At 43.8% G+C, this 120,346-nt stretch overlaps 1 protein-coding gene across 1 annotated transcript; it reads right to left on the bottom strand.

Moving 5' to 3' along the window:
• Positions 1-15,935: 15,935 nt before the first annotated feature.
• P2RX3 (purinergic receptor P2X 3) lies at positions 15,936-111,816 on the bottom strand. The gene is made up of 12 exons (XM_083145378.1): positions 110,826-111,816; positions 94,726-94,861; positions 66,206-66,277; positions 65,254-65,317; positions 63,176-63,254; positions 56,248-56,325; positions 54,053-54,176; positions 51,210-51,346; positions 50,909-51,002; positions 49,465-49,530; positions 30,330-30,407; positions 15,936-16,187 (listed from the first exon to the last, which is right to left on the bottom strand). The coding sequence occupies exons 1-12, from the start codon at positions 110,942-110,944 to the stop codon at positions 16,071-16,073; spliced, it is 1,164 nt and encodes a 387-aa protein (XP_083001504.1). The 5' UTR covers positions 110,945-111,816; the 3' UTR covers positions 15,936-16,070.
• Positions 111,817-120,346: the final 8,530 nt, after the last annotated feature.

The following is a 120,346-nucleotide window of genomic DNA, read 5'->3' on the forward strand; positions in this document are numbered from 1 at the left end:
TTATTTAAATGTGCATTCACTGAAGTGTCCCAAACTATTTTTAGCTAATATCGATTGTATTTTATATCGTTCATAAAATGGTTCAGTGTGTATGCCAATGGGGGAAATTTACTAAGCTCCAGGAATATGGCCGATCCAGGGTAAGAATAAATATGACCGACATCATATATGACCGACATTTAAGCTGTTATATGTATTGAACTGTGGCACTCTTTATTTGTACTCTATTTTTGTTATTTATTCAATGTTATGCCAAGTTGTGTCTCCCTGTACTGTTCCTTTGTACGGCGCTGCAAAACACTTGTGGCGCCTTATAAATAAAATAATAATAATCAGCCATATTCCTTGGCTATAACCAGCCCCAGGCTTAAAGGCCAGTCCTGATTCCCAAAACATGGGGGACAAATGAATAGGAGTCGCCCGTATTTTGACAACCAGCACCAGGCCAATACAGCCAGCAGGCCGGTAATACACCAGCCAGGAGAAACTTCCTCATCCTTCTCTCTGCTGCTGCTGTCTGTGTTTGTTTGTGTGTGTTTGTTAAGCCTGCAGGCTCAAGCAGCAAGGCAGTTATAAATATTAAGTGAGCCCCTAAAACAAAAACAAAAAAAACATTGTTTACAGTGTTTCACCCTCACAATTTTTTTTTCCTGGTACTTATATGTTAGTTGGGTGCCCACTATAGTTAGTACACTCATACCCCCACTATCCATGTCCGCGTGGAGTTGATTTTATATAGTGTGGCGAGCGCAGCGAGCTACCGAGCCTAAAGCGTGGTGAGCGTATCGAGCCCCACGAGGGGACGCGTAAAACTAAACAAATAGCTTAGTGGGCGCCCAACTAACATATAAGTACCTTTTTTTCAGGTAGTCATTTAGGGGGAAATTTACTAAAGGAAATTTGTAAAAAAAATAGGTGTATTTGTATCCAGAAATACACTTATTTTTGACATTTACTATCCCGAAAATACGGCAATTCGTATTGATGTGCTATCAATACCAATACGAATTGCCGTATTTTCGGGATAGTAAATGTCAAAAACAAGTGTATTTCTGGATACAAATACACCTATTTTTTACAAATTTCCTTTAGTAAATTTCCCCTTTAATATTTGTTAAAGCCTTGATCCTAACTATAATATTTGTTGTAACAATAGGGGTGGGGGGCTGCCTATTTTGGCAGTCCAATTTATGATGGCAGCCCTGGCCTTGGGGGTGCCCGGAGAACTTAAGACAGGTGGTCCGCAGTTAAGGTGGTGGTGGTGGTGGTTGGTTACATTACATATGATTATGCATATCTCCCAATATGACCCATTCCAGCTCCAGCTCATGAAACCTGCACTTCTGCTTGAATTCTGACTACCTGGTCCTGCTGCTGCATAAGAGGAACAGCTAGGGATGTCAGTGCACTACAGCTGGGGGGGCTTCTAGCAAAGGGAGGCCCAGAGCACAGTATGTGCTGCATTCCCTCCTTAATCTGGCTATGCTTTGAGATACAAAATTGTGGTTACTTTTATCCCTCCACTGACTAGAGAGGTGGACGAAAAATTTATTCAGAATCTCAATGGATCTGCAGATTGATATTTTTATTGAATATTTTTATGAAGCCCCATTGGTGCCACAATATTAATTTGTAATGCTTTCTTTAATAGATACAAACACAGAGCTGTATATATTTGTGAATACATCATCCTCTGGTTTTTTATTTAAGCTAGTAAAACCAGATATAAATGAATGGCATAAAGCAGTTTATTAAAGGAGCAATAACACTAAAGAGTGAAGTGTAATCCACCACAAAACATTACTATGCTACAAAGTTGCATGTGATTTGCTATTTACATGTTTACAGTCAGAGGCGGAACTCTGGGAGGCAATGGAGTCATCTGCCGCCGGGCTCCTGCTCCCAAGGGGGCACCTCTCCTCCCCTGCAAGTTTGAATCGGTTAATTGAAAGCCGTTGATATCACTTCTGTGGCTGATTCCCCTCCTAGCAGGACCATAGCTGTCACAGTATCTTTATTTTAAACATAATATACATAACATACATACATATATTTATATAAGGTGCTATGGGTGTGTGAATGGGGGGGAACCAATATTTATCTCGCCTCCGGGAAACTGGGACAAGCTTATGCCACTGTTTACAGTATTGCCATGGGCATGATGAAAGGGATTAACTTTGATGATATCACACAGTGGACAGCATCAGAAGTTGGGTTTAGACAGCTGGGCATAGAAACATAGAATTTGACAGCAGATAAGAACCCCATGGCCCATCTAGTCTGCCCCTTTTTTAAACCTATTATCTTAAACCAGTTTATCCTTATTTCTTTGTAAGAATATCAATATGCCTATCACAAGCATGTTTACATTGCTCTACTGTATTTGCCTCTGCCACCTTTGATGGGAGGCTATTCCTCTTATCCACTACCCTTTCTGTGAAGTAATTTTTCCTCAAATTTCCCCTGAATCTTCCTCCCCTAGTTTCAGTGCATGTCCTCGTGTTCTATTGCTCCTCTTCCTGTGAAGAATGTCTCCCACGTGTACCTTGTTAAAACCCTTGATATATTTGAAAGTTTCTAACATGTCCCCCCTTTCCCTTCTCTGCTCTAAACTATATATACTATATATATTAAGATCTTTTAGTCTTTCCTGGTACGTTTTGTGATGTAGGCCATGCACCATTTTTGTTGCCCTTCTTTGTACAGTCTCTAATGTATTTATATCCTTCTAGAGATATGGCCTCCAGAACTGAACACATGACTTCAGATGAGGTCGTACCAATGGCCTATACAGTGGCATTATTACTTCTTTATTTCTACTGCTGATTTCTCTCCCTATGCAACCAAGCATCTGACTTGCCTTCTTCATTGCCTTCTTACATTGCCTACCTGCCTTTAAATCCCATGAAATAGGGACATCTAGATCCCTCTCTTCTTCAGTGGTTTCCATTATATTGCCATTTATACTATATTTAGTCTTTGGATTTTTGAGACTCCCAGAGCATGATTTTGCATTTTCTGCCATTAAACTGTAGTTGCAATGCTCTTGACCATTCCTCTAATCTACCTAGATCATCAATCATTTGTTTACCTCACCTAGTGTGTCTACCCTGTTGGATACCTTTGTGTAATCTGCAAAAATGCAAATGTTACCCTCAGTACCATTTGCAATATCACCAATAAAGATATTAAAAAACACTGGTCCAAGTACAGATCCCTGTGGTACTCCACTTGTAACATTTCCCTCCTTTGACTGTACTCTGTTTACTACAACTCTCTGTTTTCTGTCGTGCAACCAAGATCTTATCCATTCAAATATCTTAGAATCCGATCCCAAGCTTTCAAGTTTATTTAACAATCTGCGATGTTGGACAGTTTCAAAAGCCTTACTAAAGTCTAGATAAGCTAGACCCACAGCCCCACCTTGATCTATTACTTTAGTCACCCAGTCAAAAAAAGTAAATACGATTTGTTTGACATGATCTTCCCCCAGTAAACCCATGCTGTTTAAGATCCCATAAGTTGCTGGTTTATTGGAGATATTCTACAACTCTTTATTTTAAGAGTGTGTCCATCAGTTTCCCTACTACTGATGTAAGGCTCACTGGTTGCTAGTTGCTTACCTTTTCCTTGCTTCCACTTTTGTTCAGTGGAACTACATTCCCTGTTTTCCAGTCCTCTGGGATTACTCCAGTAGCTAATGACTGGTTGAAGAGTTCTGTTAATGGTTTTACCAGCTCCCCTTTAAGCTCTTTTAGTATCCTTGGATGTATCCTATCTGGCCCCATTGATTTATCCAGTATCAGGTTTGAGAGTTCTGTTAGGACTTTTTTCTCTGTACTGTAAATGCAGTTGTTTCACACTCATTTTTCTGACTATACTTGCGATTTAACTGTGGCCCCTTACCCTTTCTTTCAGCAGTGAATATTGAGCAGAAATAATTATTAATATGATCTGCTATTACACTGTCTCCCTCAAGAAGATTTCCAATCTCTGTCTTTACTTTGGTGACAGAAAATTAACTTATATTGTAACCTTGACAAAAGGAACACTAAACCCCCAGAGTTTAGCAGTTTTAGTATTTTATTGTTATAAGATATTGCAGATGTTACATCAGCCTCACCTGCATTGCATATGGTTTTGTCCATTAGAGAGTGATTAGAGTGATTGTCCCTTCCGAAGTGAATAACCCCAGTGTGTATACAGCTTGCGACGCTAAGGTGCACCCCGCGGGATCGGCATTGCATGAAAGAATAGACTGTGCAGTGTCTACGCCTTATGCACCTCCTCTCACTCGCTCGTGGTGTCTAAATGAATCCCTTCTTCTCAAAAAAATCTAACATTCCTGATATCAATGACGCAGTGACAAATGTTTACACTGACAATGCTACTTCAGACTTTGCCCCTTCCTTGCTATGGGAGGCACATAAGGCCACCATTTGTGGCTTCCTCATTAGCCTTTCCTCAATACGAAAAAAAAATGAGGCACAGCGTATCAAAGATCTATAGACATAACTTGAAACACTGACTCGCCTACATCAACACTGACCCAAAAATAAACTTTATTCCATAATTCTAACAATAGCTCAGAAATGACAAGCGAAACGCACTCACAACCATACAGTCTTATTGCGATGTGCAAACTGCTCCACTTCATTTAATTCAGCATTCATGGCCTCTCAATTTCGGAATTATTATACATCTTTATATAATCTTCCATCTGTTGGCAATACTGATCCCCAACACTTGGATTGTGGACTATGAGTGCCCAATTGCCCCACATGTCCCAGCTCAAGGTGAACCCAGTGGCATCCCCCCTTCCCCAGAGGAGAAACGAAGGAGAAGGTATGGTGCCTGCATGGGGAAGGGCGGTGGACATTAGACCAGAAAAGGCCCCAGGCCTCACTGACTCACTCAGTCCCCCTGGCACCACTGACTCTCCCACCCCCTTCACAGGCTGTCTTTCCCTCCAGCCAGGGCCCCTTACAAACTGCCCCCTCAGCCCCATGGTAGGGCAGCTTCAGGATCCATCCACGCTGGCTAAATCCTGTGGGTGCTGAAGGGGAGATGACCTGTTGAGCCCTTTCACCACTGCCCTGTGAGTAACAATGATCAAGATGGCGCCACATCCTTCCAGGAGTGCTGAGTGCCTCCTGTCCCCACTGTCATGTCCTTATGTGTACTGTTTACTTGTTTTTAACTATCTGGCTGCTGTAGTGACCAAGTAGTACCACTGATGGCTGCCTAGGTGCTGCGCAGTTCAGCAAATATATGTTCCCCATGTTGTATACTTTATCTGTACGCCACTGACAGCCACTGCCCGGATGACCTCCACACGCTGCCCGGGACCTGCCTCCGCCCGGATCTCAGCCCCCTGGAAAGCCAATTTTGAACACTAGACTGCAGTGGCGGTTTTTAATTATGGGCTGCAGGGATGCAGCCCCCCAGGTAAAATCCACCACTGTGTGAAGCCAGATGCAGTCTGTGAGACTGCCCTTGCTTCTTTGTGACTGGCAGTGACTTCCTATTGGAAGTCCAACATGCCAGTCACCCAAGGCAGTGGAGGTGTTCCCTCCCTCCTGGATGCCTCTCTATGGGCTGCTGCGGGGCAGCCCATAAAAACGAGTTCTGCACATGTGCAGTACCAAGGATAATACTGCACATGTATCGGACCCGGGACAATGAATACGCTTTGATAAAATGGATTTTGATTATATTAATTGTGCATCAGTTGTAAAAAACATTTCTTCTAAAAACCAGCAAGGACATTTTCTATTCCTGTCAGAAGTCATATGACGATCCAAAGATATCCCAGTATACATTGCATTGCGACAGTGGAAACCTATTACCTCAGCGGACTGGAAGAGAAAACCTACAGGAGACTTGTCAATCATCTATATACGTCTATGTATTTTTAAATAGTTAGTTAGGGTGATTACTTATATGTAACAGTCAGCAGGTTTTCAGGTATAAAACTGTAACAAACCCTAAGCCATCACCACCATTGTGACAGCTTCTCTTTGGCTGGGTGGTCAGATGCCATATCTTGAAGGGCAAGGGGGCTGGGCTGAAGACCTGCAGCTGAGACGATGCAACCAGTCTTCCCAGAGTAATCCATGATGAGGAGCGATCCCCATCACCCATGCCTCCATAACCTTATGTATTATTTCTGTCTTTGATGAATAAATGATCTCGTATGATCCGTAGAATTGAGATAATGGAGTCAGATATTATTCATTAAAATCCCAACCTTTCAGCTTCTATGGTCTGCTCCCGAAGCAGCCCATAGAGGCTGGGGACCAGTGCATGTGCAGTACCGAAGAATCTATTGCACATGCGCTGGGCCCATGACAGCAAACGGGACCAGCAGGTGGCGGCGGCAACCAGCAGCAGCAAGGAAGGGGTGGCATGGCGACAGCCCCTATCCTCCGCAGAGGTAAGAGCCGCCACTGCTAGACTGTATACAATATAGTCAAAATCTCAAATAAATATAGTCAAGATTGTATGGTTTTGACCTCCGGGGAGTTCAAGGGAAATCGCATAGTCAATATCGTAGACAGCAAAAATCTCACTGTCTTATTCACATAGACCTTTAATGCAGGTCTATGTGAATTATGTAGCTTTCACATCACACTTTTAAAACGGTATATTGCCGTTTTTTTGCCTTTTAAAACGTTTAAGGCTGCAGTGTGAAAGTGTCATAGTTGAAATACCATTTAAAGTTAACTGGTATTTCAACACGTTTAAAAAGCAGAGTCCTACCCGTTTTAAAGCCAATTCAGAGCCGTTTTTTGTGCTGTCTGAATGGCACTGAAATGGTATTTAGTAAAAAATAAAGGTTAGAGCACTGTGATAGGCTGTCCCTTGTCTTGTGTCCCTTCCCTGAACCAGGAAATAAGCTGTGGGTAGAAACGTGTTCAGAGGTTAAACGGCTTGACTGGTGATGTGAATGGAACTTAAACGGTATTTTTAAATGGTAATCTGCTGCAATATGAACTCTAGACCCGTTTAAAATACCATTTAAAATTACAGTTTTTCAAAACGTTTCAAAATGTTTTATGTGATGTGAAAGCTACATAAGGGTTTTATTATGACCTTCTTACAAATTACCTCCTAAATCAGAGATTCTAAATAAGGCCACATATTTTCCTCAGATTGCCCCAAGGTCCACATATATTACCTGCACATATTATACGCCTTGCTTTTTTATACCAAATGTGATTGGTAAGTATAATATTTTAGAAAAAAAGACATTTCTGTGTCTTTGCTTGTTATTTCAGCTCTAGCCTAGCTCTTTCTCTATGAATTTCCTAAAGGCACCTGAGTGAAGAAGAATACTGAAGGCACCTGAGTGATTGGATTTGGTATAATTGATATTTATAGTTGGGTTGTAAATGTTCAATCCATATTTTAACTGTAGCTTGTGTTGTGATCAGGTCACATGAAATCATATTATGTTCTATATCCTCTATCAGCCACCCGCTTTCTAGAGGTTACACCATGAAGTTGTGAATTGAGAAGAGGAACAGCACTGCAAAATGAATTACTGTTTTTAACAGTGTACTGTGTTTGCTCAATTAGGCAAAACATAAGTTGCTTTCATTGTAAAGACATGAATAGATATATGTAAAACTAGTTAAAAGCCTGTCAGAATCACTCACTCTCTCCATATCCAGCAAGTTTGAAACAGGTCATTTTGCTTTCACTTTCTGTTAATGTAATGTTTCTGTAATTTGGTCCATTGAGTGGCCTCTAGTGGTCACTGGCGGTACTTCACCTCAAAGATGAGTAGTTAGCCTTTTAAATCTATATAAGCAAGCCCGCTCGAAGCAAATGCTTTGAAAGCTAGTAAGGTAGCTAATGTTATGCTTTAGGAAACATACTTCATTACATCCCGCATATCGGAGGCGAACTCAGACTTGTTCGTTATGAACCAAATTCGGCTCTGTTCCTGATGATGCGCAAACCCCGGGAACTTATGGCTTTGGTGAGTTTCACACTCGCCAATTGTTCGTTCCCTCCAGAAAGGGAGGGCTGCAGGTAGGCAGGGGTCAGCAGCAAGGTATCTCCCAGCGTTTAATGGGCATCCCCATAAAAACGCTGGGCATTCCCTTGAGAATGATGCCTGCCCCCAATTCGGCGGGTAGCAGACATCTGAAAAGTAAGTATGGACTTACTTTTCTGAGTGAAGGCTGCAGAAATTATTCAAAGGTCAGCGACCATCAAATGATTTCGCCTCTGTTCATGCAAGCCTAGCAAACAGGTTTGAGTCAGGCCCATTGTGTGAAGAACATCTTTGGTGGCTGTGCGGAATGCTGACATATATTTTGTAAAGAGGGGTTCTGGCCACGCCTCCCCAAGTTGGCCACACCCCTCCCAGTACTGAGGACCAGCAGAGCTGATGGTGCTCCTGGGAAAGAATAAATGGTAAAATTAAAAATTGGTCAGGATGTCTTATGACCAATAAAAAGTTTCTGATCAGCAAAAGATTTTTCTACAAAAAAGTGATCTAAATTGTGGACTGCTAACAGTGGCAAAACTATAATGAAGCAGACCCTGCGGTGGCTTGGGGGAGCCAGCGCCGTGGGATCTGCGGGGACCACTGAGGAAAAAAAGCGGCTGCATGTAAATCAAGGATACTGGAAAACGCCTGAATCCCTGACTCATTTCCTGTGCTGCACCCTCTCTCCCTGATGCCTGTCCCTGACTCCCAGCTCTGTGCTCCCTCAGACTCTCTTAGCTGCACACCTCTCTGACCACGAGAACTGCACTCACACGCTTCAACACTGCCACCACAAGACGTATTTAACTTACTACAGGCTGAGGTAAGAGGGGTTATTGACAGGCCATGGCTGGCTATACCGCACTGTGACAGCAGCGGGGATGGGGTGATTTAATAGTCAGCTGACTGCAAATCAGCCCAACTATAGCCCTAATACCACAGCCTAACCATCACCTCCCCTGCTGCAGCCTAGCTATCACCTCAACTGCTGCAGCCTAGCCGCACCCTCCCCTGCAACCTAGCCATCACCTTCCCCGCTGCAGCCTAGCCATCACCTTCCCCGCCGCAGCCTAGCCATCACCTTCCCCGCCTCAGCCAAGCCATCCCCTTCCCAGCCACAGCCTAGCCACCACCTTCCCCACAACAGCCTAGCCGTCACCTTCTCGCTGCAGCCTAGCCATCACCTACCCCACTGCAGCCTAGCCACCACCTTCCCTGCCCCAGACTAGCCATCATCTTCCCCACCGCAGAATGGCTGTCACTTTCCCTGCTGCAGCCTAACGCTAACTTCTCTTGCCACACAAATTTTTGGCTCCTACTGTGTGGCTTAATGTGATGTTTAGCTCCTACTGTGCAGCGCAATGTGATATTTGGCTTTTACTGTGTGGTGTAATTTGAATTTTTGCTCATTCCATGTGGCATAATGTGTAAGGGGCACTAGTGCTAGATAGGATAAGGGGTCCTACTATTGTGGTGTATAATGCACATAAGGGGTATATAGTGTAGCACACTACACTTATTTATTAACAGTTTCTTATATAGCGCAGCAGATTCCGTTGTGCTTTACAATAGTAGACAGTGTAACACAAACTGGGTAACAACAGACAGACTTGGAGGTAGTAGGACACTTAGCAGGGGTTAAAGTGAGGGGGAACGGGGTGGAACTGAGTTCCACCACCTCTAATGGTGAGGTAGAACATTTTAACCTCCACATTGGCCCTGCATAGTAATTCTTACAGGAAAGCATTGTAGTTTGCAGGGGGATGCCAAAAACCCTACCACTGGCCCTGTCTCTGCCTAATGGGGGGAGGGGATGGGGTGTAATTCGGTGGCATAAATAAATGAGTCCCCCCCCACCTCTGCATGACCACTTTATGCCCTGCACTTAAGTATATGCCCCCTTTGAGTGGCCACACCCACTTTTTCTGGAGTATGGGCATAATTACAGCCTTCACTTTTCCATAGTCCCACCTCAAAATTACACTTCGAGCACTGCTGTTAGTGAAAAGCCACTCTGCTGGCTCCACCCATTGTTGATTTTGTGCCACCCACATGAGGCCACTTCCAGAAATTTTCCAGGGCCACTTTTAGTTCCTAATCCTCCCCTGCATGTGGCATCACTTATAAGTGCCTCTCTCCCTGCTTTATTTTGCCTGGCCACCAGTGCTAGAAGGATTTACTAATGTAGCTGCGCCACAGACTGTCTGTGCGGTAACAAAGCATGTGCAGCATCAGCACTGCTCACCCAGGGACTGGCTATTTAATGCAGTGGCACACAGTCACTCAGCCAGTGCTGCTTTAGGGTGGCATGGAGGATGTGAGATGCTGTCCCTTCCTCTCGTGCTGCTCAACTCCGTGCGGAAGTTGCTGCTGGTACAGGTTTATTTACCTGTGGTGTGACATATAGTGTAAGAGACATTACAATATGTGACATACTGTATAGTGTAATTGGCATAATGGTGTGTGGCGTAATGTGCAAGATGCATTATAAGGGGGGCCTGAAACTAATTTGGCTTGGGGAGCACAGTTTATAGTTACGCCACTGACTGCTAAGATGTAATGTATGTGCTATGTCTCTCAAATATAAAAGATCTCGTGTTATATAGGGGGAAATCAGTTCACTGAAGTACTGAAAGCATACTGCCATGTTGATCCATTGCTAAGATTTCCTTGCATCTTCATAGAGGTGATCAATAAAAAAAGAAGCATAGATTTCCTACCGTAATAAGCTATAACTGTGATGATCCTCATGTTGTCTGCCCCAGGAACATCAGAGGGTAGTCATCCCTAAGCCATGCAGGCTCAAACCCAAGAAATGGGGGGCTACACATCAGGGGCTGGCTTACTTCTAGCCCGGGGGGAAAGTCTAGAGCACTGGCCCATAAGTAACAGCACATTGTTAAACATAGGTTTTTTGTTTAATAAAAAAAAAAGAGATTAAGCCTGGATTTGATTATACCAACTGGATTATATATATATGCTGGAGTATAATAATAATACCACAGGCAGCTCCCCCTGTATAATAAATAACAGTACATCACAGGCTGCTCCCCTTTTATAATAATTGTAATAATAATAACAGGACACCACAAGCAGCTCCCCCTGTATAGTAACAGGACACCACAGGCTGCTCCGCCTGTACAGATGCTATTACCTGATCTTGTTGCCGGACACTGAGGCTGCAGCACTAGCAAGGCCGCAGCACTTATCAATAAAGCGGCCCAGGGGCACATGGCACCCTGTCCCCCCGGGCTCAGCCCGCCACTGCTACACATGCATTCTTAAATGTAGCCCAGTGACTACCAGACACTTTCTTACCTTAGTTTTCAGCCCAGTTCACCGACGTCCTGGAACACAGGCTGACTCCAGACCCCCGAACAGCAGGAAGCCAAGCTGCTTACGGGATATTTACATCTTAGAATTCAAGATTATTTACATCCAAGTTCCAGCCATTCCCTGCACAGAACTGAGGAATAAAAAGGGAATGAAAAGGGGCTCTGGTTGTCTGGAATTGTGTTCATTCCAGTCCAACCTTGCTGGGCCAGGTACCATGGAGAGAGCTGCTGCCCCACTAGCCCTAGCAGCAGACTACACCCAACAGCAAGACACAGCCAGGGCTAGTCGTTCCATAGGAAGGCGCCCAAGGTGCACAGTTATACCCCTTTTACACCGCCGAAAAATCCAGGTCAGCGGCGGGTCAGACCCGGATCTTCGGCGGTGTAAATCCCTTACGCCGTGTCCCTTTACACGGGACTTCTACCCAGGTCCTGACCTGGGTAGAACACGGCTAGGACCTGGGTAGAGGGCGGTGTAAATGGGAACGCCGGGTCAGATGACCCGGCTCCCATTTACATGAATGGGGAACCTCCAACCTGCGGACTGCAGCGTCCGCAGGTTGGACTGATTGTCAGTCTGAAACTGACAGCCGGCGCTGCTGTCTGCTATACTCTGCAGACAGCAGCAACGGCGGGGGAGGGAGGTGAACGGATGCCTGTGTGCAGCATCCATTCACCTCCTGTCCAATGGCGGGGGGTGCGCGCGGGGACTGGGGGCAGCCTAGCAGCTTACCTTAGTGCTGGGCTGCCCCCAGCAGCGTTCCGGGTACGGCGGCGTCGATCGGCGCTTGAAGATGACATCGCGCTGTCATCTTCAAGCGCCGGGAAGGGGCGGGAGGGGGGTGCGGGCGTTTAAGCCCGTCCGGTGTAAATGCCCCTAAACGCCGGGTCGCACCCGGCTTCAACCAGGGTCCAAAAAGCCGGGTGCGACCCGGCGTTTTGGTCTAAAAGAATATTAGTGTGCCGGCCGACTGTATGGACTGACTAGTGTTTTTTTTTTTTTTTTATTAGTGTAGTCCTAACTGTGTGCAATGTTAATGCTACCTGTATATAATGTACATAATGTGGTTATGGTTTGCATTTATAATTACTGTGTATGTAATAAATGTGCCATTGTACCTTGCTATTGTGTGCTTATTGTGTGATCCCAGAATCTGTACGACTACGGGACGTTGTGCGGAGCTATAAACACTGCCCCTATTAAGGCTGAGTTGAGCGATAGGCAAATATAAATGCACATGCTGTTTGAACTCAGGGTCCTCACAGTAATGTGTACAGCCAGACACCATTACTGTGAATAGCACAGAAATAAATTGTCCCCAAAGTGACCGTTAGAGATGTCCCAAATGTCTTGCGTATGGGTTGTTTTTTTATCATGATTATTATTATTATTACACTTTCCATACAATATTTTCAAAAGCAAATATATACACAACAAATATAATTCATTGCATATATTTTATTATTTAGATGAACATTAGCTGATGCTATGTAAATAATAGGCAATATTATTAGATGTATTTATCTTATACAAATATAAACAGAAAATAAGTCATTATTTCTAATTTCACGTGTTGCTGGCTGATTCAAGCCAGTTAGATGTCGGATGTAGTCCCGGCAATTCCCAGTTCTGCCAATACTTGGTTTGGGATACGGTCACGAGGTCTACAAGCATTAGATTGACAAACATTAGGTCGACACCGACATGCATTAAGGTCGATATGACTGAAAGTTGACATGGGTTAGGTCAACAGGTCATTAGGTCAACACAAGCATTATTTTGACATGACGAAGGTCAACAGTCAAAAGGTCGACAAGGGGTTTTTCAGCTGTGCTACATTTCAGTGTCCTTGTCAACTGTGTCGAAATTCGGTAAAAAAAAAAGTGGAAAACCCCACGTTGATCTTTCGACTGTTGACCTTCGCCATGTCGACTTAATGCTTTTGTTGACGGTTGACCTAACCCATGTTGACAGTTAGTCATGTTGACCTTCCTACATGTTGACCTTCAGTCATGTCGACCATAATGCATGTTGACCTAGTGGTGTCGATCTAATGCTTGTCAACCTAGTTGCTGTCTATCCAATGATCCATACCCCTTGGTTTCCGGTGATCGGCAAAATCCAGCATTTTGCTCTCTATCCATTTGACAATTCCGACCTAAAAATCATAAGGATTGTCAATTTGGGGATTATTTACATGATCGATTTTCCAGATCTCCTGAGAAATCATAAATTATTGAACTCTCTATTGGATTGGCATCAGGGAATCGCTCCTTTGATGTATATAGCGTGACATGTAGAACTTAAAAGTTCTGAAAGAAAAATGTTTTAATACGATTACATCAACATTAAGTACTATCATCCAGTCTGCATGTGAGGTGGGGTGTGGTATGGGGCTCAGACAGTGGGGATCCCGACAGTCAGTATCCCAACTGCCGGTGCTCCGACAGGGGGGCGAGCACAAAGAAGCCCCTTGTGAGCTCACTGTGCTCGCCACATTGCGGGACTGGTGGCTCGCTACGCTCGCCACAGGTTCTATTCTTCCACTATGGGGGTTGTAGACCCCCACAAGGGAGAATAGCCCCTGTGAGTCGGGATCCCCCCCTGTCAGAGCACCGGCAGTTGGGATCCCAACGTCGGTATAGTGACTGTCAGGATCCCCACTGTCGGAGCCCCATCCGGCACCCGTGAGGTGGCTCTCAACAGCAAAAAGAAAATAACTTACAGACTGCATTAGCATACTGAAGCAGCAAAGCTCTTTTTAAAACATCAAAATACAGCAGTCCTACATTCTATTGTCTTTGTTGTGAGAAGTCAATACAGGTTTGTAAAAAGTAGTAGTAGTAGTAGCCACTTGTAAAATCACTGCAAAGGCTAAATACAAATCAGCGAAAAGAAAAAAGCTACTTTTTGCATCAACAAATATTAATATGCTGGAAATGTTGGAGGTAGAATTGTGACTATTGGGGGAAGACTTATTCTATGCACTGCAGACTTCCTGTCAGTAGGCACACTGAACCATTGTGTGTGTATATATATATATATATATATATATATATATATATATATATAGCAATGGAGGACCCGTCACTCGGGGCTTACCGCACATCCAGCACCTTATGCACTTTATTTGTTTTCTCGTCCTGATGACAAAGCCGCACCGGCTTCGAAACGTCGACCTGACCATATGTATGTTTCACTAAATTAATGTGACATAAAAATGGATCTCCATCCAGCCTATTGAGTGCCGTCTGTTTCTTTGGGGATCCCAAGCTCCAGGAACCGTCTGTTTATATTTATCATGAGGATAGATATATATATATATATATATACAAGCTGGGTGCGGTCCGGCACTCTCCCCTCTCCAAACACTGGACCTCGGTGCCCTCCAAACAATCAAGGCAGGTAGAACAATAATAGGCGGCACTCCAAGGATTTTCAAACAGGCTTTTAGTGATGGAAATAGACACCAACGTTTCGGGGCTCTGGCGCCCCTTTGTCAAGGTGAGTAAAAATACAGTGAGTGCCGCCTATTATTGTTCTACACTCTCTGCCTGAGTGCCGGATCTCCTGCTTGCATATATATATATATATATATATATATATATATATATATATATATATATATATATATATATATATATAGTTTTGTATATATATATATGAAAATGCCACTGATGACAATCAGAAGCCCTCTGACGAAGTCTCCATGACAAACGTGTAGGACGTGGCCTAGCATGGTTGTGATCGTGGAGTTCTGGCGAGTATAACTGCTCCAATGCTGGTAAAGGTGCTGTGCACTGTCTTTTATGCTGTACAACTGCGGTAACTGTATGCCGCCCTCTTTGGTACATGACCCCAACCCTTCTGTGGATTGTCTTTGCAATAAAAAAATGATTTTTAATCGCTGGTAACTGTACTATGGAGCGCCCGTTTCTTTTGTTTTAGATTTTTTTTCTGCCTGCGGGGTTGATTACAGAGCAGCCAGTTTTAATTAAACCTTAGTGCAACATAGAATGACAGGCGATAACTGTGTTCTTAGATATTGAGGAAACCACACTTGCTGGGACGATTGGTTCCTTATGAGTCTTGCTGAATATTAACTCTTTGGGAACTTTTTTCTAGTTCCTTAATTGACATTCATTAATATTAACCCCTTGCGCACTGTTTTCTTTCTTTGTGTGTGTGTGTGTGTGTGTGTGTGTGTGTGATTATTTAGCTTTTTTCTACATTTAGGTTCAGCCATATTCTAAACAGAATTTCTTTGTACTGCACATATCCCAAAATACCAGTGCACATAAATCTACTGTGCGATGGGAAAATGACTAACATTCAAATAAGTGCTTAAAGTACAGTATAGCATGGTTTAGGCTCACATGCCTTAGGCAAACAAGATTCAAGTTGCCATGTTCATCTTCTCAGCAGCCACTACGTGTTCCAAGGACACCATTTTAAATATTTCATAAAATTTCACAAAATGGATGTTTTTGAGACTGATCAGCCATAAATATGCATAAAAAGAACATTTTCCCCATATAAGTTGAACAATTGTCAACATGACATAGAGGTGGTAGGTGTGCCAGACAATAATAATGACCGGGTTTTGGGTGAGGAATTTTGCAAGTTTAGCATGGAAGATATACAATAGAAAAATGAATAGGAAACAAGAGCCAGGTCTATATATAGAATGGCTATAAGGATCTTTGGAAAACAGTTGTTGGTCAGTTCAGGCCTATAAACCTATTGAGAAAGCACCAGAGTCTGTTGACCTTTTCTCATCTCCGCGACCAGCTAGGGTCTGGTCACTTTTAAACAGGTGCCTGCCGAAAGATGGGCTAGCATCGGAAATCTAGGAGACAAATATAAGTGAATACAAAATAAGTTAAAAGTAATTACGTTATTATGCAAAACTCATGCAAACGCATGCATGGCCCAGTGTTTCCTGCCATATTATGTTGTTTTTATTGCATTTAATACTTAATGTACCTTTCCACCTATGTGTAATTTAAAGAAAAAATAAATACAACAGAAAGTGCAATACAACAGTATTTTTTTTCTCTTTAAAACAAAACTGCTGGAAAAATGCATACAAAATGCAATACAGAATACATCAAACACATATACAAATACATAAAGAACAAGTCACAGAAGTATACTACAGGTCGGATCTCCCATATAATCCAAAAACCGAAATATTCCAAAAAAAACTTGGTTTTTCAGAATATTCAGAATAATATATTACGAAATCCGAAAAAATCCCTTATCCCAAATTGCTCGTGGTCCCGAGTATTTCGGAAAAAAGGGATACTCAACCTGCACAATAATTTGTTTGAAATTAATTATTTTCGATAACAACCGTAAAAACTGCCTTAATGTATGAACACAAGAAAATAACACATTAACATAAAACAATGTCCTCTGCTTACATTACGTTTAATTAGCTTGTTATGTACACAGGGGTGGATTTACTAAAGCTTCTAAAACAAACAAGTGGAGGTGTTGCCCATGACAACGAATCAGATTTCATTTTCTAAGATGCAATAGAGAAATGATAGCTAGAATCGTATTGGCTGCTAAAGGCATCACAACCACATTTTTTTTTTTTTAGTTTTTAGTAAATCTACCACATGGACCCCATTCTGTATTCCATGAATATTGTAGCAAGTTGTTACAATGGGTTGGGATCATTTGGTCTACAGCATGATGTCGACAGTCATTTGGTCGACACCATTAGGTTGACGTGGGTAAAGGACGACATGGAAAAGGTCAAAAGGTTATTAGATCGACAGGTCATTAGTTCGCCAACGTCTAGGTCGACAGGCAAAAGGTCAACATGGGGTTTTCACAGGTTTTTTTACCTGAATGTCAACACAGTCGACATGTACACATACCTGCCCTGACCACAAGGGGCATATGTGAAATTGCCTGTATGTACTCAAATATTCTATTTTGAGGTGACAATGTGTGCTCATCAAGATAAAAAGTATACAAGCACTATAAAATTGTTTATTATTCTAATTGTATATGACTATAAAAAAAAATAGTGCTTATTAAGCTGCGCTTGATAAGAAACTTACAGAATCTAAATAGTGTTATCTTTATAATTATGTTACAGGAATTGCAGAGCTGGGAACCCCCTGTATGACATTGTGGGGGGGTTTCTAAGGACAGAAATAGCATTACGGAGAGGTCTAGCAGTAGGGATCAGTCATTTACTTCAGTTGACATCACAGATAATGGTATTTAATTTGTGATCTTAAGAAAAGGTCAACACAAGCAAAAGATCAAACTGGAAAAAGTCGACACAGGAAAAGGTATCCGTGTTTTTTATGAATGTTGATGTCTATGTCGGCATATGTCAACATGGACCCCCAATTTGTGTAATGCGTCTGCTCGCCATGCTTCAGGCTCGGTGCCTTGCTATACCCGGCATACTATTGTATACACTCTATGCTGACATGGATAAGGAAGGAAGAACAATTTGTTTTAAAAAGAAATCATGAAAAACTCATTTCGACCTTTTCCTGTGGCAAACATTAGCAGGTTGACTTTTGCATGTGTCAATATTTTGTCAATGTCGACCTTGTTAATGTGTCAATCTATAGCCTGTCGACCAATAGTGGTCAACCTATTAATTGACGCCCTAGACACTGTTGACTTGTGGACCAGACACCATCCCCAAAAGGTCAAAATGCTCAAGGTCGACAAATGAAAAAGTCAGTGGGGTATATATTTTTACCTTATTGGGCATGGAGCCCCAATTAGTGTAGTCTTAATTTGCTCCCAATACTTATTCATACTTCACCATCCGCACAGACTATGATTGGGATACTGAAGTATTTCAAAGTTCAAAATATGAAAGAAATTCAGATTATTTTGACCATGTCAATCACAATGTTAACCAATAGTGGTTTGACATATTGAATATATACCGCAGAATTAGATGTGCCAACACCAATCCAGTCGGTATGCATTCATTTTGTAAACATTCAAAACAAAAACATGTTCTGAATATCGCCATAGGTTTCAATTGAACATTACTTATGGTAACAAGCAGGGCCGGATTATAATGGGGGCACAGGGGATTATAATGGGGGCACAGGTGGTGAGTACCCCGGGCCCCCCTCTATCTAGGGGCCCACTGTGGTTGGCATGTATTTAAAAAAAATATATCTATCTGCCAATGTGACAATGATTAATGGTGCTGAGCATCAGAAGTCAAGGCACACTGACTGCACAAGTGTGCAATGCATTACTGGGAGTTGACTAAGTCCCATAAGACTTTGCACAAGAGGTCAGAGGTTGAGAAGCTTGTGCTGAGCTCTGCTTGGTGGAGCTCATCATATGATTCTCAGGCCCATGAAGGATAGCAGCAGCAGCTGCCTTGTCATGGGAGGGTTCTTAATCAGAGGCAGCGCTGAGCCTGTCACGGCTCCTACAGAGTAAGGTACAGAGGGACAAACACAGGCTTTTCATGTGGTGTATATATATGTTTATATTAGCACCCCCCCCACCCCTGCAGTTGACCATTGACCAAGTTTATACTGCTTTTACTCTGTGTTTTGACAGTGTAATTTTCTCCCGTGCAGTTTGCGGCCAGTAATGACAAGTAGGAGGATGGTAGGGCATGAAATATTGCCTGTCGGCACATGTCGGCTCAAAAAATTTGTAAATAGCCCCATGTCGACCTTTTGACTGTCGACTTAACCCATGTCGACCTAATGACCCTGTCAACTCAATGACTCTGTCGACCTGACCCATGTCGACTTTCCTAATGACTGTCGACCTAGACTCATGTCGACCTAATGACTGTCAACCAACATGTTGGTGACCCAGTGACCGTATCCCGCTAGCATAGCCCCTCATAGAAGGCACAGCCCCACATAGTCAGCACAGCCCCTCCATGGTTAGACAGCAGAGCCCCCCATATTCAGCACAGCCAGTGGCGTAACGATAGAGGGTGCCCAGCCACCCTGTCATTTGGGGGGGGGGGCGTGGGCACAGCAAGGAACCCCCTGCACCAAGCAGAGCCGTGCCTTAACAGTACTAGAGATAGGCAGGGCACTTCCCTGTCTGCTGCTGCTGCTCCCGGCTCCCATCCCCGTATCCCCCTCGGCGGGGTCGGCAGCATTAGCGACAGGAACTTATGCACATCCCCGGCGCTGGCTGCTTAGCCGCTCCTCCTGCCTGCAATGAGTTAACAGGAGTGCGCGGCCCTACCAAAAGCAGCACCGAGCATCCTTATCAGCACCGAGCTCCCCTAGCATCGCCGAGCAGTGGGACCAGTAAGTGCGCCTGGAGGTGGTGGCGGGGGAGGGGTACTGTCAGCCATGGAGCCTCTTAGGGGAGGAGAGGGAGTGTGGTTACTGCCCATGATGGAGCCTCTTGGTGGGCCTCATATGTTAGGGAGGCAGTGTATGTATGTATGACAGTGTATGTCAGTGGCGTAACTATGGGGCCGCAGCCCCCGTGGTGGCGGGGAGGCGCCGGGGTCTGCGGGCGCTATTGTTTCTCCGCCAGCTCCCCACTGCTTGTGGGTGCAGCAGGGAGCTGGCAGGGGGGTCCGTGCCGCGCGGGGGTACCTGTGGTCAGGGAGAGCCTGGAGGTCCCTGCGTCGCTGAGTATGACGATGCCCGGGTCCCTGCAGTGAAGTGGAAACAACGCGCTACCACCGTGCGGTGGTGCGGGAAGCGCTTCTGACTTTGAAAACACTGGGCGCATGCTGATTGGCTGAGATTCAGCCAATCAGTGTGCGGCCAGTGTTTTCAAAGTTAGAAGTGCTTCCCGCGCCGCCGGGCGGCGGTAGAAAAAGTTTTTGTTACGCCACTGGTGTATGTATAAGGGAGACAGTGCATGTATGTATGTATGTATGTATGTATGAGGGATACAGTGTATGTATGTATGTATGTATGTATGAGGAAGGCAGTGGATGTATGTTTGTACAGTATGTATGAGGGAGGCAGTGTATGTATGCATGAGGGAGTGTATGTATGTATGTATGTATGTATGACAGTATGTATGAGGGAGACAGTGTATGTATGTATGTATGTATGTATGATGGAGACAGTGTATGGATGCATGTATGTATGTATGAAGGAGACAGTACGTATGTATTTATGAGGGAGGCAGTGAATGTATGTTTGTACAGTATTTATGAGGGAGGCAGTGTATGTATGTATGTATGTATGTATGTATGTATGTATGTGTGTGTGTGTAAGGCAGTATATGTAATGTGAGACCCCATTCCCACCCATCTGTCCATCTGTTTGCATGTCTGTCCATCTATGTCTCCATATCGTGCTCTGTTGGGCCGTCTATGCCTGCCCCCTGACTGATTCTCTCCCTCCCCGATGCTGTCTCTCTCTTTCTGCCCATCTCTCTCTCCCTCCTCAATACTGTCTTAATCCCACCTTGACTCTGTCTCTCTTTCGCACTGTCTCTGGCCCGGACATCCTCTCTTTCTCCTTCTCTCTGCCTGATACTCTCTCTTGCTCCCCTCTCTTTCTCTCTCTCTCCATTGTGCACTCTCTCTCACTCCTCACATCCCTCCCTCTCTCTTTGATACCCTCTCTCTCACCTTGATGTCCTCTCTCTCTCTCATCCCTTTCTCACACCACCCCATCTCTCTCTTATTCTCCCTCTTTTTCCATGAAATCCTCTCTCTCTTTCTGACACCCCCATGGGCATTGTAATGGGGTGGAGGGGGGCCCCTTAAAAATTTTGCTATGGGGCCCTGAATGTTCTAGTTACGCCTCTGAGCACAGCCTTCGCATAGTCAGCACACAGGCACTGTAGATACTGTAGACAGCACAGATCCCCATAATCAACATACCCCCTAATAGACAGAAAAAACCCTGATCTGATCTCCCCCCTTCCAGCACATCCCCCCTCCCCCATAGGCAGACAAGCCAGACATATTCAGAATCAGAATAGGTCTGATATGTCTGCCTATGAGGGGGGGGGGACCTGAATATGTGACACGTCTGCCATACGAGCTGTGCTGGAGGGGGATCTGAGACCCCCCCCCCCAATAGGCAGACATCACATTCAGAGATCCCCTCCAGCCTTCCCAACACACAGTTGTCAGAGTCTGGCATAACACAGACATCGCAGATTTGCAGTCACAAGCAGCCAGCCCGCCCGCTGACCGGCGACTATGTTTTTGGGAGGTTGGCAATACCTTTTTTTTTTTAGCTGCTGCAGATTTATACCTTTATAGCTGAGGGGTGGAGGGGGGCCAACCAGGTGCAGTGTCACATTTTACCATTCAAGGTAAATTTACTATAGCTGCTAAAAATGGACAGAGGTGATGTTGCCAATAGCAACCAATAAGATTATGTCTATTATTTCTCTATTGCATTCTAGAAAATGATAGACAGAATCTACATGAATGCTATGGGCAACATTGAACATGTATACATTCACAATGTCGACACAACATAATCTCAACATTGTGAACATTGACAGAAGTTTTTTTGTGTGTGTTAAATTAGGGTTAGATTTTTTTTGTGTGTTAACCATAGGGTTAGAGTTATTCTTAAAATAATATTGATTGTAAAATCCCATTGCGAATGTCAACAGTTATGTCAGTGTTGACATTATGTATATGTCGACGTTCTGGACTTGACATTAAGTCAGGGCTTTTTGAGATTTTGCTGCTAACATTTTTAATGCTGACAATATATGTCACACCCATCCAAGCAGGAAAGAATTCTAACCTCGTTTCCATGTCATTAGAAAATGCCTCCGCTCAAAAACTCTTTTGCATAATTAAAATCTTTTAGCTGTGTACAGCCACTTACTAGAGAATCTCGTGATACTTGAAATACGACTCCAACCTGAAATCATCTGCTGTTCGCTAGGCTGGATGTGCCCAGTGTTTTTGTGGGGACGCCTCCTGCCTGCCCCCATTCCACCCCTCCTGGAGCACACTCCGTGGCGAGTGTGAAACTCCACCATGGAACACAGGTAGTTCGCTCCCTAATGCACAGTAGAGGTTATTCATTAAGGATGCCATTTCTTTATGACATGATAAACATGTATGATAAACAGTATACAGTATTTCTGGGTGTTAAGCAATGCATTTTAGGTAGAGGTTAGATCTCTCAAGTACTTGGTTTTATGCTTGTTTTAGTATCCAGCATAGTGATTTCAATTTAATATGCTAAATTTTTTTTTTTTTAGATTTAGCCGTTTATTTACTTGGTATAATTGGGGGATTCTTACTAGGTAAAACATTATGTCCATCTACTTTTGAAGGTCATACAATCTAAAATACAGTAGACTATATAAGGAACATATACTATAACGCAATCATTCTAGAAGAAGATAGTTAATAATAGGTACAGTACAGCGTCTATTCCCGCAGCCAGGGGGGCTGGGGGCATGGCTAGAGGCTTGCAGAGCCTCTGGGCCATGCCCAGACAGCGGCAAAATGGGGTGAGGCCTTGAGGGAAGATGCTCGTATAGACCACGCCCCCTTTCCAGATAGACACACCCCGTAATTTTCGGGTGCACGCCGATGTCCCTCTTCAAAGGAATTAAAAGGTGGGAGGTATGAAAAGGTATTGGTCCCGACCCTCAGTGTAACACTGGTGCTACATTATCGTAAGGGGTGTGGTATAATTACCCGACAGTCGGGATTCCGACAGTCATTACTCAGACGTCGGAATCCCGACTGCACAGGGTGGGGAGCGCAATGAAGCCCCTTGCGGGCTCGCTGCGCTCGCCACGCTGCGGGCACGGTGGCGAGCTGTGCTCGCCACCTATTTTATTCTCCCTCTATGGGGGTCGTGGACCCCCAAGAGGGAGCAGTCGGGAATCCGACGTCGGAGTATTGACTATCGGAATCCCGACTGTCGGGGAGCCGTCCGGCACCCCTCGTAAGTGGTTGCTGAGTTAGAGAGTCCAGACACTTCACAATATTAGGTCACAAGACATATACAGATGTCCTTTAGTAAGTTTATAATAACATACATAGGAAAAAAATAGTTTTTATTCAAAAAAAATGTAAATTCACAAAAGTGTCATAAGGTAAATTTATACCAGACAAAAGGGGCCTACACATAGGGAGATGTTGCGGAGCGATCAGAGCAATCTCTGATGTGTGCAGAGCGATCTGTCAGGGCCAGTGTTCGGTGAAAACACTGGCTCTGACCGGCGATTAACAAGATTTATGCTGGAACTTAGTCTCCAGACCAAAGCGATGCACGGGGTCACGCATCTCTATCGCTGTGGCCCCTGGACAGGAACGATGTAGAAGCATTTTCTAAATGATCTAGTGAGATTGCTTAGAAAATACCCTGAAATCTTCCCGTGTCCATGACTTGCTTATACACAATGGACAGACAAAAAATGTATTTGTCTACCATCTATGCCAATATAATTAATATTGTACAAAGCAAAACTGAAATAGAACTTTAGTTATGTAACCTTTGTAGGGTGAAGGCAAGCATTGCTGATCATCAATTACAATGCATTTATTATACGATAGTGCAGACTACTTATGCTGCTGTTGCAATTCTAACAAAATGCAGTAGATGGCAGTAGGTGACGGATTGCTTCCAACTGAAAATCAGCACCAATGTCAAAGCAAAAAAAAAAAACAATGGGTCGACCTATATTTGGTCAACATTCATTGGGTCGACAGGCCACACCTATAAAAGGTGGACATGGCTTAGGTTGACATGTGAAACAATGCAGTTCTATATGATTTTACCAGGGTGTAAAGTTACTTGTTTTTTTGATTTAGCCCATTATGCCTATGGCATTCTTTCCGCATCTTTACTGAGATGGATCTGATATGGATCCCTCCCAACATCCCCTGCAGCTGTCTGTCACTCTGCACAAGGACTCCCAGGAAGTCCAATAACCGGCGGTCATTGCATGGGCCAGCTTTCCTTTGCATTACAAAACACATAGAGTATGTGAATACATATGTGAATAATAACAATGCAGTTAGTGGGGGATGTACCGCAATTGGTTGCTGCATCTCACCAATTATCCATTCCCCATTGTATCCAATTGCAGAAAGTGGGAGGTCAGTGTACACCTGCTGAGGAACGCCACCCAATTCAGTACCGATCAGACGCAAATTAGTAGTTAATGCTCCTGAAAGCTCTGGGTTTAGCCGCGCAAAGCAGTTAGACCTATTTAGATGCCCAATAAAGAACTTTGGATGCCCAAAGTGCCCAAACCAGGACTTTAAACTATGGACCCTTCACACACATATTGCTCACAGCTCCAAAGGCTGCAAGAAAACACTGTGTCTGCAAGTACTAATGGACCTCTGATAGGAACAACATTTGAATTGCTCCGATAGATGCACATTTTGAATCACCACCATAAACCATAATGCTTGGTCTGGCTACATACAGACCTTATCAAACTTACATGTACTTAAATGAGGTGGCTGGAGGTATTATTATTATTGTTTATTTATATGGCGCCACAAGGGTTCCTGACAATACATAGATGAGCAAAAGAACAAAACAAGAAAAATAGAGATTTACAGTACAAATGCAAATTAGGACAAGTACATTGTAAATAAAAAAGACACTTGCAGCAACAAATACTGACGCAATTATAAAAGTGGCAGAGATATATTCTTAGAAAATCAAATGAGGAGAGAGGCCCTGCTCGTTACAGCTTACACTCTAAAGCAGGCATTCCCAACCACGGTCCTCAAGGCACACCGATAGTGCAGGTTTTGTAGATATCCAGGCTTGAGCACAGGTGACTTAATTAGTATCTGAGGGATTCTGATAAAACCATCTGTGCTGAAGCCTGGATATCACTAAAACCTGCACTGTTGGTGTGCCTTGAGGACCGTGGTTGGGAACGCCTGCTCTAAAGGTAAGGGGCAGACAAACTGGGGTGACACAGCAGGGATAGAAGCGAGCATAAACATAGGGTTAGGATGAGAAATTGTTAGATTTAATGAAGAAGTGGGTCTTGAGTGAGTGTGAGTGTAAGAAGCTTGAATTGTACTAGCAATAGGTTACAGGTACTAGCAATAGGAGGTACTAGAATAAAACAGATGCTGAAACTATAGAAAAATGTAGTGTAGGTTAAAGAAGAGAAATGGAGAGGAAAGAAATGATAGTGGAACAATTTGAGTGAGAGGTATGAAGTACATGGCGGCACAAAAGTTGGTGCACAAAATACAGAGAAAACTGACAAAAATGTCATGGTTTTCTGCATTTATACTTTCATTAAAATCTATGAAATATGCCATATGCTTGAGACATGTAAACAGTGTAAACAGAGAGAGGAGAGATGATTTGAGTACTCCCAAAATATATGGGCAAGCCAGCTATACTTCTCCATTTTCTCCATTAAAACTGGGTAAAGGGGACATCCGGTGTGGTTTAAACTGGTCAAGTTCTAACTATATGTAATTGTGGGTGTTTATATGATTAGAGCAAGTATTATCCAATCTTTGGAAAGCTGAGAGCATAGCATTAATTCAAGGAATTTTAAGGAGATTGTGATCACCATCTTGTATCTTTTCCCTCAATATTATCCAAGGGATGAACAAGTTACACCTCCACTGGAAGTGTTGGGGGAGTAAGCAAAAGTAATACAGTATAAGATATTCCATACCAACTGCACAGTAGTAATTGATGATTAATAATACAGGTCAGGTGGTATTGTACAATGCGGATGCGGTCATTTGGTCTACTGCATTATGGTAGAAAGTCATTAGGTCGAATCCATTAGGTCGACATGCTAAAAGGTCGACATGACTCTAGGTCGACATGGGAAAAGGTCGACATGATTCTAGTTCGAAAGGTCATTAGTTCGACAGGTCATTAGTTCGACAAGGTCATTAGTTCGACATTGTCTATGTCGACATTCACAAGGTCGACATGGAGTTTTTCACTGTTTTTTGAGCCAACATGTGCCGACAGGCGGTATTTCATGCCCTACCATCCACTAGGGCATGGTGGGAGAATAAAATAGTGTGCCGAGCGTAGCGAGACACCGTGCCCGACGCATTGCGAGCGCAGCGAGCGATGCGAGGGGATGCAGTGCACTTTAAACTGTGTCCATGTCGACTGTGTTGACATTCAGGTAAAAAAACAGTGAAAAAACCCATGTCGACCTTGTGAATGTCGACATAGACAATGTCGAACTAATGACCTGTCGAACTAATGACCTTTCGACCTAGAATCATGTCGACCTTTTCCCATGTCGACCTAGAATCATGTCGACCTTTTAGCATGTCGACCTAATGGATTCGACCTAATGACTTTCTACCATAATGCGATAGACCAAATGATCCCAACCCTACAATGTCAGGACCTCTAACTCTCGATGATATATGGATATCTGAAGGATTGGGTATGATGTTCTGGGTCTATATCCCCTCCACTGGAAAGGATCCCCTTCCACTGAAAGGCAAATTTGGGCAACCAAATGTTTGTGCTGGGGACATGTCAAGTGGCAGGTCAATGAGCCATTCTGAATGGAGGTAATGAGATTCAGAGGATGATGAAATAATCCAATCTGACCGGAGTTACGTGCATAAAGATGAACTAATGCATATGGCTTGGAGTAATGTGAACTGCAATGCAAAGGTGCCAGCATTCAGTGCTGACAAAACAGCTTTGTGTTCAATGCTTATAAGAAAAATAATGGTATCTCTGTAAAATATGTGCCTTCAACTGAAATATTAAAACATATTGTGACAAGGAAGCACATACACTGGATCAGAAAGTCTGTCTTTATTTTTGTAGCCAGTACACAGCAAACCAGTTAATCAGCATAGAAAGCAGCATACAGGTCTCACAGCATACAGGTGTCACAGCATAGTTCAAACACTTCAGAAAGCTCCAGTGGTCCCTACAGTAGCCCACACCCCAGCCTATCACTTGGGCAGCTTATCCACCATCAAGAGCAATGACCCTCTGCCCTGGAAACATATATAATTAGGATCGCACAGGTGCTGCTAAATCAGCCCAACCCAGATCACACCAATTATGAAACCTGGACTGGATCTAATTTCCCTGCTGCTGCTGTTGATCTAAAACCTGGTCTGGATTGTTACACTCCTCCGCCTATTAGCTTCAACCACCCTGTGAAGTTACAAAATCTCTCTGCCTCACCCACTTCTGCTTGTGTCATATGCCTGGGTACGCAGCTCTCGGCCACTTTCCAGAAGTCCCCCACCTCACCTTTTTCCTCCTCCCCTAGCTTCACCATAGGGTTGCTTGTAGGATCGGCCCTACAAACCCCCTGGAAAGGGCATCAGCATTTAGGTGCCGTTTCCCCTGACAATGTTGTACCTCAAATTTAAATGGCTGTAAGGCCAAAAGCCAACAGTTCACATGAGCATTCACCTCCTTGGTTCATATGCATCCATTGTAAAGGCGCATGGTCTGTAACCAACAAAAATTCGGATCCCAACAAATAATTCTTTAAAGATTTGACTGCTCGCTTAATTGCTAAGCATTTGTGCTCTACAGTTGACTACTTGCGCTCTCTGGGCAGTAATTTACGGCTAAGGTAGAGGATGGGCTTCTCCTCTCCATCTACCTCTTGGGAAAGGACTACCCCTAATCCTGTACCAGTGGCATCCATCTGTAACACAAATTGTTTTTTAAAATCAGGAGCTTGTAAGACAGGCTCTGTACACAAAGATTGTCTTAAATCCTGACAAACAGTTTCCACTGGTCTAGACCAAGTTATCTTGTCTGGTGAAGCCGCTCTAGTTGCAAAATTTCTAATGAACCTGCACTAATATCCCAAAACACTAAATTGTGTCTTATATTTGGCTTTAAGCATATAGGGGACTGCTTCTACCTTACAAGGCTGAAGTTTAACTTGTCCTCTGCCCACAATGTACCCCAAATACTTGTCTTCCACCATACCAATGGCAGATCTCAGGGTTGACAGGAAAACCTGTGCGCCTCTAGAGACTTTAATACGGCCTATACCATTGGTAGGTTGGATTTCCAGTTACTGTAGATCTAAAAATAACAATGTAGCCTAAATATGCATCTGCATATTCCCTGTGTGGCTGCAGCAACTTATTTATAGCTCTCCGGAAGGTTGCTGTGGCACCATGTAAACCAAATGGCAGCACTTTGAACTGAAATAAGCCCTATGGGGTAGAGAAGGCTGTTTTTGCCTTAGCAGCTTCTGTCAAAGGAATCTGCCAATATCCTTTTATCAGATCAAGAGAGATAAGATACTGACTCTTGGCTGAATTTTATACCAACTCATCAACCCAGGGCATATGGTAAGAATCAAAGCGAGAAACTTGATTCAATTTACGGAAGTCATTGCAGAATCTTAAAGCACCCGAAGGCTTAGGTACTAAGACAATTGGATTATTCCACTTGCTGGTTGACTCCTCTATGACCCCTAGGCGTAGAATCTCTTCCACCTCTTGCTTTGTCGCTGCCCGATTTGCCTCGGGTATGCAATACGGTCTTTGTTTAATGACCACACTGTGTGGAGTCTCAACATCATGATGGATGATCTGCATCTTTCCCGGAATGGCAGAAAACACACCTTCGTACTGGCACCACCAAATTCACGACCTCCTTTTTCTGTCCAGGACTGTATTACTTCAATGGGTTCAATCTGGAACCTTTGCTACCAAAGAGGGTTTAAATGGTAGTTTTGTACCTCCCTTCTTCTACCCTCATGTTGAACTTTGCATTTGACTGGTTCCTCCGCCTCTATAATCTAATAAGGGCCTCACTATTGAGCAAACATTTTACTTTCTGTAGTGGGCGCTAAATACTACCACCTTGTCTCCCTGTTTAAAAGTCTGGTTGATTGCGGTGACGTCATAACTTTGTTCCCGACGTTGTTGAGCGCTTTCCATCTGTTCGTTCCGGAGTGGCACAAACTGCCTTAAACGGCCATACATTTGAGACACAAACTGAATGATGTTAGGATCCTGACAAGGTTGTTCTTCCCACCCTTCTTTTTAATAGATCCAGCATTCCTCTGGGCTCTCTCCCATAGAGGCGCTCAAAGGGAAAAAACCCTGTAGAGGATAGGCGTACCTCTCTGACCGCAAACATTAAATAAGGTAGGAGCAAATCCCAGTCTTGTTTTTCTCCAGAATCTGCCCTCTATCATTTGTTTAAGGTTTTGATGAAACCTTTCTACCAGGCCATCTGTTTCCAGGTGGTTCACTGAACTGGCAATCCTGTCTACATTTAACAAATGGCACAAGTCCTTCATAAGCTTTAAAACAAAAAGGGGACCTTGGGTTAGTAGCTCTCTAGCAATAATGCCAGATTTCATATTACGGAGGGGTATAGCCTCTGGATATCTGGTGGCATATCCACTGCACCTAGTATGTATTGGTGAACCCTAGCAGATTTTTCCACTGGCCCTATCGAATCCATACCAATTCACTTAAAAGGCACAGAAATGATAGGGAGGGGTACCAGAGTCGCCCTAAAGCTTCTGGCACACTGGGTAGTCATGACAATAACTCTGGACTGAGACATACATTCTGGGCCAAAATAACCTTAACTGTATGTGTTGGAGTATTTTCTCCTACCCTAAAAATGCGTATACACAGCTTCTAATACCAACCACTTAATTTTTCAGGGAACTAACAACTGATCTATTATTTTCCCCTGTAAAGTAGCAACACAATGTAGCAAATAATTTCTCAATACAAAATATGGTACAACCTCTGATGGTAAAGCAGCAGAAATAATGGAGCTGGAATAATTGTCTGATGGAAGTCACAAGTCACCTCTTCCTGTGGGACATGCTTCCACCTAAGCAGAATAATACTTTCAAAAGGTTGGCTTGCCTCTAGAGTGTTGTCGTCATAAGAGCTTCCTCTTGAGCTCAAACAATGCAGTTGGCACTGCTGCCCCCCCCCCCCCCCCCCCCGATGTACCATTTCAATGGATTAACTAAATGAAATTAAAACCAATGGCATAGCACTGTGACCAGTCCCAGGACTCTCTATATATTGTTACGCAGCTCAGACTTTTCAGCAGTTTCATACCTCCTCAAACTTCTTTGCTTTATACTGATCTGCTCCTTTCAGGAAGTTGAGTAAAATGATATCACAGAGAACAGTGCCCTGTAACAAGAAAGAATCACACAGATGGGTACATAATAATACATAGGGCTAGAAAAGGACATACCATATATACTAGAGTGTAAGCCTACTTTTACAGAACATTTTTTATGCTGAAAAAGCCCGCCTCGGCTTATACTCGAGTGAGGGTCCCACTTGAGTCAATAAGTTGTTGTTGTAAAATTAGGTGCCTCAGCTTTTATTCGGGTCGACTTATACTCGAGTATATACGGTATATCAATTAAGGGACTAGAGATTAAGGGGCAGATGTATTCCGCCTTAACAAGAAATAAATGCAAGGGTGATAAAGAGTTAAATGTCCAGCCAATCAGCTCCTTACTGACTTTTTTCAAACACAGCCTGTAACATGGCAGTTAGGGTGTGATTGGCTGGATGTTGATCTCTCTTTATCACCCTTGCATTTATCACTTGTTAAGTCTTAATACATCTGCCCCTCTGGGTTTGAAGGAGATAAAATAGCAGACTGTTAAAGAAACACCAGGAAGAACATTGATGCAATATGCACTTTCGTAACAAATGAAACCCCTTAATTTCCAAATTACTTTTATACATGTGAATAGCAAAATAAAAAATAATACCAGATACATTTATTTACATAATTTCAAAATTGTATTCCACCTTAAATTTTACATGTGTGAAATACATTGAAACATGCAAATACTTGGGGAGATGTTTCAAAGCTCAGGAAGAGATGAAGTGCAGAGAGATGGAGCTTCTGTCATTTTACAGGTTGTGTTTGATTTGACAGGAGCCGATTGCTTTATCTCTCGCCACCATCTACCCCTTAATTTGTATATAATCAATTCCATCTGATTTGTTATAATGTAGCAGTCATTTCAGTGTCATTACTATTTATAATACAGATCTCCCTTGCAGACTTATCTTGTTAGTGTATTTATGAAAGAGCAGAAAGTCTGTTCTGATACTGATCGGTGCTCCCCCTCTGTGTTCTAGACTCACTCAGCAGGTAGCACCTGACTGACTGAGGAAACAAGATGGGACAGCAGGCTGGGGAACACCGTGCAGCACAGAGAGGACACTGGCTGTCACTGGGCTGTGGTGTGGAGGAGGGAGGACGGAGAGAAGAAGCAGTGGGCACTGGCAGCCCAAAACAATGGTATTGGAAAATAGGGGAAGGGGGACCGGGCTAACATTGTGGGAAAGGGGGACAGGGCTGACATTGAGGAGAAGGGGGAAACTACTCCTGTGGGCATTGTGTGCACAAGCGGTTCTAGTCCTGTGGGAACTATTGGTGTAAGGGGTGCCGGTCCTGTGGGCAGTATTGGTACTATTATGTGACCACACCCCTTCCCTGTGAAGCCACGTCCCTACATTTTTGGCATTCATTGTTCCTTTTTTTAAGTATTGGGGGGTGCCAATTCACATTCTGGTATAGGAGACCAAAATATCTAGTTAAGGCTCTGCCAGTGCACATTACATGTGCGGACGTTAACTGTGGTCGCATTGGAAAAAATGCGACCACAGTTCATGGAGCATGGGGGCTTGGGCCACAAGTCCAAGAGGCAATGGAGGCTCCGGGCTTCAAGCCCTGATGGGGGACTGCATGTTAAACAGCACCTGTGTGGTTAACAGGGGGATCCCAGTGTGACCACTACTCTTCCAATGGAGCACTGCGGTGCACCTGTAGTTACTTGACTCTATACCAGAAGCCCTGCTAACATTTGCAATAGGGGACAGGATGGCTCCTGCCTGGTACCGTTCAGTCTGTGTTGGTGGATGTTAACACACACCATGTTTGGTGTGGGGGGACACCGAACTCCAACTTGCCTCCGGGCAACTTAGATACACTTACTGGCAGCTCCGTAGCATGGTCTGGACACACCTGCATTGTTAGTGGGGGGTGCATGGCAACTTCGTGACATCACACTCAGCCAATGTGACCAAAATGAAGGTAGACCGTGTCTGGACCGGCCAGCATTGTGTGAGCACTTTGCTGTATAATATATAATTGTACTGCCAGGAATATTTGTGGAGAAATACAACTAACCTAGTTAGTCATTTCTGTTTGTTGAATCCATTAATATCTGGTTCCATGTAAAAATTTTATTATGGGTGTTGGTGGTGATGACTTTTTTAGGGGCACTCTTACTGAACTATGGGTATATTAAATAAAATGTAAGATTTTTAAATAAATGTTTTCTATCCAGGGTAATACTAGAAAGAAAACGTTTATAGATAAATCTTAAGCTTTATTTGATATATTATAAAAGAAACAGGCCAGTTACAGGCAAAACTATATAGGCAGTGGTAATGTATGTCTCATTTATATAGATTTTATTAATGAAAAGTCAATGAGTACATATAAAGTAAGCATTACAATTTTCTTGTAAATTTAAATACAAAAGAAATATTAAGCGCATACTGTTAGGTACAGCATCAAAAGCTTCTAAAGTTGTTGTTTTTTTAGAAATTAACAGCTTGTATTTCTTGTTATTATTTAAAAAAATATTATATTCATATTATCTTCATTCATAGCAGATAGACAATTCATTAAATTTTTTATTTAAAATTATATTAAGACGAAAAGAATAGTAAAGGAATGTAATGGAAAGGAGGGGGAACCAACTCGGCTTATGCTTGAGAAAAGAGGAAAATAAAGGAGACGAAGAAAGAATAAACTATATATATTTGTATATATATAATTTTAACGAAATGCCTGAGGAATATTGAAATATGAATTCCATGGGTTCCAGACTTTAATAAATTTAGCTGAAGAACCATTTAAAATGCTAGTTATATACTCCATTGAATAAACGGTACTTATGTAGTATCTGGGCTGCCGATTTTGAAATCGGGTCCATCGCATACGACCATATCGCATGCGATGCGATGGACCCGATTTTGCCATAGGATTCAATGTTAAAATGGACTGAGTCCATTTTAACATGGAATTCAATGGGAAAAGGAGTCATCGCATCGCATCGCACTGATTGTATGCCTTAAGTTAAGGCATACAATCAAAAAATCGGCAGCCCAGATACTACATAAGTACCGAATAAACATGCCATATTTTATTAATTATTTCATTCAAAGTTGGCAGTTCTGACGATTTCCAATGACTAGCAATACAAGTTCTAGTCGCAAGAACTATATGCATAAACAATTTATTTTGAGCCTGATTAGCCTCTGGGATGTTCATGGAAAGGAGAAAATATCCAGCTTTCAAAGGGACCAGAATTCCTAATATTGAGCTAATTAACACATTAATTTCTTTCCAAAGTGGAATTAAAACTGGACAATTCCACCATATATGAAGAAATGTGCCTTCCATACATTTACATCTCCAACAAATAGAGGAAAATTCAGAATTCATTTTGTTAAGTTTAACTGGGACATAGTACCATCTGTATAATAATTTGTACGCATTTTCTTTTAGTTTTACACATATTGAGCTTGAAGAAACATTTTTGTGAATTTCTGACCAGTCTTCATCGTCTAAAGGCTCTCCCAGGTCTTTTTCCCATGCCAATTCATGTAAATCTCTTATATTTGAACCTTGTTTTAATAATAAAGGATATAATGTTGATATAAGGCCCTTAGTGTTTGTTCTGCAATAAACTAAATTTTCAATTGGAGTCATGTTTCTAGCAGTGATTTGTTGTTTTGTCGATAAATGAAAGTACCTTATCTGGAGATATTGAAAAAATTTGTTATGAGGAATTGAATGTAGAGCTTGAATATCCGCAAAACTCGGAAAAATCGTATTTTTAGAAATATCATTTAGAAAGCGAATTCCACTCTTCCACCAATACTCATAAGAATTTGTCTTTGTTCCCGGTTGAAAGCTGGGATTGTCAAACAATGGAATTAATGGACTAGGCAGTGGAGCAATGTTGTATTGTCTATTACATGTATCCCATATATCTAAATTAAAAGAAATTATTGGGTGATTTTTAAGAGTTTTTGGTTGTGTTCTTTTGGGCAACCATAGTAATGAAGAAATAGAGTGCAGGTTAAGGACGTTAGATTCAATTTCCACCCAAACTCTTTCTATTTTCGGTCTGTTCCAAAGAATGCATTGAGACAATTTTGTAGCCAAATAATACGATCTAACGTTAGGGACCCCTAGGCCACCCTCCGATGGACGCTTTTGAAGTATTGAGTAATTTACTCTCGTTTTTTTTATAGACCAGATAAAATTCGTAATATTGCGTTGCAAAAATTTAAAAACACACGTCGGAACCCTGACTGGTAAAGTTTGAAAATAATAAAGTAAGCGAGGGAGAACATTCATTTTAATTGCATTGACCCGACCGATCCATGAGATATAATATCCTCCCCAGATTTTGAGATCATTTTGTATCTGTGCAATTAGTTTGGGGTAATTAGCATCATAAAGTTTCCAATAATTTCTAGTAATGGATATACCTAAATGAGAAATACGTTGTTTTTGCCATTTAAAATTGAAAGTAAGCCCCAATATGTCTTTATCTTTTTGTGAAATATAAAAATCCAGAATTTCTGTTTTCTGTTTATTTTATATCCGGAAATCACTCCAAACTCTTCAATTTCTTTGAACAAATGTGGAAGGGACTGCATTGGGTCTGAAATTGTTAGCAAAACATCATCCGCATACAAAGAAATTTTGTATTCTGAGTTCCCAATCTTAATTCCTCTAATATTTGGATTTGCTCTTATACGCGCTGCTAATGGCTCTATTGATAAGGCAAAAATTAATAGTGAAAGGGGACATCCCTGGCGAGTACCATTAGAGATTAAAAATTGTGGAGACCTAACTCCATTGGCCAATACATTCGCTTTTGGTTTATCATAAAGGGACACAATTCCTTTCAGAAATCGACCAGTTAAACCCACCGATTGCAGGGTCTCAAACATGAAAGGCCATTGTACCCGATCAAAGGCTTTTTCAGCATCAAGACTTTGTACCAATGTTGGTGTCTTTTGTTTATGGATTTCATGAATTAGATCAATCACTCGTCGTGTTTTATCAAACGCTTGTCGTCCCGTTATAAAACCTACCTGATCTGGGTGGATCAGATTTGGAAGCAAAGGACCCAATCTATTTGCCAAGACCTTCACAAATATCTTAATATCCACATTAAGTAAAGATATTGGTCTATATTTGGTTACTAAGAGTGGATCCTTTTCTGGTTTTGGAATCACTACTATATTGGCCAAGGTTGTCAGGGTGTCATTACTAAGAGTGGATCCTTTTCTGGTTTTGGAATCACTACTATATTGGCCAAGGTTGTCAGGGTGTCATTTAATAAATCATTAAAAAAAACTATTAGGAAAGGAATAAGAACAGATGCACATTTTTTATAATATTGAGCTGTAAACCCATCAGGTCCCGGTGCCGAGGAGGATTTAAGGCCTTTAATGGCTGCTTGAATTTCTCCCTCTGTAATATCTGCATTTAATCCTAAAAATGTTTCCTTATTTAAAGAAGGAAGTAACCCTTTGTTGAAAAAATCTGTGAGAGATGGATTACCAGTTACTGAGTTTTTTGGCATATTGGGATTACCATTCTGATTGTATAGTTTTTCATAATAAGTGTGGAACTCTTATTATTTTTTCAGGGTCATAAATAATTTCATTTGAGTCAAGTTTTTTGATTCTAGTGATCAAAACTAGACATTTTTTTTTTCGTCAATAGTTTTTAATTGAAAATATTTTGTTTCGTTAACCATGGAAAGGGAGAGGGTACAGAAAATGGGGGGGGGGGGGAGTCCGAATATACTACATCAATTTAACAGTATACATTTTAGTTGACATTATAGACAGCAAAACCAGTGGTATAATCAGTGTGACAATAAAACAGATAGGGAAATAAGCTGCTCAGAATTGTTAGCGGGGTTAGTCTGTACCAAGCATATTGTCTAGACCTTCTTTAGAAATCGAGTATTTGTGCCAGCCCATCCATTTAGTTGCTGAAGAAATGGATTTAGAGGGGTGTGGTGGGCCTGAGGTTTCCATTAGATATGCATAGTGGACTTTACAGATAATCTTTGCTAAGGGTGGGGGATGAGGTCTTTTCCAGTTTTGAGCTATCGCTGCTCTAGTGGCTATTAGTATATGTCCAAGGACGTATCTAGATGTGGTGGAAATAGTCTCTGGGTAGATGTGGAGTAGAGCTAATGAGGGTGACATCGGGATAGGTGTTTCCAGGATTCTAGAAGCTAAAGCAAATACATCTCTCCACAGCTGGTGGATTTTGGGGCATGACCAGAATACATGGAAACTATCTCCTATCTCTGCACATTCTCGCCAGCAGTACTTGGAGACTGATGGCCAAATCTTGTGAAGCTTGGCCGGTGTGAAGTAGAGACCGTGTATTAGTTTGAAGTGCATCTCTACGTGGTTACTGCACTTGGACATTGAGTGAGATGATTCGTAGATCGTTTCCCACTGTTTTTGTGTGAGCGAAAGGTTCAAGTCTGACTCCCATTTCACCTGTGAAGGCGACTTGGTGTCCAACTCGTCGCTATTTGCAAGTGTGTACCAAAACTTAATAGAGCTCCTAGTGTTACCTGATGCAACCTTAGTCATGAAGTCTGGGGGTGGGAGAAGCAACGGTCCCGAAGTGCGAAGTGAGCTTGTTATCCAGTGGATAATGCGGTTGTAGGAAAATAGCTCTGTAGGGGGTAGGTCGTGTTGAGTTTGCAAAGTGGTAAACGGGGTCATTTGAGTACCGTCTACTATCTGTGAGATATTGTCAACACCTCGAGAGGTCCATCCAGTCAATGTCAAGTCAGGGATTATGGCAGAGAGGGCTCGCAGGGATAGGACTCTAGTTGGTAGGGAAATCTTCCCTGAGAGGATCAAGACTTCATCCCATGCCCTCAAGGAATTCTTGATTGCACATGGAAGGTCATAAGCTAGCGGTCTCTGTTGAGCAGGGATCCACAACAAATCAAGTAAGGGAAGCCAGGGGTACATTTGTCTCTCTAGGTCCACCCAAGGTTTTGTATCTGATGGTAAAGACCAATCACAAGCCTGAGCCACTAAGCTCGCCAACTGATATTTCCTCAGATCCGGCACTGCCAAACCTCCAAGTCTCCTACATCTAGTTAGTCGCGAGTATGCTATCCTAGGGGGTTTTCTCTTCCAGATGTATTTAAGAACCATGGAATGTATTTGACTGATAACTTTTTGGGGAAGTATATATATGGTATGGAACGGAAGAGATACATTAACTTCGGTAAGATAGACATTTTAAATGCAGCTATCCAACCCATCCACGAGACCTCCAGACTCATCCATCGCTGTAATAGTTGATCTATTTGGGATATGAGCGGTTTATAATTAATATCTACAGTCGATGAGAGGTCATTGGGGATGCGAATACCAAGATATATAATAGTTTGTCTTCCAGTTATATCTATAAAGCTGTTTATACTGGGAAAGTTTATGGGTATCTACATTAAATGGGAGCGCTTCTGTTTTAGAGGTATTAAGTTTGTAAAATGATGCCGCGCTATAGTTCTGTATAGTCTCGTGAATGACAGGCAGAGACGTTGCTGGTTTTGTAATAAACAATAAAACATCATCTGCAAACAGGCTCAATTTGTGTATAGAGGACCCCACTTTTATCCCTGGAAAGTCCTGCAATTGGTGTATTGCTATAGCTAGGGGCTCTATAGCCAACACATACATAAGTGGGGACAGTGGACACCCCTGTCTAGTGCCATTTGAAATCTTAAAAGGGGATGAAGAAAAGCCATTACTAAAGACAGATGCTGTTGGGGAGCTATAAAGAGCTAAAATGGAAGACAGTATGCCACCTCTTAATCCGATTTTCGATAGTATTTCCCTAAGAAACCCCCAGTGGAGCCTGTCAAAGGCTTTTTCGGCATCAAGGGCAAGGAAGATAGCCTCCTCACCGCTTTTCGCAACGTATTCTGCCAGGTCAAATACTAGTCTCGTGTTGTCCGTGGATTGTCTACCTCGGACAAAGCCAGCTTGGTCTGGGTGAACAATTTGGGGGATTAGGGGGGCTAATCTATTAGCTATTAATTTAGAGTAGATTTTAAGGTCGGTATTGAGTAGTGCTATCGGCCTATAGTTTGAGCAAAGGGACGGATCCTTGCCCTGCTTATGGATAGTGATTATACGGGCATGTAGCATTTCTTCGGGGAGTGAGCTACTATCTGTTGCATGCCTATATAGCTGCGTAAGCAAGGGTAGTAACACTGGGCTGAACTTTTTAAAGAAGGCATTAGTATACCCATCTGGGCCAGGGGCCTTCCCATGGGGCAGAGACTTGATAACCAACTTTATCTCTTCCTCAGTCCATTGTGAGTTGAGGGAGTCTAGTATCGTGGAGGGTAAGCTCGAGAGGGGGAGGTTCTGTAAGAAGGAATTTATTAAGGAGGGGGAGGGTTGTAGTGTGTCTTTGTCAGTATTAAGATTATATAGCTTTTTATAAAAGTCGGCAAATGCTTCTGCTACAGTAGCATTTGGTTACGAATTGAAACCAATTCACGTTTCAGCATGCGAGAAGGTTGTGATCTATTTAGGGACTCAACCTGGAGTAAGCGACTCTCCAGGTCTTCCTGCTTTTGGAGATATTGTCTTTTAAGTCTGGCTCCTGTTTGGATAATTATCCCCCATAACACTGCTTTCAGGGCACACCAGTGTGTGGGTATGGATGTGTCTAGGGGTTACTTGGTAGCTAAGTAGGATGTCAGGGCCTCGTTGATGGTTGTGAGAGCTTCTGGGGACTTTAGTATATAGTCTGGAAGCCTCCAAGGTCGGGGTGGCATCCTGGAATGATGTAACTTCCAAGACCAGGACACAGCTGAATGATCCGACCACACAACTGGGGTAATAGATGTCTTGGAGGTATGCTGAAGGGTCCACTTATCTAGTAAGATAAGGTCTATGCGGGAGTAGGAGTTGTGTACATGGGAGAAAAAGGTGTAGTCTTTGACTGAGGGGGATTTGACCAGCCAAACGTCATAAAGGTCGAATTCAGTCAGCAAGCGATTCAGAGGGGTTTGGGGTCTTTGCTTAAGAAACATGCTATGCATTGGTGTAGATTTATCTAGCTTCTCGTCCGGGACTAAATTGAAGTCTCCCATAATAACTAGGTGGCCTTTTTTGACTTTCTGGACAATTTCTAACAGTTTGCGAAGAAAGGGGATTTGACCAGTGTTTGGGGCATACAAAGAGACAATTGTGATTAATTTGTCTTCTAATTTACCCACTAAAATCAGATATCGGCCGTCTTTGTCTGAGATTTGAGATATTAAATCAAATTGTACAGTGTTGTGGAACAAGATAGCTACTCCCTGTCTCTTAAACGGGTACAGTGTTGTGGAACAAGATAGCTACTCCCTGTCTCTTAAACGGGTACAGTGTTGTGGAACAAGATAGCTACTCCCTGTCTCTTAAACGGGCCATTGGAAAAATAGCCTGTGGGGTATCGTGAGTTGCGGAAAGCCGGAGGGGCTTGTGCTATAAAGTGAGTCTCCTGTAGACCCACTACCCTGGCCTTTTCTCTATGGAATGTTTCCAGTGCTTGACGTCTTTTGTTTGGGGTGTTGAGCCTATGAACATTCAAAGAATAAAATTTAATCATTGCTAAATCTCAGGTCAAGGAGGTACAGTTTATAGACGGACTTCAAAGGGATGGTGGGGGTGACAGGAACACTGAGGCAAGGGGGGAACATAAGACAAAAACATGGGAAGAAAACAGAAAGACATATAGGAGGATTAACTGAAATGGCCCTAAAACTAGGACCAGAGTGTTTGTCGCCTTCAAAAACTGGCGACAAAACAAAAAACATTGGGGGTGTGGTCCCTGATGGGTCCTAACAGGATGTTCATATAACAAATAGGTTTACAACATCGCTATAGATTACTCATAACAACATACGAATTGAGGTTAACTAGAAACAATGTGCTAAGACATAGTGCATGAACTGAATTGTATGATACCTGGCTATCCATAGTACTCAGCGGCCTACATGGAGTCTGGGTATAATCCACCGGATACCATAACGATAGCGGTGATCCTATGGAGCACTAATAGCTAAAGAGACTTCGGTAAAATTACAATCAAACTTAGAATATGTTAAGCACCAAACAGCCCAAGTCGGTAGTGAGAGAAAGACACGTTACTTTGTTGCGGCAGTGGAGACAACCTGTATATCCACATGGGTGTGGCGAGACATCAGTCATCTGGCCGGTGGGTTGTGGCAGTAGGTTTAAGAGCTGGAATCGTGATGTCCCAATCAGCCAAGAGCTTGACTCCAGCGTCAAAGGAGGAAATGACATACGAGGAGGACTCATATCTGATTATGATCTTTACAGGGAATCCCCATCTGTACTGTATGTCATTGTCTCGAAGAGCTGACGTTATAGGTTGTAAGGCACGTCTCTTGGCAAGGGTAAATTGTGACAGATCGGAATAGATTTGTAGACCGCCGAGAGTGTCAGATCCCTCTGCCAGTCTTGCGGCTTTGAGAATATCTTCTTTAATATGAAAGAAGTGAATTCTAAGAAGCACGTCTCTCGGGAAATTGGAGGAGTAGTTCCCTCTGGGTTCTGGCAGCCGGTGTACTCGGTCAACAATCAGTTCTTGTGGCGTGGCTGTTGGTAGCAGTCTCTTGAACAATTTGGTGACATAGTCTCTCAACTCTGCGGGAGCAATCGAGTCAGGGACTCCTCTGATTTTAAGGTTGTTTCGTCTCGATCTGTCCTCCAGGTCAGCCAGCTTATCACGCATCGAGACAACTTCTTCCTGTAGTTCAGCGTGGGAGGTAAGAAGGTCATTATGAGAAGTCATTAATTCTTGCATCTTTGATTCCAAATGGTCCGTGCGACCCGTGATTCCTCCCAGATCGGCTCTAAGTGTTTGGATTGAGGATTCTAGGTTGGTGATTATGTCGGCCCGAAACACTGTGAACAGCTTGAGCATGGACTGTGTTGAAAGTGGCGCCTGTGGGTCTAGCTCCATTTCCAGGTCAGCCAGGGGGTTGGAGGATGAAGCCTTGGGGGAGGTGTTAGCGGTGGGAGTTGACTTCAGTGGGGTCGAGGAGGAGCGTCGCCCCTGTGTAGATGTCTCCGTGAACTGTATAGGAGTGGGTTGCTTAGGGGTTTTGCTCCCTCTTTTTCCAGGCATGGTAGAATCAAAATTAGAAGCCGGTCTAGGATTAAATTATAAACTGCAGAATTGAGAGACCGCGTGGCGGTTATTCGTATGTTAAGTAAATAGCATGTATAAGCAGGTTAGGAGGTCATTCCATCTTGCTTGTCACCATGTAGTTAAGCTGAAGGATCCATGGGGGGGGTACTAGTGGTCCATCTTCACTGTGGAACAGTCGGCATGATGATACGTGAGGTGAAGTCTCACCTCGGGAGTGTTGGCAGACACCTAATGCACGTCTCGGGGGCTTAGGGGTTAGCCCACTAGGAGATGTGGGATAGAGCCCACTCTGGTTTTAGGTGCTAATAAGGCCCGAGAGGATATCCAAGCTTCTGGCTGGGACTATCAACCACAGTCCAGCCTGTGGGCGGGTGTAATAGGTAGTTGTTGCAGAGCGCCAGATAGATAAAGGGAGGCAGAACAATGTCCCCAGTCCCGACAGCAGTACTCAAATAGCTAGGAGGGATCAGCGGCCTCACATGCTGTCTCTGTGATATACAGCAGAAGGCCCCAGGGGAATTCCGCCAGTGGGCCGGCAGGTGTATCCCCACCCGGTGCTGTGGCAGCTCAGTGAGGCACAGGCAGGGAGCTTGCCCTGTATAACAGTGGATGGGGTCCCCTCTGCCCACGATCCCCAAGTAATCACCCCGCCGGTCAGCCAGACCAGGGGTGCCAGACAGGCTAAGGAGCTCTGCCCCACCTAAGATGGCCGCCGGGTCTGCTAAGTGTGGATCCCCTGTACCTCTAACCTGTCACCCGCTGCGATCCGGGTATTTGGGAGACTCAGAGTGGTCTCCGCTGCTGTGGGAGGGCGACGCCAGTCCCCCAGGGTCTTCTGGATGCTGCAGGGGGGTTCGCGGGTGACGCGCTCGCCGTGGAGCCCGAATCGGCTCCAAAATCGAGTCCCCGGCTTCCGGCTAAGGGTAGGCCGCAGTCCGCAGCAGCCGTAAAAACGGCTCCCCAACTCCGCAGCTTCGCCCCCGGTGCCTCTCCGGGTGTGGGAGGGAGAGCTGGCTAGGTGCCAGCCGCCTGTCAGAGCCGTCTGGGGCTCCAGATGATGTCGGTCAGCCGGAGCTGTGTGACAGTGCGTCTGATCGGCTTCCCAGTCAGGCCACGCCCCAAACTAGACATTTTTTTCTGCTTGAGCTTATTCGCTAAGACTGAATCTGACTTATCTGACTTTTCATAGAATTTTTGCTGAACTTTTTTAAGAAGATTTGCAGATCTACGGGATAGAATTGTGTTAAGTCTGCCCTTTAAAGTGTTAATTTCTAATAGTAATTCTGGTCTAGGAAGTTTTTTATGTTGGTTTAGGCGCGTTGAGATTTCCTGCTCTAAATACAAAATCTCTTTTTGCGACTGTTTTCTTCTGAATGCTGTTTTACTAATCAATGAGCCCCTAATAGTTGCTTTGTGTGCCTCCCAGATTATCCCTTTTGACATATTCTCAGTGGTATTTATCTTAAAAAATTCTTCAATTGCTGCTTTTATATCTTCTAACATGGAAGGATCTAAGAGTAGGTTATCATCTAGTCGCCACGATCTTGATTTATGCTGAAAAGTTAAGAGAATCGATAAGAACATAGGGGCCATCATTATCAGTCCATGAAAAAGGGGTAATCCCCGCTCTTGTGACCGACGAGGCAATAGATCTAGAGATCAGAATCATATCTATTCTTGAGTAAATTTGATGTGGGCCAGAGTAGTGAGTATAATCTCTGGCCATCGAGTTTTTAAAACGCCATGTGTCTAAAACAGATAGTTTGGCCAGACTAGCGTTTAGGTAATCGGAGAGGTATGCTACTTCAGGAGAATGCTTTAGCGGATGTGCTGATTTTTTATCAATGCTTGGTTCTAAGACTGAATTAAAATCACCTCCTATCAAAAGATGTCCTTGAGATACTTTTTCTATTATTTTAAATAATTTTGTGAAAAAAACTTTCTGGTTGGCATTAGGGGCGTAAAGATTAATTAGTGTGAGATTAATTTTTTTCTAACCCTATTGAGCCTATTAATATAAAAAATCTACCCTCAGAATCCTCAAACTTTTTCCCTAGAATGAAAGGGACATTTTTAGCAAATAAAATAGCTACTCCTCTTTTTTTACATGAAGCTGATGCAAAATATGTTTGTTGGAAATATTTTCCTTTTAATTGACTGTGAATTGTGTTTCTTGTAGCAGTGCTATGTCTGCCTTTTTCCTTCTGCGTGCACTTAATAGTAGACTACGACGTTTGGGCGAATTTAGTCCATTTACATTTATAGAGAGTATTTTTAGTCCCATGTTTTGAGTTGTTCTATTTTTCACAAAAAAAAAAAAAAAAATTATATATATATAAATATAAAGGGGGGGAGCTCAAGCCGGGTTGGTTAAAGGGTTTTAGGAAAGAAGTAAGGGGAAATAAAATGTGTAGTTACAGAACTACAGCAACAAATCAAACTATAATAGTTTTACAAGACGAAAAAATTAAAAAATTAAAAAAAATACAATATTAAAGAAAAAATAGTCTTACAATCTTCAAAACCCTAAATATTGTAGACCCTTTGCCAAGGGCCCAAACATTTAAATAATATATTAAAATCTCATAAGGATTTAGGGGCCGTATATATATATATGTCTATGTTTGCACACACACACATATATATACAGTTGATTACGGGGCGTGTAATAGCAGACCTCTAGGAGTTTTCGTTTTTGAAGTAGAGGCCCTTATTAGACCCTTCTTCTAGAAGTAGAAGATTACTTTCCGAAATTTTATGAATGGTGAAACAGTGTAATGGACAAGGAGTTTAAGATGACATCACAATCCTAAATCATTTTTTAATAAGATTACGATACCTAATGATTCTCCTGGAACATTTTTAGTATTAAATACCAAAAAGATGTCCAATTTGCTTTAAAGTTTCCCAAGTTTTTGAAAGGTTTTAAGCAATTTAACTATATTTGTGCATTTGGACCATGTACTCAAATATTGATGGAACGATCTATAAAAATTAAAGCATTCAACTTTGTTTAAAAGTGAGTATAAACTATACAAAAGAAGAGTACTATTCAATTTTAAAGTTTTCTCAACCCTCTAAGAAAGAAAGTCCTTATTATAAGGACAATAAGAACTATATATTTTGATTGACAAAGGTCACCCATACCTGTATAACTAATCTACCTCATTTTCTAACATTTTCTCCTCTAAATCCTTATCTTACAGATCTTTTAAAGTGACTTATATAATTTTCCTTCTAGATTTGCAAGCCTGTTAGTTATAATAGAAAGAAGAAAAACGTTCAATATTGCAAATATCTCAACCTTAAAAGAAAGACCTTATCATATGGACCAAATTTTTAAATGAGAATATGAACTATACCTTTTATGATTTACAAAGGCCACCTATGTCTGTATGACTAATCTACTTCATTTTCTAACATTTTCTCCTTCAAATCTTTAATATATAAAGAATTTTTAAGGTGACTTATAACATTTTCCCTCTAAATTTGAATGAAACAGAGAAACCTGAGAAGTTTAGTGGATAGTTTAAGAAAACCTTGAGTAACCCTGAAAAGTCATTTAGAAAATTCCAAGGTGACTCATAACATTTTCCCTCTAGATTTGAATGGAATAAATAGAAGTCAAACATTCACTTTTACAGTCTTCTCAACCTCCCAAGAAAGACCTTATAATGTAATAATGACAGGAACTTTGAGCTGTCCTATAGTTTTATACTAGAATTGTAAGTGAGTGAGATGAATTTAGAAATTAGTGAATGGTTCAAGAAAACAGAAAAACCCGAGAAAATTAGTGAATAGTTTAAGAAAACAGAGAAACCTGAAAAGACTATTAAACATTTTGACGGAGAACAAGATTATTTATCTTTCATCAACGCTGAGCTTATATTTCTGCTAGGAGATGAGTTCTCATTTCCGTCCTTTCTTGTCGTAGACTTTTTGGACAGTGAGGCTAACGGTAGTCCTTGGATATGGTTTTCTTGGAGCGGCTCATGAACTGGTGGCTCTGGTGCAATTTTTAGGTCCTCCAGAATTTTCTGGCCTTGATCCAGATTTTTTGCTGTAAGGATAAGATTATCTTTCTGGACTTGTAGTTGAAAAGGAAAGTTCCAACGGTATTTCACTCCATGTTGACGTAGAATCCTAGTAATGGGTTGAAGGTCCCTCCTTTTTTGTATTGTAGATGGAGCAAGGTCTTGGTAGATTTGTATATCTGTGTCTTTAAATGTGATATAAGGTGAGTCTCTAGATGCCGCCATTAATATTTATTTTGTCCGATAGTAGTGTAGCCTTGTCACTATGTCTCTAGGTGGTTGACCTTGTAATGGTTTTGATCTCAGAGCTCGATGAGCTCTATCTAAAAGCAAATCTTCATCTCGAATATCTGGAAGGATATCAATAAACAGATATCGGAGAAAGATCGGCAGATCAGACGGGATGATACTTTCTGGAACATTCCTAATTCTTACATTATTTCTCCTCGATCTGTTTTCCATTTCTTCTTGTTTTTCTTTTAGATCGCTTATTTCTAAATATAAAGCAGAGATCTCCTTTTCCATAGAACCTTGGCATTTATACAGATCATCCGTTTTTGACTCAAGAACTTCAGTGCGCTTCCCAATAGAGCTTATCTCTGCTTTAAAATCTTCCACAGTTTTTTTAAGCTCAAGTTGAAAAGTCGATTTATTGCCTTCGACCAGGGTATCCAGCAATGCATGCATAGATGGATCAATGTTCCGAATTTGAGCAGAGTCAGGTGAAAAAGAGTTATGTCTAACTGACAACTGAGTGGGAATTTTATTTTTTTGGGTAGACATATCTGCGTCTAATGCTGCTGAGACTTTCCTGAGTCTGTTGGGCATAATCAAGTCATCCCTTTGGACTACTGTAGTCCAACACTGCTTCACTTTAGAGCTATGTTCAAGGATTAGGGCCTCTATGGGGACAGATTTAGCTCATGTTTAAGCTTATATCTTATAGATTTCTTCCCCTCGTTTAAATAATTGGGCAATTGAATTGTTTTGCCAATTGGACAGTACCAATTTTTATTGCTTTCTAGCAATTTAACTCAATTTAACAGTCTAATAACAGTTTTGATATTTCTCTCTTTGCACTGAAATATCAGACTTTTTGGTAATTTCTGTTGTGCAATACTTTAAGTTTCACTAATAATTATTTCTGTGTTTATGTACAGTTCTGTGTGTTTACCAGAGCAATGCTAAATGACTTGTTGCATATTTATTTTTGGTCACTAGGTGGTGCTGTTTATCCATGTATATATTGAATTCAGTTAATAGCAGGCAAATAATTCAGCACTTTGTCTTTTAAAACAGCTTTTTTTTTTTTTTTTAAGCTTTATATTTTCCCAAACCACCTTTTCTTTGCTACTGACGTATTTGATTTCTCAATTTCCAGCCGTAGCTGAACCATATGTTTGTACAATATTAAATCTGAGAAATTATATTAGGTGAATGTAGTTTTTATCTTGGCAGATGACAATAATGCTGCTTTCCCACTGCCTACCCGGGTAAAGACACGTTTTTTTTAAACGGGTCTTTACCCGGGTAAGAGCCACAAAGACCCTTTCCCACTGCAGCTTTTAAACAGTAAATTACCGTTTAAAAGCAGTAAATGTCCCATTCACACTTACCCGTGTAAACCACAAAGCAACACGTTTAAACTCTCTAGTAAACGTTGCTTGTCATTAAAAACATCACATGCACCAATCATGTTCTTAACCTTTATTATTATTATTTCTAAATACCGTTTAAAACCCTTTCCCATTGCCCAAAAAACGGCTCTTACACGGGTAAAACACTTCTTTTTACCCGGTTAACAAATACCGGTATTTGTTACCCCGGTAAAGCAACCTGGAGCTTTCCCACTGCAGCTCTAGCCGTTTAAAAAGGCAAAAAAACCGGCATTTTACCGTGTAAAGCCTGCAGTGGGAAAGGGGCATAAGTCTGTTAACTAGTTTAGTTGACTCCTTTAGTCAAATAGCCCAACCAATATCCAAGCTATGGAGAGCTTACATGGAAACATTCAAAGTCCATCCAAAATGGCCGCTGTAACTGTACCTAACAGCTAGACTTAACTGCGTCACAACTTATTAAAAGCATTACTTTGATAAATATGTAGTTTAATAGAGAAATCCCAGCAAGCGATTATCCTCCTTGATATTTTTTTTGTGAGGGCTGCTCTTTACATGGTCCCTGCAGCTGTTTTGAAGTAGGAGGGGGATGAAGCTGGCAATGGAGGTAAAATGGCGGGTACGACAGCACTTCAAAGGTTTTGTGACAGAAATGTATGTGTCACTGGCTGAAAGTTGGGCTGAGCTGAGGGACATCTGCGGGCATCTTTCTTCTCTGATTGCGCCTTGACGTCTATTGCACCCAAGATATTTCCTGCAGCTGTCCTTATCTGGGAGGGATAATGCAGGCTGTAGTAACAAGATGGCGGGCGCAGCAGCTCACCAGGCCGGCGGTGAGTCAGCGGCAGTCTGGAACAGTCGCGATGGGCGGCGACTTGACTTCTGCAGCGCTACTTCGGGTCGGCCTCACTAATTGAGGTCCCGGCCTGTACTTCAGAGACAGGTCGCAACCCGCAAAGAAGCCTTGTGCTTCTCCCGATTCTGCGACTGCTGTCTCCTGCGGAGCGGGTGATAGGGAACGCCTTAAATACTATTTGGGCAATGAAAGGGCAAGGCTGGGAGGGTTCAGGCATAGAGAGATACTCGGGGAATCGGGAGCTCCGGTCAGATACGTCTTCCTCTCATGGCTGCCTGGCCACGCCCCCCGTGGTAATGTATGTCAAAATTTACTTACATACTGTATGCACAATGTAAATATCAAAAATGTTTGCATGGTTATTTTTTGTTTATAATCACTTGCTAATGATAGCTTGTACAGACACACCCAAGTAGTAACTTGAGAATGCTAAACTGAAACCTTTTCAAATACTTGAATCACATGTAATAAATAGCTCCCTTGTAGCATAAGGTTTTGTCTGCTTAACTCTGGTCAGACTCATGTTGCAAGTCTGGGGCAGAAAAGTATCACAATTCTGCTATAGAAGGTAAAGGTATATAGGGTGTGTCATAAAGATCTCCCACATGCCCCACCAGGTAGTAATAGTAATTCCGCCTCTGGAAACATTTCATACTACTGCTGCCACCAAATGCTGTATGGCAGGGCCGAAACTAGGGTTTCCGGCGCCCGGGGCAAGGAAGTCATTTGGTGGCCACCCCCCTCCCCGCTGACAACATACATACCTGTGTGCAGGGGGTTTGGGGACGGGCAGCGGGGTTCCGGGGACTTGTGTAGCCGCTGTAGCGGCAGCTTGACTCTGTCCGTCTCCTACTAGCGCGGCGGGAAGCGCTGATGACTTTAAAAAGACATGCCGGACGCTGATTGGCTGAATTCAGCCAATCGGCGTCCGGCAAGTCTTTTCAAATTCATCAGTGCTTCCTGCCGCCGTGCTAGTAGGAGACGGACAAAGTCAAAGTAAGCTGCCGCTACAGCGGCTACACCAGTCCCCGGAACCCCGCTGCCTGTCACCGGACCTCCGCTGGCTGTCCCCGTACCTCACAGCGCCCCCCTCCAGCGCCTGATGCGCGTGACCCCCCAGCCCCCCTAGTTACGGCCCTGTGTATGGCATATTGTGAACTAGGGTTGGAGTGGAGGAGGGTGCGCCAAATTATATTTCTGCACCTGGGACAACCACTGAAATTGTTGCAGTCGTTTAAAAGTTAACCACATTTTCCAAAAGACTTGCAATTTGCTAATTACCCATTTTTAGCCTATCAAGTTATATTAAGTATATGTGTTATCATTAAAGGGTGAAATACATATCCCATTTTCTGATAATAATATCATGAGGAGTACTTAAAATATATAAATAACTCACCACGCCCACTGATGTAAATGCTGCCACAATATTTATAAGGGTTGGAATGATGTTGAACTTCCCAGCCTGTAGTAAAATAAATTGATAGAAATGAAAATGAAAGAGCTGAAAAAAGGATAAAAAGACTTAACAAATTCCTGGGCTATGCAGTAACGAAGCCCCAAGAAAACCTACACTAGGTAGACATATGACCATAACTCAAATATACACTGATGTTACGAGAGCATTGGCACCCATACATGGTACAATCCTGTTACTCAGCCTAATGATCAGCAGTTTAATAGTACAACTGGGCCATATACTGTACATAAGTGGTCAATTTTCACAATATACTAAGGGGGGTATTCAATGTGAGGGTCACAGCAGTCGAGCTTGCTCGACCGCCGTGACCCAGTCCCGTTCTTGGTCAGCTCGTCCGAGAACATGCAGGCGGGATTCAATGTCCTGCCTGCCGGGGAGCGAGAAGGGGGTGTGGCCGCGAGTTGCGGCCGGGAAGAGGGAAGCTGCAGCTGGCAGCTCGTCACTTCCCGGCCGTTCTCGGCAGAACAAGCCCGACAGCTTGTGATGTCGGGCTTGTTCTGCCGAGATACCCTGCTCAATGCTGTCGGGGAAGACAGCATTGAATAGGGCCCGGCAGGCATCTCCCTGATGGGAGATGCTCGCCGGTGATTGAATATCCCCCTAAGACTTGGAGAGAAGTAGACAATACCAGCCAGCCAGCTCCCAACTGTCATGTTATAGAATCTTTCTCCATGTTATCGCTCTGCAAGGCTTAGTACATAAATAGGAGTGTGCAGCATAAGGAGGTAGAATATTGGCTGAACTGAATGCAGGGGAAGCCACTAACAGCACAGGGATCAATGCACTTGGAAGGAGCTTAGCTAATGTTCGGCCATCTTGTAATGGAAACTCTCCACATCAACAGGACCAGCCAAGACCTGAAAGGCCAAGTCTGAAGTCCTGAAAGGTGGCTCCAGGAACCTAGCTAAAATAAGACTGATTAAGGACAACAGAGTGACATTAGAGGAAGAGGAAGCAGGTAAGAAATGATAGTGAAAGGCAGAGATAGAAGGAATAGAGAGATGGGAGTAGGGAGAGAGATGAGAAGGTGGGATGAAGAGTTGGAGTTAAAGGGATGGGAATACAGTAAGTGGGGGAGGGAAAAGATGGGTGGAAAAGGGGAGATGGATGAAAAAGACAGAGAGGGAAGGTAAAATAATATGGCAGAATGAAAGGGAGATGGATTAAAGAGACAGATATGGTAGGAAGGGGAAAAGATGGGAAGAAAGGTGGGACACGAAATAAAAAGGAAAAAAACTGCAATGTTGAACACGATAGCTAGAAAAAAACCGTGCCAGATTAAATACTAGAAAGATATTCGCCAAAAGGTGTCCCACATGCTAGTCTCATATAACAACATATGATTTACTGTATATGAACTTACGTTTCCATAAACAAGAACATCAATCCTAATGCCAAAAGCCTTGATCAGAGTCCGAAACTCTGAGCCATCTAAATTCATGTAGTATCGAGCAAACCTGAAACATATACCAACAATGTATTGAATATAACACATTTACAAATGTATGGGTTCCATTACTAAACCCCATTCTAAATAGCCTGTAGTCCAGCAGCAGAAGCAAACCGGTCATCTTAAATTCTTCAAACATTTCAACTTCTTTGCAATGAAAAAATACATATTTGCAAAGTGATTCAGCATCCCCAGAATGTGAAGTGCATTATACCTAAAGTTGTATCCTGGAGAAACATTGTTCTTTTCTGAAACACTGTCCAGTCTGGTAAAGCTGTAACGAGGAACGCAGAGATCCCAGGATTTGTCAAGGTCACAGAGCCAACCAATTTTAATACTCAGCACTCCACCCTGCAATAAGAAACACTGATATATTATTTAACCGTAAATCCAAAACTGGTACCTTTTTATTTATAAAAAGGCAAGGTACTTGTGGAGTATCACGGCTCCCATCGTATGGCATCGTATGCCATATGTAGTGGCATACGATGGCATACGATGCGATGCGATGTTTTACCGATTTTTGAGCATTTTTGCTCAAAAATCGTATGCCATCGCATGGCATTGTATGCCATATGTAGTGGCATACGATGTCATACGATGCGATACGATGTTTTACCGATTTTTGAGCATTTTTGCTCAAAAATCGTATGCCATCGCATGGCATCGTATGCCATATGTAGTGGCATACGATGTCATACGATGCGATACGATGTTTTACCGATTTTTGAGCAAAAATGGTCAAAAATCGGTAAAACATCGGATAACATCGTATGCCATATGTAGTGGCATACGATGTCATACGATGCGATACGATGTTTTACCGATTTTTGAGCAAAAATGGTGAAAAATCGGTAAAACATCGCATGGCATTGTATGCCATCGATGCGATACGATGTTTTACCGATTTTTGAGCCATTTTAGCTCAAAAATCGTATGCGATCGCATCGGATGCCATACGATGGCATCCGATGCGATGCGATGGCACCCGATTTTGCACTGAAATGCATCAGAATGCATTGAAATGTGTATTAAAGTAGTGAAATGCCCCCAAATGCCATTTTTCATAGTGCACCACCCCCAATATCAACGTCAACCCGAAGCGTGGCGAGCGCTGCGAGCCCGCGAGGGGCGGCGGTACGCATCCTACGACCTTTTCATACCCCCACTATCCACGTCGGCGTGGAGTTGAGAATAGAATAGTGTGGCGAGCGCAGCGAGCCACCGAGCCCGAAGCGTGGCGAGCGCAGCGAGCCCCGCGAGGGGACGCGGATACCTGTAAAGCCCGCGAGGAGACGCGTATAGCTGTGAAGGTATCCGCGTCCCCTCTTAGCACACCGTGTCATGTGAGAATGTTTTGGCATTGGGTGCCTTTTTGTTTTTTTTTCTGACAAAATTACATCTTATTGGAAAGGCAATGTAACTAAGACACTCGATGGGAGCGTGCTGATTAATTTGCTAGATGACACTTGTATACCTGTGAGTCTTTGAATCCGTACACAAAGTGCTAAAACTTTGTACCAGAAGATTTTTTTCCAATACAAGTTCATTTCTGCGCAGTATACAGACTTAAGGTCAGTGTGTATGGACAACAATGATGGGGAAAATCGATGGGCAATTTTCCCAGGGGTGGATGACTTTCCATAGCAGGATGCTATGGAAAGCCGTCCACCTCATCGCTCATCCGCTGGAAATACCTGCAGATGAACAGCGTCCGATGACGATGATATCCCACGCACTCTACATATTTTGAGCTGACAGTAGCTCAAGTGACGAAACAGCTACGTTCAGCTGAAAATTGCCCAATGGGTATGGGCCTTTAGTCACACATAGATATACCATCCTAGTGAGTTGCCATGGACAACTATATACTGTAAGGACTGAACATGCAAGGACTTTTGAAATTGTGTCATGTTGGTTTTTAACAATACATTTTTAATCATTTTGATTTTTTATTTTTTTTTAAATAATTTGTTAATTGTATTTGTCCTTAGCGCACTCAAATAAGACCCCTCCTATCTCTATCTCTGGGTCCTAACAGAGGACCTTTATTTGAGGTGCTGCTCCACTACCCAATAGAGCGGTTTGTGTCTTTTTTTTCTATTTATAGATATACAAGTGTATAAAAAATCAGCAGATTCTGTCCGTGCATCCTAGTCACATTGAGTTTTGATTAAGATGCATTCTCTGCAAAAAAAGATACCAGATGTTAGCAGAATTGCACTCTGCATTACTTATTGAAGCTAGACACATGGGTAAGTACATCTCACGTTGGCTATTTTTCTAGATAAACAGCTATAGTGTTCATTCTAGCACCCGCTAGGTTTGAAAACCCATGCAGTTTCTCTTCCCTGCCTAGGGTGTCAGTGTCTGCTGTGGTGTTTCTAGCACAGGTCTGGTTTGCATATAAGTGCTGATAGACAGACCACGCTGTGCTAGAAGCACTACAGCAAACAGTGACACCACAGACAGGGAAGAGGAACTGCATGGGTTTTCAAAGATAGCGGGTGCTAGAATGAACACTAGGCTATATTCAAGAATGGATCTTGTGACTTACTTGAATATATGCTGACATCGGACACATGAAGAGTGACTCATATTGGAATTGATTTTAAAAATATTTTATTGCATTATCAATACTATTAGGTGGTTAGCTATCCACTATACATAAATATATGGGGAAATCATTACACACTGTAGGGCAGATTCTGCATTGGGAATAAAGCAAAAAAAAAGTACTGTATCAGTGCATGTGGATAAACAATATAACATGCAAATACATTTTCTATTGCATGCAGGGATAATACTGGCTGCTTTTGCACCCAAATACTGGACAGCGTTATTTTTGCACCACAATTTCAGCTGGCCCTACACTTTAAGATTCTCAGTCCACCCAACCAGTATTGATAATCACTCTAGTTTTTTCATATATATATATATATATATACATATACATACATACACACACACACACACACACATATACACACACAAACACACCCCATACTGTATCCTGTCTACTGTATCTGACATTCCCTTAATATGTTGGTAACAGACCTTGTCTGCCAGAGCAGTGAAGTTCTGACCAGCAAGTCTGGCAATGTCTCCAAGCCTGAAGATTGGACAAAAGGGGGCCACGTCTGGATCATAGCGACAGTTCAAACTCGGCGGCAAATTCCCTCTACAAGAAAAGATTTAACATCATATTCTGAAGAACAATTCTGAAAAGTTCTGTTATATGTTATACTAAGTAGCACTATTTGCCGGGTGGCGGCGCGGGAAGCGCTGCTGAATTTGAAAACACTGGCCAGACGCTCATTGTTTTTTAATTCAGCAACGATTCCCGCGCCGCCACCCAGCAAATAATAATACTCAGTTCCCAGCTGCCGCACGCTGACTTAATGCCCAGCACCGCAGGGACACCACTGCCTGCACAGATGCCGCTTCCCGGACCCGGCTGCTGCATACAGGTGTGTGGCAGTGGTGCTTCACTGCTGTCATACACCTACGGATTGGACCAACACATCGTAGGTGCTATAAAGCACCCACGATGTGTCACTGATGGGTCCGATTTGACAGATTGTACCTGCAGCAGGTTCGATCTGTAGGGACCGCGCGTTGGGTCAATGGGGATCCATCTGTATTGGGCAAAATCGGCCCAAATCGGACAAGTGTATGGGCACCTTTACTGTGGATGTGCAAATCTCCTGAAAAATGGTCTGGCGGACATTTTTTCGGCAAATATTAATAGCGCTGAACTCCGAAGGGTAAGTATTATACAAATTGGTGCAGCGTGTGGACTTACGGGCCTGCACCCATTATAAATACACCCCTGGTGGTTGATAGAAGACTAGAATAGGTTTACACAAAAGGTAGACTTGCACATGGTTGACAGGCAAAAGGTCGACACAAGCAAAATATCAACATAAGTTTTTGGAATTTGTTTTTCATTTTTTTTTTTACTTTTTCATACTCTACCATTCCCAATCAGAGTTCACATAGATGGTAAAGTGTTCAAAGCTGAGCCACCTTGCCCAAAGTATGGCAAGCGAAGTGAGCCATGAGAGGGTATGCGGTACACTATTTTTGGGTACATGTGATGAACTGTACAAATGTACACCAACAACCTCTGAAAAACACATGTTGACCTTTTAATGTGTCATCCATTTGGTGTCTACCATTTAGACCATAACCGTCTTGAGGAGAGCCAAGCATCAGTTCTCAGTTTCTGTCAATTTAGTGTTCTCCAATCAAGGGGTAGATTTATCTGCAGTGCACCTCCTGTGATCAGCGTGTTGGCCATATATACAGCACAATAAACGGTACTTATATGTTAGTTGGGCGCCCACTAAGCTATTTGCTTAGTTTTCCGCGTGCGCTCGCCACACTATATAAATTCAACTCCACGCCGACATGGATAGTGGGGGTATGAGCGTACTAACTATAGTGGGCGCCCAACTAACATAAGTACCCAATAAACCAATATAGCTGCAGGGCCAATGCAAATGTCTGGACAACCTAGTTCACATTTGTACAAAGCTGCTGATCATTAAACAATATATCATCCATACAAACAATTGGGTATATCATTCAGTATGTAACCAGCATAAGGCATAGGAGTATGGATAAATTTAGTCAATAATAGATTTGGGTGTTTGTAATCCATGAGATAATAAGTTACCATTATTGCTCCATCTTTTTACATTGATCTAATACATGGTGACTTTGAATTCTCCAGCTCAAGCTGAAGGCATTTTAAGATAATGATAATTATGATATCAATTATACATAGTAAGGCATATAAATGTGAACAAAAATAAAAAGGAATTTAACATTTAAACTACTTTTTTTAAATTTGGTAATAAAGATTGACATGTACTCTTTAAAGTATAATTTTAAACATGTCCTGGCAAACAAATCAATAAAAAACGAAACAAACAAACCAATAAAAATTCCAATGAACAGTATCCTCTAGATTCTTATGCAGTCTTTTTGCTGTAAATCCAGAATACAGGGCCTCATTGCAGGGGAGACTAGTACCCCTTTTCCAACAGCCTAAATAACCCGGGTTTTTGCATGGGAGCGCGCAAAACATCGGGTTTGTAGGTGGTGTAAATGCTCTCATTTGAAATGATCCATGAGACCCAGCGTTTCAAAGCGGGTAGCGAGTTGGGTTAAACAAGGGTTCAACCCCACTCGCTATGCCGTGCAAACGGGTAACCCAAGTCAACACCGAGTTTTGTCCCACTTACCTCTCAAAGTTGAAAACTGGGAATCGCACACTGTTCTTGACAAAGATTGTGAAGTTTTCAGCTTCCATTAAAAGAGGCCTTAATATTAAGAGAAATATAGACATTAACAGAAATATAGGAAAACAGACCTAGCAAATAAGCACTCATTATACTTTAGCATAGCGGCAGATGGGTACTTGTGTATTAGCCGGCGTAGTGTTCCCGTGGCCAGCGTAGTCAGTCGGAAGTAGCGTAGTGTTCAGCGTAGTCTGTCAGAGAAGTAGCGTAGTGTTCCCGCGGCCAGCGTAGTTAGCGTAGTCAGTCAGAAGTAGCGTTGTGTTCAGCGTAGTCTGTCAGAGAAGTAGCGTAGTGTTCCCGCGGCCAGCATAGTTAGCGTAGTCAGAAGTAGCGTTGTGTTCCCTTTTATTGCTATTTGTTAATGTGATTTTTTCTCCTTATTAACAAAAATAATATCCACGCCAGCCCAAAGCGTGGCGAGCACAGCGAGCCCCGCGAGGGGACGCATTCCACGTATCCCGACCTGTTCATACCCCCACTATCCACGTCGGCGAGGAGTTGATTTTATAAAGTGTGGCAAGCGCAGCGAGCCACTGAGCTCGAAGCGTGGCGAGCCCCAGGATGGGACGCGGAACACATGTGAAGTAATCCGCGTCTGCTCACCACGCTTCGGGCTCGCAGGTTTGAAAATACCTCCTTTAATGTGCATAGGATGCACTTGCCCCCGTATACTGAACATCTGGATTCTAATCGCATCCTATTTTATCAAGTGCAAATTCAGTGGAATTTATTAATCCCCTATTGATTTACTATTGTTGAGGTTGAATTCAAGCCTGAATTGTATCTGGTGTTGGGTATGGATTGCATGGTCGACAGTCATTAGGTCAACATACTGCAAGATCGGCAGGGGTCTAGGTCGACATGGGACAAGGTTGACAGCTCATTAGGTTGACACAAGCATTAGGTCGACATGGTCTAGGTCGACATGGGGTTTTCCGCTGTTTTTGACCCGACACAGTCAACATGGACACCGTTTTAAGTGCACCACAACCCCTAGCATGGCTCACTGTGCTCGGCGTGCTAAGCTCGGCACACTAGAGTATTTTATTCTCCCACCACACCCTAGTCGGCACATGTCGGCTCAAAAACTAGTGAAAAACCCAGTGTCGACTTTTTGACTGTCGACCTAATGCTTGTGTCGACCTAACAAACTGTAGACCTTGTCCCATGTCGACGTAGACCCCTGTTGACCTTGCAGTATGTCTACCTATTGACTGTCGACCATCTTTAGGTCGACCAACCGACTGTATCCCCTGGTGTTAATCAGCCACAGAGCCTGTGGACCAAAGTGACATCAAGGCAACTGTATACACAGGACATACTGGGTTCTGTGCAGAAAGCTGAAGCCAGTACAAATGCTTTGGGGGAACAAGCTACACAAACAGGTAACACAGCACAATGAGAACAGTGGCAGGTGTATAGGAAAATGTTACACTGGGGTAGATGTATCAATGTTTGCTATGTGTGAGAGGTGACACTATTCGATATTCACTCACAATAGACCAGTCTATGGACTTAATTGGGTAAATATAATAAGATGGGAGTTCAATTGAAGATGGGATGTTGCCCATACCAACCAATCAGATTCTATTTCGTATTTATTTAGCACCTTCTAGAACAGGCATGTCCAAACTGTGGCCCTCCAGCTGTTGTGAAACTACACATCCCAGCATGCCTTGCTATAGTTTTAGCATTCCCTAATAGCAAAACTGTTGCAAAGCATGATGGGACTTGTAGTGTCTCAACAGCTGGAGGGCCATAGTTTGGACATGCCTGTTCTAGAAGATAATAGACAGAATCTGATTAGTTGCCAAGGGCAACATCCCATCGGCAACATCCCATCTTCAACCGAAATCCCATTTTAGTAAATTTAGCCCAATAAGTCTTTATGAATGAAACATGTTTTTATTCATGTGATTTCAGCATTCTATTATCCCATTAAAAATACATGTTCTGTTTACAACCAAATTGCATTTTGTTTCTATGTTTTTACTAAATAATTTGCGTAAGTTCCCATACAGGGGCAGGTGCATTATAAGCTCTACACACGTCGCGATTTAAGGGAATTTTTAAGTGATCTCATTAAATCGCTTAGAAAATTCCCCTACATCTCTGCGTGTGTAGAGGCATAGCGGTGCGCAGCCCCAATGCGTCACTATCACTGGGCAAGTAATATGCAGCATGCTGGAAAAATCTAGTTAATTGCCAGGTAAGGGCCACTGTTCTCAGTGGAGAACACCGGCCCTGACAGATTGCAGCATTCTGAGCAAACTAGCATTGATCAGAACTCTCACATTGTCGCTGTGTGTAGGTCCCTTTAAGCCTGGTCAAGTGATAAAGTGGTGATAATGCACTGACTGCAATCAACTCCTAAATGTCATTTTTTAAAACACAGCTGATTAGCTGGTGTGTTATCACCCTCCACTTTATCACTTTACCAGGCTTAATACATCTGCCCCATAGTTCTTTGTTTCAAATTTTATGTTTACAGTATAAGACCGTGTTCCCAAACTGTCTGCCGTGGCACCCTGGGGTGCCTTCAAGACACTTGCAGGGATTTCAACCCTGCTAGCTAGCATAGTTGCTCCCACGACCAGCTCAGGATACAGGCAGGTGTGAAAGGTACTTACCCGGACGTGAACCTGCTCGTCGCTCAGGGGACACGGAGCTGCCCCGCCCACTGCAGCTCTCCGTCGCTTTTGGCACACGGAGGTGCTGGGTGCCGCCCCCCATACCACATCGCCGCCCCCTCCCCAGCACCCGTCGGCACTCCCCCCACCCACCTCTCCTCCCTCAGACCAGAAAATGCATGGACTAGGCTGGTTTGAAAGGGGCCAACCTGGGAACGTCCCTGCATGCTCCGAGAACCATATTCTCAGGTAAGTCCCTGAATTTTCTGGTGTGAAAGGGGTATCCGTTAAACCTAAGGAGGACATAAAAACACAAATCATGTAATTTAACCCTTTAAGTGCCAAGTGAATTTGTAAAATTTGGTGTGAAAATTGCCAAGAAAACTTATTTATTCATCATAATGACCGGTAATGTTTACCGTTACATAGGAAATATATCAATTCAATAAAAAAAATGTGTAAAAAAATATAACAAATGTGAGCGACGCTGGCATTTTTAGAAGATATTTTGCATATCTCTCACAAAGATGTTGGCACTAATTTTTTGACCATCTTGGTCCAACTTGATGTTGACCAACTTGATGTTGGCAAGTTATTTTTTCTAAATTAGCAATAAGAAACTTTTGGCCTAGGGGTGCCCTGAAAAAACTCAGATACTCTAGGGCGCCATGATTGAAAAAAGGTTGGGAACCCCTGGCATAAGGAGTTCAAACCCACTTCTGTGAATGACAGTTATAGGCAGCACTTTTGTGGCCTGTTCTATAGATTTAATTCATACTGTCAAGGGCCAAATGTATCAAGCGTCAAACAGCCAGCCAATCAGCTCCTATCTGCCATGTTACAGGCTGGGTTGGAAAAATGACAGATAGCAGCTGGTTGTTTATCACTCTCCACTTTATCACTTTTTGAAGTTTGATGCATCTGGCCCATCTGTTGTACACATAGCTGGCTAAAAGATCTTTTACAATGTGAAACCAAGCCTTGTACGTGATTAAAAGAAACACACCTGTGTTATTAAGATTACCTTGTCCCCATGTCATTACATGATCACATGCCCATGAAATGCGCTCCCACATCATCGCTGGGAAAGTCGTTCAGAACAGCTTTGCATAGGTCTGCGCTATGCAAAGCCGTCCTCCCCCAGCTGTGGCGCCAGGCAGGGGGAAAGCTGCTCAGTGTGTATGCACTAAGTGTCTTTCCCCCCAGCGATGATAGCGATTATCGCTGTGCATACATGCTGGCCATAATCGCCCAGTGTGTAGGGACCTTAAGATATGCTCCAATGTTAGGAGAACATTTAAAATGTATGTATTTTGCTTTTTCTATAAACACCAAGATCAGATTTGAATTAGAGATGTGCAGGTTCTGATTTACTCTGATTTCAAAGCAAGATCTTATTGCCCATCACAAATCACATGACAGTTGTTGACGGTTGATAGCCAATAAGATCCTGCTTTGAAATCAGAGTAAATCAGAGCCTGCACATCTCTAATTTGAATTATAATTATCTTTGAACAATATATGTATTATCAAGCATCTATGCTAAGAAATGTAATTTGATTTGATTTTAGAGAGATAGAAATAAAGGTTATGTCTTACATTTTTCAATCATATCAATAACAATAGAGTGCCCCGGCAAAGGAAATCCCTTTTGGTGATTGCATTCTGCAATACACTCCCAGTTTACAAATAAGATTATTCAATTTCTGGGAGAACTTCCAGCGCATCTTCATACCTACCAAAATCACTAGTTGGCTCTATGAGTATGGTAGCCAGGGCCGTTTCTAGAGGCGGACAAGCCGTGCAGCAGCCGGGGGTGCCGCACAGCTTGTCCGCCTCTGTTTACAGCTGCCCGGCAGCTCCCCCCAGCGCCGCTGCCTCCCTTTCTCCCCCACTCCCCAGCCGCCACTTGATTTCCCAGGAGAGGGGAGGGGCGCGCATCGCGTGTCTCTCCTTCCCCTCTCTCAGTGGGCTGTCAGCCAATCAGAGGAGCTTGCGGGCCGGCAGCCAATCAGGAGCAAGGTATGAATGGCTGACAGCTTCAGGTACACAGTGAAGGGGAAGGAGAGACGCGCGATGTGCGCCCCTCACCAGCACCCAAGGCCACAGTGAGTTGTGCTGCTTCTGGCACTGTGGGGGCATATCTGTGGCACTGTGGGGGGCCATATGTTTGGCACTGTGGGGCCATATCTGTGGCACTGTGGGGGCATATCTGTGGCACTGTGGGGGCCATATGTTTGGCACTGTGGGGGCCATATGTTTGGCACTGTGGGGGCCATATGTTTGGCACTGTGGGGGCCATATGTTTGGCACTGTGGGGGCCATATGTTTGGCACTGTGGGGGCCATATGTTTGGCACTGTGGGGGCCATATGTTTGGCACTGTGGGGGCCATATGTTTGGCACTGTGGGGGCCATATGTTTGGCACTGTGGGGGCCATATGTTTGGCACTGTGGGGGCCATATGTTTGGCACTGGGGGCATATCTGTGGCACTGTGGGGGCATACGTGTGGCACTGTGGGGGCATACGTGTGGTACTGTGGAGGCATACGTGTGGTACTGTGGAGGCATATCTGTGGCACTGTGGGGGCATATCTGTGGGGGCATATCTGTGGCACTGTGGGGGCATATGTTTGGCACTGTGGGGGCATATGTTTGGCACTGTGGGGGGCATATATGTGGCACTGTGGGGGGCATATATGTGACACTGTGGGGGGCATATATGTGGCACTGTGGGGGCATATATGTGGCACTGTGCAGTGTCCAGGGGTCCAGGGACTGGTGTAGCGGCAGCCTTCACTCACTCCGTCTCCTAGCGCTATCTGCCTGGCGGCGGGAAGCGCTGATGACTTTGAAAAGACTTGCCGGACGCTGATTGGCTTAATTCAGCCAATCAGCGTCCGGCAAGTCTTTTCAAAACCTGCTTCCCGCCCACCGTCTGGCAGCGGTAGGAGCCGGAGTTAACCCACCAGTCCCCGGGACCCCGCTAGGACCTGGCGTTAACCCACCAGTCCCCGGACTCCTGCTGCTCATCCCAGGGACCACGCTGCCGGGACACCACACTAGCGCCCGGTGCGCGTGACCCCCTAACCTCCCTCCCTAGTTACGGCCCTGCTGTGGGGGCCATATGTTTGGCACTGTGGGGGCATATCTGTGGCACTGGGGGCATATATGTGGCACTGTGGGGGCATATATGTATGGCACTGTGGGGGCATATATGTATGGCACTGTGGGGGCATATATGTATGGCACTGTGGGGGCATATATGTATGGCACTGTGGGGGCATATATGTATGGCACTGTGGAGGCATATTTGTATGGCACTGTGGGGGCATATTTGTATGGCACTGTGGGGGCATATATGTATGGCACTGTGGGGGCATATATGTATGGCACTGTGGGGGCATATATGTATGGCACTGTGGGGGCATATATGTATGGCACTGTGGAGGCATATTAGTAAACGGCATCAGTTGTACGGCAGCGGCGCGTCGGGCATAATGTGTAATAGGCATTACGGTGTGGGGAGTATTGTGTAATTGCCATTACAGTGTGGGGTCTAATGGGCATCATTGTGTGGGACATAATGTGTAATTGTCATCACGGTGTGCAACATTATGTGTAATTGTCATCATGGTGTGCGGCGTAATATGTAATTGTCATCACATTGTGCGGCGTAATGTGTCTGTCATCACAGTGTGCGGCGTAATGTGTAATTGTCATCACGGATAAATAGTGTATAATGATTTAAGTAGTCTGTCATTGTTTGGCCTTGATCTGTGAGGCGTACTAGGTCACTGCGTGGGCCTTTATATTTTTATGTCACTATGTGGCCTTCAGCCTGCCAACTTAAGGGCGGGAGGACAATGACAATTCCTGCGGTAACCAATGTCTGGACAGGTTGCGAAAGTAAGATATAAGGTAATTGTTTTCCTGCTAGACCACGCCCGTATATTAAGCCACACCCCTTCGGCGTGCGCAATTTCTTCTATATATTTGGGGAGGAGGGGGGGGGCGCATTTTTATTTCTTTGCCCTGGGAGCTAAATTGTCTAGAAACGGCCCTGATGATAGTAGAGCCGCGCTGACCTTAAGCGTGCAGAGGGGCTTTTTGGCACATTTGCAGCAATGATGTATGAGGACAAATATGTAACTAGTGACATGACATGCCACTATATAAATAAAAATTGAAGTGGACCATTTGTCTTTTCATACTCTAAATGCCCTCTTTTTGTTACTTACATACGAACAGTGTCATTCTCTGTCGGGCACCAACCCTGAATCTGACAAAATGAACTAACACACCGACCAGTGAGAAAGCCTGTAATACAAAACACAGATGTCACAAAAACAATCATCAGCCTTCTGAAAATTAAGGGAATTCACACATTTTTGGTCATGTTAATATAATCAATGATCTCACTCTTCCAACAGTAGCCGTCATCAGAACTTACATCTAACCGACACCATGGTACGATGGATTCAGTATTGAATCCCGGCGGTCGGGATCCCGGCGTTCAGAATCCCGACGCCGGAATCCCGACAGCCAAAATGCCGACAAGGGGGGGACGTGGATCGCCCCCCCCCTTGCGGGCGCGCTGCGCTCGCCACACAGCGGGCCCGTTGCCTCGCTACGCTCGGCACACTAATTTATTCTCCCTCCAGGGGTGTCGTGGACACCCACGGGGGGGAGAAAGTGTCGGCATTTCGGCGGTCGGGATTCCGGCGTCAGGATTCTGAGCGCCGGGATCCCGACCGTCGGGATTGTAACTGCATCCCGGTACGATAAGTGAAAGTGACTGAATCCTGCATCCACTTTGCATATGCATAATTCAAAGTAGGTAGTAATTTCAGAGTAGGTTCTCCTACATGTAGGCCTAACATACTATCCCTTTACACCGGGACACCAATGAATTACACAGGTTCTGTGGCTGGCTGACTTCAAGCCTGCTTCACACCTGGTTTTAATTAGCCCCAGAACCTGTGTAATCCATGAGCATCCCGATTTAAAGGGATAGTATGGTAAGCCTACTTTTGCCTGTAAGCCTGTTTGCACCCTGTTGCCGCAAGTTGCCAATCAGTAACATGCATTCAGAGAGCACAAATTGAGTGATTCTGGTTGGTTTGCAAAAGCTCTTCTTTAATGGACAAAAGCATGTGCACTACAGGTGGGGCTGATGTAACATGTGCAGAGAGAGTTACATTTGGGTGGGATGCGTTCAAACTGAAATCTAAATTGCAGTGTAAGAACTTTAGGAATGCTATGGACCCACCTGTTGAGGTCACCTGGTCTTGGTAGTTAGGACCATATTTTTTGGCCAAAAATGATGCTATTCTTAGTGTCTACAATTTGCAACTGCAAAATCACTGCCCAGCACCATACTCCTAGACTGATAGGAGCAGAAGTTTCCAATACGCCACATGCCAACCTTACACCACTGATTCAACTAATAATGGAGATCTGATTATCGTATAACTGTAACTTGAGTTACATGTTAACTTGTCTTTCTTAATAATTAAAAGACCTTTGAAAAAGCTGTCCGTTGGACGGCGAAACATGTCACGGAGCACCTGCTGATTTTAATTGGGCATCTTTGGTCTGACCCCCACCACTCATCTTTACTACAAATATTTGGAGACTGACTACCCCAACTCTGCAATACCTGGGCCTTAAAGCTGTAATATCAATTTGGGAACCACCACCTCCAAAATCAGGATTACAAATTCCGCATTATTGTTGAGGACTCCCCACACTCCATCAGGGGCTCTAACAGCATCCTCCAGCAAGAAATAAGAATCCGGGAAGGTTAAATGGACCCCAACTATCTCCAGCTACTTAAGGATTGATCCCAGGATTGTCCCAACTCCATCTACGTCTCCCCACCCTGGGTGAAACGGGACTTCAGACCATAAGTATCAGACCCTTCTTCCAATACCTTTTTATTTTTATTTTCATACCAATGTACATTTTTTAAATGCTCTGTACTATTTGATATTATGTGCAATACGTTGTGTCTAAATGCTATTATACTATATACCAACCTAGTGCACTGCACAAGTTGATCATTTTTAGAAATACATTTTTTTATGTTGTTATAAATTTATCTCAAACCAATTATTGCTCATAGCGCTCCACCCACCATTTTCCTTTTTTTCCAGAAGTTTCCAATACGCCACATGCCAACCTTACACCACTGATTCAACTAATAATGGAGATCTGATTATCGTATAACTGTAACTTGAACTATACATGTTAACTTGTCTTTCTTAATAATTAAAAGATGATATTTTAAAGTAAAATATTAGACATATTTCCTTACCATTGGCTGTGGGCTTGTTTCTCGTGCAATTGCTGTCAATGCTGCATTTATGCTTTTCATCGCTCTAAAAAATGTAAACCAATAAGAAATATTGTCTAAAAACTGTTACTGTACTTTTCTTCGGTAGCTAAAAAATTTATATTACAACAGTGGATTTCTACCACCCCACTTTCTCTTCTTAAGTTTAAAGAAAATCTGTATCAAATATTTAAACTACAATGACCTAAAACTACTCTCTATAAGGAAACTCAAACTGAATTTTTTTTTTAAGTATGGGAAAGCTACATAGACACATTACCAATGGAGATGAAACAAAATTATAAATGTTTCCGCATGACTCTCTGGTCAGGACTAGAGTACTTTGACAAGACCCGCCATGGCTCAGCATTAGGGTGGCGCGTCTAGGACATGCAAGGTTCCCCTCACCCTTTTCTTTTTTTCCTTTCTCTTTCTTCTTTTTCTTTCTTTTCCATTTTATATTATGCTCAATACATGATCCATATTTTACTGAAGAGTAGTTAAAAAGCAACAAGAAGTCCTTATAAAAAAAAAATTCTCTTTTGATTTACCAAAATAAGCAAACATATAAAGGACTCAAACATTAGACTCGTTCACTAAAAATGTAATACACAATAACGATTTAATTGAATGTATGTATGTAACAATTGTATTATATGACCTGTAATTTTACAATGCATATCTAACATATAGTTACCACTTGAAGAAAAATGCTATGTGAAATCTTTATTGTATAATTTTCAGTTCAAATATACATTTATTACTTGAAGAAAATGTTAAGAAAATGTATGCAAAAGTATCACTACTAACTTCAATGTTGCTTTTCATTGTAAATTTCCCTTTCTTGCAATAAAAAACATTATTGAAAAAAAAGAAATATTGTCTAACATTCAAAAATGCATATAGTTCCACATAATCCTGTGATTCAGCTTACCTCCGGACAATAGTCCTGTACTTGATTTGGCGTTGTTATAAGTTTAGTGAGGATTACAAACACAGAGGACCCCTGAGAGGTTAAAAACACAGATATAAGTGATTAGAGGTAAGAACTACTGTACACACGCAAGTAATTATTGCTAAAACAGAAATGATAAAAGGTAATAGATGCAGCAGACATAAGGCGATGTAGTACCAACAGATACACCTTAGGCTACATCTGTGAGGATAGACTTTATGTGCTTAAAGACTTGTCCTTAGCGAGCATCACATGGTTTTGAGCCTAAACGTCCAACACCAAAAAGGTCTTGTGTGCATAGAAGGTCAATGGTGTAATGAAAACTCAACCCAAACAAAAAGTACAATAGTGAGAAAAATATTGTATAAAATACATGCAGTACAAATAATTATGTACTGCATGAATACTGGCATTCACTATATTGCATCCATACTGCCACCAGGATTGTGCCGGAATTCTGACATCGCGATTCCAAATGTACAGTAAGAACTAGGGGAGACAGTCTGCGGGGAGGGGTGTGTGTTAGTCTCAGGCAGTGGGATAAGGGGGCTATGGTTAGGCAATAGCAGGATGGGTTAGCGTCAGGCTGGGGAGGTAGGGTTAGGTTGCTTGGAGACAAGGTTAGGGGAGGGGGCAGGGGAGAGTAAGTATACTAACCAGACCCCTGTTGAGCTCCGGCAACCCCACCGCCCATCATCCGTATGCATCCCATAATTAACATGACTAAAGACATAATTTATGAACAGAAAGGAACAGTGATTCTGTTACACATTGTACATTCATAAATGCCATATAAAACAAGAATAATGAATGTGGGGAAGGGCTCTGACACTAGGCATTGACACTTGTAGCAGAGCATCTTGGCACCAGGAGAACCACAGGTTGTCCAGGCCTGGCCTAAAGTTACAGTAGACAGTACTGTATGAGATTTCAGGAAAACAACAATTAGCCCGAAGGCTAGAATAGAAGCGCTGGTAATATGTATCCAAGATCCCCTGTTGCTATACACGTTTGCAGCCCCTTGTTAGAGGGTGTGTACCTCAAACAAAGCAAGGAATGGGTAAAGCTCATGCAGTTTGCACCAACAGGAGCTTCCAAGGGGCGCAGTTGAGTTCTAGCACAATAATGAGTCAGTTATTTCAAAAAATCTATATTTTTTATTTTAAAAAAAAAGTAGTAACAATATCCAAAAAGCGAAGTGCACTTCAATATTAAAACAAGACAATACAAGACTTACAACATAGAGACAACAGAGTCTACTAAAAAATCTATATCCAATATGAGGCTTAAATTAATCTGGCATCCTTTTTAAGAACAAGCATCTGCAGCATATACATAGTTACCAGTCCCGTAGTAATGAGAATGCCTGCTGTTAAGGGAACTCCAAACTCCTTATATGGACAGTCCAACCTCTGATTCGATGGAGGTATTCCCCTGATGTAAGGGGGACAAGGAGGGGATTCCTCAGATATCCAGCAGTGGCCGTTTTTCCCTTTTCTCTGTTTATAAGGCTTTTTTCTCCGGCACTTCTCACAGCAATCTCTGGGTGTAGGTATACATGCAGGTGCAGGGTCTCTGGCACAGCAACAAAACGCGTTTCTCCGCCTAAAAGGACATCAGCGGCTTCCTCAGTTGTGCTGTTACCTTGTACAGGTTGCCTTTAAAAAGGCAACCTGTACAAGGTAACAGCACAACTGAGGAAGCCGCTGATGTCCTTTTAGGCGGAGAAACGCGTTTTGTTGCTGTGCCAGAGACCCTGCACCTGCATGTATACCTACACCCAGAGATTGCTGTGAGAAGTGCCGGAGAAAAAAGCCTTATAAACAGAGAAAAGGGAAAAACGGCCACTGCTGGATATCTGAGGAATCCCCTCCTTGTCCCCCTTACATCAGGGGAATACCTCCATCGAATCAGAGGTTGGACTGTCCATATAAGGAGTTTGGAGTTCCCTTAACAGCAGGCATTCTCATTACTACGGGACTGGTAACTATGTATATGCTGCAGATGCTTGTTCTTAAAAAGGATGCCAGATTAATTTAAGCCTCATATTGGATATAGATTTTTTAGTAGCCTCTGTTGTCTCTATGTTGTAAGTCTTGTATTGTCTTGTTTTAATATTGAAGTGCACTTCGCTTTTTGGATATTGTTACTACTTTTTTTTTAAAATAAAAAATATAGATTTTTTGAAATAACTGACTCATTATTGTGCTAGAACTCAACTGCGCCCCTTGGAAGCTCCTGTTGGTGCAAACTGCATGAGCTTTACCCATTCCTTGCTGTATGAGATTTCACTACTCCAAACCATGGAGTTAATTTATCAAGCAGAAATAACCTATTAGCAGTTTCACTGGCAGAAAGGGGATATAAACACTTAAAAATCTATATTTTGATGTCCAGCAGTGAAGCTGGCCTTACACTAATACAATTTGGGGCCCTCTTGACCCAATTTTGATGGATAGGGCCAAGAAATCAAGTGAAAAGTGGTAAATCTTATGCGTTTTATCTCCAATTTCGATGCACATTTGATCAGATGCCGAACATTGCAAGTGCTGTGCTAAAGGATTTGTTGAATTCCCGCAGCACTTGCTGGGATCGCATACAAAACATTTAAAAAGACTGCAGCAGGTGGTATTAGCAATAGATGAGGTGGATGAAGTCAGAAGGTGTAATAGGGGGAGGAAGAGGAAGACCAGTGCTGACTAATCTCAGTATATTCCCCAGACTGAAAAAATAGGATTTTAATACCTACCGGTAAATCCTTTTCTCGGAGTTCTTATGGGATACAGGGGAGTCGTTCATAACGATGGGGAAAAGAGGATATCCGAAGGATACAGGCACTTATAAAACTTTATACAGGGTGTACTGGCTCCTCCCCTCTGCTCCCCTCCCTCTAGTCAGTTAATAGAAACTGTGCCGAAGGAGAAGAACAATATGAGAGGAATATGTGTAATATTTAATGTGGTGAGATTCATCCAGCACACCCAACATACTTTCAACATACATAGACCACTGTAGCGACCACAGAACATGGTAAGTCTCAGGGCCTTAGAACATGTCAACCATGACAACTTTTGTAACTATGTGTTCCAACTGGAACAACTTGATAAGAAATATCACCTAAGTGATAACATACACTCGTGAACAGCTGAAGGTACACGATGTAAACAATAAGGTTACCTTGGTAACCTACACCCTTATAGCCGCAAGGAACAAAGGGTAGCAGGAGGACCCAGTATTGGTCCATATCTCACCATAGTAATTAAGGCAGAACTCTGCACAGAGGCGGGCGCCCTGTATCCCATAAGAACTCAGAGAAAAGGATTTACCGGTAGGTATTAAAATCCTATTTTCTCTTACATTCTTATGGGATACAGGGGAGTCGTTAATAACGATGGGGATATACCAAAGACATTTAGAACGGGCGGGATTATGCGGAGATTGCCGCAGCACCGCTTGCCCAAACTGAGTATCTTCAGTGGCCAAAGCATCAAATTTGTAAAACTTGACAAAAGTGTGTTGGCCTGACCATGTAGCGGCTCTACACAATTGTAAGGCCGACACTCCTCGGGCAGCTGCCCAGGAAGTCCCCACTGAACGAGTTGAGTGGGCTTTCACCCCAGCAGGTATAGGAAGCTTCGCCACCACATAAGCCTGTTTAATGGTTGCACAGATCCAGCATGCAATAGACTGCTTAGAAGCAGGACGCCCAATCTTTTGGGCATCATAAAGGACAAAAAGTCCATCAGTCTTACGAATCCTTGCTGTTCTCCTGATGTATACACGGAGAATCCTTACCACATCCAAAGATGTCGGCACCTCAGAATGAGGCCCACTAGCAGGAACCACAATTGGCTGGTTCACATGGAACGCAGACACTACTTTGGGAAGAAAACGCGAATTTGTGCGTAATTCTGCCCTGTCTTCATAGAAGATCAAATATGGGCACTTGCATGTTAACGCCCCCAGCTCAGAGACCCGCCTAGCCGAAGCTAAGGCTAGTAAGACCACTGTCTTCCATGTGAGATATTTTAACTCAATTTCCTCCAGTGGTTCAAACCAGGAGGATTTTAGGAACGTCAGAACGACATCCAAGTCCCATGGTGGAGTAGGGGCCACAAAAGGAGGCTGTATATGCAATACTCCTTGCAGAAATGTCTGCACTTCAGGTATATTAGCCAGCTTCTTTTGGAAAAAGACAGATAATGCAGATACCTGCACCTTCAAGGAGCCTAAACGTAGGCCCAGATCCAAACCAGATTGAAGAAATCTGAGAAATCTTTCAAGTTTAAACTCTGATGGAGTAAACTTTCCCTGTTCACACCATCCCACATATCTCTTCCAGATATGGTGGTAATGTGCAGCCATTACTGGCTTCCTTGCACTTGTCATAGTTTTGATGACTGACGTGTGAAATCCTTTTTCTGTCAGGATCTGCCGCTCAACTTCCAGGCCGTCAAACGAAGCTGTTCCAAGGCCTGGAAGACGCACGGACCTTGCATGAGCAGGTCTCTTTGCAGAGGTAGGCGCCATGAGTCCCTTTGAAGACTTAGCAGATCTGGGTAAAAAGCTCTTCGTGGCCAGTCCGGAGCCACTAGAATGACCTCGGCTCCGTCTCTCCTTATCTTCCTTCACACCCGAGCCACTAGAAGAATCGGTGGGAAGACATAAATCAGGCTGTTGAACGTCCACGGTATGGAGAGGGCGTCCACTCCTTCTGCCTGAGGGTCTCTCGCCCTGGAGAAGTACCTGGATACTTTCCAATTGTGTCTTGATGCTATCAAGTCTACTAGTTGGGTCCCTCACCGAGCCACCAGAGCACTGAACACCTGGTGGTGCAGACTCCATTCCCCGGGATGGAGCTTGTGGCGACTGAGGAAGTCGGCTTCCCAGTTGTCCACCCCGGGTATGAATATGGCAGATAGAGCCTGACAGTGGCTCTCTGCCCAGGACAGGATTTTTGTTGCTTTCCGCATGCAGGGCCTGCTTTTGGTCCCGCCCTGCCTGTTCAGAAACTCCACCGTAGTGGCATTGTCTGATTCGATGCGGACCGCATGTCCGCTGAGGAGAGGGGACGCCTCCAGAAGTGCATAATACACCGCACGTAACTCCAAGTTGTTGATGTGGAGGCGTGTTTCCCATAGGGTCCATTTGCCCTGAAAGGACTGACCCATGGTCACTGCACCCCATCCCAGGAGGCTCGCATCCGTGGTGACTAAGACCCAATCTTGGATGCCAATCCGACACCCTGCCAGTAGGTTGGGCGTGTGGAGCCACCACTGTAGCGACAGTCTCATCCGAGACGACAACACAATCTGCCGGTGCATCTGGCGATGTGAACCGGACCACTTGCTCAGGAGATCGAGCTGGAAAATCCTGCTGTGAAACATCCCGAATTGGAGAACCTTGAAAGAGGCCACCATTCTTCCTAAAAGGACAATGCACTGGTACCTGTTTTTTTTTTAACAAGTCTGTGACCAGCTGTTGAATATCCACAATCTTGTCTTGTGGCAGGGAGAGCCATGTCCAACACCATCCCCAGGAACTGGAATCTCTGCGAAGGGATCAGAGAGGACTTTGCTAAATTCAGGAGCCAACCGTGACCCGCCAGGGTCTGCATGGTAATCTGTAAGGCTGCCTGCAGCTCCTCCGACGACCGCGCCTTTACAAGCAGGTCGTCCAAGTATGGTATAACACAGATCCCTTGCTTCCTGAGAACCACCATCATCTCCGCCATCACCTTGGTGAATATGCGCAGGGCTGAGGACAGGCCAAACGGCAGTGCGCGGAACCGATAGTGATCGTTCAGCAGCGCAAACCTTAGATATTTTTGATGAGGTGGCCAAATTGGGATGTGAAGGTAGGCAGCCTTCACATCCAAAGATGCCAAGAACTCCCCTTCCTCCCGTGCAGCTATCACGGCCCGCAAGGACTCCATCTTGAACTTAGTTACAGTCAAGAATGGGTTCAGGGATTTTAGGTTCAGTATTGGGCGAACCGACCCGTCCGGTCTTGGGACCACAATAAATATGAATAACCCTGCCCCCTTTCCAGGGGAGGAATCGGGGTTATTACTCTGGCCTGAACCAGTTTTTGGATTGCGTGCTGCAAAACCATTTGGTCCACTGGGGACACTGGAAGGCCTGATTTGAAAAACCTGTGAGGTGGTTGTATTGCAAACTCCAGCTTGTAGCCGTGCAAAATAAGAGCCCGTACCCAAGAATTGAGGCACAAGGCTTCCCAAGCATGGCCGAAGAACGCCAGTCTGGCTCCCACCTCGACCGGAACTATTGGTGGAGCCCCACCATCATGCTGCGGGTTTACTTGCAGCTGCCCCGGATGGCCGCTCTGTGGTGGCCAAAGCAGAAGGCTTCCTGAATTTACCTCGGGAGCCTCTGGTTGCATTTGAACCACCCCTAGCTTTTGGGCGGAATTAGCCGGTCCGAAAGGAGGAAAAAGGACGCTTGGGCGCCTGTGGGGTCGAGGGAAGAAAGGTGGGATTCCCTGCAGTGGCTTTTGAGATTAACTCATCTGAATCGCTGCCAAACAACCGTTCACCCGTGAAGGGAAGGTTTTCAACACTTCGTTTGGAGTCAGCGTCAGCCATCCATAGCCGAAGCCAGAGGGGTCTGCGACCCAATACCGCCATGGCTGAGTTACGGCCGTTAATGGCACCTAACTCCTTCTGCGCCTCACACAGAACCTTAGCTGTGTCCTGAATGTGGTGTAATTTTCAGACACCTGCACCACTGTCATATCACCCTTATCAGAGTTGCGTGCATTAATAGCAACTGCACCGTTAGTGCTTTACTAATCACCCTTGTTAAGCGCAACTGTGAATCTCAATAATTAAAATCACACACACACAATCCACAGTGGTTGTTGGTCAGGTATGCGCTGAGGATTAGAATAATCACATTGCTTCTCCAAAGGAGGAAAGCAAGCATCAACTACACCATAGAGGTGAGGACATCTTCTCCAGCCTTGTCTTATATGGCTGGATCAAGCAGACTCCTGGGAGTCTACTTAATGCCCCCCAATCGGTTAAGGGGACACCTCGTGACAAGTCACTTGTGATAAGGAAGCAGGAGTGAAATCATTCTTGCACCACCTGCAGGTTAACTCTCTCAACATGTTGGAGAGAGAACCTTTCCACCCAGACACACTGACACAGACTATAAATGACAGTGTGTATTAGGCATTATGTGAAGCATTTACCATTTCAGTGTCTGCACCATAGCTATCAAGCCGGTGGGATAAGGACACAGAGACACTGACACTCTTACCACAGCTCCCTTGAAGAGCTGGTAATGCAGTGCATAAAGCACCACCGTAATATATATATATTTACATATAATATGTCAATTGAAGTATACCCAAGGTAACACTTACTAGCGCTATTAGTTATCTGCAGATTCCCTGCCCTGGCATTTTCAGCACTCCAGGGAAGGAGCAGGTTTTGGCGCTTTCTGTCTCAATGGCGCTTCAGTTATAGTGCAGAGGCAGTCCCTGTATGCAGGTGACCATGCTTTTCGAGGTGGAAACCGCAGTCGCCATATTCATGCTGCACGCAAAACCAGGGAATCACATGAGGGGACCCCGGTTTTGATGTTGCTGGCCTTAACACAGCACTTAGTGACAATATCTGTGCTGCTCACATGTTTGAGCTTGTTTCTCTGCACAGCAGGAACCCTTCCCCCATCACGCCAGCTGCACACAGGTGTCATGTTACAGTGTGAGACTAGACCGTGTGATGTCTGCTAAAGCAAGTAGGGTATAGCACAGAAATAGGGGGACCAGTATTTAACTGCGCACATTGTGAGGTGCAGGTTACAGACATACATATACTGTACATGTAATACATGCAGATTATACACTCTATAACAGGGCTAACACTCTTACAGAGACAGCGCTTTTAATAGCTGCAGCACATATACTGGAAAGTGTCATGTGCCTTCTGCCCTCTGCAACACATACACTGTGGAGTGTCCTGTGTTGTCTGATGGCTGCTCCTGTTAGCCTGTAGCCAAAAGCGCGCCCACAGAGCACTGGTCCCGCTCTGGGTAAGCTCCGCCGAGCATGATGGCGCCGGAGCTTACCTGCATTTTTATACTGGAACTGACATTGAAAAATGTCCAACCCATGGTAAACTGCCCTGGACAGTACAGGAGGCAGTACCCAGTTCCAGTGTAGGCAGGGGGTTGCGCGGTCCCTGTGCAGGGCACCACCGATACCACTGCCGCCATCTTGCCGCACAGTAACCCGGGGTAGTACTCACCACACGATGTCTTCAGACTGGACTAGGGGTGTGCAGCATGCCAGGGGTGTGCGCGCTGCAGCGCAATGCCCGCGGGAACATCACCCACGCAGGACGGTGGTCCTGTGGCAGGGACAGCTCGGTACCATGAAGTGGCCTGCAGCTGAACCCTTCCCCCAGTCTCCTACGACGCAGGACTGCTGTTGAGTCCAAAACAGCAGTCCCAAAATAATAAAATAAATTAAACAGAAGAAAAACTCTCTGGAGCTCTCTAAAACTGACTAGAGGGAGGGGAGCAGAGGGGAGGAGCCAGTACACCCTGTATAAAGTTTTATAAGTGCCTGTCTCCTTCGGATATCCTCTTTTCCCCATCGTTATGAACGACTCCCCTGTATCCCATAAGAATGTAAGAGAAACTCTCAATACTGGTGGGGACGGATGTGACCAACTGCTCTAGCAATCAGGAGACTGAAACATCAGGCTTAGTGGGGCAAGGAAGTCAAGGTATATTGTGGTGGTAGGGTATTCTATTATCTGTAAGACAGACAGGGCAATATGCTACTGGGACCATCACAGACCAGGTGGACAGATGACTGGGTGGGGCTGGGAAAGACCCAGCAGTCATGGTGCATGTTGACACAAATGACTGAGTTAGTGGCAGGTAATGTGTCCTTAAAAATTATTTCAGGGATATAGGACGTAAGCCAAAGGCAAGGAGATCCAGGGTAGTTTTCTCAGAAATATTACCTGTGCCATGCGTTAGTTAAGGGAGACAGAGGGAACTTAATGTGTTGCTAAGGGGATGGTGTTAGAGCACTGGTTGGACTTTTCAGACGGGGTCATCTGTACAGCACAGATGGATTTATAGTAACATAGTAATTAAGGCTAAAAAATGACATTAGTCCATCGAGTTCAACCTGTCTAACTTGTAACTACTGACTTGAGTAAGTCATATCTATAGGATTCCCTTACTGACCAAAAATGCATCCAGTTTTGATTTAAATTCATTAACAGTAGTTGCTGTAATCACCCCCACCGGCAATGAGTTCCAGAATTTTACTGCTATAATGGTGAAGAATCCTCTCCTTAATTCAGTACAGAATTTCTTTTCCTCGAGCCTCAGTACATGCCCGCACATCCTAAGTATAGGATATCCTGTTAGTGAACAAATCATCTCCCAGTTCCATATGATTCCCAATCCTGTATTTGAACATACTAATCAATATCACCTCTCAACCTCCATATCTCCAGTGAAAACATATTCAGCCTGGTTAACCTATCTTTGTATTCTAGTGATTCAAGACCTTTTACTAGCTTAAGGCCCCCATACACTAGCCGATTTTGGTCAGATTTCAGCCAGATCAGTCGGATCTGGCCGAAATCGGACCAAAATCGTCTAGTTTTGATGTCCCCTCAGATCCGATGCGCGGTCCCGTGCGCATCGGATCTGCGTCGGGTGGTCGGACCTGCTGCACGTCCGACCACCCGACTTGGGACCTAGTGGGGCGGCGCGGCGGTAGAGGGAGCAGGTGGGGCTGGGGACGCTGCGGGGGACACAGGCGGCATAGAGCCGGGCAGGGGGAGCCGGCGGGAGCTGTCAGTACGGAAGAAAAAAAAAAAAGCCCATACAATGAATGGGCAGCCTGTGATTGGCTGAGCGCTCTCTCAGCCAGTCAGCAATTGGCTGAGAGAGCGCTCAGCAGCCAATCACAGGCTGCCCATTCATTGTATGGGCTTTTTTTTTCCTTCGGTACAGACAGCTCCCGGCTCCCCCTGCCCGGCTCAGCTGTAAGTAATTGCCGCAGCTGTGTCCCCCGCAGCGTCCGTCCCCCCAGCCGCCTCAATGTTCCCCTGCTCCCTTCACATTGCAGCTCCCCTGGAGTTGCAAATGATACATCGCATGCGATGTATCATTTGCAAAACTTGGCACATCAAGTGCCAAATCGTGTGTCCCCCTCCCGGGGAGCTGCAGGGGGGAATCAGGTCCGACTTGTCCTTAGGACAAGTCGGACTAATGTATGGGGGCCTTTAGTCGCCCTTCTCTGTACCTGTTCCAATTCATTAATGTCCTTTTTATGGTGCGGTGCCCAGAACTGAACACAATATTCCAAGCGTGGTCTCACCAATGTTTTGTAACGAGGCGCTATCACATTGGCATCCCTTGAATCCATACCCCTTTTAATGCATGCCAGTGTCCGGTTTGCTTTTGCTTAGTTGATCAGTGTGCACTATTACCCAATTTTTCATCTATGATGACCCCCAAGTCCTTCTCTACAGCAGAATTCCCTATAATAACTCCATTTAGCCTAAAGGTAGCTTGTTCATTTTTGTTCCCATAATGAATTACTTTACCTTATTCAACGTTAAACTGCATTTTCCACCTTTCCGCCCACCTTTCCAGCTTATTTAAGTCACTTTGTAGTGTTTCCACATCCTGTCCTGAGTTAATTTCCTTACTCAATTTCGTGTCATCCACAAATATTGCAATTTTACTCATTATGTCACTTGCAATATCATTAACCCCTTCCCGACATTTGACGTACATTTACGTCATGGCCGGGATGTACTTCCCGACACATGGCATAAATGTACGTCATGACTTTAAACTGTCACTGCGTCTCGAGACGCAGTGACAGAGGGACGATGTCTGCTGTCCCTTACAGCAGACATGTCCCTGCATGCCCAGGGGGGGCTGCGATGCCGCCCCCCCGTCGGCGATCGCTGTGATTGGCTGTTCAGTGTGAACAGCCATTCACAGCGTTTTCCTGTGTTACCAGCGAATCAGACGCTCGGTAACACAGGTGTCAATCACCGCCGGGCGTCAGGGGGCATGAGGGGGTCATCGGTGACGATGACACCTCACCCCACCCTCACCCCACCTGCCCCCAAGGCTGTGATTGGTCCGTGGGACCCACGGACCAATCACAGCCAAGGCGCGACATTTAAACTAATGGTGACTGCGCTGCAGACGCCATTCCGGTCTGGAATAGCCTGCAGAGCGGTCACCGTGCCTATCTGCCGTGATACTGACCTGATCCTTGCTAATACTTACCTGATCCTTGCAAATACCTTACCTGATTACCTGATCACTGCTTGTAGCGTGCTGGACGCTTCCTGGATCTGACTTCTTGGGACTTCCTGCTGCTGCTGCAGTGTGATAGAGAGATAGAGAGATAGAGAGAGAGATAGAGAGAGATAGAGAGATAGTGACAGAGAGAGCTATATTTTGTGTCTGCTACCCCCCCTTTTTGGGGGTGCAGGTTTTTTTTATATATAAATAACTGTCAGTGCTGCTGCTGCAGTGTCAGAGTGATAGATAGTGATAGATAGTGATAGATAGTGAGAGATAGAGAGATTTGTGTCTGCTACCCCCCCTTTTTGGGGGTGCAGGGTTTTTTTTTATATATATAACTGTCAGTGCTGCTGCTGCAGTGTCATAGAGTGATAGATAGTGATAGATAGTGAGAGATAGAGAGATAGAGAGAGATAGTGACAGAGAGTGATAGAGAGTGTATATTTTGTGTCTGCTACCCCCCCTTTTTGGGGGTGCAGGTTTTTTTTTATACATATAACTGTCAGTGCTGCTGCTGCAGTGTCCTAGAGTGATAGATAGTGATAGATAGTGATAGATAGTGAGAGATAGAGAGAGATAGTGACAGAGAGTGATAGAGAGTGTATATTTTGTGTCTGCTACCCCCCCTTTTGTGCTGATCAGTATATCTGTGCTGATCAGCAACTTTTTGGGGGCGCAGGGTTTTTTTTTTTTATATATATACCTGTCAGTTGCTGCCAGTTGCACTGTCAGTTGCACCAAAGGTTGTGCACCTGCTGCCCCTCACTGGTAATCAGTGTTGCATCACTGATCACCTTTTTTTTTTTTGAGGCTGCTGTGGGGTCTTTTTTTAATTTTTTTTTTACACACACTGTGATTTTGTGGGTGTCCTGTGGCCACTGTGCGCTGATCAGTGACGTACATCACTGATCAGCTTTTTCGGCACAGGGTTGATCTATTTTTTTTTTTTTTTTTATCAAATTCCTGTTGCCTTTGAGCGCTGTTCAGTGACGGACGTTACTGACCAACATCTGTGCTCAATTTTTGGCGCAGGAGCTTTTTTTTTTTTTTTTTAACCCCTTAAATTTTTTTTTTTTTTAATTGGGATCAAATTCCTGTATAAAGTATTTTTTTTTTCTGCACTACATACACACTACATACCCCCCGGGTTGAAATAAAGTTTGTACCCCCCCCCTACACTATACACGTGTTGAAACATTTCACTACCAGTAACACAAAAATAAAAATGGCATCCCAAATGTCATCCCAAATGTCATCCCAAATGTCATCCCAGTCATCCAGAAGAATGTATTCAGCGGAGGAGGCATATGCCATGCTTGCCTCTGATTCTGACACAGCCAGTGAGGCAAGCGGGGAATTTGAAGGATTCATCTTAAGCTCCTCTTCCTCCTCTAGTGATGAGGGACCCCCTCAAAGACGCCCCCGTAGAGCAGCTGAGACCCCCCCCCAATAATTGATCTCGTATGGACCCCACCACCAGACAATTTTGAGCCCCAGGTTCCTGAGTTTTTGGCCATGCCAGGAATCCAATTTGATTCCACAGGTCTCAGAGAAATTGACTTTTTCAAATTATTTTTCTCTGATGATTTTATAAATTTAATTGTGGACCAAACTAATTTATATGCCCAGCAGTTTATTGCTCAAAACCCCACGTCATCATTTGCTAGGTGGACCCCTGTAGATGCAGTAGAGATGATGACGTTTTGGGGTCTGGTGTTTCATATGGGCATAGTAAAAAAGCCAGAAATTAGGCAATATTGGAGTACAGATGTTCTGTGCAGCACCCCATTTTACCGTATGGCCATGCCCCGGGCTCGATTTGAGACGATCCTTAAATTTTTGCATTACAACGATAATGCACAGTGCCCACCCAGAGATGATCCCACCTTTGACCGGCTATTCAAAGTCAGGCCGGTCATTGATCATTTCAGTGCCAAATTTGAAGAGATGTACATCCCAGATAAATTCATTTGCATAGACGAGTCCCTTATACATTTTAAAGGAAGGGTTAAATTCCGCCAGTACCTTCCCAGTAAGAGGGCAAGGTATGGCATAAAAATGTATAAGCTGTGTGAAAGCACCTCAGGGTACACTCACAGGTTTAGGGTATATGAAGGGAAGGATTCAAGAATTGAACCGCCAGAATGCCCCCCCTCCCTCGTAGGTGTTAGTGGAAAAATTGTCTGGGATTTAGTGCACCCCTTCCTGGATAAAGGTTATCACCTCTATGTGGATAACTTTTACACCAGCATCCCCCTGTTTAAGGCCCTTGGTTCAAGAGGTACAGCAGCTTGCGGTACTGTGCGCAAGAACCAAAGAGGCCTCCCAAAAACGCACATTGCCCAAGTAATGAGAAGGGGTGAAAGTAGGGGAATATGCACCGAAAATATGTTGTTGGTCAAATATAAGGACAAGAGGGATGTCCTTATACTGACAACAATTCACGGAGACAGTACCACCTCCGTCCCTGTACGAGGTACCAGTACCCACACCTCCAAACCTAATTGTATCCTGGATTACAATAGGTACATGGGCGGAGTGGATCTTTCAGATCAGGTACTGAAGCCGTACAGTGCCCTGCGGAAAACAAAAATCTGGTACAAGAAGCTGGCCGTGTATATCATCCAGATGGCACTGTATAACGCTTACGTGCTATTCCGTTCTACCGGCCAGAGGGGGACATTTATGCACTTTCAAGAGGAAGTCATAAAGGGCCTAGTATTTGGGAACCAGCAGGCAGAGGGCCCCAGTACTTCTAGTACTGGCCCCCGTATTGTACCAGGGCAGCATTTTCCTGATGAAATCCCCTCCACTGGAAAAAAGGGCAGGACACAAAAAAGGTGCAAAGTTTGCTATAAAAAGGGAATAAGAAAGCAAACTATTTTCCAGTGTGACACTTGCCCCGACAAACCCGGCCTATGTATAAAGGAGTGTTTTAAAATATACCACACATCTATGGATTTTTAGGTTCATCATTTCACCGTGCTTCGGGGGTCTTGCTAATGCCACATAGCACCCACCATTCATTCCACCAGAATCTGAGCCGCAAAATCCAAAAATCACTCCTTCCCTTCTGAGTCCTGCCATGCACCCAACTGGTATTTTTTGGTCACATGTGAGGCATTGCCGTACTCGGGAGAAATTGGGGCACAGATTTTGGGGTGCTTTTTCTCCTTCATACCTTCTGAAAATGAAAAATTTTGAGCCAGAACTGCATTTTTGTGTAAAAAAATGTAATTTTTCATTTTCACTGCCCAGTTGTATCAAAATTGGTGAAACCCCTGGGGGTTTGAAATGTACACTATACCCCTAGATGAATTCCCTGAGGGGTGTAGTTTGCAAAATGGGGTCACTTGTGGGGGGGTTCCACTGTATTGGTGCTTTGGGGGTCTTGCTAATGCGACATAGCACCCACCAACATTCCACCAGAATTTGTGCTGCAAAATCCAAATATCACTCCTTCCCTTCTGAGTCCTGCCACTTTTTGGTCACACATGAGGCATTGCCGTACTCGGGAGAAATTGGGGCACAGATTTTGGGGTGCTTTTTCTCCTTCATACCTTCTGAAAATGAAAAATTTTGAGCCAGAACTGCATTTTTGTGTAAAAAAATGTAATTTTTCATTTTCACTCACCAGTTGTATCAAAATTGGTGAAACCCCTGGGGGTTTGAAATGTACACTATACCCCTAGATGAATTCCCTGAGGGGTGTAGTTTGCAAAATGGGGTCACTTGTGGGGGGGTTCCACTGTATTGGTGCTTTGGGGGTCTTGCTAATGCGACATAGCACCCACCAACATTCCACCAGAATTTGTGCTGCAAAATCCAAATATCACTCCTTCCCTTCTGAGTCCTGACACTTTTTGGTCACACATGAGGCATTGCCGTACTCGGGAGAAATTGGGGCACAGATTTTGGGGTGCTTTTTCTCCTTCATACCTTCTGAAAATGAAAAATTTTGAGCCAGAACTGCATTTTTGTGTAAAAAAATGTAATTTTTCATTTTCACTGCCCAGTTGTATCAAAATTGGTGAAACCCCTGGGGGTTTGAAATGTACACTATACCCCTAGATGAATTTCCTGAGGGGTGTAGTTTGCAAAATGGGGTCACTTGTGGGGGGGTTCCACTGTATTGGTGCTTTGGGGGTCTTGCTAATGCGACATAGCACCCACCAACATTCCACCACCAAAAATCACTCCTTCCCTTCTGAGTCCTGCCATGCATCCAAATGGTATTTTTTGGTCACATGTGAGGCATTGCCGTACTCGGGAGAAATTGGGGCACAGATTTTGGGGTGCTTTTTCTCCTTCATACCTTCTGAAAATGAAAAATTTTGAGCCAGAACTGCATTTTTGTGTAAAAAAATGTAATTTTTCATTTTCACTGCCCAGTTGTATCAAAATTGGTGAAACCCCTGGGGGTTTGAAATGTACACTATACCCCTAGATGAATTCCCTGAGGGGTGTAGTTTGCAAAATGGGGTCACTTGTGGGGGGGTTCCACTGTATTGGTGCTTGGGGGGTCTTGCTAATGCAACATAGCACCCACCAACATTCCACCAGAATCTGAGCTGCAAAATCCAAAAATCACTCCTTCCTTTCTGAGTCCTGCCATGCACCCAAATGGTATTTTTTGGTCACATGTGAGGCATTGCCGTACTCGGGAGAAATTGGGGCACAGATTTTGGGGTGCTTTGTCTCCTTTATTCCTTGTGAAAATGAAAAATTTTGAGCCAGAACTGCATTTTTGTGTAAAAAATGTAATTTTGCATTTGCACAGCCCAGTTGTATCAAAATTGGTGAAACCCCTGGGGGTTTGAAATGTACACTATACCCCTAGATGAATTCCCTGAGGGGTGTAGTTTGCAAAATGGGGTCACTTGTGGGGGGGTTCCACTGTATTGGTGCTTGGGGGGTCTTGCTAATGCGACATAGCACCCACCAAAATTCCACCAGAATCTGAGCTGCAAAATCCCAAAATCACTCCTTCCCTTCTGAGTCCTGCCATGCGCCCAAATGGTATTTTTTGGTCACATGTGAGGCATTGCCGTACTCGGGAGAAATTGGGGCACAGATTTTGGGGTGCTTTTTCTCCTTCATACCTTCTGAAAATGAAAAATTTTGAGCCAGAACTGCATTTTTGTGTAAAAAAATGTAATTTTTCATTTTCACTGCCCAGTTGTATCAAAATTGGTAAAACCCCTGGGGGTTTGAAATGTACACTATACCCCTAGATGAATTCCCTGAGGGGTGTAGTTTGCAAAATGGGGTCACTTGTGGGGGGGGTCCACTGTATTGGTGCTTTGGGGGTCTTGCTAATGCGACATAGCACCCACCAACATTCCACCACCAAAAATCACTCCTTCCCTTCTGAGTCCTGCCATGCACCCAACTGGTATTTTTTGGTCACATATGAGGCATTGCCATACTCGGGAGAAATTGGGGCACAGATTTTGGGGTGCTTTGTCTCCTTCATTCCTTGTGAAAATGAAAAATTTTGAGCCAGAACTGCATTTTTGTGTAAAAAAAATGTAATTTTTCATTTTCACTGCCCAGTTGTATCAAAATTGGTGAAACCCCTGGGGGTTTGAAATGTACACTATACCCCTAGATGAATTCCCTGAGGGGTGTAGTTTGCAAAATGGGGTCACTTGTGGGGGGGTTCCACTGTATTGGTGCTTGGGGGGTCTTGCTAATGCAACATAGCACCCACCAACATTCCACCAGAATCTGAGCTGCAAAATCCAAAAATCACTCCTTCCTTTCTGAGTCCTGCCATGCACCCAAATGGTATTTTTTGGTCACATGTGAGGCATTGCCGTACTCGGGAGAAATTGGGGCACAGATTTTGGGGTGCTTTGTCTCCTTCATTCCTTGTGAAAATGAAAAATTTTGAGCCAGAACTGCATTTTTGTGTAAAAAATGTAATTTTGCATTTGCACAGCCCAGTTGTATCAAAATTGGTGAAACCCCTGGGGGTTTGAAATGTACACTTTACCCCTAGATGAATTCCCTGAGGGGTGTAGTTTGCAAAATGGGGTCACTTGTGGGGGGGTTCCACTGTATTGGTGCTTGGGGGGTCTTGCTAATGCGACATAGCACCCACCAAAATTCCACCAGAATCTGAGCTGCAAAATCCAAAAATCACTCCTTCCCTTCTGAGTCCTGCCATGCACCCAAATGGTATTTTTTGGTCACATGTGAGGCATTGCCGTACTCGGGAGAAATTGGGGCACAGATTTTGTGGTGCTTTTTCTCCATCATACCTTCTGAAAATGAAAAATTTTGAGCCAGAACTGCATTTTTGTGTAAAAAAATGTAATTTTTCATTTTCACTGCCCAGTTGTATCAAAATTGGTGAAACCCCTGGGGGTTTGAAATGTACACTATACCCCTAGATGAATTCCCTGAGGGGTGTAGTTTGCAAAAATGGGGTCACTTGTGGGGGGGTTCCACTGTATTGGTGCTTTGGGGGTCTTGCTAATGCGACATAGCACCCACCAACATTCCACCACCAAAAATCACTCCTTCCCTTCTGAGTCCTGCCATGCACCCAACTGGTATTTTTTGGTCACATATGAGGCATTGCCATACTCGAGAGAAATTGGGGCACAGATTTTGGGGTGCTTTGTCTCCTTCATTCCTTGTGAAAATGAAAAATTTTGAGCCAGAACTGCATTTTTGTGTAAAAAAATGTAATTTTTCATTTTCACTGCCCAGTTGTATCAAAATTGGTGAAACCCCTGGGGGTTTGAAATGTACACTATACCCCTAGATGAATTCCCTGAGGGGTGTAGTTTGCAAAATGGGGTCACTTGTGGGGGGGTTCCACTGTATTGGTGCTTGGGGGGTCTTGCTAATGCAACATAGCACCCACCAACATTCCACCAGAATCTGAGCTGCAAAATCCAAAAATCACTCCTTCCTTTCTGAGTCCTGCCATGCACCCAAATGGTATTTTTTGGTCACATGTGAGGCATTGCCGTACTCGGGAGAAATTGGGGCACAGATTTTGGGGTGCTTTTTCTCCTTCATACCTTCTGAAAATGAAAAATTTTGAGCCAGAACTGCATTTTTGTGTAAAAAATTTAATTTTTCATTTTCACTGCCCAGTTGTACCACAATTGGTGAAACCCCTGGGGGTTTGAAATGTACACTATACCCCTAGATGAATTCCCTGAGGGGTGTAGTTTGCAAAATGGGGTCACTTGTGGGGGGGTTCCACTGTATTGGTGCTTTGGGGGTCTTGCTAATGCGACATAGCACCCACCAACATTCCACCACCAAAAATCACTCCTTCCCTTCTGAGTCCTGCCATGCACCCAACTGGTATTTTTTGGTCACATATGAGGCATTGCCATACTCGAGAGAAATTGGGGCACAGATTTTGGGGTGCTTTGTCTCCTTCATTCCTTGTGAAAATGAAAAATTTTGAGCCAGAACTGCATTTTTGTGTAAAAAAATGTAATTTTTCATTTTCACTGCCCAGTTGTATCAAAATTGGTGAAACCCCTGGGGGTTTGAAATGTACACTATACCCCTAGATGAATTCCCTGAGGGGTGTAGTTTGCAAAATGGGGTCACTTGTGGGGGGGTTCCACTGTATTGGTGCTTGGGGGGTCTTGCTAATGCAACATAGCACCCACCAACATTCCACCAGAATCTGAGCTGCAAAATCCAAAAATCACTCCTTCCTTTCTGAGTCCTGCCATGCACCCAAATGGTATTTTTTGGTCACATGTGAGGCATTGCCGTACTCGGGAGAAATTGGGGCACAGATTTTGGGGTGCTTTTTCTCCTTCATACCTTCTGAAAATGAAAAATTTTGAGCCAGAACTGCATTTTTGTGTAAAAAATTTAATTTTTCATTTTCACTGCCCAGTTGTACCACAATTGGTGAAACCCCTGGGGGTTTGAAATGTACACTATACCCCTAGATGAATTCCCTGAGGGGTGTAGTTTGCAAAATGGGGTCAGTTGTGGGGCGTTCCTAAATTTTAGCATCTTATGGTGCCTAGAAACCTACATGGTGCCTAAAAAATAATCTCATAAAAAGGAGGCTCCAAAATCAAGTAGGTGCTCCTTCTATTATGAAGCCTGTGGTTTGGTCAACGTGCACACTAGGGCCACATATAGGATATTTATGAAAACAAAAGAATTGGGGGAATCAATTTTTAGTCACATTTCTCTAGTAAAATCTACTGTGTTCCTTAGAAAAATGTATTAAAATTGAAAATCTGCAAAAAAAATGAAATTTTGAAATTTCACCTACACTTTGTTTTAATTCCTGTGAAACACCTAAAGGGTTAACAAACTTCCAAAATGCTGTTTTGAATACTGTGAGGGGTGCAGTTTTTGAAATGGTATCATTTATGGGGGTGTCTCACATACAAGTCCCTCAAAGTCACATCAGAACTGAACTGGTCCCTAAAAAAATCAGTGTTTGAAATTTTCTTGAAAATTTGAGAATTTGCTATTCATATTGTAAGCCTCCTAGTGTCCAAAAAAATTAAAAGGAAGTTGAAATTATGATGGAAACATAAAGTAGACATATGGTCTATGTTAGTTATTAACTATTTTGAGTGGTATGATTATTTGTCTCACAAGCAGAAAATTTAACATTTTGCAAATTGCAAAATTTTCCATTTTTTCACGACATTTTGGTATTTTTCACAAAAAAACACAGACTGTATCGACCCAAATTTACCACTAATTTGAAGTACAATGTGTCACGAAAAAACAATCTCAAAATCACTGGGATAAGTAAAAGCAAAAAAAAGTTATCCCCACTTAAGTGATACATGTCAGATTTGAAAAAAAGGGCTCTGTCAGGAACGCAAAAACTGTCTCTGTCAGAAAGGGGTTAATAAATATATTGGTACTTGTTTCCTAGCACGGCGCCCAACGTGGTAGATCGCATACCTTAAGTTAAGGTAACTTAAGGTATGCGATCAACGCGATTTTCTGTCAATTACCGGGCTTTATTGCCGGCAATAAGAAAATTGCATTGATCGCGTCCATCGCATGCCATTATAATGGCATGCGATGCGATCAACGCGATTTTACGCGATTTTACATAGGGAACAATGGGAAATGGGCCAATGTGCCCAATTTTTTATTGTATATGCACCCTCGTGGGTTTTAAGTATGTGAAATGTCCCCCCATTGTTAACGCCACCCCACTATTGACGCCAACCCGAAGCGTGGCGAGCGGCGGCGGTACGCGTCCTACGACCTTTTCATACCCCCACTATCCACATCGGCGTGAAGTTGATTTTATAAAATGTGGTGAGCGCTGCAAGCCCCCGAGCCCGAAGCGTGGCGAGCGCAACGGGGACGCGTATAACTGTGAAGTTGTGCGCTCGCCACGCTTCGGGCTCGCCACACTTTAGAATATCAACTCCACGCCGACGTGGATATTGGGAGTACGAAAAGGTCGGAGCATGCGTACCACCGCCCCTCACCACGCTTCAGGTTGGCGTCAATAGTGGAGTGGCGTTAACAATGGGGGGACATTTCACCCACGAGGGGGTTTGCAATTAAATTTGGGGTTTGGGGGGCTTTTTACATTGGGCACAATGTAAAATTGGGTCTCAGGGACCATTTTACATTGATTCCAATGTAAAAATCGCGTTGATCGTATCGCATGCGATTTGGTTGCATGCGATTGACGCGACTTTTTAGGTCCCGATCCTTGAGATAAAAATCGCTGGCGCCGTGCTAGGAAACAAGTACCAATATATTAAGCAAGGTGGGTCCCAATATTGAACCTTGTGGGACTCCACTTTGGACCTTACCCCAGCTTGAAGGTATGCCATTTACCACCACTCTCTGTCCCCGATTGTGCAACCAGTTTTTAATCCAATTACAAATTTTTATCCCCAAACCCTAAATTACCTAGTTTCATTAATAACCTTTTATGAGGCACCATGACAAAAGCTTTAGCGAAATCAAGCAGTATTACATCAACAGATTTCCCTAAGTCCAGCCCCCTACTGACTTCCTCATAGAAGCTTATTAAATTAGTCTGACATGATCTATTTTTGATGAACCCATGCTGAGCCTTAATTATCACTTTCTCCTGTTCTAAGAAATTTTGGATACTATCTCTTATTATTCCTTCTAATATTTCCCCCACAATGAATGTAAGGCTGACCGGTATATAATTTTCAGGGTTAGTTTTGCTACCTTTCTTACATATTGGTACTACGTTAGATATGCGCCAGTCCCTTGGTACCGTCCCCGAGTTTATTGATTCCCTTAATATAAGATATAATGGTAGTGCTAGGACAGAACTCAATTATTTTAGTATGCTAGGGTGTGTATTTCATCCGGGCCAGGAGATGTATTACTATTTATATTTTTTTGACTATTTCCTCACTCAAACATACAGTTTGGGAGCAATCAAGAGCCGAGCATTTAATCTGTGGGAGATCTTCTGAAGATTCTTCCCTTGTAAATACTGAAGCAAAAAAATGTATTTAATAATTCCTCTTTCTCTTTTCCTTCTATTACCAGGGTACCCTGCTTATTTTTCATTGGGCCCATAGTTTCCTTTTTTAACCGTTTCCCATTTATGTAAGTGTAGATTATTTTGGGATTAGATTTATCTGTGGCTATTTTATGATTCAGTGGCAGGGTGACATGTCCAGGGGGCTTAAGAGCCTAACCCTAACATTCCCTTCCACCCAAAACCTAAATCCCCCACTAGCGCCTAAACCTAACCCCCCATTTGCGGGCATCTGCTACTGCTTCCACATGCTTACCAATCGTGATGACGTATGTCGGTCTTCCAGCGTCGTCATCCTGATCCTGATCCATTTGATGGTGGCAGTTGGGATGCCAACGTCAGTATACTGAAAACTGGCACCCTGATTACCGGGATGCTGACTGCATCCCATTCTGTTTGGGGGTATAATTATATAGTAGTTGAGGAATGAAGGGTGTTGCCAGATATGGGGGATGTGCTGCTTAGTACCAGGGGAGGGGTGGTATATTACTGGTGAACTACCGTTTTTGTACCTTTCACAACGGGTTCAATGTGAAAGGTCCAAAAACGTTAATTAACCAGTAATATGTAGTTTACAACATGCATTGTGAAAGGGGTAAAACTTGCTCTGACTCGGTTAAAGAAACGTTTCAAAAACTGGATCAAAGCAGGTTTTGCAGTGTGAAAGCAGTATAAATAAACTAGAAAAGTGGGCAAAAAATTGGAAAATGAGATTCAATGTGGACAAATGCAAGGGTTTGCATCTTGGGAGACATAACCAGTTTGCTAGTTATAACTAAATGGGGTGGCGTCAGGTAAATCAGAACTGGAAAAGGATCTAGGAGTCCAAATTGACAACAAACTGGGGTGTAGCGCTCATCACTCAATCATGTAACAACAAACAAGGACAACAGGATATTATTATAATTTTATTTATAAGGCGCCACAAGTGTTTCGCAGCACCATACAAAGGAACAATACAGGGAGACAAAGCTTGGCATAACAAGTAGTGAGGACTCAATCAACATACAACTAGAGGCTAGATGCCAATGATGGAGATGAGTATGCGGACAAAGATGGTCACTGAGTGTTGGAGTATAGGAGAGCTGTGAGTGAAATGTGAAGAGAAGAGGGCTTTGACAACAGGAGGGAAGAGGGCCCTACTCGGAGGAGCTTACAATCTAGTAGGAAGAAGAGACAAGATTACAAGAGGTGCAAGCAAGTGGGTGGTGGTTAGATAGCTGGATGTAAACAGGCAAGGGGTTGGAGAACCATCTGGTTTATGCAGTGGAAGGGTATGCTTTGATGAATAGGTGAGTTTTCAGTGCCCGTTTGAAGCTTTGCAAGGTCGGGGAGAGTCTAATGGAGCGAGGGAGTGCGTTCCACTGAAGGGGTGCAGCACGGGCAAAGTCCTGTACTCTAGCATGGGAAGCAGTTATCAGGGTGGAGGAGAGACGACAGTCGTCAGCCAACCGTAGAGGGCGGGAGGGTGTATGAATGGAGATGAGGTTAGAGATATATGGAGCAATGGAATTAGAGATGGCCCTGTATGTGAGTGTGAGGTGTTTGAAGAGGATTCTGTAGGGGAATGGAAGCCAGTGCAGATTTTGTTGAAGGGGAGTGGCAGAATTAGAGCGGCGGGAGAGGAAGATAAGCCTGGCTGCAGCATTGAGGACAGATTGGAGAGGAGCCAGTTGGGATTGAGCGAGGCCGATGAGGAGAACATTGCAGTAGTCGAGCCGTGAGATGACCAATGAGTGGATGATCAGCTTACTGTAGTTGCACTCTGTGAGAGAAAGGGCCTGATGCGAGCAATGTTGCGTAACTGGAACCGGCAAGAATGGGCCAGGGCTTGGATGTGGGGTGCAAAGGAGAGGGAGGAGTCAAGAGGGACACCCAGGCAGCGGAGTTGGGGAACGGGGGAGATGATGGTGTTGTTAACAGTGATAGAGATATTTGTAGGGGGCAAAGCTCTGGGTGGGGGAAAGATAAGAAGTTCGGTTTTGTCCATATTCAGCTTCAGAAATCGCTCAGACATTCAGGTGGAGATGGCAGAGAGGCAGTTGGAAACTTGAGAGAAAACAGTGGGGGACAGATCAGGAGAGGAGAGGTAGATCAGGAGAGGAGAGGTAGATATTAGCCTGTATAAGGGGTATGGAGACTAGGGACTCAAATGTTAGACCACATCTAGAATATAGAGTACAATTCTGGGCTCCGCAGTACAAAAAGGACATCATAGACATTGAAAAAGTCCAAAGAAAAGCAACAAAGCTAATAAAAGGGTTGGAGAAGTTAAGCTATAAAGAGAGATTAGACAAATTTGGATTGTTTACTCTAGAAAAGAGACATTTAAGTGGAGACATGCTTAACATGTACTACTACATCAGGGGCCAATATAACGAACTGTAAGTCATCCTTTTTGCTTTGAAGAAGTAGTTTAGGACATGTGGGCATGCGTTTAGACTAGAGAAGATTTCGTACCCTTAGAAGGAAAACCTTTTTTACGGTCAGGGTAGCTAAATTGTGGAAGAGGTGGTGTCAGCAGACACAACAAAAACATTTAAAATAATATTGGGCAAATATCTATTGGGTACAAACATCCAGGGGTACAAACAACAATCATAGCCTGTCTATAAATAAATTATATTACACAGCTTTTATAAAGGGATGTAGCAAATAAATCATGTACTCTAACCAAAGGTTGAACTCGATGGACGCACATCTTTATTCAGTCTTCACTACTATGCAACAAATCAGACCCATGTAAGGGGGCTTCTATATATTTGCAGATAAAATCGGCGGTACTCATCAATATAAACAGACGATAAGGTATTTCCACTACCACAATAGTCCTAATTCAGTAAGGCTCGCTAAGCAGCGAAGATTCCCTGCTTAGCATACCATTTAACAATGCCCGCCGCCACAGGTACATGCCCGCTGCAATGAGAATGTATGCGTTGAGTACACATCCAATTGCAAGGGAGCATACCGGCCAAAAATCATTTGATGGACGCCGACCATTGAATAATTGACCCGTCCATAAATAATAGTCGGTACTTGTTTCCTAGCACGGCGCCCACGATATTACAATGTATGGCATCTCATCTCATCGCATGCGGGTATATGGTATGCGATGCGATTAAAAATTGTATAAGCCCCTATACGATTTGAAATTGTATAAGCACCCTAATGGGTGATTATATTGTGAAATACACCCCCATGCCACCCCCAATATAAACGCCAACCCGAAGCGCGGCGAGCGCAGCGAGTCCGCAAGGGGCGGCGGTACGTGTCCTCCGACCTTTTCATACCCCCACAATCCACGTTGGCGTGGAGTCGATTCTATATAGTGTGGCGAGCGCGGACACTTATTACTTCACATGTATTCCGCATCCGCTCGCCACGCTATCTAAAATCAACTCCACACCGACGTGGATAGAGGGAGTATGAAAAAACCCGAGCCACGCTTCGGGTTGGCGTTCATAGTGGGGGTGTCGTAGGGGTGCTTTTAACATTGTAAGCACCCATTACGGTGCTTATACAATTATTAATCTTACAGGGGGGCCGTTTAACATTGAAAGCATCCATTAGGGTGCTTATACAATTTAAAATCGTATACCATCGCATTGTATGCCATATACAATGGTATACAATTTTAACATTGCATGACATTGGGGGCCATCGCATCGCATACCATTGTATGCCTTATGGTATGCGATGCGATGGGCGCCGTGCTAGGAAACAAGTACCTAAAAATCAGTCTAGGCTTACAAAGAACTTGGCGGAGAACAAGGCATGTGCTGACGGCATGTGGTGTCAGACGCCCGCCCCTTGCATGCTTTGGCCCACCTACATTCGGATGGGGATGCCCAGAGTTTTGCTGGGTGCACCCATTTTTGGGGGAATGCCTGGTAAACTCAGTGTCCGCATGCGCCACCCCATAACCGCCTCCATCCTGCCCACCCCATGCCAAGTCGCCAATGTTGTCTGCACAGCGGCCCTGCATATATGAATGAGCAGAGCCAAAAGTTTGGTCCCCGGAGCAAATATGCTGGGGACAGATCGTTACAGAAGTAGGCACAATATATTTTAGGCACAGCAGCCTGGGGTGTGAACCCAGTGTTAACTCTGGGAAACAGACATTCAAGATGAGCAGCAATCCGACCCAACCAAGCATGTCCACCACAGTTGACAATTTGTACTGCATTGAAGGTCTGATTCAGACACATTCGAGTTAGTGATATTGCTGAACTGAACATCTCATTGGGTACTGTGTGTTTCTGATGAGCACCAAAGCAACTCACAGAAGTCCACAAAAACAATAGGATGGGATTGTCTCTCATGCATTTGATGTGGTACCATGAGAAGGGAGTGCAGTTTCTGCAGTGTATGATTACAGGCAATGAAATGTGAACACTGGAGGCTCAGTAATAATCCATACCATGGCAAAACTCATTGTCCCCACCTTCAAAGAAATTCAAAAGTTCATCAGCAGAGAAAAGTCATGGCAACACAGCCAACTGCAGAGGGCAGTTCTTCAAAAAAGACCTGATATTGCTGCACGATAATGCCATGATAATCATACAGTATGATTTGTTATGGCGCTATCATTGGAAGGTACTGGACCTTACTCCCTATAACCTTGACCTGGGGCACTGAGGTTTCCATATATTTAGATTATTGAAGATGCAACTGGTTTGGAGAGCAATTCGCAACAGAAGTGAAAGACAGCAAGCCATCATGTCCTGGGTTAAGGAGCTTTACACTGATTTCTATGCTGGGATAGATACCATGGTGTATTGTTATTCCCTATACTTGTCTTGAGCATTTGTTCTATGTGGAAAAATTGTATAATCCAAAGCCATACTATTGATTGTACCAGGGGCCCGCAAACTATTTTGTTCTGGAACCCCATCAGACCATAAAATTAATTACAGGACCCCAGCAAGTTACTGCAGAAGTTCATCACATCACATGTGTAGTCAGCAGACAGCACATACATGGCAGCATTGTGGAGGCACTAAATGATGTGAGGAGTCTAAAATAACAGACCATTCAACAGATTTTTTAGATTCCTTGAATAATTGACTGAGATTAGAAGAGTCATCAGCCTGATGGTCAGCAACATGGAGTCGTGACCCCATGCTGAGAAGGTCGGATCCCACTTTGGGGTCAGTACCCACATTTTGAAAAAACTGCCAGATTATATGTATATGTACAAGTTGAATAAATGTATGCAATAAGAAGTCTTGTTACCTTATTTGTTGAACCACCCGCGAATGTATATACTGTACCATACTTGCCTACTTTTGAAAACAAGTTTCAGGGAGATTATAGTTGGTAATAGAATATTGCAAAGCGCCCCCATTGAGGGGGCGTGTCATGCTCCAACAAAAGGGCATGTCTAGTTCCATATATGGAGAGATTGTGAACGTGGCATCTAGAAGCGTGGATGTGTACTGCTATATCTGAGTGTAATCTTTTAAAACTAAATATCCAAATGTAGATGAGCCCCAAAGCAGTTAGTAAGAGCTACTATACTTGGTAAAGTTCTGGGAAATGGCATTGATGATTTAATGTAAATGTACCGATTTCTCTCATAACTTTTCCCCACAAAACAGTGTAATGTGGGCTAGTTGAAATGAGAGAGATGGCTAGACTAATCAGGGAGAGAGGGAGATTACTGCTATTGCAGGGAGTCTCCTGCAGAATGCAGGAGGGTAGGTAACAATGATATATACATGTATAGTCCACAATCTGAGCCATCTTATTTATAGGTTATGCAAGATCTTCATAACCCACACATAAAGAATTTGAATGCAGACCTTGATGGATAATCTTTGGGATTAAGAGACAGAAGAAAATCCAACAGTATTGATCACCTGAATTTACATATTTGTCAGGACTTCCGTTAAAAAGAAATGTATCAGCAGATAGTTTTCAAATAAAGAAATATATGAACCATCCTGGTACAGCGTCAAAGGGTCTCGGAAAACTGCGAGTTTCACAGTTTACCGAGTCAATCAGAATGACCCCCAGAGTCCCTTTGACTACTAGGAAGAAAAGCGAAGGTAGCAAATATTAAGTTGTCTTTGGGGTTATCTTGATGTCAAAATAATGATAGTATGTCATTCTGGGTGGAAAAGGTCACAAACATAACAAAATTGACAGCAATTTTAACAAGTTTACATGCCATGCTGGTTTGTAATTTCAAATCTAACCACCGAACTCAAACAAATGAAAGCAATATACTCATCACCTACACTTGATGCAAGCTCTACATAGACAAACAAAATATGGCCTAGAATGACTCAGGATTCCTGTATTTAAGTTTGGTGGGTTTGATCTCCTCTAGACCGAAAAATTAATCATGAATGTGCTATACAGTATCTCAGAACGAATAACAGTTTCAAATATTCATTTTTTCCATGCTGAAATCAATGGGAGTAAACTAATTTTACACCAGAAAATTTTTTACTGTTGCAGGGAATAAGAGCCAGTGACATTTTTTAGAGCATGAATAGGTCACAGACAAGTTTCTCGGGAACAAAGGGAGCGTGATAAAGCTTGTATTTGGTTCTGTAAAGTTAAAGATTTAATTAGATTTCTTAACTTCTTTGCAAATTGTACATTTGTCAAGAATATGTTTCAAGCTCTCTTAAAGAAATAGTGAGCACAATTACCTGTTGTGGCATGACATAGTCTGCAACATCCATTACTCTTTTACTGTAGTGCCCCACACCTTTTACTTTAGTCATAACGGAAGATTCAATGGAAGAGTCACGAGTCTGGTAAGCTTTTTCATGAAGGAAAACCCAGCTAAAGGAAGAAACATATGGACATTGCTAGTGAACAATGGGAAGGATGACACAGGAACATTGCTAACAAACCGGCTTAGTTTAAATTTTTTTATGAAAAACAGCATTTCATTGTTTGCCAAAGATAGATAGATAGTTTTAAGTGTTGTATTCTGGGTATTGTTGGAGGTGGAAACTTGGCAAACGAAAGAATATACATAAATAGTTTATGTGCTATTGCGAAAGTAATAGTGGGTAGGGCCTGGATGTCCAATATAGCTCCGGACTTTAATAGTTGGAAGTCACTAGTAAACTATATTATTAAGCACGAAAAACACTTACATACCTCACGTAATACCTTAAGCAAATTTCGACAAATTTGGCAACACTGGCTAGTATTCGTTTACTATCAAGATAGTAACTCCAACTAATAAAATAATAACCTAGCACTGTAAAAGATAAAAGTATATTAATGATAAGTTAATTAGTACACTGAGGGTAAACCGCCACCAAATCCACTGGCACGAAATATTATTGCACTTTATTACTTAACTCCAATATAGATTATGAGACAATCTGAGACTAAGTGTATAGTCAAATGGAATTAGAAATAGATAAATTATATATAGCAAACTATACCAGTTAATCACGAAAAACACTTTACACTCCATTTAAAATTTTAGTACAATTAAAAAAAAAATATATATATAGGATAAAAGAGTATCAAGTCGGCAACTTGTACAAACTCAATCCACTATTGTAGTAGATAAACACATACTAATAACTAGTTAATTACACTGAAAGTAAATACCATTAAGCTAGAAGCAGCACTGTAACACACATATTCAAGTCCGAGACAATCCAAAACTTAGTGTAAATTTAATCAGAACTAGTAATCGATAAGAACTACAAGTACACTGTAGCCACTTATTACAGAAAAATGCCTGCCTTAACTAACATCACCATATAGGGCCATAGATAAATCCTCGACTCCGGAACCTTGGCTCCCCCCCACCTACTACCGAGAGGCCTGCTAGAGGGCCTAAATAGAGGGAGGCTAGACAGACAAAATGCTTGGGCCCCACGACCGAACAAAATCTGTACGAAATGATATGCAAAAATGGGTACTCTTTACCTAGAACGGCGCCCATCGCGGTGATCGCGACATCGCGGGCAGTACATAAACGGCCGCGACGCGATGCCCGCGATCACCGCGATTTTCCCATAGGGAACAATGTTAAAAAGCCTGATTGACCGCGATTTTGCATTCAATGCCTCAATGCCCGCGATTTTCACATAGGAATCAATGTTAAATGGGCTACAGAGCCCAAATAGGCAGAATTAACCCTTAAATGTCCCCCCAATTTTTGTACGCCACCCCACGATCCACGCCAACCCGAAGCGTGGCGAGCGCAGCGAGCCCGCGAGGGGCGGCGGTACGCGTCCTCCGACCTTTTCATGCCCTACTATCCACGTCGGCGTGGAGTTGAGAATAGAATAGTGTGGCGAGCGTAGCGAGCCACCGAGCCCGAAGCGTGGCGAGCGCAGCGAGCCCCGCGAGGGGACGCGGATACCTTCACAGGTAAACGCGTCCCCTCGCGGGCTTCACAGGTGTCCGCTTTTCGCCACGGATACCTGTGAAGCCCGCGAGGGGACGCGTATAACTGTGAAGGTATCCGCGTCCCCTCGCGGGGCTCGCTGCGCTCGCCACGCTTCGGGCTCGGTGGCTCGCTGCGCTCGCCACGCTTCGGGCTCGGTGGCTCGCTACGCTCGCCACACTATTCTATTCTCAACTCCACGCCGACGTGGATAGTAGGGCATGAAAAGGTCGGAGGACGCGTACCGCCGCCCCTCGCGGGCTCGCTGCGCTCGCCACGCTTCGGGTTGGCGTGGATCGTGGGGTGGCGTACAAAAATTGGGGTGACATTTAAGGGTTAATTGTGACTATTTGGGCTCTGTAGCCCATTTAACATTGATTCCTATGTGAAAATCGCGGGCATTGAGGCATTTTAAAGTAAAATCGCGGTCAATCAGGCTTTTTAACATTGTTCCCTATGGGAAAATCGCGGTGATCGCGGGTACACGATTTTTATGTACCCGCGATTTACCCGCGATTTTTTACCCCCGACGCCCGCGATTCTAATCGCGGGCGCCGTTCTAGGTAAAGAGTACCCAAAAATGTATATAAAGCCCTGTATTGTAAACAACTCAATATGGGGGAAAAAAATGAGCGAAGTGTTGTATTACCTACAATGGATGTTTGTTTTAAATGTTTGTATTGTTATTGTCTTTTGCTAAAAAGTAAATAAAGATATAAAGTGAAAAAAAAAAAAAAAGATAGATAGATAGATAGAATTCCTTTATTCGTCTCACAATGGAGAAATTTACAATTGTTACAGCAAAGTTCAAATACAGATAAGGGTGAAAAAAGCCAAATAAGATAAGAAGTCCAAACAATATAAATCTAGAATCTAAGAACATGTAGGTCTCTACAGACCATGACAGTTGTACATTCTGATTGCAGCAGGTAGAAAAGACCTGCGGTACCTCTCCGTTGAGCATCGAGGGTGAAGCAACCTATCACTGAAAGTGCTACACAGATCCGTCAAAATATTTTTGAGAGGGTGTGAAGCATTATCCAATAATGATGTTATCTTGCTGATCATTCTCCTCTCACCCACAATCTCTACAGAATCCAAAGGCATTCCTAGGACAGAAGTGGCCTTCCTTACCAGCCTGTTAAGTCTCTTATTGTCGGCTGTTGAAACACTGCTGCCCCAGCAGACCACTCCGTAGAATATGGCTGATGCCACTACACAGTCAAAGAAGGTCTTCAGGAGCGCTCCCTGCACTCCAAAGGACCTCAGTCTCCCCAACAGATAAAGTCTACTCTGCCCTTTCCTAAAGATTATAGCATATGCAGTAGATTAATAGAGACACACATTGTAGTATTCAATAAAGTCAGTTTTTTTTTCGGATAGCCAAAATTAAGTAGACTTAAGTATTCAATTGTGGATGTTTTCTGACTTTTTTAAAATTATGTTTCACTGATGAAGTTTCACTTTATTTAAAGCAAAAAGACATTGCCGAAACATGGCTAAAAACATTCTAAAACGGGCACAATTTATACAAAAACAAATTACTTGCCAGTCCATGTATTTTTTTTTTTTGCCGTGGCAAATTTCTCAACAGTCGAAAAATTGACACTTTAGTTGAATTGGTTGAACATAAATTCAACCTAAAATTATCCGAAAGTGACTGTTTCTTCACAGTTGAAAAAAAAGCATGGAATTGGATACCCCTCATACAGTTTAGAGATTTGTAATTTTATACAAATGTACAATTTTTTTGTCTTTGCACGAAATCTTTTGTCCAGGACTCACGGGGAGTTCAAGGGAAATCCTAAGATTACATATCTTCCCAGTGTATCGGCACCTAACAGCCTGCAGCAACCACAACACATGAAGAGCTGCGTCTGAGAAGTGTCCCTGCTGCAGATAAAAGAGGGCGGGGGTGTAGTGCAACTTACTCCCCCCCCCCCCCACACACACACACACACAGACAATATGGTGCTATGGGAGGAGGGTTGTGGTTCCATACTGACAATGTGTGCTGAGGGGAGTGTTAGTGACATGTCACTGAGGATAGCACCATGTTCTCAATGCCTGCACGGGTGGGTTGAGGTGGTATTGCCATGTCAACAATGTGTGTTGGATGGGAGGGGGGCAGTTAGTTTCATGTCAACAATGTGTGTGTGGGGGAGGGGGTAGTGCAATATTAACAATGTTATGTTACTATTATTATTTTATGATTAATGCACTGCTTGTCACTCACTGCCTCTCCCTGGCCGTCAGCTCTCTCTCCAGTCACTTGCCGACTGTCTCCTTATCCCATCTCTCTCCTGTCACTTGCTGACTATTCCTCTCACCTCTCTCGTCACTTGCTGTCTCTCCCTCTCCTTACCTATCTCTCTCGTCATTCTTTGACGCTCTCCTTCCTGTCACTCGCTGACTCTCCCCCCATCCCATCTCTCTCCTGTCACTCACTGACTCTCTCCTTTATCTAATCTCTCTTCTGTCCCTCTCTCTATCTTGCAACCAATTAGGATCTGATTGGTTGCAATGTACAACCAATCAGATCCTGTCTACTATCTTCTCGAGGTGCTAAATAAATAAGCAACATCACATGTGAAGTAGAATACACATCTTAGTAAATTTCCCCCAAGAGGTCTGGTCAAAGAGGCAGTTGCATAGGAACATCGACTGAGAGATCCCAAAGACCGACATGCCACAATCATCTATCTGGGGCCATGAGGATCATTATACCCACTTCTAGTTTGAATCTGTATGGAACCGTTAAGATTGGAGGGAACCGTAGACCAAAGGAAATGTCCACAACAATGCCAAAGCGTTCACTACAAAAAAGGGATTTTTGTAAGAACTTACCGTTCGAATCCCTTTCTCTGATATGGTCCTGGTGACACAGCTTCACATTGGGATGTAGGAGGGTCCGTAGGAGCCAGGCACCTATCCTAAAGCTTTAGAGGGTAGGCTCCTCCCCTACTGCATCCCAGACTCCTCAGTTCAATCTTTCAAAGCCACTGGAATACATTAACTCAGTACAAACGCCTGCACACATTATATGCACATTTTTCAACAATAACTTTTAGCCAAATAACATGAAACATCATGAACCTGGCATACTTACTGAGCGTAAGGGAGGGATCGCTGTGTCACCAGGACCATATCAGAGAAAAGGATTCGAACGGTAAGTTCTTACAAAAATCCCTTTTTCTCTTTCAATGGTCCTGGTGACACAGCTTCACATTGGGATGTTCCAGAGCCGGTCCTTTGGGTGGGTACGCTCAGGTCTGCAGCTCTCATCACTGCTCGCCCGAATGATGCGTCCACCGACGTGAACTCATGGAACCTATAGAATTTGGCAAAGGTATGAACAGATGACCAAGTGACAGCCCTGCAAACCTGCTCAGCTGTTGCCCCATGTCGAACCGCCCAAGAGGTGGCGACCGACCCGGTGGTATGCGCATTATTCCTGGCCGGTACAGGCCTACCAACTTTAGTATATGCAAACGCTATAACAGAGCGCAATCACCTAGCAATGGTCTGCTTAGAAGCAGGCCAACCAATTTTGTGTATGTCATACAAAACTAACAAGGTGTCAGTCTTTCTGACACTCTTAACTTTGTCCACCTAAACGCGCAAGGCGCGCACAACATCCAAATTCCTCAATTTGTCCCTTTTCCTTGAACCCTCTGGGGGTTGAAACACAGGCAGAACTATCTCCTGATTTAGATGAAAAGCAGAGACTACTTTTGGTAAAAATTGGGGTACTGTCCGAAGGACAGCCCTATCATCATGAAATATAAGGAAGGGAGACCTGCATGACAATGCTCCCAACTCCGATACTCTTTTTTGCAGACGCCACTGCCAACAAAAATACCAGTTTCCATGTAAGGAAATTAAGGTCTGCTGACCTTAATGGTTCAAACGGTGCCTTTTGAAGACACTCCAGAACCAGAGATAAATCCCATGGTGCTACTGGTTGCTTGTAGGGAGGTTTCAATCAAGACACCCCCTGCCGGAAGGTCTGTACTTCCGGTAACAATGCATCCTTCTTTGGAAGTAAAATGACAAGGCCGAGATCTGTACTTTGAGTGACTGAAGGCTTAACCCGGAGGAAAAGCCATCCTGCAAAACTCCAACAATTTTGCCAATTTAAAGCGTGATGTGTGTGACTTCTGTCTTTCACACCATTGAATATAGGTCTTCCAGACCCTATAATAATCTGCAGAAGACACTGACTTTCTGACTTTAATCATTGTGTTAACCACCGCCTCTGAGAATCCTTTATTCCTCAAAATGGCGGTTTCAACAACCAGGCCATCAAAATTAATCGAGCTAAATCCAGATGGTTGAACGGTCCTTGCTCTAGAAGGTCTGACCTCAGAGGTAGACGCCGCAAGTCCACAGACAATCTCTGAAGCCTCGAGTACCAGGACCTCCTTGGCCAATCTAGGGCCACTAAAATTACTGGAATTGTCTTGGCCTGTATCTTTTTCTTTTTAAACACTCTTGCCAGTCTTGGAACTGGCCGAAAAACATAAAGAAGATTCCCCTCCCAGGGAATAGTCATGGCATCCACTGCTTCTGCCAGCGGATCCCTCGTCCTGGCATAAAACCTGGGCACCTGATGGTTGAACCTGGATGCCATCAGGTCCACATCCAGAGTACCCCACCTTAGTGTAATCTGGTGAAATACTTGTGGGTTCAGGTTCCCCTTCCATCAGCTCCTCCCTGCTCAGGAAGTCAGCCTCTATATTCTCCACTCCTGGTATGAATATTGCTGATAATGCTGGAACATTCTGTTCCGCCCACAAGAAGATTCGGGGCACCTGCCACATAGCCAGCTTGCTGTGTGTGCCTCCCTGGTGATTCAGATATGCCACAGCTGTGGCATTGTCGGTCTGAATCCTTAAAGGGAGCCTCTGTAATCTTTCTCCCGCCAGAGAAATCACCTTCCACACAGTTCTCAGTTCCAAGATATTGATCGGCAAGGCAGACTCCTCCTGGGTTCACCAGCCTTGCAGACGCAGGTCCAAGACTACTGCCCCCCAGTCCCTGAGACTGGCCTCGGTAGTGACTACCAGCCAGTTCCAGGACTGCAGAGACCGACCCCACTGAAGGGAATCCACCTCCGTCCACCATTTCAGGGAGGATCGAGTTTCTGAAGACAACACTATTTGTTCTGACTTCATGGTCCGAGTATTTCCTGACCAATTTGTCAGAATGTTCCACTGGAACACTCGAGAGTGGAACCTGGCGAACTGCAACATCTCGAAAAACGTCACCATTTTCCCCAGCAGCTCGAGGCACCTCCATACTGATGTGCTCTGAGACCGAGGATCTCCTGGACCAAGGCAGCCAGATCCCTGGCCTTTGCCTATGGTAGAAATACCCGATGTAGGTGGGTATCCAGAACAACTCCCAGGAAATGGAGTCTCTGTGACGGCACCAACTGAGACTTTTGTAAATTTAAAAGCCAGCTGTGAGCCTGCAAAAACCCGATGGCTTCTGCCCAGTGACTCTTCAACATGTCTGCCGACTCCGCTTTTAACAGCAGGTCGTCCAAATATGGAATCACCGTGATTCCCCTCAGTCGAATCACAGCCTCCATTACAGACATTATTTTGGTGAATACCCTTGGCGCTGTGGCCAGGCCGAAGAGCAACGCCTGGAATTGCAAGTGCAGGTCTCTTATCGCAAACCTCAATAGAGCCTGATGTTCTGGGTTGGATAAGAACATGAAGGTACGCGTCCTGGACATCCATGGACGCCAAAAATTCTCCCTGGTCCAGGCTTAGCAGCACTGACCTTAGAGACTCCATTTGAAATGGTCTACCCACAATTGGATATTTAATGACTGTAAATTGAGAATCGGTCTGAAAGACCCGTCTGGTATGGGCCCCAGAAAAAGAGTGAAACAAAAGTCTTTTTTCCACTCCGCTCTGGGAACCGGGATCACCACCCCCTTCTCTAAAAGAGAATGAGACGCTCCCAAGAGAGCTGTACGGAGCCGAGCCTCCTTTGGTATTGGCGTGGGAATGAATCTTCTTGGAAGAAGACCTTTGAAGGGAATTCTGTAACCCTGGGTTATAATTTCTAACACCCAAGAATCCCGGTCTAACATTGCCCATGCGTCTTTGAACAGTGTCAGACGTCCCCCCACCTTGACCACCGCCGGGCAAAACCCTTGGCAGTCATGCAGAGGGTTTGTCCTCTCCTTTTGTGCTTGGGTTCTTATGAAAAGAACCAGATTTAGACTTTTGGGGCCTTGCCCATGGAGGACTGAAACTTTCCCCGAAAGGGCTGCCCTCGAAAGGACGCACCTCCTCTAGGGGAGGGCCGAAAGGACGGCCTGAAAGCAGAAAACCTTGATGTCTGCTTGGCTGCAGGGGCTGGCAGGAAAGTACTTTTGCCACCTGCGGCCTGCTTAATAATCTCTTTCAGTTCCGAAGCAAATAACAGCTTTCCTTTAAAAGCTAATGCCTCTAAGGCTTTCTTAGACACATTATATGCAGGGGCGAATTTAGGGGTCAGGCCGCCCCTAGGCAGAAAATATTTGGCCGCCCCCCCCCCCCCCCAACAATTAAAAAAGTGCACACCCCCCCCCCCACACCCCAAAAAAGGGGCGCAAACTGTCCCTCTTAGCTCTGGGCAAATGTTTGGAATTATGCACAATAAATAGATCTGGAACACTAGCACTTACTAGGAGACTAGCACTTACTGTTTGTTAAATAAAAGGGATTCAAACAGTTAACTGTGCTCTCGACACATTCCCTTCCATACAGCAGTGTGATGAGAGGAGGGAGGGCTCAGTAACCTGTGTGCAGTGCACTGCAGGGAGAAAAGTTCCTCTTGTAGGGAACATAAAACACTAATACGTAGCACAGTAGCTTTGTACAGCCTGTGCGGACGGATTCCGGAGTTTCCAGTGCAAGTGTGTGAGCAGGCAGTAAATACTGCCTGTATGCACTGCTCGGAGGGAGGGACGGAGGGATGAGACTGTAGCTTCAGGCTGCCCAGAATGTAAATGTGCCAGCTCACAGAGCTAGCTAGGAAGCCACGCTGAGTACCGCATCTCCCTCTTGGTGCCGGACTGAGGTGGCTGGCCAGCTGCCAATCAAAAATAAGAAGTGACGCTGCCCCACGCCGGAAGAGACTGATGTGAGGGAGCATCCAGGAGGCAACGCTGCAGAGGTACGCGAGCAGGCTGTGAAGGTTTAGCCGTTACCCTCGCTACTGCACATGCCAGCTGATCTAGCTAGGCTGATTGGCAGCAAGTTCCTGGCGGCTGCCGCCCATGACAGGTGCCGCCCCTAGGCCCGTGCCTCACGGGCCTAGTGACAAATCCGGCCCTGATTATATGCCTCCCAAGCCTTAAGCCAGAGCACTCTCCTGGCATTTACAGACACTGTGGAAATTCTGGCAGCCAGTTTGAGACCTTCCTCCTCAAACACCAGTACATGCTCTGCAGCTGCTTTTAAGCTTCTCCGCAAGCAATAACACACAAGGGTCAGCGTGTAAATAGTGCACAAATTACTGGCCCACATGATCATGGCCTTAGAGACCCAGGCTGAAGCAATCAGAGGGCATAGGGTGTATCCCACCCCTACAAATATTGCCTTGAGGTTACCCTCCAGCTTTTTGTCTACGGGGTACTTAAACGCTGCTCCCCCTTGTACTGGTAGCACAGTGGCTTTTGACAAACGTGCCACAGAAGCATCTACCACTGGAACTTTTTTCCAGAAGTCAGCATGCGCCTCAGGCATGGGGTACAGGCTTGAAAATCTTTAAGGCATCTGAAGCCTTTTATCAGGGGTTTCCCAGGCCCCTTTGCAGGGAAAGTAACTGTTTCTTTACTCTGTCTCTTAAAAAACACCCTTTGCAGGAGTTTTATCCTCCACAGACAAATTCAATGCCTGTTTAACAGCAGCAATAAAATCCTCCCCCCTGAGGCTGAGGACTCTTCAGAATCATCACCCTGCACCCAGGGAATGTCTGAATACTCTCCTTCCTCATCAGCAGCTAACATGGCACTGAATAAGATCTTTTCGGGGTCCCCACAGAATCACCATCAAACTTGTCCAACAAGTAATTAAACCTGCTGAATCCATTAGCAGTATCCTGCATAATAAGACAGGATCTGTCTGGATCAGAGGCAAGGAGCCAGAGGACTGCTGAGATAATGGCAATGGTCTAGGGGAAGTTACCAGCACATCACTCTGCCTTTCCAGCAATGCACCAAAGCATTAACCGACCTGCCCAGGGACTTGCCCCACAGGTTCCGATAGCACTACCCTCTGGAGTTCACTCCCCATGGGTTTCACAGCAGCGCAAGCAATACATAAGCCCCCCCTGGCCATCTGCTCAGGGACAAATTTCAGTGTACGACTACTGCAAGCGCTCAATGCATATAAGGCTCCCTCCCCCAAAACTACAGACTGTTGCTCAGACATGATGTTCTCAAATAACATAGTCACAGTGCATTAAAAATACAGGCATTATATACAGTGTACTCAGTCACTTAGCTGTCTGTAGTCTTCAGTATGGGGAAAGCGATGCCCAGGAAATCCAATCACTCTGTCAGGATCTGTAAGCCAGCTCAGCTCCGCTGCAAGCGTTCCGAATGGCGCCAAAACAGAGTGATGGAAGAGACTTCAAGTCCCTGCTGCTGCGGGGTCTGTGACTTTTGGCGCCAACCACCCCCAGACAGCCGCTCCCTTTGCAGGATTTCCTAGTTTCCTAGTTCCGGTATCTCCTCCTCAGCTAGGGACCACTCGGAACATGCCTGTAACACACTGCTGTCCTCTCATATAGGAGCTCAGTGTGTAAGCTCCGCAGAAAATGGCCGCCGCCATCACGGAGCGCCTGTCCCCCATGATCCCCACCTAGCGTGAAGCCGGTTTCAGAACGCTCCGGAGCCCAGGCAGCTTCTTAAAAGAAGCTGTAAGCGCTGCACAGGGAGGCCAGACAGCGTCTCCCCTGTGCACAGCGAGCTGACAGGATGCGCTTCGGTCAGCTCCTGCTGTGCTAGCAGTGTGAGGATTCACTAATGAGAATCCTCACACTGTGCCTACCTAGCTAGAGTAAAAGTTAATAAAACAATAAAAAAAACTAACTAACTCTAATGCTTCAGCTGCTCCAGCAGCCCTTTAGAATAGCACCCACTCCAGTGGGCACCTAACACGAACTGAGGAGTCTGGGATGCAGTAGGGGAGGAGCCTACCCTCTAAAGCTTTAGGATAGGTGCCTGGCTCCTACGGACCCTCCTACATCCCAATGTGAAGCTGTGTCACCAGGACCATTGAAAGAGAAAGTATTGGGATCTCCGGTCCAACAACAATACTGTACCTTATTTATACCAATACCAATACTTGAAAGACATCAGTATGCAGGACCCATTTGCCTAAGTGAACTTCCTGCTGGCTGGCCAGCCTCCCAATTTTAAACACCTGGATCGGTTTTATACATGATCATATGCCAATTGCGTGAGTAGTGTGTGCAGTCCTGACCTGGGTACCTGTTGCCAATGTCACTAGCCCAATTGCTGGTGCTGCCAACCATGAGCACTAGGTGTTGTGACAGTGGAGGGGTGTCCTATAGGAGGCCTGTACAGACCACTCATTAAAAATAAACTCAAATTGTAATCGAAGGGCCACCTTTTAGCAACCCCTAAAAACAGCAGTACTTGTTTCCTAGCACGGCGCCCACTAAGCAAATAGCTTAGTGGGCTATTCTGCGTAGGGAAATTGCATCGCATAGCGTGTATAGCAATGTCCATATTAAGTGCACAGGAGTGGTTATACAATTAAATATTGCATGGCCCCAAATGCGATATTTCATTGTACAAGCACCCATGCCACGAGATGTGCTGGGTGCTTAAAATTTGATGTGATGGTATGAGATGTGATGGGTGCTTACAATTGTAAGCACCTGCACCTATGCCATTGTTTAGCATCAACCCCAGTATCATTGCCACCCCGAAGGGTAGCGAGCCCCGATAGCGCAGCGAGCCCGTAGCGTGGTGAGCGCAGTCCGCTCGCCACGCTTCGGGCTTGGTGGCTCGCCACACTATATAAAATCAACTCCATGCCGACGTGGATAGTGGGGGTATGAAAAGGCCAGAGGATGCGTTCCGCCGCCGCTCGCCACGCTTCGGGTGGTGTGGATAGTGGAGGTGTTTTAGGAACACTTTCACACCTGCATTATCATATATCTGACAAAGTAATGACGATATGTGTTAACGTTAAACTGATTTACTTAAATAATCTCATTAAATAATCATAAATAATTAATAACATCGAAGAATGACATTACAAGAATGATTGATCACTGATTAGAACAAGAAAAGATAACATTAAGAAAACATTAACTATTAAAAAGACAATATTAATGGACACTTTCACACACAGTTAATCGGCCTTTGGGAGCAGTTGAAGTGCTTCCAGAATCCTTTTGAAAGGATCCTCAGCTCCCAGTGTCTTTCGTCACATGAATTCTGTGAGGTAAGATTGCAGGTGATGCCTGGCTGTTCCTCTTTGGCCCTTGTTGTGCAATTTGCATTGGCCCCACAACCTCTCGACAGTTTGTGTGTAAACACCTGTTGCTGGATCAATGAAGTTATATCTATGATTTACAGTTAAATGGTGGTAGCCAGCCTGTTCTAATTGTTGAGAGATATATGCCCTCCAGCAGTCGGTATAAACATTTGTGCCTGCCTCTACAGTACATTCTGGATGATGCAGTTGATCAATGTGGCCGCATCTCGGGTGGACACCTTTTCCAAGAAACATTGTCCAGTTTACCGGCATATACCGCCAAAGACCCACTGTTGCAGCAAAATTCATCCTGCATTACTTTTTCTTTTCACAAACAATGTCTCATCACATTCCACTAACATTCCTGGCCCACCGATGCGGCGCTGTGGCTGCGCCATTACATCTAGGGCACACGCCTCCATGACCCAGTGGTTGTACAGCACTGTGGTCTTCTTGGAGATGTGGAGCTGCTGCGCACAATACTCCACAGACGTCATCTCCTGTGCCCACGAGTACTGGAACCGTAGCAATGTGAGAAACGGTAAGCGGCAGCCAGGGAACCATTGCACCGCTTGCAAGCTGACCTTCAGCACGCCTTCACGTGGCACTGCCACATCGCCTCCTTAACTGCAAGGTGCATCTGGTGGCCATTTGCACAATTCTGCACGACTGGGAGAAGTCCACGGTCCTGAAAAAAACTTAATCGCCTCCTCCTCGGACTGAGGCAACGTGAATATTTCCAATTATGCTGCCATATCAATAGATTTAATATCGTATATCAATAAAACAGCAGGAGCTCTGAGTGATGCGTCCACTAGTCACAGAAAATCACCTCAGAGTGATTTCTGAGAGAATCCAACAGGGGGTGGGAATGTCAGTGAGCGGGAATGTGAATGGTACTGAAATCGCATCGCATGCATTGCATGTCACTATAACGTGGCAAGCGATGCGATATCTGTACGGTACTTTACGTAGAAATTGTGGGTGCCGTGCTAGGAAACAAGTACCAAAACAGCTACCCGTTCCTGTTGGCTGCAAATAAAAAACTGACATATACTGAAGTATATGTATGTACAAGAAATTAGGAAAAGATGCAAACTGACATTATATGTGTCACTATATATAAACTTTTCATTACATGTCTCACTTGCTGGTGACAATCAACACCAATTACAGACATTGCTGGCAATTGACAGCTGTTTCTGATTGTCTGCTTGTATTATCTTCATTGATGGTGACATTTTTAAGGATGCATTTTAAAAAAAATACTTCATTCAAAAAGGGAAATTTTATGTTATGTAATATAAAGAGGTTTTAACACAAACCAAACGTAATCGTAAATGCATTAAAAACAAAAAACAAAACCTGAAACGGGGAGCTGTCCCAAATGTCATTTATATGGCTACACTAAACCTTAATTTCTGGGAATGTGGGAATTTTGTTTAGGAAAGATAACAATGTATTAATGCTGTCTTTAATATGCACTTAATGATGGCCCTACTCACTCTAATATGTGCTCATTTTGATAACTATACCTTGGGGCTAAAAAAACGTGCTATTTTACCATTATTGACCATTATCGTCACGGAGGCCAAAAAAAAAAAAGCTATATTTATGCAAGGGGAATCAAGAATTCCACCCAAGCTGTCAACAGTATAGAAATATTTGTGTAGAGCTACTGTACTTTGATCATAGATCGACTATCTCAGACATCGAAAAATGCATAGTGACATTTTACAACATATGGGAACATAATATAGCACATTTACCTAAAATTGATCAGGATAAAATATAAACTTTTTGAATATACTAACTGGTACTTCAATAGATAACTGGCAGGAGACATTTAAAGGACTTTAATGGAATATTACCAATTATAATTGACTTATTATTTCCTAATGGTAAATAGGGCAGCAGATTTCTGTCTTATTACATAATCGAAATTCTATTAAGATGGATGTCCCACTTTAATAGATATCCTTTTTCTTCATTTTGTTATTATTGTTTTTATGGGATGCGGTCAATATGCCGGCGGTCGAAATATCGACGTCGCAATGCCAGCACTTTGTCCCTCTATGGGTGTCCACAACACCCACAGAGAGAGAATAAAACAGTGTGCCGAGCGTAGCGAGCCCGAGCGTGGCGAGCGCAGTGAGCCCGCAGGGGGGGGGGGGGCGATCCATGGCCCCCCTTGGCATTGCGGCAGTTGGGATTCCAACTGCCGGCATATCATACCGGTCCCGTTTTTATTTCTGTTTATTTTTGTCTATTGTATTGTGGAGGGAGTTTATTGATATGGATGTTCTCTTCTCTGTTCAAGGTTTATTCATATATTTAAGATGCTATATTTTTGTAAAACCTGAAACCGTTTTTGAAGTGGAAAATGAAACAACCCCCTACTTTCGCTTATGGCCTTTTTGGTGTAAGCGTATCTGATGTATGCCTAACAAATCTAGCACGTACATTATGGGACAGGACTGGATGCATCTTAAAAAGCATCCAACCCTGGGAACATGGCTGAATTTAAAAAGCAATTTTGTAGGGCCTGAAGCTTTTGCAAATTATATAGAGGCCATACAACTATACCAGGTATTGGTCATTAAGGGCCAGGGTTTTCACAATATTTAGTTCTATGCTTTCAAAGTAACATTTTGTACACTTGATGATCGTTTATACTCAAATTGCATCTACCACGCTGTCTGGCTTTACACTATGTTAAGTCACCTAAAATGACTTCCCATTCTGAAAGAGTAGGAGAGTACAATACTATGTGGAAACCAATAAACATGTCCTCCTGTCTTCTACGTTGTCTCAGCTTTCCCTGCCTACACAATCAACACAAACAACTATCCCCTCCCACGATTCACTGAAAAGCCACAGAGCTTCCCTGTTTGTACTTATTAAAAACCAACCACATTCTACACATTCTTTCATACATTTTGGTTATCTTATATACAATTATGTTATACATATATACACACACATAAATACACATATCTACACACACGCCCGAGTGCAGTAAATGTGCAAAAGGCACTAAAACCTTCCATGCCTTAGTATCTGTAAACAAAATGTAGGAAATAGCAAATAAAAATACATATATAAATGAGTAAGTGGCAGCAAAAGTTCTCAGGATGCCCAGTTTTCCAAGAAGGCGGTGTGCTATGTTCGGTAAGTGATAGAAATCTTACTGTGTTCAAATAAAAATATTACAATCTTTAAGAAAATGACAATCCTTACAGTGAATAGTTCATGTACATATACGAAGTATTCACTTTAGGGATTGTTTAAAGATGGTCATGCTATTCATTTGAATACAGAAGGCTCAAGGCAAGATTTCTATCATTTACTAAACACATTTTATGTATACATATACACACACAGAACCTGATCAAGAACTAATGCACCATAATATAGAATAGCATGGTTGAACTTTCTATGCAACAGGGATCATTTCAAATAATTGTAACTTATTCTGTTTGCTATGCTAGAAAAGTTGCTCGCAAACTCAGTCCTCAAAGCACCCTAACATTCCAGATTGTCTATGCAGTGTAGTCATTCAAATCAATTTGATTTAACTGGCATGAATAACCTTGAAATCTGGATTTGAGAGGAGAGTTTGGGAGCCACTGAGAGAGTGCATTAAAGTCTCAAAGATGTGAACGTCCCAATAAATTACATGTTCCTGTAACTTAAATAACATAAAACAAAACTACTCCAGTAAATTCCAACATTTATACAGGTATGCACTCTAAATATTGTCCCTCCATACGCAACAATCAACCGCAATTACTAATCAACCGCAATTACAATTTAACAAACACCCATGAGTATGAGCTAATCATATTGCAATAAAAATTGAACTCACCATACAAAATAGGTTATAATCAGGAGTTGCACAGCTCTGTTGATAACACCAATTGTCCAGCTTTTAACCACCACAGATTTGGTCGTTTCATAGGTAAAGAAGTCAGTGAAACAACCCATGTCTTCGGAAAATCCTTTCAAGTGGATGTCTTATGGAGGTAAGATGGTTTCAGACACGTCAGATATCCGCAGCAAGCCTTATTTTCTGCAGGATCAATTATTACTATAGAGCCTCTGTAGGTGTCTTACTCTTGAAAGGGTCTTAAAATGGATTGGTTCTTTTAGCACTTTTTATAAATGCAGAAGTGAAAGCTCCAAGTAGTCACTCATACATTATTGAAGCTTTAGTTAAAATGTTGTAATGGATGTATCCAGACTGGCAGACTTCACACAAATATAATATCTCCCTTTGTTATTTCGCAGAAGTGTAGTTATATTAACCAGAGTGCTATAATGTCTCTTTTCTAGCACTTCAGGTCTAGTATGCCAATGTTCGTCCTTCTGGCAAGCTTGTACCAAGTGCTCCCCCCTCTTTATGGTCCTCCTTGCATGTCTCCTATCTGATCTTTAAGTAATGTTTCCTCACTGCTCAGTCTGATGCAGGGAAGGTTTGGACTGAAATCCTCTATGGACCTTTAAATTGTTTCAATTTGCAAAACTCAATTACAGCAGATGAAGCCAGAATGAAGATAATAACATCAAGACCTCTCCCTGCTAGTGAGAGACTGTTTCAAAGAAAACACTAAACAATAAATAATCAACAACATAAAGGAAGATAACTATGTAATACATTAATTACAACGATCAGTGGAGAGCTGTTCTTAAATGGACTATTCCTTAATGGAATAAAAATGTATTTTAAGAAAGGTAAGTATTTACAGCAGCACCGTCATTTTAAAGGGTCAAGAGAACACTTTACTCATACCAGTACAGTTTTACACCCAATCCAGGTGTTACATAGAAAACCATAGAGTAAGGGTTCCCAAACTCCAATTATTTCTCTTGTATGCAGGGGGGGCGGGGGTTGCGCTCGCTAGATGGTGTACAGTTGCAGCTGCTGGGCTCCAATAAGGAGGGAGGCCATCCTCTTGGTAATGGTAAATTAAATAGTTGGGAGACCTGAGCTTATGAATATATGAGAATAGCATGTGGGATTGAAACTATAGAGAATGATGTGATTCAGGACTAATGGTGAGTAAAGTAAATCAAATCAAATATTGCAAGGAGTGGCCATGCAAACACCGCTGTGCCTGAAAAGACTGACCGCAGACACCTTTTCAGGCACAGCGGTGTTTGCATGGCCACTCTTTGCTGATCCTGCGATTTCCTATTGATGATTCCAATTGTATGTGTCAATCATTAAAGCCGCGCGCCCTGCCATTTATTTTGAGAGAAGCGGCAGCCTGGTTCACGGTCACAGTGTTTGTGGCTCTGCGAGTCTGCATCCTTCTGCTGCCCCTGCCATGTAAATTCATTTTACTTCTGAGAGCGGGGGGACAGGATGTGATATGGCAACTCTCAGCATAAGAGGTGAGCGTGCTGTCAGCGCAGTGGGGGACTGGATGAGGCTGGAAAAGCTGACACGTTGCTCAAAGTTGAGCAGCGTTTCAGCTCTTCCAGCCACATCCAGTCCCCCGCCTTGCAGACAGCCCACTCACCAGTGTATCAGCCCCCCCCCCCCCCCCTGGCAACCAGCATAAAATCCCCCCCCCCCCCCCCCCCTGCGCCAACCAGCATGTAACCCCTGCAAGGAGCATATAACCCCTGGCAACAAGCATGTACTGTAGGTAAGCAGCACTTATGTGCTATAATATATACTGGGCATTACAGTGTGTACTATAATACATACTGGGCATTATGGTGGTGTGCTGTAATATGTACTGGGCATTATGGTGTGCTGTAATATGTACTGGGCATAACTGTGTGTGCTGTAATATGTACTGGGCATTACGGGGTGTGCTTTAATGTGTACTGGGCATTATGGTGTGCTGTAATGTGTACTGGGCATAACGGTGTGTGCTATAATGTGTACTGGGCATAACGGTGTGTGCTGTAATGTGTACTGGGCATAATGGTGTGTGCTGTAATGTGAATTGGTACAACTATGTGACCACACCACACTCCCCCTCCCCCCCCCCCCCCCCCCCCCAAAAAAAAATGCCCTAAATTTTTAGCGCGCCTTCGGCATGCACTGTCCCAATTCATACCCCCCCGACCCACATGTGCCATGCTGGGGAGAGGAGGCTTTATTCCGTTGGGACCCAGAAAAGGTCAGGTAGGACCCCAATTTTTAGAAGTGAAGGGTCCCCGGGACTCACTTTTTTGGGTGGTTTTCGCGAACACTGATATTGTTCCCTTTAGAAGCACTGCCTTAAAATTCTTCACTCTTGTTGAGTCCACTGATGCATTAGTAGGTTGTCTTCCCATAATTATTAAACCACACAAAATTTATGCTAGCCATGTGTGTAGAAAAAAAGTGTATTAGTGCTCGTTATAGTGCAGTGCACCTTTCAAAAACCTTGCTGTTCCTCTTCCCTGCCTGGGGTATCTCAGTCTGCTGCGGTGCTACTAGCACAGGTCTGGTCTGATCAGTGCTGAAATACAGAAGACACTGTGCTAGAAGCACCACAGCAGAGAGTGACACCTCAGTCAGGGAAGAGGAACTACACAGGTTTTCAGAGATGCAGGGTGCTAGAATGAAATTCAATACAATAAAATAGAGCAGTATTTCTGAAACTAGATGCACAAGGCTCTCTAAAGAGCCCAAACACATTAGTCCGACTTGTCCCAGCAGTTCCCAGGGAGGGGTCACACTCGATTAGGCAAATCAGTAGCTTCCCATTAATTTGTATGGGCTTTTTTTTTTTGAAGGGTGTCTGCTGGCACTGACCGGGAGCAGCTTCCCCTGCCCGGCTCCCTGGTTCCCTCAGCCTCCCTGCTCCCTCCGTCCAGCTCTCTGGTTACCAACATCCCCCGCCTTGCTCCGGACTGCACATAAGATTGTTTTGTAAAGATGAGATATCTGATTTTAGCGGGAAATTAGACTACATCGATATTACCTTTCTCTCTTTATGCACCAAATACTGATTCTAGAAGAGAAACTTGACAAATCCTATGCCCAACCCGCTCTCGAATTTCCATCCCTCCCATCCCCTAAGTCGTTTATTAACAGAATTTGACTTGTATGATGTGTGGCACACTCACTCACCTTCAGTTAGAGACTATACGCTCTTCTCACATGTACGCAACTCATATTCACATGTTGACTTAATATTGGCGGATAAATGGTCATTACAACACACGTCCAAATCAACTATTGTGCCCATGTCGTGGTCTGACCATGCGGCAGTGACCTGGACATGGCATTGTACCCAATCCCACGGCTTCCCCAAAATTTGGAGACTCCCGGATTATATCCTAGACCCCACCGAAGCCTCAGTGGCTATATAAAAAACAATCTCTTCATACCTAGAATTTAACTCTCTATCTGATACATCAATCCCTACCCACTGGTGCGCCCTAAAAGCAGTTCTTAGGGGTGTTGTTACCTAAACGGGAGCCAGACTGAAGAAGCAACACTTAGCTATGCAGGGGGACCTGGAGCTGAAGCTACTCCAAGCAGAGTCCCTCAATAGATCCCTCCCCTCCCGTGCACTGAAACGAGAAATAGCATCCATTCGGAATCAACTTCAAAAAATTTTTTTAGACCCACTGAAATATGCGTACTCGAAACTCCAACAGAAATTTTATTCCCTAGGTAACAAAGCAGGCAAATTTCTAGCCCGTAAACTACGGCTGCGCCAAACTAGGAGTAGAATCAAACTTATTAAGACTCAATACGGGAAAAGGCTAATAAACCCCCCTGATATAGCGGCAGCATATGCTAAATTTTACAAAAACCTGTACAACCTCTAATCGGATCCTAACACCCCCACACCTACCCCCGCATTAATCACTTCCTTTCTGGAAGCCTTACCCTTTCCTTAAGTGTCTATAGAAGATCTAGACGCACTTAATGCAAAATGGTCCGAAGAAGAAATTTTACAGGTAATAAAATCCCTACCACGAGCAAAAGCCCCTGGGCCAGATGGCTTCACCAACTCATTTTACAAAAAATTTTACAATGAGCTCGTCCCCTCCCTATCTTCCTTGTTCAACTATGCTACTGAAACTGGCTCGCTCCCGTAATAAATGCTACAAGCCCGCATTATCACGATCCACATACAAGGAAAAGACCCCTCACTTTGCCAAAACTATAGGCCCATAGCCCTCCTTAATAACGATCTCAAACTTTTTTTTAAATTAATCGCTAATAGGTTAGCCCCTCTCATTCCCAATCTAGTTCACCCAGATCAGGTTGGTTTTGTACAAGGGCGCCAAGCAACTGATAATAGCAGAAGGGTATTTGATCTCGCAGATTATGTTTCTCAGACGGGAGAGGAAGCTATTTTCCGGTCTTTAGATGCCGAAAAGGCCTATGACAGGCTACACTGGGGCTTTCTTACTGACACCTTAAAAAGTTTTGGCCTCCGGGGACCGATCTGCTCTTCCATTTTAGCTCTCTATAGCTCCCCCAACATAGTAGTGTTCAGTAATAGCTTTACATCAACCCCCTTTAAAATCTCCAACGGGACTAGACGGCCCCCTATCCCCTACCATGTATTTATTAGGTATAGAACCCCTAGCTATGGTAATATAACAATCCCTAGCCTTTCTGGGAATTAGAGTTGTCACGTCCCTCCAGAAGATCAGCATGTTTGCCGATGATATTCTGCTCTTAGCAACAAAGCCTGACACCTCACTTCCCGCCCTTCATGAGATACTTGACCATTTTAGTCCAGCATCTTTCTATAAATTTAATACGACTAAGACAGAAACGTTGCCGTTTAACCTGAGCGTGGAGAAAATCTCCACGTTTAAACAGCGTTACAAATATAACAAGAGAGATAACATAGTTTAACTTGGAGTTAACATTCCCAACACCTTAGCCACAGTCTCTGAAATTAATTTCAACACCCTGATTTCCCAAACAGATGAATTATTGAAAGAGTGGTTCAGCCTGGAAAAATACTGGCTGGGGCGAATTGCAGCTTTTAAAATGTCAATACTTCGGAGATTGATGTACCTCTTCCGAGCAATCCCATACTTAGTCCCATAGAAAATCATTAACCAAATCCACTCAATAATCCTGAAATATATTTGGAAGGAAAAAAAACCACGTATAGCATATAAGAAATTGACGAGACTACGAAAACACGGAGGCCTCGTGGTAACAGACTTAAAGAAATACCAACTTGCATGTTTAGGGGCCAAATAAACGATTGGTCCTTACCTAAAGGCAAAAAAAGTGGGTGGATTTGGAGAACCTACTGCTTTCCCGAGTATCCCTATTAGATCTACTCTGGATTGCTGCCCAACGGAGACCCCCAGTACACACTGCTACATGGGCTATATCTGACTATTTGCATGGGACACATTAGTTATATTGTCCAAAATAGTCTCTACCCTCTCTGTACATGCTTTAACAAAATTATTACCTAATATGACCCTCTCTACCTGGATAACATGCGGCATTGATTCCATCGCAGCTTTGATAGATGGTGTTTCCACAACTCCCTTTAGCTCCCTTCAGGACCACTTTCCCCCTACCAGATAAAGAACTCTTCACTTATGGCCGGATTGTACACTGGCTAAAGAGTGTGGTGAGATCCTCAGGACCAATCCTGCATTCTGAATGGGGAAGACCAGTAGTGAAAAAACCGATGGAGGATGAAAAGCAAATTCCAGCCTTTAGACGTCGGAGATGTTCTGAACCCATTTGTCCCTGCAGGATGTTACCCACACTTCGAGGAAGTCCTGTAGACGAGTTCCCACTCTGAGGTCCCCAGGTAAGATGAAAGGCTGTCATGCCATGGGTTTGTCAGTAGGCTTGGCCTCCTGACATGGAAAAAAATCAACCTAGGTTGATTACGGAGCTCTGGTTATGGGCTGTTGTCTCAAGTAACACAGAAAAGCAGCTGCTGAGAAAGGGAGTAGTCCGCTCCCTAAAAGGTGTAGCAGAAGAAAAGGGGGTGTTAGCAGCGCTAAAAATAAAAATATATTCTCACAAGTGAATCAATTAAAAATATAACAATTTAATGGCACAATTGAAATAAAAATTATGTGAATAACGATTGATCCGGATAATTTTAAAACATGTAAACAATTGACTGACTGCTATTGGACTAAGGCAATAGTAACCTGCACTGGACCGGGTATTGTCCCTTAGATTCAGTCCTTTAGGGATGACCTCTTGGTTGGAAGACCGCTGGAGGTGTTCGAATCCTTGAATTAGGGCAAGATTTGCCCAGCACTTTTGGATGAGCCTCGACGATGGATGCGGTTGGAGTCCACAAAGGTGTAAAAAGTGGTGAAAAGTTCTCCCAAGATGTTAGGGCTGGGGTCCAGAAATGTAGCAGGAAAGTCCAACAGTTGGATGGCAAGAGGTTTAGGTCCAAGTACCTACGCGTTTCGCTGACCCCTGTCAGCTTTATCAAGGTGTCTTGGTCACTGTGCCTTAGGGGTATTTATACCCCAAACTTCCTGTCTGCTCATTAGCATAAAGAATTGACTCACTTGTGAATATCGTAAAGAATATCAAAAACAGACTACTCGGAGACAGATATGGATAATGTACAACATAAATGAGGAGAATATATAACCTCCAACTTAATAAAAAACAGTAAAACAGTTAAAAACAATTGATTATATGTGACCCGATGTTTTTCTTCCGGGTCAGTCTGAGGTCACATTTTGTTTTTTGTCCAATAAAACATCATCACATTCAATTTATACCTTAATATGGGACATTGATTTTAAGTATACATAAACTCATTGATTGGTTGCTATCTGACAGCATGATCCTGTGGCAGAGGAAGTGTCAGAGGCAGTGAAACCCTGCCTCTACTTCTGGGGATACACCTCTGAGCTTGCCTCTGAACTTAGGAGAACCCACGAAAGGCCAGAAAGGATGGCCCTGGAATTGTTTCCAAGGGAGTTGTGCAGCCCACGGCAGAAAGGTAGACTTACCAACGGTGGCTTGTGAGATGAGCTTGTCAAGCTCAGTACCAGATATGATGTCTCCTGTAAAAGGCAAGGCCTCCACAGCTTTTTTTATTATCAGCTTCAGCCCGCCACAGAGAGTCTGGCTGTGACTGACAAGGGAGAGATCCTTGTGCCTAAGACCGTCGTATCCCTCAAATAAATGGCAGTCTTGCAAATGTGTTCCGATAGCGCAGGGCTGGGCAATTGCTGCCCTCCAGATGTTGATGAACTACACATCCCAGCATGCCTTGCATCAGTTTCAGCATGGCCACATAGCAAAACTAATGCAAAGCATCCTGGGATGTGTAGTTCATCAACATCTGGAGGGCCGCAATTGCCCAGCCCTGCGCTAGCGGAAGCCGTTCTGAGCGACTCCTGTGTTCCTCCAGACCTCTGTATAGCTCTTCGGCCCATCTCTCCATAGCCTTGCTAACACAAGAGGTGACAAAGGCCGGGCATAGAAGTTCTCCCGCTGTTGAATAAATATCCTTAAGCATGTTTCCAAGCGACCGCAGCAGGAAGCTTTATTTGAAAGTTTAGAAACTGAGGCATCAGTTTGAGGAGGAATATCCCATTTGGCCTGTGACTCTGCTGGAAAAGGTTAGCACACCTTAAAGAGTCTGGACAACTGGAATTTTTTATCCAGAGTTTTCCCAGATGGTCAATAAAAGTTCCCCTAATTCCGCAGATCCGGAAAGGTTTCACTGAACGTCCACAGCTGGGGACAGGGGTGGGAGTTTCTGTATCAATAACATTAAGAGTGAGCTGCACTGCCCTAATCAGGGCATCAAAACCCTGTGTGCGCTCATGAGGATCCTCCTTCTAGAGGCTGGTCAGGGTCTTCATTCTGAAACTCCCTTTCTTCAGGGAGGCCATCCTGATCCTCATCCGAGAAGTCAGCTTGCAAAACCATGTGAAGGCCCCTATTTTTTTGGGAGGACAGGGTCCCACAGCAGCCTGCGAGGGTATGTTAACTGACCTTACCACAAAAACTGCAGATTTAAATCAATTCTCTGGCCTAGGAAGGCTCAGTGGAACTCAAAGATGAGATATGGGAATGCAAAATCCACCTGTCCCTGTGGGACGCTGCAAGCTCAGAAACCATTGTGGACAATACACTGGTGAAACTTTCAGTATTCATAGAAGATGGTCAGTGCTGTGCTCACATATTGTGTGACAATTTTCACACAAAGACATCTTTATTGTGTTATGTGAACTGCTTGCTGATTACTGTTTGCAGGTAAAAAGCTTCAGTGAAGCTTTTGAGCTTGCACCCTAATAGTGGGTAGACACGGTGCGATTTTGCTTGCGATTCGATTGGGATCAAAACAAATGGTACGCATAATGGATTCGATTTGGGTATATAGTACAGATCTGTACTATATAGTCTTGCCTGACTATTTTTACACTCCACGAGAGCGCGCATTGGGATCGAATCTGCATCGAATGTAGAAAAACCCTTTGATGCCTATTCGATTTTCTATTAGAGTTTGCTTCTATGAGCAAAATCAAATAGAAAAATAGTGCATCTCACCGTGTGTACCCTCTATTAGCTGCCATGCTGACACCCTGTTATATTATATAAATATGACAATGCAATAAACAAGCAAACACTCTTTCAAACACAGATAGAACAATGTAAGAAAATGTAACAATAGGGGGCGAGGAGCCTGCATTCCCCAAATTGTAGCCCACCTAGTGCAGAGACAAGGTAGTCTAGCCCCAATCACTCACCCAGCAGTAGTGGTCACTGTCCTGGGGGGTAGAAGTACCAAGCATGTCCTGTAATGGAGGTCCTGGTGAGGCACAGGCCTGGATTGGGTGCAACGTGGGCTTAAAGGTGCCTATGCATGTGGAGGACGCCAGAAGAAACCAGGTTTAGCGCCATCCATTCCATCTCCCTGCTCCAGAGCATGCTGTGTACAGTGGTGCCAAAGCTGAAAGTCATACAGCGCATATCGCCCTTACCTCACCTGGACCCCTCGGCTGACGGCACAGCCGCGGACCCGTAACATCCCTGGTGGATGCACCATTGGCAGGGTCAACGACGCACACTGAAGGCAGTGTGGGCGTCCCGCGGTCAGTGTCCACTGACTGCCTGTCCTTTTGTTAAAGTATAAAACAAACTGAGCCCCTTAATAGGGGACCCAGACTCAGAATCTGGGCACATTACTGGAGTCAGAGGGCAGGAGCCGTGCTACACTTCAATTTCTTAAAGTGACGACTCCTTATGACACCACTATTTCAGCGTAGTGACTACAGTGTCCCCTATATTATATATTATGATGGAGAAATATAAAATTAAAACCACACATTTCTTATTTGTTTTTTGTATCATTTGTGTTATGTTTTGCTTTATTTCAGTTACGGTATATACTTATACCTCGGGAGTTTATGTGCTATACCCTCTTTCCCCTGTGCTGCCTGTTGGAATCCTAC

Source organism: Crinia signifera, chromosome 6 (assembly GCF_055691185.1).
Source record: "Crinia signifera chromosome 6, ASM5569118v1, whole genome shotgun sequence".
NCBI classification, from domain to species: Eukaryota; Metazoa; Chordata; class Amphibia; order Anura; family Myobatrachidae; genus Crinia; species Crinia signifera.

Excerpts from the sequence above, each read along its gene's own strand:
- P2RX3 (XM_083145378.1), bottom strand. The coding sequence starts at position 110,944 with ATGGGTTGTTTCACTGACTTCTTTACCTATGAAACGACCAAATCTGTG. Across the intron at positions 94,862-110,825 it reads ATTATAACCTATTTTGTATG|CTGGGTTTTCCTTCATGAAA; the intron begins GTGAGTTCAATT and ends TTCTTCCTTTAG. Across the intron at positions 65,318-66,205 it reads TACAGGACTATTGTCCGGAG|AGCGATGAAAAGCATAAATG; the intron begins GTAAGCTGAATC and ends TACATTTTTTAG.